At 41.6% G+C, this 144,179-nt stretch overlaps 1 protein-coding gene across 1 annotated transcript; it reads left to right on the plus strand.

The window, feature by feature from the left end:
* Positions 1–86,716: 86,716 nt before the first annotated feature.
* LOC308306274 (ubiquitin-conjugating enzyme E2 N-like) lies at positions 86,717–87,175 on the plus strand (the record flags this gene model as incomplete). Its single annotated transcript, XM_080751174.1, has 1 exon — positions 86,717–87,175. One exon carries the CDS (start codon positions 86,717–86,719, stop codon positions 87,173–87,175), a length of 459 nt encoding a protein of 152 aa, XP_080607300.1.
* Positions 87,176–144,179: the final 57,004 nt, after the last annotated feature.

The following is a 144,179-nucleotide window of genomic DNA, read 5'->3' on the forward strand; positions in this document are numbered from 1 at the left end:
CTTAATTGACGCTTCCTTCGCCAAACAGGAAGTGCCCTTCACCAAACAGGAAGTGCCTCTATAACTCATGAACCGTTTGTCGTACAGACTCGCGGCTGGTGTCATACATTTTTTTTTCTCAAAAACATTTTTTTTCTCATTTTTTTTTTCTCAAAATCTTTTTTTTTTTCTCAAAAAAAATTTTTTTCTCAAAAATTGTTTTTTCTCAAAAATGTTATTTTTCTCAAAAAAAATGTTTTCTCAAAATTTTTTTTTTCTCAAAAAACTTTTTTTCTCTCAATTTTTTCTTCTCAAAAAACTTTTTTTTTCTCAAAAAATTTTTTTTTCTCAAAATTTTTTTTTCTCAAAAATGTTTTTTTTCTCAAATTTTTTTTTTTCTTCTCTCAAAACAATTTTTTCTCAAAAAACTGTCGTTAAAGTGCGACCCGTGAGAACGGCCAAAAATTTGCCAAAACGCCACTAATTAGTCGAAATGGCTGACTTCCTGTTTGGTTTCTGATTGGCTGCTGGCCTTGTGACGTGGGTAGAGCTGCGAGGGCCCGGTCATCGCTGCTTGCAGCTTTAATTCATTAATCGTCCATGACCTTAATTGGGGCCTATTTCGCCAAACAGGAAGTGCCCCTCACCAAACAGGAAGTGACCCTTTACCTCGTGAACCGTTTGTCGTACAGACGCGTATATGGCATCAAATGACTTGATTAAGAGTCCTTAACCTTAATTGGGGCCTATTTCGCCAAACAGGAAGTGCCCCTCACCAAACAGGAAGTGACCCTTGATCTCGTGAACCATTTGTCGTACAGATGCGCGGGTTGCGTCAAATGACAAGAATAAGAGTCCTTAACCTTAATTAGGGCCTATTTCGCCAAACAGGAAGTGCCCCTTACCAAACAGGAAGTGACCCTTTATCTCGTGATCTGTTTGTCGTACAGACATGTGGGTGGTGTCATATGAAGAACCATAATGTTAAAGCTTATGCAAAAAATGCTAATGTTAAAAAATGTAACGCTAATGCTAACACCAACCGCTACACAAGGTTGCACAGACTTAGCGAGCTGCAGGCACACTTAAAATTTCTTAGAAATTTTATTTTCTAGTTATATGTTACCGTTGGCTTTTTTACATGAACTTTGGACCGATATCTAAAGATCTGTCTGATCGGATTTTCTTTAAATTGAAACATAATTCTTTAATAATTCAATGAATATTGCAGTTTTATGCAAAGTATTCTTCTGCCTCTAAAACATACACGTAAAGTCACATTTTCATGATGAAATACTGTAGAGGGTTAGTTCAAATATCACTGAAACCAATCTTACCCCAAATGGCTAAAGGGGGGCGCTATATAATTTTGAGCAGTTTGTAAAATGCTTAAACCCGTTTCTTGCCTGGAATTTTTGAGCAATTTGCATGAAACACACAATCTAAGGATCTTTATCTTTTAAGTGCACAATTAAAAAAATTATAATAATTATAAATATAGCTGCTAGTAAAGTGGCCAAAAACACCTCAAATCATGAACACAGCCTAGCCTAGGATGTGTGTGAAATTTTGCAAGCACATTCCCACTAGGTCAAGGAACAGATGCCACCCTTCTCACATTGGCCTGTTATAGCGCCACCAGTGGGTCAACTTTTGCATAACACATTTTTGGAACAAAATGCCTCAAATCATGCATGCAGCATCCGATTGCGTCAGTAACATCAAAGAGAGCACTGCCTACAATCTTTACATTTTGTACTTTTATAGCCATTGTTTTTTGGCTTGAAGCGAGCCCACAATGGTTTCGAAGGAACAATATTTTCTAGTTATTATTAGTGGCCAAGGGCACGAAGTGCCAAAGGCCACTCATTGATATTGGACTTCATCATAACTATTATTATTTCTCTAGTGGCTAGACCGTGCAGTCGCTTTTTACGAAACTCGGCAGTATGGCAGAGGACTATGCCAAACGGCTAAAACGCGAAGCTCGCAACAATCGGCCAAAGGGTGGCGCTGTAGGAAGCCTTTGAAAAATGCAAACTTTGAACAGGTATTGCTCATGCTCTGTTTGAGGTGCAGCCATGAAACCTGTATTTACACTTATGCGTCTACTCATGCCGAACAACTTTTACACTCTGACTTTTGACCTCTGACCTTTACTTCTCCCACCATTTTGAATTATATGAAAAACAGTCGGATTTTCTTTAAAGTGAAACATTATTTTTTTTAATAATTCACTGACTATTGCGGTTTTATGCAAATTATTCTTCTGCCTCTAAATCATACATGCAAAGTGACACGTTTGGCAAAGATGTAGAGAGTTAGTCCAAATATCACTGAAACCAATCTTATTCCAATTGGCCAAAGGGGGGTGCTATACGAAGCGTTTGAAAATTCAAACTTTAAATGGGCATAAGTCATGCCTTGTTTCGTTTAAAGACATGTGACTTGCTTACACGCGTGTCTTTACTCAAGCGGAAGCCATCTGTGTCTTTGTTAAGTAAGCTCCGCCCTTAGATTTTCCGCCATTTTGAGCAGTTTGTAAAACGCTTAAGCCCGCTTTTATTCCAGAATTTTCGTGTCACGTGCACGGAACTTTCTTTACATGAACTTTGGACCAATATCTAAAGATCTGTCAGATCGATTTTTCTTTAAAATTTAAAGATTCTTTTTTTATAATTCAATGAATATTGCAGTTTTTTGCAAATTATTCTTCTGCCTCTAAAACATACATGCAAAGTCAAATTTTCATGAAGAACTACTGTAGAGGGTTAGTCCAAATATCACTGAAACCAATCTTACCCCAATTGGACAAAGGGGGGCGCTATATCATTTTGAAAGAAGGCACTCGGTGTGTCAAATACATTAAATGAAACCTTTTTTTTAAATGACTGGTCAATTATATGTGACTGCCATAGTGAAGTGGGTAGTGCCTGTGCCTGATATACGAAAGGTTGTGAGTTCAAACCCCACATCAGATAGAGTTGATGTTAACATTCTGTCAAACTCTTGAATGTTGACACGTCTGATCTAACTCCAGATCACGTTCATGTTTAAAACGAGCCCTTCTCTACCGGCCGTTATTTTTCTGTTCTGAGTGAAAGAAAATATGATCACTCGAAAATTTCAGAAATACTCAGATTACATTTACTGATTTCGCCCAAGCCTCCAATATATATATATATATATATATATATTAAAAAAAATCAATAAAATCAAGGCACTCAGCCTACATAGAACTTTTTTCCCCCTTTTTTTTTAACAAACATGAACAGATTAACAGGTTAACAGAACCTGTGGCTGTCTAGTGTAGTGGTTAGGGCATATGCATCTCATGCAGAAGGTCGTTGGATCGAATCCCGCCTGGGGTGATATAAGCATAAAAACGTGAAAATTGGTAGACTTGCATAGTTTGGGTCCTTGAGCAATGTCTGATATACAGGCCTTCCCAAAAATGCCCCTCCTTGATTTGTATTTTAATGTCCGCCATTACTAAATAATGTATTTTGCATCATAACTCCTGAACCAAGCATTATAATACAAACTGTGATGTCTACAGCTATGTTGTGATGGCCAAGGATTACAATGACATCATGTACCAGCTCAGTGGCCTAGTGGTTTGAGTGCCTACCCTGAGACTGGGAGAGCCGGGTTCAAACACCAGTCGGGTCATCATCCGAAAATCACACAAATCAGTACACAGTATCTCTACAGTGATGTAATCATGACGGATTTGTCCGATATCATATTCTATCTAATTGGCTAACATTAAATTCCAAGGTTTGCAGGATTGCTCCTTTTTGAACAAAATGTCTCAAATCATGAACGCAGCCTGCTGTGTGTGTGTGAGATTTTGCACACACATTCCCACCAGGCCAAGGAACAGATGCCTCACATTGACCTGTTATAAGCGCCACCAGCGGGTCAACTTTTGCAAAACACATTTTTGGAACAAAATGCCTCACATCCTTCATGCAGCGCCCGATTGCCGTGAAAGGCCCAAGAACGTGTTTTTTTCACTTTGGCCTATTATAGTCACCAGTAGGCCAAAAAAAAAACACTTAACCTGCCGGAGACCTGTTCGGAAGAACACTGCTTCTAGTTTTTCTTTGATTTCTTCTTTGCTTTCCCTTGAAGCTTTTTTGCTTTCCTGCCTTTTCTGCCTTGGCCACTTTATTATTATTTTTACCCTTATTACCAGTAAGACTCCTAACACAATTACTGCCTTTTAATCTGAAGTTTGCTTGGTGCCTCGGTGCCGCGCCGTTTCCTCCATAGGCCGCCGCTATTATTTTGAAGGGCCGGAAGGGTGTTGTTTTTGTTTTTTTGGATTATCACTTGACGGCAACGATTACGTCATCTAGTCACATGACAGTGTGGGTCCAGAAGAGAAACATGGCTGCGCCCAGACAAGTCTTTTGTTTACATTATACAGGCTATCCGTTGGCTCAAAATGTCTCTTTTGGAGTAAATGAAGTCTCTTTATGGGCCTCTCAATGGATTTACTAGGGAGGACGTTCACTTAGCGTGCACGCCCGACGTGCGTTGTAAACAAATCAAACCACATTACCGATGCGGGCGGGAGCGGAGCGATGTACTGTAAGTAATTATACCTTTACAGTAAATACAGTAAGATTGACAGTCCTCGCCGTCAACGGCGCCATGGCTTTAACCCTTTCAATGACGGTGAGGACTGTCAACGGCAGCAGTACAGTTAACCCTCTTGTATTTTATCCAAAAAAAGGTTTAAATCATTTTATTTTAGCTCCCCCTACCACCTAAACATCACCATTGGATTCTATTGTTTAGTATTACAATGCCATTGGCCACAATATTTGCATATAAATACCCCCACAGGGGCTGACATTCACACCCGCCACACCCGCTGACATTCCAGAGTTTTGACGAACAACATCTCACTTTTTCATGGAAGCTATTCCTCACAAAAACAAAGTAAAATGCCTGTACTATTTTTTTTGGTGATCATTAGAATGTCTAGAACATGTACATATGTTATTATTGTGAAAAATATCCCCCATATGTAAATTAGAGCATGATTTATGATTTATGATTTATGGCTATAAAACCTTACAAAAACATTTTTTTGAAAAAAACATTACATTTTCCTCTTATTAGGACCCTTACAACACCATCTGACTTTTTTCAATTTTTTATTTCAAGTATTTCTATATTTGGGCCTTAGAGGGTTAAAGGGATATTACACTTTCAAAAAAACTTTTGGTCATTTTATTGTATAAACAGGCTTTTATGAACACCCTGGACAGATTTGAATTAGCTTGATTCAATATTTAGATATTTGATGTAAATGTTATCAGGCCCTCCAGGCCCAGGGCTTCTCCATATACACAACCATTGTAACTTCAAACTTCATTTTAACCATGATAGATTCATTAAAAACACCCATATTCTTTTCTGTTGACGCATACCGAGTTTCGAGACGGTACCATGCATCAAACTGGAGATAAAGCTGTTTAAAGCTAAGCCAATAGGAAGATAGGGGCGGGGCTTAAGAGGGGGCGGGGCTTAAGTAATAAGTCCCTATTGGCCGTTTAAATCCAGACACCAAGTTTCAAGACGGTACCATGCTGTGAACTGGAGTAGTGGCTGTTTAAAGCCCAGCCAATAGGAATACAGAGGGGGCGGGGCTTAATCAATTACAGCTCATCCCTATTGGCTTGAAAAAGACCAAAGTTGTGTGTACATATTAAAGTTTAAATCACGTTGCTAGGCAAAAGTATGGCAGAGTTATGTGGTGCTAAAGTTTCTGGGTTTTTTTCGGAGTCCCCCATTCAAAGTCAATGGGGGTTTTTGCGCATAGTTTTTTACGAATTACGTTGCCATGGTAATAGCACACCATTCCCGGCCGAGCCGCACATTTTGATGTATATATTGCGGGGGTGGCGTAAATCATGCGGCAGTTATTACGTGCCGAAATTTCCCCCATTCTAAGTCAATGGGGTTTTTGGGCGTCGTTTTTTGCGAATTACGTCGCAATCGTAACGCGGATCGGAAAGAAAAGTAATAGCACACCATTCCCGGCCGAGCCGCACGTTTTGATGTATATATTGCGGCGGTGGCGTAAATCGTGCGGCAGTTATTACGTGCCGAAATTTGCAAGAACATTACTTACTTACTGACTGACTTAAGTATGGCGGATTACAATAAGTGTTTTGCCATTGCATTGCATGGCAGGCACACTTAATAAAAGCAGGGCTGCTAAGTTTCAGGAAAAGTTAGGAGTGAGGGGGGGGGGGGGGGGGGGGGGTTTCTACGGTTTCTTTTTTACCTGAGGTCCTTGGGCAGGAATGGTTCATCAAATGCAGCTAACCTACTGGCTGAACAGTGAACACTGCTGCAGAATAACCAACATCCCATTTTTAAGTGTGCCTGCCATGCAATGCAATGGCAAAACACTTATTAGTCCGGGAGCCGTGGGGGTGAACGTGGATTCGCCTGTAAAAGTTTTTTTCTCAACTGATTCTTGTAGCTTGGGGTCACCTCTTAAGGATTCAAGATGATGACCAGTGATATCCATTGAGCATTTTTTATTATTAACCCCTTAATGCCTGAAACACAAGAAATCCACCCAGGAGGAAAATACCCAGAAAAATATTTTTTTTCTGGGTATTTAAGGAGGATCTGAGGGGTCTAACTAGGGGTTTGTCATGATGCTGAATCCATTGCAGGCATTTGTTTTGCATAAAAAACATTCCGTGGGCTAGAAATGGCCTCAGAAAACAATACACGTATGTGTGAGTATTCATGTTAGTCGGAGGCCTTAGGGTTTTTTTTCTCGTGCTAATCAGTCTAAAAGTGCAAAATTTGGCACAGATGTAGCTGAGGGCATGCTCTAATGATTTAGCTAGGGCGCCCGAGTCGGCGACCTTCGGGGTCACCACAACACCCACAAAACTCTGACTCATCACTTTTCATCACTAAAGTCGATGGGAGCCCAACTTGATTTGGCCGCTGTGGCGACCCCGAATGTCGCAGACTCGGGCGCCCTAGCTAAATCATTAGAGCATGCCCTGAGCTACATCTGTGCAAAATTTTGCACTTTTAGACTGATTAGCACAAGAAAAAAAACCCTAAGGCCTCCGACTAACATGAATACTCACCCATACGTGTATTGTTTTCTGAGGCCATTTCTAGCCCACAGAATGTTTTTTGTGCAAAACAAATGCCTGCAATGGATTCAGCATCATGACACACCCCTAGTTAGACCCCTCAGATCCTCCTTAAATACCCAGAAAAAAAATCTTTTTCTGGGTATTTTCCTCCTGGGTGGATTTCTTGTGTTTCAGGCATTAAGGGGTTAATAATAAAAAATGCTCAATGGATATCACTGGTCATCATCTTGAATCCTTAAGAGGTGACCCCAAGCTACAAGAATCAGTTGAGAAAAAAACTTTTACAGGCGAATACACGTTCAGCCAAAAATCACCATTTGGCTCCCGGACTATATTGTAATCCGCCATACTTAAGTACACTAGAAAAGAAAATTTCTAAGAAATTTTAAGTGTGCCTGCAGCTCGCTAAGTCTGTGCAACCTTGTGTAGCGGTTGGTGTTAGCATTAGCGTTACATTTTTTAACATTAGCATTTTTTGCATAAGCTTTAACATTATGGTTCTTCATATGACACCACCCACATGTCTGTACGACAAACGGATCACGAGAAAGGGTCACTTCCTGTTTGGTGAGGGGCACTTCCTGTTTGGCGAAAAAGGCCCCAATTAAGGTTAAGGACTCTTAATCAAGTCATTTGATGACACCCACGCGTCTGTACGACAAACAATTCATGAGATATAGGGTGACTTCCTGTTTGGTGAGGGGCACTTCCTGTTTGGCAAAATAGGCCCCAATTAAGGTTAAGGACTCTTAATCAAGTCATTTCACACCACCCGCACGTCTGCACGACAAACGGTTCACGAGATAAAGGGTCACTTCCTGTTTGGTAAGGGGCACTTCCTGTTTGGCGAAATAGGCCCTAATTAAGGTTAAGGACTCTTATTCTTGTCATTTGACGCAACCCGTGCATCTGTACGACAAATGGTTCACGAGATCAAGGGTCACTTCCTGTTTGGTGAGGGGCACTTCCTGTTTGGCGAAATAGGCCCCAATTAAGGTTAAGGACTCTTAATCAAGTCATTTGATGCCATCTACGCGTCTGTACGACAAACGGTTCACGAGGTAGAGGGTCACTTCCTGTTTGGTGAGGGGCACTTCCTGTTTGGCGAAATAGGCCCCAATTAAGGTCATGGACGATTAATGAATTAAAGCTGCAAGCAGCGATGACCGGGCCCTCGCAGCTCTACCCACGTCACAAGGCCAGCAGCCAATCAGAAACCAAACAGGAAGTCAGCCATTTCGACTAATTAGTGGCGTTTTGGCACATTTTTGGCCGTTATCACGGGTCGCACTTTAATGACAGTTTTTTGAGAAAAAATTGTTTTGTGAGAAAAAAAAAGTTTTTTGAGAAAAAAAAAGTTTTTTGAGAAAAAAAAAGTTTTTTGAGAGAAAAAAAAAATGTTTGAGAAAAAAAAACATTTTTGAGAAAAAAAAAGAATTTTTGAGAAAAAAAAGAATTTTTGAGAAAAAAAAATTTTTGAGGAAAAATTTTTTTTTTGAGAAAAAAAAATGTATGACACCAGCCGCGAGTCTGTACGACAAACGGTTCATGAGTTATAGAGGCACTTCCTGTTTGGTGAAGGGCACTTCCTGTTTGGCGAAGGAAGCGTCAATTAAGGTTAAGGACTCTTAATCAAGTCATATGATACCAGCCACAACTCTGTACGATAAACGGTTCATGAGATGTAGAGGCACTTCCTGTTTGGCAAAGGGCACTTCCTGTTATAGAGGGGGCGGGGCTTAATCAATTACAGCTCATCCCTATTGGCCGGAAAAAGACCAAAGTTGTGTGTGCATTTTAAAGTTTAAATCACGTTGCTAGGCAAAAGTATGGCAGAGTTATGTGGCCACAAAGTTTCTGTTTTTTTTTTTCGGAGTCCCCCATTCAAAGTCAATGGTTTTTGAGCGTAGTTTTTTACGAATTACGTTGCCATGGTAACGCGGATCGGAAAGAAAAGTAATAGCACACCATTCCCGGCCGAGCCGCACATTTTGATGTATATATTGCGGGGGTGGCGTAAATCTTGCGGCAGTTATTACGTGCCGAAATTTCCCCCATTCTAAGTCAATGGGGTTTTTGGGCGTCGTTTTTTGTGAATTACGTCGCCATGGTAACGCGGATCGGAAAGAAAAGTAATAGCAACCTATTCCCGGCCGAGCCGCACATTTTGATGTATATATTGCGTGGGTGGCGTAAATTGTGCGGCAGTTATTACGTGCAGAAATTTGCAAGAACATTACTGACTGACTGACTTACTTACTTACTTACTTAAAGGGGGCGTGACACGGCCAAAATAGATAATTATGGCTATCAAATTAGCCAATTCTTTTAATGATGTCATGTACCCCCATGTTAAATGACCCAATCAAATTAATTTATTGTAGTTACTGTACTGAAAGTAGTACTTTCAGTACAGTAACTACAACTAGAAGAGAAAATTTCTAAGAAATTTTAAGTGTGCCTGCAGCTCGCTAAGTCTGTGCAACCTTCTGTAGCGGTTGGTGTTAGCATTAGCGTTATTTCATTTGACGCAACCCGCGTGTCTGTATGACAAACGGTTCACGAGATCAAGGGTCACTTCCTGTTTGGTGAGGGGCACTTCCTGTTTGGCGAAATAGGCCCCAATTAAGGTCATGGACGATTAATGAATTAAAGCTGCAAGCAGCGATGACCAGGCCCTCGCAGCTCTACCCACGTCACAAGGCCAGCAGCCAATCAGAAACCAAACAGGAAGTCAGCCATTTCGACTAATTAGTGGCGTTTTGGAGCATTTTTGGCCGTTATCACGGGTCGCACTTTAACGACAGTTTTTTGAGAAAAAATTGTTTTGTGAGAAAAAAAATTTGAGAAAAAAACTTTTTTGAGAAAAAGAAATTTTGAAAAAAAAATTGTGAGAAAAAAAAATCTTGAGAAAAAAAAATGTGAGAAAAATTTTTTTTGAGAAAAAAATAATTTTGAGAAAACAATTTTGAGAAAAAAAATTTGAGAAAAAAAAAATTGAGAAAAAAAAATTTTGAGAAAAAAAAAATTAGAGAAAAAAATTGAGAAAAAAAATTTGAGAAAAAAAAAATTTAGAGAAAAAAATTGAGAAAAAAAAATTTGAGAAAAAAAAATTTTTGAGAAAAAAAATTTGAGAAAAAAATAATTTTGAGAAAAAAATTGAGAAAAAAAATTTGAGAAAAAAAAAATTGAGAAAAAAAATTTTTGAGAAAAAAAAAATTTGAGAAAAAAAATTGAGAAAAAAAAAATTTGAGAAAAAAAAATTTTGAGAAAAAAAAATTTTGAGAAAAAAAAATTTGAGAAAAAAAAATTGAGAAAAAAAAAAATTTGAGAAAAAAAAATTGAGAAAAAAAAATTTGAGAAAAAAAGAAAAGGTATGACACCAGCCGCAAGTCTGTACGACAAACGGTTCATGAGTTATAGAGGCACTTCCTGTTTGGTGAAGGGCACTTCCTGTTAAAGAGGGGGCGAGGCTTAATCAATTACAGCTCATCCCTATTGGTCGGAAAAAGACCAAAGTTGTGTGAGCATTTTACATTTTAAATGACGTTGCTAGGCAAAAGTATGGCAGAGTTATGTGGCGCCAAAGTTTCTGGGTTTTTTTCGGAGTCCCCCATTCAAAGTCAATGGAGTTTTTGGGCGTTGTTTTTTGCGAATTACATCGCAATCGTAAAGCGGATCGGAAAGAAAAGTAATAGCACACCATTCCCGGCCGAGCCGCACATTTTGATGTATATATTGCGGGGGTGGCGTAAATCGTGCGGCAGTTATTACGTGCCGAAGTTTCCCCCATTCTAAGTCAATGGGGTTTTTTGGCGTCGTTTTTTGCGAATTACGTCGCAATGGTAACGCGGATCGGAAAGAAAAGTAATAGCAATGATGTATATATTGCGTGGGTGGCGTAAATTGTGCGGCAGTTATTACGTGCAGAAATTTGTGGCGAAACTATGGACTTAATTAAGTATGGCGGATTACAATAAGTGTTTTGCCATTGCGTTGCATGGCAGGCACACTTAATAAATTAATTTGATTGGGCTAATATGGGGGGAGGGGCGGAGTCGATTATCCATATCATTATCTTTTGAAACTGCCCCAAAAAAAGCTGTCCAAGGTGTGTTTCCGACTTTCTAAACCAACTTTAAAACTATCAGTTCTAGGGGTAAAAATTATATAGCATTCGCTAAAATCAATGGTTAGACCGATAAAAAAGTACATGTCTTCTTCAAAAAAGGTGTCAAAAAAGGTGTACGAGGGTCAACACGCTTCTCCCCGTCTATCAGACGGTTTTGTCGGCCATACCCTGCTGTCTATTGCCCTAAACCTGACTGGAGCACCCGGGACACCCACCGAGCAAGCTTAGAACGAGCGTCCAGCGATCTCCTCCTCCGACCTCCGCAGAGGAGGTCCGTCACTCCGTGGCTCATACACTCTTGTGTGTGTGTAGCCTGTGTGCGTGTGCTTTCGCGCGCGTGTGTGTGTGTGTAGCTCTCGCAAATAGCCGTGCGGTGCAGCATTAGCCGGTTAGCCGGGCTACACGCTAACAACAAGCCAAGCCATCACGTTGTGCACGGCACCGGAGTATACATTGCGCGGCACCGCACGACGGAATAAGTATACATTCACTACTAACTGACACGGCCCCGCCTCCTTTTCAGACTGTTTGAAGGAACACCACGTGACCTACTGTATCATAATGTTAAATTTCGGCCGGTGTCGCCACTCCTTTAAGTATGGCGGATTACAATAAGTGTTTTGCCATTGCATTGCATGGCAGGCACACTTAATAATGTCGCCACAAAATTCGGCGCGTAATAACTGCCGCACGATTTACGCCACCGCCGCAATATATACATCAAAACGTGCGGCTCGGCCGGGAATGGGGTGCTATTACTTTTCTTTCCGATCCGCGTTACCATTGCGACGTAATTCGCAAAAAACGACGCCAAAAAACCCCATTGACTTAGAATGGGGGAATTTCTGCACGTAATAACTGCCGCACGATTTACGCCACCCCAGCAATATATACATCAAAATGTGTGGCTCAGCCGGGAATGGTGTGCTATTACTTTTCTTCCCGATCCGCGTTACCATGGCAACGTAATTCGTAAAAAACTACGCGCTAAAACCCCCATTGACTTTGAATGGGGGACTCGGAAAAAAAAACCAGAAACTTTGACGCCACATAACTCTGCCATACTTTTGCCTAGCAACGTCATTTAAACTTTAAAATGCACACACAACTTTGGTCTTTTTCCAGCCAATAGGGATGGGCTGTAATTGATTAAGCCCCGCCCCCTCTGTATTCCTATTGGCTGGGTTTTAAACAGCCACTACTCCAGTTCACAGCATGGTACCGTCTTGAAACTTGGTGTCTGGACTTAAACGGCCAATAGGGACTTATTACTTAAGCCCCGCCCCCTCTAAAGCCCCACCCCTATCTTCCTATTGGCTTAGCTTTAAACAGCTATATCTCCCGTTTGCAGCATGGTACCGTCTCGAAACTCGCTGTGCGTACTTACATGGCAAATAGGAATTATCTGTAATTGCTTAAGCCCCGCCCCCTCTGCATTCCTATTGGCTGGGCTTTAAACAGCCATGTCTCCACTTCCCAAAACGTTACTAGTCTCAAACTCGGTGGGTGGTCCCACAGTCCCAACGGCTAACCGCTAATGCTAATGTTAACAAATGCTAATGCTAACACATGTTAATGCTAATGCTAACACATGCTAATGCTAATGCTAACACATGCTAATGCTAACAAATGATAATGCTAAAAATGCTAATGATAACAAATGCTAATGCTAACACATGCTAATGCTAACAAAAATGCTAATGCTAACAAATGCTAATGCTAACACATGATAATGTTAACATATGCTAATGCTAACAACAATGCTAATGCTAACAAATGCTAATGCTAACACATAATAATGCTAATGCTAACATATGCTAATGCTAACACAAATGCTAATGCTAACAAATGCTAATGCTAACATATGCTAATCCTAACAAACATGCTAATGCTAACACGCTGTGTGTACTTACATGGCAAATAGGAATTATCTGTAATTGCTTGCTTAACCCCTCTGCATTCCAATTGGCTGGGCTTTAAACAGCCATGTCTCCACTTCCCAAAACGTCACTGGTCTCAAACTCGGTGGGTGGTCCCACAGTCCCAACGGCTAACCGCTAATGCTAATGCTAACAAATGCTAATGCTAACACATGTTAATGCTAATGCTAACAAATGCTAATGCTAATGCTAACACATGCTAATGCTAACAAATGATAATGCTAAAACATGCTAATGCTAACAAATGCTAATGCTAAAAATGCTAATGCTAAAAATGCTAATGCTAACACATGCTAATGCTAACAAAAATGCTAATGCTAACAAATGCTAATGCTAACACATGATAATGCTAACATATGCTAATGCTAACAACAATGCTAATGCTAAAAAATGCTAATGCGAACACATGCTAATGCTAATGCTAACATAAGCTAATGCTAACACAAATGCTAATGCTAACACATGCTAATGCCAACAAATGCTAATCCTAACAAAAATGCTAATGCTAACACATGCTAATGCTAACACATGCTAATGCTAACAAATGCCAATGGTAACAAATGCTAATGCTAACACAAATGCTAATGCTTACACATGCTAATGCTAACAAATGCTAATGCTAACACATGCAAATGCTAACAAATGCTAATGCTAACATATGCTAATGCTAACAAAAATGTTAATGCTAACAAATGCTAATGCTAACACATGCTAATGCTAACACATCCTAATGGTAACAAATGCTAATGCTAACACATGCTAATGCTAACACATGCTAATGCTAATACAAATGTTAATGTTAAAGCTAATGATAAAAATGCAGATGTAAAAAAATTGAATAATGATGTTAATGTTAATGCAAAATGCTAATGCTAACACCAACTGCTATACAAGGATTCTAATGCTAACACCAACTGCTATACAAGGTTGCACACCCTTAGCGAGCTGCAGGCACACTTACAATTTCTTAGAAATTTTCTTTTCTAGTGGTATACACCATTGCATTCATAAACCATGTTATTATATTTACATTGCAATTATTTTATAGACACGAAAATTCACCTTTTAACCATTGCATGTTATATTGCTGTTTTTTATTCATTAAAATTATCGATAACATATTGGTGCTCCTTCCATTTTGGTGGGTGCTCCTAAATTATTTCGGTGCTCCTAAAATTTTGCTACCAAGTAAAAAACGTAATTTCAAGCCCTGAGTTTTATTATTTTTGTATGTTATGTGCTACTGAAAGAAATGCACCTGACGGTCATGAATGCAAATGTTACAGGCTAAACTTGAAAAGAAAGTGAAATGTGCGGCAGTTGTGCCATGTTCTGGGAAAGCAATGCCATTTAATGTTTTACAGACAGAAAGTGAGGAACATCTGGAAAAAGCAAAAAACATAATTTAAAGACGTTGTTTTGTATTATGGGCTGGGACTTTAACTGATTAGTTTGCGATTAATTAATTACAGAAAATGTATGCGATTAAAAAAATGTACACATTTTAATCGCACTTAGTTTTTGGACCACAGAGCCTTCAGTTTCGGGCATACCGATCATAGCAATGCACGAATCAAGAAGAGACAACAAACGCAAAGGGAGAAGTAGCCGATCAGAGCGCTTTGCTTGGCCCAGTGGATGCGAAATTTAGATTTAAAAAACTCACTTATTGATTCAAAATGTGTTTTACTTGAAAAAAATGTTTCTCGGGTAAAATATTAATATGCTATTAAAATGCGATTAATTGCGATTAATTAATTAATTACAAAGCCTTTAATTAATTTGATAATTTTTTTTTTGTATTGCATCCCAGCCTTAATTATTAATTGTACTCGGTATCGGTATTCGGTATCGACAAGTACTTAAATTAAGTACTCGTACTTGTACTTAGCAAAAAAGTGGTATCGGGACATCCCTAATTCAGTAGCGAAGTGTGATGTCACTTCCGTGAAATGGCGTGAAATGTCGCCCTCTACGGGGTTCATGCTGGTATTGTTTTGTATTCAAATCGCCATTGGGGAATTTGCGATCACCGCATATAAGAACTGTGTTAAAAATATAAACACACCATGCTCTCGGATTGACCCAAATGGATATGAAGCATCGACTAAGGTGGAAATGTACAGATTTACCCAAAGAGTAACACAATAAACGCTAGAAACGAGTTACAACAGGCTATATCAGATATGAATGAATATCATAAACTATGCAGAACCCCCCCGCTGACAGAAAGGCGCACATGGTGTGTTTATTTTTTTAACACAGTCCTTATATGCGGCGATCGCAAATTCCCCAATGGCGATTTGAATACAAAACAATACCAGCATGAACCCCCTAGAGGGCGACATTACGCACAAATGACGACATGGCTTCGTTTCTCTATTACTAAGCATTAGTAAACCCATCCACCCACAAACAGCCATTTCACCCAGTGCCAATTATCAAATGTAATCCTGGGTGCTACACTCCCTCTGCCAACCTGGGGAGAGCAACAGACTGACCTCATGCTTCCTTCTATGCATGAGGAGTCCAAGCTGCTTCTTTTCACCTGACGGGGGGAGTTTCACCGGCTGGACATAGCGTGTCGAAGGAACACGTTATTCTAACCAGTTCCTTTCCCCTCCATCAGGCGCCCCGGCTGGCCAGGGGGAGGCAGTATAGAGACCGATTACTGCTTGTTTTTGTGAGGGTACATTTTTACCCTAGGAGACATGGGGAGAACATTCAAACTCCACACAGAAAGGCCCTTTTGCCAACCCCACTTAGGGTATGGGCACCGATGACGTTGCCTGGTTAATAAACCAATCTCTATCATACACTTCGTTTTGGGAAGAGAGTCTGGAATTTCGGGGAGAGATTCTTTTTCTGGGGGCGGGCTAAAGCCTATTGACGTGATGTTAGGGGCGGTTTAAAAAAAATCAAGGTGACTTGCTCTTAATTGCTCCCTTTGAACTTCAAAGGGGTTGAAAACCGCAGTAATTGATTGAGCCATACAAGTGTCAATAGCTCGTTAGTGTTCTCTCTAATCCATGAAACATCAAAGACAACTATTTGATGCCTGTAATGAGAGTGGAGGGGGGATGTGTTTGTACACACTGACTCGCCTGATTGGCTGAATGGTTCTGAACCAGACCACCACCCACCACGTGCCCCAAGCCTACAGCCCTGATTGGCTAGCACTCTCATCGGGCTAGGGGAAAAAGCTTAGTTAACGTGGAGGGCCAGACTTCACTACAACACCACTACCACCAGGGGGTGGTGTTGAGTGCAGTCTGGTTTTAACCAGGCAACCAATGACGTGAAGGAGAGAACACGCCCCCAGCGTCCCCAGCAGGAATCAAACCCAGAACCTTCTAGCTGTGAGGCGACAGCGCCACCGTGCCACCGTGCCACCGTGCCCCCTCTAAGCATGTTTTCTTGTCTAATTTTCACACAAAAGGTTCAGTACTGTCCACAATCAACCAGAAACGGTGTTGGATGCAGTAGGCCTAACAGTGCTTGTGCAAAGATCTGCATTATGCATGTTTATGCACACGGTTTTCATGTTCGTTTCATATCCTATATTATTATTATGCCATTATTAACTCATTTGCTGCCATTTTAACATTGTACTGTATGGCTTTTCTGCCGTTTTGTATAATGAATATCTTTTTTTATATTTACATTTTTCCTAAATTCTGTTTTTGCATGACAATGTCGTACAGTAATGAAAATGAAAGAGGACAAGCTCTAGTTTCACCCAAAAATAATAATTTTGTATTTACGATGTACCATTCTATAGTTATAGCCATTTCAAAACTCTTGTTTTTTGATTCTCCAAGCTTGAAAATCAAATGAAATGGAGTTATTTAGGTTTTTGTGAAGGGTCTCTTTTCAAGCAGATAAGTCACTTGATATCTATCTTTATGACCTCAGGCCTTATCAGATGAGTGTACTAGTGTAATAAGTGTAATTGTGTATAACTGGAATTGTGTAATAGTGCTGTAATAGGTCACCTCTTGCCCTTAGGGCGTCTTACTTCACACAAAGAGAAATACGCTTTTTATATTGGACTGGCCCACGATGGTCTGCAGTACCTCCTCACGCACGCACGCACGCACGCACGCACGCACGCACGCACGCACACACACACACACACACATACGCACGCACGCACGCACGCACACACACACACACACACACACACACACACACACACACACACACACACACACTGTAGGCTATACACACATGTACATAATAGCAGATCTATATATCTATATCTATATCTATATAGATTATATATATATCTATCTATCTATCTATCTATCTATCTATCTATATCCATTATATATATATATATAGCATTATATATATATATATATAGCTAAGCAGTATAAGCAGGGGGGATGGTACCCCCTCCAATATATGTTACCCATTTTCAACTGTTTTTATTTTATTGTGACGTACGAAAAACTTGTTGAAGTGTGATCAAGTGAGTGTACAGTTGCCATAGGCGTTTGCTGATCCGGTCTGGTTATATACCGGATACGGAAACGTGTCTTGCATGTATTTGAGTTTGTAAATAACCGGATACAGTAGGCGGGCTTCAGAACGGATCACTGATTAGCCAGGATTTCACCACAGCGTATAGCTACAGGTTTCCCACAGGTGCTGCCCTGGCTGCTACGGAAACCGAAAGTTAGGAGCTATGGTTAGGAGTAAAAGTCTGGCTACGGGAGGCTAGGATGAAAGTAAAAAAATAACCCAGCCAATGAAACGATCGTCGCACTTTTTCCTCATATCCATTGGCCTCAATCTTCCTGGGATCAATCGTATGTTTTCGGAGCTTGTCATACAAAGGAGGCGACTTATTGCTTGGATTTATATGGACACTGGGGGATGTATTTTTGCCGACGCGACCCCGCAGTCAGGCGTCCCGTGCCGTGGCTGCTTCGAGACAAGATGCAGGGCGCCTCACTTCACGGAGCTGACGGAGGTTGGCCTGGGAGAGTGGAAAACAAGTCTCCATCTAGTCCATTGACCTCTTTTGCCACCCCCGGGACCCCGAAATCGGTGGATATTCCAACTCTGAGGAAGCCGCGGTATGTATATGTGGTGTGTCTGTGGTGGTATTGATTTAAAGCAAAGGTGTCGGTTCTGGGCCCTGGGTACAAGGATTCACTGTGGGCCCCCCATGAATGTTCTTCATGTGGGGATTTAAAAAATAGCAGATCTACAAGCTTGCAGCGCGGCACTCGGTGCCGCGCTGTGAGGGCCCTATTAACTCCCTATTAACTCCACGTACTTTTCCCCCCCTTGTGACATCCATGCTAGTTGTTGCTGTTGTTGTGGCTGCGATGTCGCTCCTATTTTGTTGTGGAGTCTTTGAAATATTTCTGGGGCGTTATGGAGCTGTGAATTGTATTGGCCCATGGCAGTTCAGGGCTTTTCAAGTGAAAATGTCACGGGATTGTGTCTGATTTATTCATAATGGTCTGCATTGGTCTCTAGTTAGATCGAGCTGCACTGTTGTAGCTACTGCGATAGCGATAGCCTCGCTTGGGGGGCCTTCTCCATTCTGACATGCTGCCATTCAGAGAGATTCACTTCCAATTCCATAGATGGTGTAGGAATGGGGGGGTGTGTGAATGGCATGGCTGAATGTTGGAGTGAGGATGCTGAAAAAACAAACAAAAAAAAACGCATTGTGCTGCCAGCCAGGCTGCAGCGGTGCGTGCGAAATGCCAGCACTGTTCCTTCACTGTGGATTATGGGGAGAATTATACACTTTTATTGAGATTTATACATTTATTACACTCTTGTTTTCAAACACACTAACTTTGATGTGTGATATTTTGGTTTCCCTATATGACAGAAGGCTCAAACTTTGTCAGGGGCTGGGGAAGAGTGTAATTAAACATTATATTATATAAAAACAAATCCTCGGGTTCCTCGGGCGTGGCAGGGACGTACAGCGGGATTTTTTCGGGCTCCTCGGCCATCGCAGCAAATGAGTTAAGTATGATTACACTCCACTTTATTAAATTAGAAAAAAAATAGAAGCAACCTGAGAGGCTCAGTGTTTAAGTTTGAGAAAGGACCCAGCCCATTCTTAGGGTTTTCGACCCCTGCCCCCACGTGGCTCCCCGGGGGCCTCTGGAGCGGCCCGGTGTGCCTGCGAACGGCCTCGGCCCCCGGATATTGAAACGCCTGGGCCTATCGTTTCAATTCCGGCACGACCCGCCTCTGTGATGTGGGGGGCGTGTGCCCATACGGCCTATACCAGGGGTCTTCAACAGGGGGTCGGCGACCCCTAGGGGTCCGCTGGGATACTGCAGGGTGTCCCCGAAATTGTAAAAAAAAAAAAAGACAAAGACTCAATGTAATTTGTCTTTAAATGTATTAAAAAAAACATGATTCTGTCTCTTTTGAATAGCTTGTATACATGATTATTGTGCAATTGACAGATTGTTAGTGACAGATTGATAGTATTGACATTGGTTCTCAGTTATGCCCATGTTTATAAATGGCAGTGGTACGGCCACTTGTACATGCATGTTTAAAATAAAAGCATGAATATATTAATCTATTTTTTTGTGACCGTCAGTCAGTCTGTCAGTCACACGTCACACGTCACACTTTTGCCCTTCTCATATCTTCACCACCGTTGCCTCGATCCATGCCAAACTTTGCACACACTCTCCTTGGCTGCCAAACCACAACCTCCACCCTCATTTCTCACATGCCCTTCTTTTTGCCCTAAAATCATGAAAAACGGTACAAAGTATCTCTAAAGTCATGTCATCAACATGGATCTGTCCCATTTCTCATATTCCCTCCTAACAGTGGTGGAGGTTTTGATAGTAACTGCGACCTGGCGGTCATGAATGACCACTGGATGTCACCTGTGAACGTTTACAGCATAGTTCTTGCTGAAGACAAATTTCCCTTCGGGGACAATAAGATTATTTGTATAACCGTTCACTGGTACAAGGTCAACTAAAAGGAAATCCTAGTAAGCTTTTCAGCTTATTTACCTTTATGTAATATATCACTTATCTTATAACCAGATAAAACATTTAACAGCTATATTTTTAGAGGCGCTCTGTGATTTTATAGGAATTAAATTAGCATGCACTCCAGTGGAAAATCCAACTTGGCCGCTCTCAATGTTATGAAAGCCAGAGAGGGGGAGGTTGACTGACAGGCGGGCCGGCCAATGGGGCGACAGGACCGCCTTGCATCATTCCAAGGGCTGGCTCTTGAATCAGACCCTGAATGAGACTTCTGAATGAGAGGATCTTTTTCCAGTAGGCGCAACCCCCTGAGCCACAGCAGCCCATATGTGTCCCAGCACAGCTGGCGGCTAGTCATTGGATTTTTATTCATTTTCATTTTTTCATCGATCATAGCTACAAAATTATATATTGGTTGTGGAGATTGACCCAACAGTTTTGAAGATATGGCTTATAGAATGATGCCATGCTAAAATACTACTTCTGAGATATTTACCTTTTAAATATAATTCTAACCTGCAATGACGTGACTCCGCCACATGGGGAAGTAGAGAGGCACAATTCAATTCAAAAAGCTTTATTGGCATGAGAACACAAACGTTTACATACACTCTAACTTAGAGAACTTTGCTATTTCTACTTTACTTTAGTAAATCCAATTTCCAATACTTTTACTTCTAGTCCACTACATCTCGGTTCCAAATATTGTACTTTTACTCCACTACAATTTTTGAAAACTTTAGTTACTAATTACTTTGCAGATATAAATTATAATATTATAAAACATGAACGAACCACTTTAGCCCTATTTTATACCTTGGTAATTTGAAAATAGCAGATCTACAAGCTCAAAACGCGTCGCGATGCGACGCGTTGTGAGCATGTAGATCGGCTATTTTTTCCACCACTGGTATATCAATAAACGAGGCGTTCTATCCTCGGTATTAAAACTACTATTCTATCTCTCTTATAATGCCCAAATGTAATCCTTTGTTCTGCTGTCATAACCCCACGTTTGCCAATAGTCTTCAGGTGTTAATGGTCAGCTACGAAATAATTTACACACAGTTACTGTGTGTGAATTATTTCGTAACCGTAGCCCTTTGTAGCCAAATGCGGTAATATCGGAACTCCATTACTTAGCGATGCAAACCACAGTATTTATCCCGTTCATTCAATGCCACGTGTTCCAAATGAACAATTATTAACCACGTAATGTTGTTATACATCTAACATCTAACAATAGATAACTGTAGCTATGCTAATTGCTACCGGAAGTGACACAACATTCTATAGGGCACCCAGTCCCACGTTGCTCTGTGGGAATGCGCTTCTATATACGTGTGCAACACCAGAACTCGTGCCCTATCGAAATTGGTCATCTAACTAAGCTAACTAAGTGCTTCATGTTACATGAGTGTTTGTGTAACTTCAGTCAGAAGGATAATCTGACCTGATAAAAAAACACAATCTACAGGCTTAACCGCCTCGCGTTGTGAGCTTGTAGAAGAGCAACAATAGAGTTGGGTCAAGTTTTATTTGTTTATACGATGCCTGCGTTAGCCTGCAGCTAGCGCTAGCTAACGCTAGCTAGCGTTAGCCGTTAGCCACTCATAGCCAGTCATCCAGAATAGTCTACTCTAAAGTCAACTTTCTGACGGCGAGTGAACGATTGCATTCCATCCATGTTTTCTTGGCTGTCAATTTATTGTCCAAAAAAACAAACGCTCTGAACGTTAAAACTAGATAGTTTACGGCGACATGTTCTATTCAATGCTAAGCTAACTCAGTGACAAAGGAAACTTCCGGACCGGAGCTTCACGGAAGACAAACGCATACGTCACAGACGCCTCCAGGCAGGAACGGATCATTTTCACCCGCGTAGAAGAAGAAACAGCGGAAGTGAACGGCGGAAGAATAATAAATATAATAATACACTAAATCATTATAACAACATTATGTGGTTAATAATTGTTCATTTGGAACACACGTGGCATTAAATGAATGGGATAAATACTGTGGTTTGCATTGCTAAGTAATGGAGTCCCGATATTACCGCATTTGGCTACAAACGGCTAACAAAGGCTGGCTAGTTAGCATTTTAGCTAATATCAACTGGGAGGACTAACAGAATTATGTACCGATCTCTCACATTAATTAAAAAAAGTCTTATTTACATGCAGAGTTAAGCTCTGGCGTTTAAGTGAAATGTAGCCTAGATATTATGAGATGCTGTTGTGGCATTATCTTTTTAGAGAGAAAAAAAATACGTCATATTGGCTGTAGGGAATAATGACACTTCCCGAAATGACTGGCTCCCAGACAAATTGGGACACATATATTTATCTCCATATATGGCCATATCAGTTGGATTACTGCTACAAAAGTCAGAAAGGAGAAAATGGACTCCTTAAAGTTGAAACAAAATGAGTTAACCAGTCTGCTTGAAAAGTTATGCATCAGTATAACAGCAGCCAGTTTACAGTGCACAGACATAATTACCTTCCTTTGATGCATTAACGAGCAGCCGTCAACTACTAACTAGCATCAGCTGGACACACACACACACACACACACACACACACACACACACACACACACACACACACACACACACACACACACACACACACACACAGAACGTGCTCCCTCATTGGCTGATTAAGGCCCAGCCTTTGTAATGTCAGCCAAATACTGTACATACTGAAGGTCCCCAATTTAGTGACGTCACCAACAACAAGTGTGACCTGATATAAACAACAAGGTGCAAATTGGCATGTCGACAGAGTGCCAACTTGCCCACCCACATACATACAGACAGCACCGAACAGTACCAATCACAGCACTGTCTTGCACGCTCTGCTGAGACTAACTAAACTAAAACTCTGCAAGACAATGAACCCCTAATTGCTCCCGATGTGCAGGTTGGTGAATGTGTGTGCGAATGGGTAAATGTAATTCACAATCTATGAAAAGTGCTTCTGATGAAAGCGCCATATGAATGCACCATTTACCGTTCATGGTGGTTGTAGATGTGATATGCGTGTACTGTGTGGAGGAGAGGAGAGGATGCGTAATTATAACCACAGCCCTATATGTCCTGTGAAGAAAAACTGCCTCTCTGCAACCTCCATCTCTGCAAGTCTCGTGCAAGCGGAATTTGTCTGAATTAACGTGTCGCTATATTTGCAGCTGAAGCTCAGTTTGAGTTATTATTATTTATTTTACATTTTTGTTATTTTGGCTGAGGAGCCTCCTTCAGTGTGCATACGTGTCTGTGTGCGTGTGTGCGTTTGTGCGTGTGTGCGTGTGTGTGCGTGTGTGTGTCCAACATATTCCATGTAATGATGCCTATCTGTTACAGGCCTACTGGATAAAAAAAAAATTTAGCATTATTTCTCTTATTTTCTAGCAAATGTCCCTTCAATAAGAATCTGAAAAAAAAAACAGTGGTGAAAGTGGTTTGAAATTCTTGCCGGAACTGTCCGCGCGGCCGAATTTTTTTTGGGAGGCTCTAATCCCCCAAAACCCCTGAAATGCATAGAAAACTGCATTTTGGGAGGCCCACTTGCTGCCCTTCTATAATAAGCCTCTTCATATTGTTCATGTTCCATACAGCAGGGTAAGCATATAGACCTATATATTATTATTACACTTTATATTATTATATATATTATTATTAATATTATTATAACCAGTTATCTAAAGTAACTAGACCTACATTTACTAAAGTATTGTATTTAAGTAGACCCTACAGGTTTTAAGTATAGCCTAGCCTACTTTACTGGAGTATTTCCAATACTTTTAATTCTATACTCCACCACATCTCCCATTCCCAGATGCAGAATTGAATCATTTTGGTCTATTCTGCATTTATGGCCGCATGCAGGCACAGACACGAGTCCTCCTAGAGATGGGATTTATGGCTCTTTGAAGTGAGCCGGATCTCTGGGATCCGTTCCTTTCAAAGAGCTGTTCAAAAGACGTAGGCCTACATTTTGATACTTCTACTCAAGTACATTAACATTCCACACTTCTACTTGATTGCAGTATTGATATTTCTACTTAAGTAAAGAAATTGAGTACTTTTTCCACCACTGTTCATTAGAAAGGAACGGCTCCCTACTGTGAACCGAATCATATCGTTCATTTCAAAGAGCCGTTCAAAAGACTCGATTCGTTCGCGAACGTCTCACCTCTACCCGCTCCGTGTCAAACAAACACTGAAACGCAAACGGACTGGATCACACTGACCTCCACAAACCCACGGGAATAATTTAGAAGCACTTTATCAGAAAATATAACTAGTAACACTTGTGTAGCCTACTGTATGTTAATCTGACTATTGTTTTCTTCCTGGACGTGCGTTTGTGGCAGGTTTAACATGGGATTTTGACAGCTGGCTTCTCCTCTTCTTAACGGAACGCAGTTCCGTCCCCAAATGTTTTAACGGAACGGGGGTTCCGGCCGTTCCGGCTCACTTTCACCACTGGAAAAAAATCTGTATGGTAGAAGGCCGCGCAGAGAGCACTGAGTGCACAGGCGCTCAAACCTCACAAAAGGGCACTTCTGCGCACGGTGGTCTTTTTGTGGGGGTCCTTCGTGCCATTTCCCACCAGAAATATAGCTACAGTAGTACATTGAACTTAACATGCTTACTGGCCGTCTCAAATAAAGTTGTTTGCAGCTGCAAGGTTAACGAGGTGGGAGGGCACCTGACAGGTTTTGTGGTTCCTGTGGAAATAAGCCTCGGCTTTCTAGGATCTCCTTTTAGTTGACCTTGTACCAGTGATTTGTACTGTCATGAAACTGTACTTTTTTCTATTGCAAACTTCTAATAAATTCTTCAATCAATCAAAACAGGTGGAACTAAAACTGACTGATGGCAGCCAGCTCATTGAAGTTATAAATATAAATAATTATTATTATAGTGAATTACGTATATGTCAAATTTTTACACGTATATGTCAAATGTTCGTCTTAATATGGGCCACGAAAAAAGCACCCAAAGCCCCCCTCTGCACGTGCCTGGGTAGAAGTGAAACTGCCACTAGATGCGGGGGTGTAGAGAGCGCAGCACGAGAGGAGAGGATGTGGTCACAGATCACTAGAGCAGGCTGCTGATCATCTATAGTACCAAGACATGAAAGATGCCTGACTTAGACTTAAAACCACAACCCTATGCCTTGTGAGGAAAACATGACTCTCTGACTGCAACCTCCAGCTCTGCAAGTGTCGTGCAAGTTGAATTTGTATGAATTATTGTCGTGTTTCGTTTGGAACGTAAGCCTGGTGCTCTGTGCAAGCTGATGGTCAATGGTGGAAGAAAGTACTAACATTACTTACTTAAATAAAAGTATCAATGCTGCATCGTAGATACTCTGTTACATGTGGAAGTCCTGTATTCAAAAAGTACTCGAGTAAAAGTGCATACGTACGTAGGTATCGGCATCAAAATATATTTAAAAGTACAAAAAGTAAAAGTACTCATTGTGCAGATGAATGTCCCATTTCACAAGTTCAAGACATTTAAAAATCTTTAGAAAATGGCTGATCTTTTATTTTCAAATGGCCGAAAGATATAGAGCTGAAGTGGTTTGTGTGTTTTGTAATACTCAAAATCTACAGGTAACTTGTAAATAAAATAGAATTGTAGTGGAGTAAAAGAACATTATTTTCCTCTGAGATGTTGTGGGGTAGTTCTCTTCTTTCTCTCTCTCTCTCTTGAACGCAACCCCGAATATTGTTATCAGGATTAAGTGCAATAATAGTAATGACCCAAAGCATAATTATATACGTAAGTATCTTTATGAAATGGAATGTGAAATAAAGATGCATTGAAACAAAAAATTAAAACATCAAACATGTTCGGCCTAGACACATAATCACTATCACCTTTTTCAGCTCACAAATGTTGTAATGTATATGGAAGGTAATAGAGTGGTGTCTGGTGTTTATGTGTAAGGTACTGTGGCAGCAGACACTCGGGTAGCGCAGCTTCGCACCCAGCTGGCTACCGCGAAGCAACTGATAGCTTTGTCAGGCATCTGCACCAGTGGTTCTCAGACATTTTTGGCTCAGGGTACCCCTGTAAATTGGGGGTGGCCATATGAGTGTTTGGTGAGCTAAATCTTTCCCCTTAAAATAAAGTTCATGTCACAAGGACAACTTAAAGGAGTAGTTCACCCCCAGAATTACTTTTTTTCTATTGATTAGTCACGCCATGGAGACGTGAGTTCAATGATATATATTTTTTTTTGTATTTGTCGCATTCGTCGAATTCCCATTGATTCTGGATGGGGACCCAAATGCATGGGCCTGGATAGGGACCCAAATGAGCCCCTGGATGGGGATCCAAATGATGATCCAAATCAATGGGGGTAAATTTAAGGGCAAATGTCAAGTACATTTTCCCCCATTGATTCTCACCCATTCTCGCCCACCCAGGGTCTTGTATTTGCGTCCCCATTCAGGCCCATGTATTTGGGTCCCCATTCAGAATCAATGGGGGTACATTTACTATAATACTTTTTTTTTGTCTTAAGAATGTGACAATTACAAATATATATATATATATATATATATATATCCTTATAGTATTATTGGTGAGCGAGGCCATGGAGGCCATGAAAGCCTATTCCCAGCAAACCAGTAAACGTAACGGTTCCCCACTTGGCATGTACACTGCTCAATACTCTGGCAAGCAACTAAGCTATGTTTGCCGCCATGATTGTACTTAAATATCATACAATTAATATAAAACGACATTTTTTATACAGGCATATATTTTAGCCACCTCCCACCCTACTGCGCATGTGCGCGATTGCAGTGCACACACAGTAGCAGCAGCAGCCGCAGCAGGCAGCAGTGCACAATCGTATGGCATTTTTGGACAAAACACGGATAGTATTGTTATTGCACAAGATACACACGCTGCAAACACATAAACAGCTTTTAGAAACACCTTTTCTCTTTCGGTTTTCGGCGGCGGCGGGGGGCGTGACCGGACCGTTTTAATGCCTCGGATACAGAGACAGAGAAAGATACACCATCCTCCGTCCTGTGTGTGTGTGTGTGTGTGTGTGTGTGTGTGTGTGTGTGTGTGTGTGTGTGTGTGTGTGCGTGCGCGTGCACACTGCAGTGAAAACCTGTCTGTTTCTCTGTCTCTCTCCGATCCATGTTCACAAAAAACATTGCCTCACTCCATAACCACTGGATCGTGCATCGATCCAATGCAAGCTGAACTGGATACTAGGTAAACACAATGTGTAAATGCGTCTTCTGTCGGCACACACAATGTGACGCTCGTGCGTGCGTGCGAACACACACACACACACACAACAACACAAACAAATGCCTTGACAAAAATCGCTATCTATAGAGACACATAACGGTACATACATATAGGTAGATTATAAATAGATTGACAGATAAACAGATAGATCTCAATATGGTCATGTCAGTTGGTCAGCTCGACTAACAACAACAATCATAGCTGCAAGCAGCGATAAAGTGCCAAGCAGGAAAAAGAAAAAGAAAGAAATAAGGAAAAGCAATACAACAGGGCATTATGAGCTATAGGCCTACCTGTTAAAAGTTTGCTAAGCCCTTTCAGGGCTTGGGCTTGGCCACTAATAATAATAATGATAACTAATAATAATGACAATAATAATAGGTCGGACAGTTAGATCAGTCTGAGCGTTGCCAGATTGTGTGTGTGAGAAGCAACAAGGTCTATTAACAAAAGGCCACATGTATGTACACAATACAAAAACTCTATATCCACCTGTCTATCTGTATCCATATAAATAAATAGTTTATAGCCTTAATAGTAGATAGATATACATAGATATAGATACATATCTCCATATGTCCATATCAGTTGCATCACTAATATAATAACAATAATAATAATGCGTTAATAGAGCAGACACAGAACGCACACAGTGACATATTCGCGATCGTGCAAATGCTATGGTGTAACTAAATAGCCTACGCATGTAACATTGTGTTGACGGAGGGACGCTACTCTAACTTGCAAGCTTCAATCGTTATGTTGCTTTCTGCAATGGAGAGCAGGAGTAGGATTAGGAATAGTGGAATACACAAAAAACAGACCAGCAAGGCGTTTATGTAATTTCCAACATCAAAACCCCCAAATATTAACAACAATCAACGGGTCGACATGTCTCAGATCGTGCCTACTTTCGCCATTTGATTTGTCCTGACTCCTATTATATTGGTGCTAAAAAAGACTAACTCACTTTCAGACAGCCCAGACCGGGAGGGGAGGTGGGGCCACGGCCGCTTAGCTCATCCATACCACATGGGCACGCATCGCATGGGACTGGAGGAGTTTGTGTTATTATTTAGGTGGCGTAAAAAATTCCAGTAACTATATATATTTTTTTTACCATTAGTGTCCATGTGTGCCTTTTTGTTAATGATAAATCTTGGATATAATCTCACTACCTTAATCAGAATACGTACCAGCCAGTCTGTCCGCATTTCTGCTAACTCTGTGTCCGTTGTTCAATTGTGTAAAAAACATAATAAAACTAGAAAAAAAAAGACATTTTAAGTGTGCCTGCAGCTCGCTAAGTGTGTGCAACCTTGTGTAGCGGTTGGTGTTAGCATTAGCGTTAGATTTTTTTGGTGTTAGCATTAGTGTTAGATTAGCGTTAGATTTTTTAACATTAGCATTTTTTGCATTAGCTTTAACATTATCGACTGTACGACAAACGGTTCATGAGATATAGAGGCACTTCCTGTTTGGCGAAGGGCACTTCCTATTTGGCGAAGGAAGCATCAATTAAGGTTAAGGACTCTTAATCAAGTCATATGACACCACCCACGCGTCTGTACGACAAACGGTTCATGAGATATAGGGTCACTTCCTGTTTGGTGAAGGGCACTTCCTGTTTGGCGAAATAGGCCCCAATTAAGGTTAAGGACTCTTAATCAAGTCATTTGACGCCACCCACGAGTCTGTACGACAAACGGTTCATGAGATAAAGGGTCACTACCTGTTTGGTGAGGGGCACTTCCTGTTACAGAGGGGGCGGGGCTTAATCAATTACAGCTCATCCCTATTGTCCGGAAAAAGACCAAAGTTGTGTGTGCATTTTAAAGTTTAAGTGACGTTGCTAGGCAAAAGTATGTCAGAATAATGTGGGGCCAAAGTTTCTGGTTTTTTTTCAGAGTCCCCCATTCATAGTCAATGGGGGTTTTTGTGCGTAGTTTTTTACGAATTACGTTGCCATGGTAACACGAATCGGAAAGAAAAGTAATAGCAGAACATTTCCGGCCGAGCCGCACATTTTGATGTATATATTGTTGGGGTGGCGTAAATTGTGCGGCAGTTATTACGTGCCGAAATTTCCCCCATTCTAAGTTAATGGGGTTTTTGGGCATCGTTTTTTGCGAATTACGTCGCCATGGTAACGCGGATCGGAAAGAAAAGTAATAGCACACCATTCCCGGCCGAGCCGCACGTTTTGATGTATATATTGTGGCGGTGGCGTAAATTGTGAGGCAGTTATTACAGCTAGTGTTGATCATAGCTAGTGTTGATCATAGCTGTTCATTGCCGATCAAAATTTGGACATTTTGCGGAGATAAAGGGCTTTAAAGATGGGGAAATGCATTGGAGTATACAGAGAAAAACGGCCGCGCGATGCTCTCAGCGTCGACTCGAAGCGACTAGCGGCTAATGGGCTACATCCAGGCGCAGCCCCAACCTAAAGGTGAGGTTTAAAGTTAATACTGTAAGTACAGTAAACACGTCAACGCGGGCCTCCAGGGACATCAAAGAGATTGGCGTGTAGACATCTCGTGGGCACCCGCTGTGTTAATTTATTTCCATTTTCCCAAAGAATTATTACAAACTAGAAAAGAAAACTTCTAAGAAATGTTAAGTGTGCCTGCAGCTCGCTAAGTGTGTGCAACCTTGTATAGCAGTTGGTGTTAGCATTAGCATTTTGCATTAACACAAAAATCATCTTTGGAATTTTTTACATCAGCATTTTTATCATTAGCTTTAACATTATTTTTTTTTAGCATTAGCATTATCATTGATTTTTTTTCCTTTAAACATTAGGCATTTGTTAGCATTAGCATTTGTTAACATTAGCATTTGTTAGCATTAGCATTAGCTTTTTTAGCATTAGCATGTGATAGCATTTGCATATGTTAGCATAGCATTAGCATGTGTTAGCATTAACATATGTGTTAGCATTAGCATTTGTTAGCATTAGCATTAACATTTGTTAACATTAGCATGTATTAGCATTAGCATTTGTTAGCAAGAGGGGGTGGGGCTTAAGTAATAAGTCCCTATTGGCCGTTTAAGTTCAGACACCAAGTTTCAAGACGGTACCATGCTGTGAACTGGAGTAGTGGCTGTTTAAAACCCAGCCAATAGGAATACAGAGGAGGCGGGGCTTAATCAATTACAGCTCATCCCTATTGGCCGGAAAAAAAACAAAGTTGTGTGTGCATTTTAAAGTTTAAATCACGTTGCTAGGCAAAAGTATGGCAGAGTTATGTGTCCCCCATTCAAAGTCAATGGGGGTTTTTGCGCATAGTTTTTTATGAATTACGTTGCCATGGTAACGCGGATCGGAAAGAAAAGTAATAGCACACCATTCCCGGCCGAGCCGCACATTTTGATGTATATATTGCGGGGGTGGCGTAAATCGTGCGGCAGTTATTACGTGCTGAAATTTCCCCCATTCTAAGTCAATGGGGTTTTTGGGCATCGTTTTTTGCGAATTACGTCGCAATCGTAACGCGGATCGGAAAGAAAAGTAATAGCACACCATTCCCAGCCGAGCCGCACGTTTTGATGTATATATTGCGGCGGTGGCGTAAATCGTGTGGCAGTTATTACGTGCCGAAATTTGCAAGAACGTTACTTACTTAATTAAGTATGGCGGATTACAATAAGTGTTTTGCCATTGCATTGCATGGCCGCACGTTTTGATGTATATATTGCGGCGGTGGCGTAAATCGTGCGGCAGTTATTACGTGCCGAAATTTGCAAGAACGTTACTTACTTAATTAAGTATGGCGGATTACAATAAGTGTTTTGCCATTGCATTGCATGGCAGGCACACTTAATAAATGAAAAAGGTTATCGAAAAAGCACGGTCTGCTCACATATTAGGAGGGTAGTATGAGTCACCAGAAAAGATAATGGGTGTTTTTGATGAATCTGTCATGGTTAACATGGAGTCTTAAATTGCAATCGGTGCATATGGGGAGGCGTCCTGCAGATGGAGGGCCTAGTAACATTTACATCAAATATCTAAATATTGAATGAAGCAAATTAAAATCTGTCCAGGGTGTTCATAAAAGCCTGACAATAAAATTACCACATTTACGTGTTTAAGTTTTTTTTAAAGTGAAATATCCCTTTAAGAAAATATCTGTTTCCATTATAGGACTGAGTGAAAATCATTTTTAGACTTGGCGTTTAACCACTTAAACCCCAGCATCCCTATCCTGGGGGGAACATTCACCAACAATACCTGATCTACAAACTCACAACGTGTTGTGAACTTTTAGATCTGCTATTTTTGGTGAAGAGACTTGGTGTACCATAGGCTGAAAAAAGATCCAACCAATAAGTACGGTGCAACTCCAGTCCTGTAAGTGGTCAAACTGATGAATTCCAGATATTGTCACCTTAATTAACTAATGGCCTAATTCTTTCTTTTTTTTTTTTAAGATTTTCAGGACAAATTAAAAACTATATTATATTTCTTAATCATTTCACCCAAAATGTTAATCAATATAACCATGTCTGTCAGTTACGTTATGTAACATAACAATGACCAAAATACAAAACCTTCTATCTGGCAAATTTCATGATTTTTGGATTTCACTTGAAATGAGGACAACAGGCTATGCTGCACATTTTTGTTATTTTGGCTGAGGCGCCTCCTTCAGTGTGCATACGTGGCTGCGTGCGTTTTGTGCGTGTGTGTGTGTGTGTGTGTGTGTGTGTGTGTGTGTGTGTGTGTGTGTGTGTGTGTGTGTGTGTGTGTGTGTGTGTGTTTGTGCGTGTGTGTGTGTGTGTGTGTGTGTGTGTGTGTGTGTCCGACATTTTCCATGTAATGATGCCTATCTGTAAAAGCCACAGCACTGCTTTTCTTTGTTAGTTTATAGTTATTATTTGTATTATTATATTTGTGATTATTTGTGATTATTTAGTATTATTTGGCATGTTAGTCTATTAGTTTATGAGTTAATTGTTTATTGGATTATTGGTTTGGGCACCAGGGGCATGCCACTCCCAGGCCTGATTGATTGACAGGCTATATATAGGCCTGGGTGATTGGGGAAGGGCATGCACCTGGTGGACAAACGGTTTTTTACCAGTGCCACAGCCACAGTGAAGAGCCTCAGAACTATGCCTGGAGAACGTGTTTGTATGACTTTATTTTGAGAATTAAACCTGCAACCAAACTTCAAGTCGCTTTGTGGACATTGTGTGCTTGTGTGCCTGCGTACAGCCTGAAACTGGGTGCATCAGTGAGTTTGTTTAGGAGGTTCGTTTGGAACCAACAAGCTGCACTTTCAAAGTAAAAAACCCTTTCCTTTGAGAAGCTGGACAAGGAAAGAACTTGAGGAACCATTGGACAAGTGTTGGATTGGAGTTGATTTGGCATTGGAAAGCCACAACACTTAAAAAGGAGAAAACAAAAGGAGATTGCGGTATGTAAGTTAACGGACACTGAAAAGCTGTATAGGAAAACAGCATGACTTTTAAAGTTATTTATTTTCGTGTTTGTCACTGCTAAAGCTCTTATTGGTGACCTTTTTGCTGCACTGCCGTGCAGTGCAGCCGTTTTTTATCCTAATTGTCACCGCTGGACTTTTATTGGTGATACGTTTTCTACAGTCCATTTATATTTTTGGATTGTCACTGCCATTTTGCTTAAACTCTGCCACTGCCATTTTTATTTTTGAGCGGTCGTTGAGCGGTCGTTTTGCACTGGACACTGAGCTGTTCAGCTGCACCACACTTTAAGTGGGCACAATGTCAGATTGGTGGGGTTCTGATGAACCTCCAGAGCTCAGTCATGAGGTAATTGACAAAATGTCAGACTGGTGGTATGCTGATGAACAGAGTCCAGAACCCGGTGACTGGTCGGATGATGACCCGCCTCCAGAACTAAGTCAGAAGGTCATTGACAAAATCGTGAAACGGTATTTTGCAAGTATTCAGGAAGACGCATCAGCTCCAAGCCAGATACAGGGTCTGGGGGAGCACAGAGGAAGTTTTGCCACAAGTGTTGGGGGAAAGACACCTCCAGGTCCAGGAGAGGATGACACAGAGACATGGCAGGCCAGGCGGGGAGAGGAGGCGAGTGTCTCAGAGTCCGGGCTGAAGAACCCTCAGCCTCTGGAGAATGCTCTACAGCTGAAAGAGATCCGGTGGGAACAGCCGACCAGCCCTGCTGAAGAGGACATGGACAAAGGTGAGATGGCGGCGGAGGCGGGCAGCTCCTCTGCTGTTGGCGACACCCCATCCAAAACTGAAGAGGAGGACATGGACAACGGTGAGATGGCCGTGGAGACGGGCAGCTCCTCTGCTGTCCCATCCGAAACTGAAGAGGACAGTGAGATGGCTGTGGAGACAAGGGGCTCCTCGGCTGTCAGTGATACATCTGAACACGAAGATGACGATGAACAGAGATCCAAAAAAGATGGAGGCCGCAATCGTCCGAACCAAAAGAAAATGAACAAAAAGCAGCGTGCCCAGGAGAAGAGGAAGCAGACGGAGCAGAAGGAGAGTGGGAAGGCTGAGGAGAAAGATGTGCCAGAAGAAAGGGGCCTACACGTACCTTTCTTTCTGTGGTGGCTTGAGGGCTTCATGAAGCCTTTAGCTGTCTGCTGCAAGACCTGAGCCACCTGCATCGACTACAACATAACTTGACTTTTCTCTCCATCTTTCTCTTTCATTTCTTTCTTTTGCAGTGTCATTGATGGAATTTTGGATCATATTCCATATGGATAAACAGTTTTCCCCAATCATAATAAAATACTCCACACAATGAATGAGACCACACCGGAGAATATGCGTTTTTGTGTTGAAGTTTAGTCAGAGTTCAAAGTACTGTACAAGTACAGTATAGCAAAATCACCCATCGTAAGCTCTCTGAGTACAAAGCATAATGATTCCACATATATAGTTGAATGTGTACAGCATAAAATACATTAGTCACATTATGATTGGACAATTAAACATAACAATGGATCATGAGATGGTGTTGTGACTGAGTCTCGTGAACTCAGAAGCAAGGATGTAGAATGTTTTGGTTTCTCATTATCCAGTGTCCGGGACACTTTGACATTTCGCTGGTCAATCTTTCTGTCCCTGGAGTGGGGCAGATTCTCGTCTCGTGCATTAGTTATCAGATCAAAACATCATGGCATTGACTTTTAACACTGAGAATGATATCTATACCATGTTAAACAACAATAACATATTGTACTATCAATTCCCTCCTGAGATAGCATTTGAAGTGTTAAATGTCAAGGCAGCATAAACAACAAGGGAAGAAAACATGGGTTAAACTTTTTTTTTAAGGTATTAGAAACAGAACATAATAATTGAACAATTTAAGTCAAAAACATTTCGATAGTTTTTGAAGAGTAGAGTCAAAAGAACTGTATATTTCCAAAGGTATTTAAATCAGAATATCATAATTGAACTTTGTTTTTGTTTTTGTTTTTTAAGTAGAGGTAAAAGATTTTTATTGTCTTAATTATTAATTATTATATATATGTATTTTACAAAGGTTCAATGTGTCGAAGATTGATTGGAAATTATCCATGTCAAGCAAGATAAAAACACATCAGCATCACGCTCCCGGGTGGTTATTACAATTTGGGGCCGATTTTAGTCAAAACAAGACGAACTTGACTCTTTACCATAATTTAGGTTAAAGACAAAAGCATTCAAAATGTATTTAGACAGCATCCGAAAATCAGCCGTTTGGCGGTCATAATTCGTACACCTCCGAGGTTACCTTTAGGTAATGAGTGGTCTTAATTGTCCCTGCAGGTTGGGGACATTTATAGTGAGGTGTCAAACCGGAGCCGCCTTAAAGCCAACTGTCTATTCCTCCTTACTGGCTTTTGTCCGAGTCAAGGTCTAAAAGAAAACACTTTACAGCGGGAAAACGTGTGTGATGCAGTTTCATACTCACGAAATCCATATGGACTTTTCAATCATCCTTTTTGACATTTCCACTTTGGACAGACATGTAGTATGTGTCTGTCAAATCATTCTCAATTATCATCTCAAAATATCTTTATCTGTAAGACAAGGGAAAAGACAGGGACAAATCAATCCATACTGTAAGGCAATAAGGTATTTATATATAGAAATTAAATTGAAATGTTTAGATACATCACCAAAAAGGGGACACAAGTTGTGTCAGTTTGTTCTGTTAGGGGAAACAGATTAACCCTGTTGAGGATTGGAATCAACTTCACAAAATGAAATATATTTAAATGGGATGAAATGAAAATATGAAAGAAATAAAATTAAATGAAAAAATATTAATTCTAAATATTAATTCTCCAAACACATTCCCTCCCGTTTGCCACAGCCAAAAATATTGGGTGTGACAAAAATTGTTTTGTTTGGAGGATAATTTGTTAAAATATGGTTAAATGAGAAACAGATGGTACCGAGGTACAGTAAAGGACAATGACTCTGCTCACTGTCAGAGTTAGAGTGAGCTTCCAGGCCTGTGAGGGGGGAAGTGTACCATACAATAGTTAGCGAGGCCTGTTTAAAGCCTCTCTAACCAGAAAATGAATGAAACTTTAAAGAAATAAAAATAAGAAAAATTAAATAGAAACACATAACATAATCATAATGTCTTTTTTTTTTCTCCATAATGTGTAATCCCGTATAAGCCCAGTAGGGTTGTAATAATTGTGGAATTTGACTGAAAAGGTTTGAATGGAGCCCAGCCATCTAAATTGTTTTTGGAACCGTCTCAGCCTGCTTTTACTCAAGTAAAGAGGATAAAGTATTACCAAAAATAAACCAACATGAGAAATTAAAGGTTGAGTAAAGCAGGGCTAGGCCTCTTCCATCCTTAACCCATACTGCAGTTTATGTGTTAAGAATGGTAAAAGTAAATGTTTTTGGTTCATGTCCATAAGATGTGGTTTGAAAGAACAACGTTCAGTTGTTACACAGGAAATAGTGTTTTTCACGACAAAACAGGAGGACAGGAGAAAACTGGTTAAAATAAAATAAACAGTCATGAAATTAAACAGGTTAAAATAAAATTGAAATAAAACAGTCAGTCAGTCAGTCAGTCACTGATAATCAGTCAGTTAAGTTGGTAGCGAGTTAGTGGAGTTAGTTCCACTATACCTGTTCTGCCATGTCATTAGTCCGTCCTGTCCCCTAAAATAAAATAAAGCCCACCTGTCATTGATGGGAAGAAAAAAATTATTAAGACATAGAAACATTCAAATAAACCCAAGCGTTGGTTGTTATCAGTACGAGTGTAGTCATAACAAGAGCGAATGAGATCCCCTTTGAGAGAGAGAGGGAGAGACAGTCATATGTGTAAATAATTCCTAGTTTTGCAAACCAGGCAAGTGAGTTAGAACACAATACAGAGGGAGAAAAACCCAAGACAGATTCAAATATAACCCCAGCACATTGTTATCAAGCCCTGTATTAGAATGTAAACAGTAGATTATACAGAACAAGAGCGAATGAAACCCATTTTTGAGAGAGAAAGAGAGAGCAAGGTCACACAGAAACTGAATCGGCTCGTGGCCTCTCAAGGTAAAAATAAGAAAAATGAAATAAAAAACAATTCCAGCAATCCCCTCATAGTTTTTTTTTCCAAAATAAAACAATAATAACACATAGGCCGTGCCAGCCTATAAGCAGCGTAAGCAGCTCACGCGAGCAGCAGGCATTGAGCAAGCAAGCAGCATAAGCCAAGCACATATTGTACCATATTGTACACAGAAGCCGCACCGCTCACTTTATACTTGGTTTGATTTTCCTGCTTTCATAATAGACAAACCGAAATGTAACCAGGGGAGGAAAATTGGATTAGAGATGACAGACAATATATCAAAAACATTTAACAGATGGGTTTGTCAGTCAGAACTTGATTTTTTTTTCTTTTTTTTTTCTCTCAGAAGTCGTACTTAGTCAAAAGTAAACAAAATATATAGTACCATTATCTCGGGCGTCCCCAGGGTCAAAAGAGCGTTTGTTCTTTTCGGGACATTGTAATCCATGACAGTCACGTAGCAGATCTACAAGCTCACAACGCGTCCCATCGCATTGTGAGTGAAAGGGCAATGCCAGCCAGGTTCGGCTGGGGGGGGGGGGGGCTCTGTCAAGCCCTTCAGCATCTTGAAAACATGGTTTGCGTCCTCTGTTCCTTCCTAATGAGGTTTGAACATCCAGTGGTATCCAGCAACACATCCAGTGGCAATAATGTCAGCTTCGCACATATCCATTGAAATGTTCCAGGAAAGGTTTTAGGTATTGCTGGTAAATGGGAGTTCCCGATGATCTTCCAGAGTGATGTGAGGTCCGGGTTAAAAAAAAAAAAAAAAAGGTTCTAGGTTTAGATTGTAACATCTCATCCGTGTGTGTCCAGGATTTACACGATAAAAACACTGCTTCTCGGAGCAGGGGGCTTTTTTAGCTTGAATGGTCATGTTTCTTAAAAATGTTCTTGGGAGCGTTGAGATAAAAAGCTCCTGTATTCAACATCTCAGAGTGGCCTGAGACGGAAATTAAAAATAAAATAAGATAAGACGAAAACGAAGACATGTAAGCTTAAAGCATGAAGATTTCCGTCAGAACGTTCGGTTCTAGGGCATAAAGTGAAATCTCCTAATTAAAATAACCACGCTATTTCTTATGTGATTAAGTGGCTCTAATCAGCCGTATTGGGTTATCGTACTGGCCGAAGAGACATTCCTTCAGAACAAAATATGTTCTGGCCCCAAATAAAAAGATTTCTTCTCAGAACTTCTTGAAACAGCCGTTCTAGAGCATAAAATGAAATCTATATTGAAGTCTCGTACTGATACAAACCCAACCTTAGACAAGCAATCTCCGTGGCCAAACGGCTGCTATGTCCTCAAAACATGTAACAAAAAGCGACAAAAACAATAGACTACAAAACATTAAACATTAAACAATAAAAACGCAGCTGTGTTAAGAGCTAGCTAGCCTCTTAAGACAGCAGGTATAAACGTATGACCTGGGTTCTGTTGAATTAGGACAGTGTGTGAGAATGAAGCCCGCCTCTCAAGTCTCTGTGAGAGAAACTGTCTGTGTCCGGTCCCTGGTGTGGAACGCTGTGCCAGAGCCAACCCTGGCTGCCTCCATTTCGGCTTTCTTCAGACCGTTGTGAGATTTTATCGATATGTTGATGTGGGAGAGAGTCATCATATCCGAATTCCTTTCTCCATATGGGCAAAAATGGTGCAATTGTGGGGCACCTAGAAACAACTGTTTCATTTCCTCATCGTCTATCTTAGCCGTTACGGCTGTTATCAGTTCATTCTCCAAGCTTTGGAGAGAGGCTTCAAGCTCAAAAATGGTGCAATTGTTCCGTTTGTAAAAAGGTTGTTTAGATTTCGGCAGGTGTTTTCTGCCTCCCTGTGCTCGGGGCGTCCCAAGGTAATTTCTCCTCGCGCAGGAGGAAAAAACGTGTGGGAGATAGTCCTTTCCGTGGGAGTCAGGGGAAACGTCTGATAATATCCCCGGCTGGTTGTTAACTGGTTCTAGCAGCGGAAGAGACCAATATCTCCTCGGAGCTAATCCGGCAATCGAATGGACCATTTGATGGAATTTTGGATCATATTCCATATGGATAAACAGTTTTCCCCAATCATAATAAAATACTCCACACAATGAATGAGACCACACCGGAGAATATGCGTTTTTGTGTTGAAGTTTAGTCAGAGTTCAAAGTACTGTACAAGTACAGTATAGCAAAATCACCCATCGTAAGCTCTCTGAGTACAAAGCATAATGATTCCACATATATAGTTGAATGTGTACAGCATAAAATACATTAGTCACATTATGATTGGACAATTAAACATAACAATGGATCATGAGATGGTGTTGTGACTGAGTCTCGTGAACTCAGAAGCAAGGATGTAGAATGTTTTGGTTTCTCATTATCCAGTGTCCGGGACACTTTGACATTTCGCTGGTCAATCTTTCTGTCCCTGGAGTGGGGCAGATTCTCGTCTCGTGCATTAGTTATCAGATCAAAACATCATGGCATTGACTTTTAACACTGAGAATGATATCTATACCATGTTAAACAACAATAACATATTGTACTATCAGTCATCAAAGAAGAATCAGTCAAGACTAAATACAATACACATACCACATACCCTTGATTAATGATTCTAATGTTTATGGCTTCTTAAATGTATTGTTTGTAATTGGTCATATAATTCCCAATTGGGGGGGAGTGTAAAAGCCACAGCACTGCTTTTCTTTGTTGGTTTATAGTTATTATTTGTATTATTATATTTGTGATTATTTAGTATTATTTGGCATGTTAGTCTATTAGTTTATGAGTTAATTGTTTATTGGATTATTGGTTTGGGCACCAGGGGCATGCCACTCCCAGGCCTGATTGATTGACAGGCTATATATAGGCCTGGGTGATTGGGGAAGGGCATGCACCTGGTGGACAAACGGTTTTTTACCAGTGCCAGAGCCACAGTGAAGAGCCTCAGAACTATGCCTGGAGAACGTGTTTGTATGACTTTATTTTGAGAATTAAACCTGCAACCAAACTTCAAGTCGCTTTGTGGACATTGTGTGCTTGTGTGCCTGCGTACAGCCTGAAACTGGGTGCATCAGTGAGTTTGTTTAGGAGGTTCGTTTGGAACCAACAAGCTGCACTTTCACTATCTGTTACAGGCCTACTGGATAAAAGTAGCTTTTTTTTATTTCTCTTTTTATTTTCTAGCAAATGTCTCTTCAATAAGAATCTGAAAAAATCTGTATGATAGAGGCAGGGCCGTGCAGAGAGCACTGAGTGTGCAGGTGCTCAAACCTCACAAAAGGGCACTTCTGCACACAGTGGTCTTTTCATGCCATTTCCCACCAGAAATGTAGCTTCAGTAGTACATAGAACTTAACATGCTTACTGGCCATCTCAAATAAAGTTGTTTGCAGCTGCAGGGTTAAAGGTATCTATCTATCTATCTAAACTAAAACTGACTGATGGCAGCCAGCTCATTGAAGTTATAAATATAAATAATTATTATTATAGTGAATTATAGTCAAATGTTCATCTTGATATGGGCCACGAATTTTGGGCAGGTGCCCAAGCACCCAAAGCCCCCCCTCTGCACGTGCCTGGGTAGAAGCTGCCATTACATGCGGGGGTGTAAAGAGCGCAGCACGAGAGGAGAGGATGCATGCGGTCACAGAGCAGGCTGCTGATCATCTATAGTACCAAGAAACCACAACCCTATGCCTTGTGAGGAAAACATGCCTCTCTGACTGCAACCTCCAGCTCTGCAAGTGTTGTGCAAGTTGAATTTGTATGAATTATTTGTGTTTCGTTTGGAACATAAGGTGCTCTGTGCAAGCTGATGGTCAATGGCGGAAGAAAGTACTCACATCTCTTACTTAAATAAAAGTAAGAGATGTCCCATTTCACAAGTTCAAAACATATAAAAAAAACATCTACTAGTAAATAACATAGAATTGTAGTGGAGTAAAGGAACATTATTTTCCTCTGAGATGTTGTGGGATAGTTCTTCTCTCCCCCCCCCCCCCCCCTCTCTCTCTCTCTCTCTCTCTCTCTCTCTCTCTCTCTCTCTCTCTCTCTTTCAATAGAATGGATGGACATGATAATATTACCAAATGAGAACATCATTTGAACGCAACCTTGGGTGTGAATCCAGCTATTGCTACCGCGGAGCAACTAATGGCTTTGTCAGGCATCTGCACCAGTGGTTCTCAGACATTTTTGGCTCAGGGCACCCCTGTAAATTGGGGGTGGCCATAATTGAGTGGTTCCCGAGCCGGGGTTCACCCTATGTTCCCCAGGTTCTATGTTCCCCAGGTTCTGTGTTCCCCACTTACCCCCCAAAAAGGTTCTATGTTCCCCAGGTTCTATGTTCCCCACCCACCCTCCCCACAAAAAAGTTTTATATTCCCCTCTCAACCAAAAACAGGATCTACTACTGTATGTTCCCCACAAAAAAATGTATGTTCCCCACTCAAATGCAGGAAATTTTAGGGACATCTTGCCCAGGTGCCCAGATGTCTCCACCCCTAAGTGCCCACTCGTCTATGTGCCCACTCGTCCAAATGCCCACATGTCCCTATTGCCCAGATGTCCAGGTGCCCACTCGTCCAGATGCCCAGACATCATAAAAGTATGGTATCCAGATGTCCCTAGTGCCCCCTGTCCCACTAGTATTCGTAAATCTCTCCCCATTATTGGGTGTTTTGAGTTGTTATTAATAATTATAAAGGAATGTTTCCTGCATTTGTGGATAAGTGTGGAACATAGAACCTATTGTAAGTTGAGCGGGGAACATGGAACCTTTTTTGGGGGGGGGGTAAATGGGGAATATTTAGGGGAACCTGGGGAACATAGAACCTGGGGAACATATGTAGGTACGGTCCCCTTAAACCCGTTTTTATCCTGAGATTTTTGAAACATTCTACACAGAATCTAAGGACCTTTATCTAACATGCCTATTAAGTGCACACAAACATAAAGTGGCCAAAAACGCCTCAAATCATGAACACAACCTGCAATGTGCGTGAAACTTTGCACGCACATTCCCACTAGGAACAGATACCACCCTTCTCACATTGGCCTGCAGGTCAACTTTTGCATAACACATTTTTTGAACAAAATGCCTCAAATCACGCATGCAGCGTCCGATTGCATCAGTAACGTCCAAGAGAGCACTGCCTGCGCTCTTGACATTTTGTACTTTTATAGACATTGTTTTTTGGCTTGAAGCGAGACCACGATTGTTTCGAAGGAACAATATTTTCTAGTGTAAAAAAAATGTCATGTGACTAGAACATGACATTTGACAGGTTTGGAAAAGTGGAAAAATGTTGTAGCTCAAAACCTCCTATCTGCTGATTGCTAATGATTGGTGTCAGGTGGTGAAACTTACCACACCAAGAGGGTGAGTTGATAAAAAATGTTAATGGTAATAGTTGTAACAGACCTGTAGAATGTCTTAACAAAAAATAGCCTAACTATTTCTAGGTAAAAAACCTCCTATCAGCATGTTGTCAACTGCAACTGCAACTTTACGTAAAGTACCTATTTACGTTCCGTAACATGGCGTAAATGTAAGGTTCTATGAAGTAATAACAATGTAATTCAAGGGTGCCTTGGAGGAAAAGTTATTTACAGGGATGACCAGAGACAAAAACCTGTGAGAACCTGAAGACCAAGATGATATGGAAGCTGTGCCATTATTAGACCCTATATTTACCTCATAACTAATATGCATTCATAACCATCCAGTTATTGATTTATATTATACGTTATGGTCCAAAGACCATAATCTTTGCAAACTTATTATTTTTTTATTTTTTTTTTATTTTTTTTCATAATAAAATATATATTGCATTTGGATACAGTTTGGTATGAGGATGTATGCTGGTTTGTCATGTCCCATGCAGTGCTTCTCCAGTTTTAAAGCAAAACAAATAATAATAATAAAGATTAGCTGTTTGAATGTCATGCCGTCAAATTTGACAGTGGTTCTCAACCTGTGGGTCGGGACCCCCAAATTATTTTGGGGAGTCTATTGATTAGCATAATGTGCAACATGTTTTCTCACTTAACAGTAAACAGACACTCAACATAAAGTGTAGTGTATAGACAATTTAAGGACTTTTTAATACCTCTAAAATGACAAATTAAACATTGGCCTAAAGCTCTGTCCAGACCGGCGAATTAGCGAAAGCGACGTGAATAAGCGAACCAAAAAGGCGAAGAATTCGCGATTCGCCTTTTTCCATACACACCAAAAAGCGACGCGAATATGCGTATAATATTCGCTTAATTCGCCTAAATACGAGGGGGTGATATCGGCCTGTAGCCACAGGAGGAGAAAGGAGAAGAAAGGAGAGAGAGGAGAGAGGAGAACGGACGGGGAAACAAATAAAACAATGGAAACAACATAAGTGATGATGACCTGGTCGTGGTTGTTAGCCTATTAAATAATAAAAAGAAAAAGAAGAATAGAAGTCTTCACCGGCGCACACAACCCATCACATCACAGAGGAGACAACACGCGTTCAACGTTCCCCGCCCTCTGCGCCGTTCCCCCGCAGACAGGCAGCTCGCAGCAGCGGTGGTGTAAAGTAATTAAAAGTACATTTACTTGAGTAGCCTGTACTTGTAGGTATTTGTACTCGAGTCCAATTCCCAGTGCTTTCCTTCTACTCCACTACATTTCGGATCCTATTGTATTTATACCCAACGATTTATTTTAAAACATTAGTCTTTTTGCAGATATAAATTAACAATAAAACATACAAACCATGCTTTTACCAGTAGACATTCGAGTACTTTTCCCAAGCAGCCACACAGACGAGAGACACGGAAAAGCAATGCAAAGAGAAGGTCCCTCGACCATGATCTCTCTCTTTCTTTAAGTAGGATAGAGTGAGCTTGATTTAATACAGAGAGAGATGAGTTCACCAGCGAATGTTTGCTAAATTCGACACAAGGGCGAATAAAAAACAGATGCCTTTTCGCTTTTTTAAAATTCGCGTTTGGTGTGGATGCTTCCATTGACTTTATAAGGTTTTAAACAAAAGGCGAATTATACGCTAATTCGCTATTCGCCAATTCGCCGGCGGTGTGTAATTGTTTGGTAGCTGTTTGGTAGCTGTTTGGTAGCTTAATTGTTTGGCCTTTTTTTTTTTTTTTTTTTTTACAGGTTTCTTTCCCTGTTTTGCCTTTGATATTTTTAGGAGAATGGAGTGTGTTTTTGCAGAAGATCGCAAATGGCAAGAAACCACTCCATTCCCATTAAAAAGCTAAATTCACCTTCATAGCTAAATTTAAACTTCGAAGTCAATGAAGGTCATAAAAATAGCAAAAATAACTGATCTACAAGTTCAATATTCTGCAAATCCCATGAAAATCTACTGTCTTGTCAATGGAAGGACATCTGAAGTTTTGAAATGGCACATGCTCACAAGGCCTCACAACGCTATTTTCTGCTATTTTCACAATAGAACCGGGGTTGCACAAAATGTAATGCCTTAACTCTTAGTGTCAGGGTGGGGGTGGTGGTCCCCAGTTAAAAGGTAGCACTTTATAATGAAGTACCTCAATAAAGGCTAATTAACAGCTAATAAGGCACTTATTGACAATTAATTAACAGCTAATAAGGCACATTAACAATTAATTAACTCTTATTCAAACATTATTAAACCGTAATTAACGAGTTAATTATAATGAATTAACAACTAATTAAACACTTATAAGATACTTATTAACCTTAATATGTGCTTATACATCTTAATAAGGCAATAATAAGGGGGTAGTGTATTTATGAGATACTTAATCGTTATGTGCTTATAAGTTCTTAATTAATAGTTATAAATGTATTATAATACTATTTAGATTTATAAATGGTTAATAAGACTTAATTAATAATTATTAGTCCCCTTATGGGAAACTTAATATCCGTTGAGTCCTAATTGTGCATTTAGAAACCCTTTACTATGCACTTATTATGAGATCAATTAACACTAACAAATCCTTAATAAAATCTTTATTATAACAGTATAAACAACAACAAGTCATTAATTAAGCCTTTATTAACACTTTATTAGGCAATTTAAAGCCACCTATTATAAAGTGGGAACACATCGGGTACACCCAGGGGCGGTTATTTGCTCTACGCAGACTACGCAACTGCGTAGAGCCCCAAGGCAGAGGGGGCCCCCTGCTGGGCTCATTATTCTGAGCATTTAGGAAAAAAAAGTAAGTCTCTAGCTCGTTCCTGTCAAAAGTTATGATTTTTTAAAGAATTGACCAACTGCTCACTTGAGTCAATAGGTTTCACACAGAGATAAAACTTCCTTCGCCAAACAGGAAGTGCCCTTCACCAAACAGGAAGTGCCTCTATATCTCATGAACCGTTTGTCGTACAGACTCGGGGCTGGTGTCATATGACTTGATTAAGAGTCCTTAACCTTAATTGGCGCTTCCTTTGCCAAACAGGAAGTGCCCTTCGCCAAACAGGAAGTGCCTCTACATCTCATGAACCGTTTGTCGTACAGACTTGTGGCTGGTGTCATATGACTTCATTAAGAGTCCTTCACCTTAATTGGTTTAACTTAGTCCCGTCCCCTCTTCTGATTGGCTGTTGCCCCTTGCGACGTGGGTAGAGCTGCGAGGGCCCGGTCATTGCTGCTTGCAGCTTTAATTGTATCTACATTTTGAAAAATAATAATTAAAAAGGAATTGTACAAATATAATTTTAAAGTATTATTATTCACTGATATTCCCTTATTGCTATTAAAATAATTATTGTCCTGCATCAAACATGTCCTGTATAAAAATATACATATAGGCCTACTCTATATACCTTTGATTACCTTACTTACCTTACTGTACTCTTCTTAAATTAATCAAATAGATCCAAAATGATTGTGGTTTGGTATTTAAAACCAACCAGAATGACAACAAATAGGCTTCCTCTGCCTCTGCTCTTCATTCTCTTGTCAAGTTCATTGTCTTGTCATGCTAAATCATCACTTTTTCAGAATAGGTATTGAGTTGGAGGGTGGCATTTTTAATTCCTGCACTTCGCACGCGCGCATACTGTTTTTCGCGCATACCTATTTTTCACGCGTGCTCATGGGGGGGCCTCTTTTGCTACCTTTGTGGGGAGCCCCCAGTTTATAAAAACCGCCCCTGGGTACACCCGCCACTCTGACATGTCTCCTTTCCGACATGTCAGAGTGGCGGGTGTACCCGATGTGTTCCCACTTTAGAATAGGTGGCTTTAAATTGCCTAATAAAGTGTTAATAAAGGATTAATTAATGACTTGTTGTTGTTTATACTGTTATAATAAAGTTTTTATTAAGGATTTGTTAGTGTTAATTGATCTCATAATAAGTGCATAGTAAAGGGTTTATAAATGCACAATTAGGACTTAATGTGCCTTATTAGCTGTTAATTCATTCTTAATAAGTGCCTTATTAGCTGTTAATTAGCCTTTATTGAGGTACTTCATTATAAAGTGCTACCAGTTAAGATATGATTATTTGGGGGTTGTGGCCTAAAAAGGTTGAGAACCATTGAAATATGACATCACTGTTACCCAAACATAAAATTCTGCTTTAGTTTGCTTTAGTTAATCAAAAAAAGTTAATAACATGGGAAAAACAGTAGGATGATTAATTCCCCTGACTCCCCAAGCATCTGCAAATTAAATCTTGCACATAATTCTGCTTTCAAACTCTGACCTAGGAGGGAATCTGGGACTGGGAGGTATTATACAATATCCTCCATGTAAAAAAAAAATAAAGATGATACTGTACATGGGAAATATAATATGCTTTGCTTGGAAGGTATAATTGAACTCAAAAGGTCTATCTACCCTTATATGTCCACTCATCAGCCACTTGCCACAGAGCTACCGTGTAGCAGGGGTCATCAACATGTCCATACACAGACAAGATTTGAGAGTTTAAGAAATCAAAAAAAAATCTCTATGCTTTGGTTTTATGGATAAATACGTTTCAAATGATCATTATATTCTTCAAATGTTGTCCAATGATACATCAAGCTTACATTTTGTACTTTCATAATAAGTAAAATATGTGTATATATATATATATATATATATATATAGGCCTATATTTAAAAAAAAATGACCATGGCCCCATTGTGTCTCAAATCACTGTAAGCAGTCACAAATGTGTCTGCAGCTAGGTTTTCTTCAGAATATGTATGACACTGATTTACTACGACACTATTAGCCCTATTCACGGCCCGCCCACTCAGCATCCCCCTAGTGCTGAAGTCACGTTTTGAAGGGGAAAACCTACTAAAAGCCCATAGAGTTAATGTGTCACCTTTCAATTAATATGCATGTGTTTGTAATTAATAATGTGATTAATATTGTAACTCAAATAAATAATTTTGGATGAAATGGAATACATTGTGTTTAAATTTAAAAAAGCTATTATCACTTAAAGTTCCCAAGAAACGTTTTAATTCACTAATCAAAATGTTGCGTGATTACACATAATTATAAAAAAGTACTAAAACTAAAACTAAAAAGTACTAAAACACAAAAAATATATTTATATTACATTTAAGAAGTAGTGACAATATCAGATCTACAAGCTCAAAATATGGTGGGATGCGATGCGTTGTGAGCTTGTAGATCTGCTATTTTGACTAGTTTGGGTCCCGCGCATGTGGGTCATCATCGCCATGTTGGCTTGTGGTGGATATTTTTGTCAAGATTCCATTTTTGCCATTCACATTTTTGCATTACATCAGAACCAAAAAAGACAAAAAAGTGGCCATGGACAAGGCCACTTGCACATTTTTTCTGAGTAGGAACATATTGACCTAAACGTGAGCTAAAAAGTTTAGGAACCACTGCTCTAGGCCTTCGAGATGTTTACATCTTGAAGGCAACTTCAGGGAAGCATGCATGCGACATCAAGGCGGGTAAGCAGCCTACTGTTAACTTAGCCTACATTTGTCTGAAGGAAGCCAAACCAAAATGTGTGTGTGTGTGTGTGTGTGTGTGTGTGTGTGTGTGTGTGTGTGTGTGTGTGTGTGTGTGTGTGTGTACTTAATTTTTTGTTTTGTTTGTTGCATTAAAATTGGATTAATCAGAGCATGGGGCATGGCAAAAAAAATAGCCTACACATATTCATACCAAACCGTTGAAAATGCTAAAAAGAATAATATGAATATGTAACCCAAAATGCAATAAATATTCTAATATAATGTATACTTTCAAATGAACCTGAAGAAAAGCAAGCATGCTGTGATATTAACCCACATACTGTATATATAAACTTGAAAATGGGTAAAATACAATGATTACTATAGAAGGTTTAAATCGTGAACGCCAGCGCCTCAATAAATCATTGATAAGAGAAGGCACATTGTGTGAAGGCAATTGTAGCAGTAGCAGTAGTTGCAGCAGTAGTAGCAGCAATAGCAGTAGTAGGGCCTAGTAGATATTGCATTCATTCTAGTTATAGCTATTACTACTAGTCGCAGTATCACAGTGCAAGTAGTCCTTACCTCAGTGGAATTTGTAGGTTGTGAAACGATCGATACAGCAGCTCAACTGACAGAAAGCTCTGTTGACTCAATGTCTGTCTTTGTCTTTCCTGCTTGTGGTCGATCTGTGCAGACATGTATCCACGACCACATCCTCTTTTTAGTGTGCTGAGGGAGCTGAGCTGTTACCGTCACGCGATACCATCGAGACAACCCTGATTTACAGTTACTTAACAGTACCTATAACGTTTATGTCAAATATGTCAATCTTTCCACCTAAGATACAGTATGTCATGAGGATAGCTAATCTGTTTCCATTAGGACAGATCAAAAATAGCTTTTATAGGCTGTTTGACCACTCATACCCCAGCATCCCTTTTCTGTTGAGAGACTAAGAAAATAATAATAACTAGAAGCAGTGCTCTTCCAAGCACAGGTCTCTGCCACGTCAGGAAGGTTATTGTGGCCTCCTGGAGGCGCTATAATAGTTGTGTGTGCCCTGTGCTGTGTTTTCTTTGGCCTTTCACGGCAATTGGACGCTGCATGCATAATTTGAGGAATTGTATTACAAAAATTGGTTTTGCTAAAGTCTACCTGCTGGTGGCGTTATAACAGGCCAATGAAAAGGGTATAGCATTTGTTCCTTGACCTAGTGGGAATATGCGTGTAAAACTTCACGAAAATCGCAAACTGTGTCTGTGTTCATGATTTGAAGAATGTTGATCAGATCCTGCAACTTTGTAAGCCAATATTAGCCAATTAGGATGAAATATCGTCCAGATCCGTCTTGATCACATGACTACCGAGATACTATGTACTGATTTGTGTGATTTACTCAAAAGAACCCCCTTAACTTCTGAGTGTACACATGGAACTTTTGGTATTTGTACACTCTCAGAGTTACAGACCTGTTATGGTCATTCCGGGCTAGCTCTTTATGTGTTTCTGGTAACATTATTGATATATTTTAATATACCCAATTACTTAATGTCTAGTCTCCATCATTCAATGGGGTGCAGACCAGCTACAAAACAGAAAAAAGTACAAAAGCCTGGCACCACCTCTTAAATTAGCAGTCTACTCATTTTAAAGCAGTGATGGTGTAAAGTAACTATAATGTACATTTACTTTAAGTAAAGTAAAAAAAAAATACGATCTGCAAATCTGAAAAGTACAAATAGACGATCTACAAGGTGATAATCCTCCATCAGGCGCCCCGGCTGGCCAGGGGGAGGCAGTATAGAGACCGATTACTGCTTGTTTTTGTGAGGGTACATTTTTACCCTAGGAGACACGGGGAGAACATTCAAACTCCACACAGAAAGGCCCTTTTGCCAACCCCACTTAGGGTATGGGCACCAATGAGGTTGCCTGGTTAATAAACCAGACTCTATTATACACTTCGTTTTGGGAAGAGAGTCTGGAATTTCGGGGAGAGATTCTTTTTCTGGGGGCGGGCTAAAGCCTATTGACGTGATAGGGGCGGTTTAAAAAAAATTCAAGGTGACTTGCTCTTAACACCTTCCAAGCCCCGGCAGAACCCCCTGAACCCCGGTACTGCCGTGCAATCAGCGTTTTATTTACAAACATGTTTTAAAAAACAAACACACCAAATGATAAACAACGCGTGCGGGTCGTTCAGTGCAAGCCAGCAGGACGTGCACACACTACGTGTTTGGGCGGCCACTTACTTAGAAGCTGCTGCTGGCTGTATTTCTGCCGTTCATTTGCATGGAGCGAGATGGGGTAATCCGCGAGAAAAAAGAGCGTTCGAAAGTACATTACGTCCTCGTCGCACGCACATCGATCTAATTCCATGTATTCCACTCATTCCGAAGCCTTGATTTCGCCTGTCGTCTGGTCGAAAAAGACGAGGGGATGGGCTAAGCCAGGCTGCCGCACACACAGTGCAAAGGAACGTAATGGCCGCTCGTGGAGCCAGTGGCAGAGCCAGCCGATGACGTCATCAAGTTTCTGACGTGATCCTATTGCACAACGTCTCTTAAAGAGACAGAGCACGACCTGCGACTGTATTTTTCCAAAAAATATGATTAATTTAATAAATTACGGGAAAGTACGGGAAAGTGCGGACGGCTAATTGGAGGTCGAGGCAAGTACGGGCAAGTGCGGATGGCTTTGAAGGTTGAACTTCAAAGGGGTTGAAAACCGCAGTAATTGATTGAGCCATACAAGTGTCAATAGCTCGTTAGTGTTCTCTCTAATCCATGAAACATCAAAGACAACTATTTGATGCCTGTAATGAGAGTGGAGGGGGGATGTGTTTGTACACACTGACTCGCCTGATTGGCTGAATGGTTCTGAACCAGGCCACCACCCACCACGTGCCCCAAGCCTACAGCCCTGATTGGCTAGCACTCTCATCGGGCTAGGGGGAAAAGCTTAGTTAACGTGGAGGGCCAGACTTCACTACAACACCACTACCACCAGGGGGTGGTGTTGAGTGCAGTCTGGTTTTAACCAGGCAACCGATGATGTGAAGGAGAGAACACGCCCCCAGCGTCCCCAGCAGGAATCAAACCCAGAACCTTCTAGCTGTGAGGCGACAGCGCCACCGTGCCACCGTGCCCCCTCTAAGCATGTTTTCTAATTTTCACAAAAAAGGTTCAGTACTGTCCACAATCAACCAGAAACGGTGTTGGATGCAGTAGGCCTAACAGTGCTTGTGCAAAGATCTGCATTATGCATGTTTATGCACACGGTTTTCATGTTCGTTTCATATCCTATATTATTATTATGCCATTATTAAGTATGATTACACTCCACTTTATTAAATTAGAAAAAAAATAGAAGCAACCTGAGAGGCTCAGTGTTTAAGTTTGAGAAAGGACCCAGCCCATTCTTAGGGTTTTCGACCCCTGCCCCCACGTGGCTCCCCGGGGGCCTCTGGAGCGGCCCGGTGTGCCTGCGAACGGCCTCGGCCCCCGGATATTGAAACGCCTGGGCCTATCGTTTCAATTCCGGCACGACCCGCCTCTGTGATGTGGGGGGCGTGTGCCCATACGGCCTATACCAGGGGTCTTCAACAGGGGGTCGGCGACCCCTAGGGGGTCCGCTGGGATACTGCAGGGGGTCCCCGAAATTGTAAAAAAAAAAAAAGACAAAGACACAATGTAATTTGTCTTTAAATGTATTAAAAAAACATGATTCTGTCTCTTTTGAATAGCTTGTATACATGATTATTGTGCAATTGACAGATTGTTAGTGACAGATTGATAGTATTGACATTGGTTCTCAGTTATGCCCATGTTTATAAATGGCAGTGGTACGGCCACTTGTACATGCATGTTTAAAATAAAAGCATGAATATATTAATCTATTTTTTTGTGACCGTCAGTCAGTCTGTCAGTCACACGTCACACGTCACACTTTTGCCCTTCTCATATCTTCGCCACCGTTGCCTCGATCCATGCCAAACTTTGCACACACTCTCCTTGGCTGCCAAACCACAACCTCCACCCTCATTTCTCACATGCCCTTCTTTTTGCCCTAAAATCATGAAAAGTGGTACAAAGTATCTCTAAAGTCATGTCATCAACATGGATCTGTTCCATTTCCCATATTCCCTCCTAACAGTGGTGGAGGTTTTGATAGTAACTGCGACCTGGCGGTCGTGAATGACCACTGGATGTCACCTGTGAACGTTTACAGCATAGTTCTTGCTGAAGACAAATTTCCCTTCGGGGACAATAAAGATTATTTGTATAACCGTTCACTGGTACAAGGTCAACTAAAAGGAAATCCTAGTAAGCTTTTCAGCTTATTTACACAGGAAACCTTTATGTAATATATCACTTATCTTATAACCAGATAAAACATTTAACAGCTATATTTTTAGAGGCGCTCTGTGATTTTATAGGAATTAAATTAGCATGCACTCCAGTGGAAAATCCAACATGGCCGCTCTCAATGTTATGCCCATATATTTATCTCCATATATGGCCATATCAGTTGGATTACTGCTACAAAAGTCAGAAAGGAGAAAATGGACTCCTTAAAGTTGAAACAAAATGAGTTAACCAGTCTGCTTGAAAAGTTATGCATCAGTATAACAGCAGCCAGTTGACAGTGCACAGACATAATTACCTTCCTTTGATGCATTAACGAGCAGCCGTCAACTTCTAACTAGCATCAGCTGGACACACACACACACACACACACACACACACACACACACACACACACACACACACACACACACACACACACACACACAGAGAACGTGCTCCCTCATTGGCTGATTAAGGCCCAGCCTTTGTAATGTCAGCCAAATACTGTACATACTGAAGGTCCCCAATTTAGTGACGTCACCAACAACAAGTGTGACCTGATATAAACAACAAGGTGCAAATTGGCATGTCGACAGAGTGCCAACTTGCCCACCCACATACATACAGACAGCACCGAACAGTACCAATCACAGCACTGTCTTGCACGCTCTGCTGAGACTAACTAAACTAAAACTCTGCAAGACACTGAACCCCTAATTGCTCCCGATGTGCAGGTTGGTGAATGTGTGTGCGAATGGGTAAATGTAATGCACAATCTATGAAAAGTGCTTCTGATGAAAGCGCCATATGAATGCACCATTTACCGTTCATGGTGGTTGTAGATGTGATATGCGTGTACTGTGTAGAGGAGAGGAGAGGATGCGTAATTATAACCACAGCCCTATATGTCCTGTGAAGAAAAACTGCCTCTCTGCAACCTCCATCTCTGCAAGTCTTGTGCAAGCGGAATTTGTCTGAATTAACGTGTCGCTATATTTGCAGCTGAAGCTCAGTTTGAGTTATTATTATTTATTTTACATTTTTTTTTTTTTTGGCTGAGGAGCCTCCTTCAGTGTGCATACGTGGCTGCGTGCGTGTGTGCGTTTGTGCGTGCGTGTGTGTGTGTGCGTGTGTGTGTCCAACATATTCCATGTAATGATGCCTATCTGTTACAGGCCTACTGGATAAAAGTTTTTTTTAGCATTATTTCTCTTATTTTCTAGCAAATGTCCCTTCAATAAGAATCTGAAAAAAATCTGTATGGTAGAAGGCCGCGCAGAGAGCACTGAGTGCACAGGCGCTCAAACCTCACAAAAGGGCACTTCTGTGCACGTGGTCTTTTTGTGGGGGTCCTTCGTGCCATTTCCCACCAGAAATATAGCTACAGTAGTACATTGAACTTAACATGCTTACTGGCCATCTCAAATAAAGTTGTTTGCAGCTGCAAGGTTAACGAGGTGGGAGGGCACCTGACAGGTGAAACTAAAACTGACTGATGGCAGCCAGCTCATTGAAGTTATAAATATAAATAATTATTATTATAGTAATTACGTATAGTCAAATGTTCGTCTTAATATGGGCCACGAGAAGTGAAACTGCCACTACATGCGGGGGTGTAGAGAGCGCAGCACGAGAGGAGAGGATGTGGTCACAGAGCACTAGAGCAGGCTGCTGATCATCTATAGTACCAAGACATGAAAGATGCCTGACTTCGACTTAAAACCACAACCTTATGCCTTGTGAGGAAAACATGCCTCTCTGACTGCAACCTCCAGCTCTGCAAGTGTCGTGCAAGTTGAATTTGTATGCATTATTGTCGTGTTTCGTTTGGAACGTAAGCCTGGTGCTCTGTGCAAGCTGATGGTCAATGGTGGAAGAAAGTACTAACATTTGCTTAAATAAAAGTATCAATGCTGCATCGTAGATACTCTGTTACATGTGGAAGTCCTGTATTCAAAAAGTACTCGAGTAAAAGTGCATACGTACGTAGGTATCGGCATCAAAATATATTTAAAAGTACAAAAAGTAAAAGTACTCATTGTGCAGATGAATGTCCCATTTCACAAGTTCAAGACATTTAAAAATCTTTAGAAAATGGCTGATCTGTTATTTTCAAATGGCCGAAAGATATAGAGCTGAAGTGGTTTGTGTGTTTTGTAATACTCAAAATCTACAGGTAACTTGTAAATAACAGAATTGTAGTGGAGTAAAATAACATTATTTTCCTCTGAGATGTTGTGGGGTAGTTCTCTTTTTTCTCTCTCTCTCTCTCTCTTGAACGCAACCCCGAATATTGTTATCAGGTAAGTGCAATAATAGTAATGACCCAAAGCATAATTATATACGTAAGTATCTTTATAAAATGGAATGTGAAATAAAAGATGCATTGAAACAAAAAATTAAAACATCAAACATGTTCGGCCTAGACACATAATCACTATCACCTCTTTCAGCTCACAAATGTAAAGTGCTGTAATGTATATGGAAGGTAATAGAGTGGTGTCTGGTGTTAATGTGTAAGGTACTGTGGCAGCAGACACTCGGGTAGCGCAGCTTCGCACCCAGCTGGCTACCGCGAAGCAACTGATAGCTTTGTCAGGCATCTGCACCAGTGGTTCTCAGGCATTTTTGGCTCAGGGTACCCCTGTAAATTGGGGGTGGCCATATGAGTGTTTGGTGAGCTAAATCTTTCCCCTTATAATAAAGTTCATGTCACAAGGACAACTTAAAGGAGTAGTTCACCCCCAGAATTACTTTTTTTTCTATTGATTAGTCACGCCATGGAGACGTGAGTTCAATGATTTTTTTTTTTATATTTGTCGCATTCGTTGAATTCCCATTGATTCTGGATGGGGACCCAAATAGACCGTGAGCTAGCAACGTACATATGGGGTCATCGGTACCATCTGGGGGGAATAATTCTCATAGTGATTTTTGGGAAGGTATACACCCCTAGTACTAGGAAAAATGTGATAGCCTTGCAGTGGAGGTAGCTTTTTGTGTGTTATCACTCCTTTTATAACCACATGCCAAAACACAGTTTTCAAAATCCGAATGGAACATTCTACTTCAAACTGATGGTTCTCTCTTAATATTGACCCTATCTCTTTGAAAAATGGTTGGGATAAAGCTCAGACTATATATTCTTCACTAATGTTGTTAACATTTGCATATCTATAATTGTTTTTTATTACAGGCAGTGACAACATAGTGACTATAATTATGACATAATCCTCTGTGAACCATGGCTCCACATTATTTGGTCATCGGTACCATCTGGGGGGAACGATTCTCATAGTGATTTTTGGGAAGGTATACATCCCTAGTATTAGGAAAAATGTGATAGCCTTGCATCTGTGGTAGCTTTCTGTGTGTTATCACTCCATTTATAATAACATGCAAAAAAACTTTTCAAAATCCGAATGGAACATTCTACTTCAAACTGATGGTTGGTTCTCTCTTATTGTTCATCCTATCTCTTTGAAAAATGGTTGGGATAAAGTTCAGACTATATATAATATATTGTCCAGTAAGGTGGTTAAAATTAGCATATCTAGAATTGTTCTTTATTACAGGCAGTGACATATAGTGACTAATTATGACATAATACGCCAGGGCCCCAAATTTGAGGTCATTGGTACCATCTGGGAGGGAATGATTCTCATATTGACTATATATTAAGACTAGGACATATGTGAAAGCCTTGCATCTGGGGTAGCTTTCTGTGTGTTATCGCTTCATCTATAATCACATGTCAAAACACAGTTTTCAAAATCCAAATTAAGCATTCTACTTCAAACTGATGATTTTCCCTTAGTATTGATGCTCTGTCTTTGAAAAATGTTAAGGATAAAGCTCAGACTACCGGTATATGTTTTTCATAAAAGTTGTTAAAAGTAGCATCTCTAGAAATGGTATCTATTACAGGCAGTGACAACATACTGTACTGTATTGTAGTGACTACATTACATAAGATGTACTTTTGTTTTCATGAAAGATGTAACACAAAGAGTTCCTTAAACCATGTTTACATACATATATTCTAAGGAAATGTATTGTGAAATTCATTAAACAAAATATAGTGCAAGTGTGTAAGAAAATATCCAAAATGCCCACTATTTGATCCACTTGTCCTAGTATAGAAAACCTGCGTACTCTAATTTCTTGGTTTTCATATGTGTAGAATCCATACCTCACACGTTAAAGGTCAGGTCAAGGTAACATTTGACCTCTGGGAGAACAACAAATAGAAACAACTTGATGAATATTCATCTTTCACTTAATAAAGTGTTTGTGAAAACTGTCATTGGCATAATAGTAACATTATATAATAACATGGCAATATGTATCTTTTGCAACTACATCTGTATTCTCCAACTCATAATCAGGATCAGAAAGTCCATCCACCGCATCCTCCTGGCCTTCAACCTCCTGACTGGCACACAGTAAGGATGTAAGGATGAGGTTCCAGAGGTGGCTGCATCAGAGTAATAGGAATTTAGGAAGTCTTGGTGATGTCTGCCTCATCATGACTAAATGCAGTAGCCTATCTATCACCAGCACTGAAGGTGCCCACCATGCTCAACAGCTTCTGCTCTGTTCTTGCTCTTCAGGATGACATCTTATGTGGTTAAAGGATATTACCATGCACATTGTTGGGCACATTTACCAATAATGGGATTGAAGAGATGAGGGCAGTGATCTTTCTGTGTGTGGATACACCCCGATATTTTACAACCAAGACACACCAGTGCTTAGACTCCCTACTACTGTTACTGCACATTTTGGGTAGGCGTCAGTCAACTCTACCCACATGCGTCATGACTCATGACAGCATCATTCCTGCTCTCTCAGTCTGCTCCCCAGACTGGTGAGCAGAGACAGTGATCCAGAATCCATTATGGTGCTGACAGACAACTTCTAGCTTAGCCTCTATGGCATGGAGACCATGCATTTCAGCAGGCACTGGGTGAGATATCAAGCATATTGCACATGGCCAGCACGGAAGAAGCACTTCATCATGTGTGTCATGAGAGAAAAGGTGACAACCTATTGACAAGGTGTCTCCCTGCATGTTCAAACTGGTGAATGGGAAGTATACAGTAGGAAGAATTAAGTTGTCTACCCAAAGTCAGCCAGTCGGATGCACAGTGTCCAAGTAGACTGCTGCTGTATCTGTTCAAATGTCTTTGGTCTAGTTGATAAAAACCACTTCAGAGTGCAGCTGATACACTCCATATGCAAACACATGCATTTCCAGCGCTGAACTTTGCAACAGTATTGCAATGCAGCTGAGGAATGACGTATCTGTATAACATGTCAATTGTGAGGTGAACACTCTACATGTCAACCAGTGACCATAGCTGCTGCCTGCTTGGACACCTGGATAAGGAGTGATAACAAGATGTGAGAGACCTTAACCTGACCTTTAGCACATAGGCCTAAGACTGAATGGCAATTGAATATATAACTGTAATCTACACCTATGCCCCCCAGGTACCCATATGAATCACCATAAGTTCACACAACTGAAATACAATTTGTTATTTTTAACAAAATGATGTACAATCATTGGATCATTGCAATACAATGGATTTGGCAATACATAATTAACTGATGGTAATTTCACTGATTCAGCCACATTCATTGAACCCTAAAACCTTGGGTTAGATAACCAATACCACCTTTCTATAGGTTGAACAGTATCATAACGCTATTTAAGCTCCAGGCAGCCATCTTGGACGCCATCTTGAAAATGATGGCTTTATAAGACATAGAAAATTCCAACATCTTTAGTGTGTTCTTAAGCATACCTAGAGGTAACATAACTAGTTGAAAAACCTTTTATATAGGGGGGTTAAGTAGTATGTTTTCATAAATTGACCTCAGTAATTTTCGCCTAGTGTTATAAAATAAAATGCATGATAGCACCCATAAAGCTACCTCTGGTGCAAGGCTATCACATATTTTCTAACTCTAGACATGTATACCATGACAAAAATCACCATGAGCATTAATCCCCTCAGTTGGTACCGACCAACCCCAGTGGCTTACGGTCTAAAATGCATGGGCCTGGATAGGGACCCAAATGAGCCCCTGGATGGGGATCCAAATGATGATCCAAATCAATGGGGGTAAATTTAAGGGCAAGTGTCAAGTACATTTTCCCCCATTGATTCTCACCCATTCTCGCCCACCCAGGGTCTTGTATTTGCGTCCCCATTCAGGCCCATGTATTTGGGTCCCCATTCAGAATAATTTTCAGTTTTATCAGTTTTATGCAAATTATTCTTCTGCCTCTAAAACATACATGCAAAGTCAAAATGTCATGATGAACTACTGTAGAGGGTTAGTCCAAATATCACTGAAACCAATCTTACCCCAATTGGCCAAAGGGGGGCGCTATATAATTTTGAAAGAAAATAAGTTTGCCTGAAAATTCCAGAAACACTCGCTTACATTTACTCAGATTACTTTTACTTCGAGCCTCCAAAATATGGAAAAATCTTTAAAAAATTGTGGCACTCTGCTATTAACTCTTACAGTGCCTATCCCGAACAAGTTCGGCTTTATTTCAATCCAATACAATATTTTATTTGCTATTTTACTTACCCCGAGCTGCTTGGAGCAACATGGGTGGTCCTTGCTCGTCCAGCGCTAGCCAACGAGAGACGCTAGATGGTCCGACGATTTATTCCATTGAAAATGGTTTAAAATAAAGTTTAGAGCCCCCCCAAAAAACCTCAATATATACTGTCGGCGGCGCGACGTATGCCAGGGTGCCTATCCCGAACTAGTTCGGGATATTTAATAAAATGAATTATTTAATCGGAGGCCTCAACGAAGCCCCGGTCTAAATTTCCATCCATGGCCGGGACTTAGACTCGGCCATCCACGGGCCGTAGTCGCGCTAACGGCCGCATCGCGCCGCCCACTCCAATAATAAATCACATCTTTAGAAAGGATTTTCTCCGGATTGTGTTCACAGACCCAAAGAAAAAGTTTTTTGCGACTGAAATAGCTTTAGATCGGGCTTCTAAATGGGTTAGCATTTTGGCTACGTGTCAGCTAGCTTCCTCCTCTCGTCACCCATAGCATTGGCTGGAGTGAAATCCCAAGGCACTTGGGACAGTGTCGACGGAAGCTAGAGCGAAGGTCTATGGAGAAATTTCTGGCACTCTAGCGCCCCTTGTGGCCGGCGGCACTGTATGAGTTAAATCATTGTTTAATAAAAGGCACTCAGTGTGTCAAGTACATTACATGAAACTTTTTTTTTTAAACATGACTCGTTAATCATGAGTGACAGCCGTAGTGTAGTAGTTAGTGCCTGTGCCTGATATGCAAAAGGTTGTGAGTTCAAACCCTTCGTCGGGTTGAGTTGATGTTAACTCTTTCTCAGCCACAGGGAGCCACTTAACCCCTTAACGCCTAATGGTGCAAATATGATACATATTAAATGGAGGCACCTGCAGGCACAAGTGAACTACATATCCCATCACTGACTGTTGATAAGTCATCAGGGAGTGTTGTTTGATCATTTAAAATGCTAGGTCGCCATCTAGTGTTCGGTGGTGGAATGAAACAGCATCACAATCCAGGAAGTCCAAACATTTTCTCCACATGGACAAGCAGCTCCTCATTTGGACAAAAATCACCCCTTTTGAGGTAAGTTGGGTGAAAATAAAAATACATTCTAGCTTTCTGAACCTCTCAGCTGCTAATATATCAAAATAGATTACATGTGACATCAAGTATTATCCTGATGTGAGCCGATTTTATTATGATGCAAATATGACACACTAGGCACAAGGGGGATGAAATGAATCAATGGATGAATGGTAATGTATTGAGGTGCAATATTGTAGAAATTCCAATTGCTGTGCCTATACTTCAAATGTTTTGAAGAATATAAGTATAAGTTTCCTTATATGATTGTAAATCTGATGTTTGGCTCATTAATCAATAATGAATGACAGCTGTAATGAAAAAAAAACAACAACTATTAGATTTTCCTTTCAAACAATATTGGACTTTTTTTTTCCTCACAGTTTTTCCACTTATACAATCACAAGTCTCCCCTCCCCCCATGGTCCACCAACCCTGCAGAGCAAGTGTGCAACATTGAATTTGGAAATAAATGTGTACAATCTTGCATGTTTATCCTTTGGATCGTGTCTGCTATATTTATAAATGAAATCAATCTATCAACCAAAACAGGGGAAGAAACCAGTGACAGCAGTGATGGTACTGGTGCCGGCCTTGCTCGACGTGACTTACCGAACCAGTGTTTGAACCTGCGATCCTCCCACACTCCCCTGAGGAAGACTGCATCCATGTTTGAATGCAGAAACAAACATTGTCTGACTCCCTCTCTCTGCTGTCCTACTGTCTCTCTCCTACACTGTCTCCCTCTCAGCTGTCCTATACTGTCTGTCTCTCCTACACTGTCTCCCTCTCAGCTGTCCTATACTGTCTGTCTCTCCTACACTGTCTCCCTCTCAGCTGTCCTACTGTCTGTCTCTCCTACAGTGTCTCCCTCTCAGCTGTCTTATACGAGGGAGGGCGAGTGCCAAAGTGCGGCCGGCCCTCGGCCTATACTGTCTGTCTCTCCTACACTGTCTCCCTCTCAGCTGTCCTATACTGTCTGTCTCCCCTACACTGTCTCCCTCTAAGCTGTCCTATACTGTCTCTCCTACACTGTCTCCCTCTCAGCTGTCCTACTGTCTGTCTCTCCTACACTGTCTCCCTCTCAGCTGTCAGCTGTCCTATACTGTCTGTCTCCCCTACACTGTCTCCCTCTAAGCTGTCCTATACTGTCTGTCTCTCCTACACTGTCTCCCTCTCAGCTGTCCTACTGTCTGTCTCTCCTACAGTGTCTCCCTCTCAGCTGTCCTATACTGTCTGTCTCTCCTACACGGTCTCCCTCTCAGCTGTCCTATACTGTCTGTCTCTCCTACACTGTCTCCCTCTAAGCTGTCCTATACTGTCTGTCTCTCCTACACTGTCTCCCTTTTAGCTGTCCTACTGTCTGTCTCTCCTACACTGTCTCCCTCTAAGCTGTCCTATACTGTCTGTCTCTCCTACACTGTCTCCCTTTTAGCTGTCCTACTGTCTGTCTCTCCTACACCGTCTCCCTCTCAGCTGTCCTATACTGTCTCTCTCCTAAACTGTCTCTCTCTGAGCTGTCCTATACTGTCTGTCTGTCTCTCCCACACTGTCTCCCTCTTAGCTGTCCTATACTGTCTGTCTCTCCTACACTGTCTCCCTCTAAGCTGTCCTATACTGTCTGTCTCTCCTACACTGTCTCCCTCTCAGCTGTCCTACTGTCTGTCCCTCCTACACTGTCTCCCTCTAAGCTGTCCTATACTGTCTGTCTCTCCTACACTGTCTCCCTCTAAGCTGTCCTATACTGTCTGTCTCTCCTACACTGTCTCTTTCTCAGCTGTCCTACTGTCTGTCCCTCCTACACTGTCTCCCTCTCAGCTGTCCTATACTGTCTGTCTCTCCTACACTGGCTCTCTCTCAGCTGTCCTAATGTCTGTCTCTCCTACACTGTCTCTCTCTCAGCTGTCCTACTGTCTATCTCTCCTACACTGATCCCTCTCAGCTGTCCTATACTGTCTGTCTCTCCTACACTGTCTCTCTCTCAGCTGTCCTACTGTCTGTCTCTCCTGCACTGTCTCCCTCTCAGCTGTCCTACTGTCTGTCTGTCTGTCTGTCTGTCTGTCTCTCCTACACTGTCTCTCTCTCAGCTGTCCTGCTGTCTGTCTCTCCTACACTGATCCCTCTCAGCTGCCCTATACTGTCTGTCTCTCCTACCCTGTCTCTCTCTCAGCTGTCCTACTGTTTGTCTCTCCTACACTGTCTCTCTCTCAGCTGTCCTACTGTCTGTCTCTCCTACACTGTCTCCCTCTCAGCTGTCCTAATGTCTGTCTCTCCTACACTGTCTCCCTCTCAGCTGTCCTACTGTCTGTCACATTTATATTTATACAAACCCGAAGTGAGGGATATTTGCATCACCAGGATTGTGCCTGGTGATGCAAATATGACACATATTACACTTTCCCCGAAGTGAGGGAACATAAATTATATTATATTATATATATTATATATTATATTTGTATTTTTGGTGTATATTTTTGTATTTTTGATATGCCTCAAAGTCTATGCCTCAAAGTTCAATAAAAAAACGTTGCTATACTGATTATGCCTATTGTGCCTGGTGATGCAAATATGACACATATTACAATTTCTGTTTATTTTATGTGCTATATTAAAATTGACAATTGAAATCTTCTTTCACATCTGTTTGATAGCCAAAACACACATAATTATTTTTTTTGTAGTTTTAGAAATTAGTTCAGGCATCAAGGTTAAAACCGGATTAAACCGTACTTCTTCTGTACTAAAATTAGCCGACCGGAACTTTCCGTACTAGGTCATTAAAACCGAAATAAATGATAATGTAAAAAAAAAAAAAAAAGATCAGGAGCCCTTCTCCATCTGTTCTTTGACTGATCTAAAAGGATCATTCTCTCAACCCTCCGAACCGGAAGTGTTTCCTACATTTTGTTCATTATTATTATTATTATTTCAAAATATTTTCAAAAAACATTCCCAAAAGAACATTTCTTTTTCAAAGACATTCTATAATACATATGGAGTAATTAGAAAACAAATGCTTAAGAAGTAGTGAAAATAGACGATCTACAAGCTCACAACTCGTTGTGAGCCTGTAGATCTGCTATTTTCACTAGTTTGGGTCACGGGCAAACGTCTAATCTCTCTTTTGGGTCTCGAGCTAAACTGTTTGGGAACCAAACCAAACCTAACCAACCACTGCTCTAGCTAGTCTATCTCTTCTAAAGCCCTCTTCAGAATATGGATATTAGGGTTTAAATGGTTATATACCCTTCAATACCCCTCAACTTTCGGGTCTGTAAAAATGCGCATGAAATGGCAAGTGTGCATGGCGTGGAGCGTGAGAAGAGGTTAAATTGTGTGACTCTCACGCTCAAAGCGTGAGACTTGGCAGCCCTTTGTTTTTTTGTTAAGCCTTTTTGTTCATTGAGTTCAATGGACGTTTTTTTTAACGTTTTCTGTAACTCCAAAAGTCCCTTTTTAGTCTAGCGGAAAGTTGACATGATAAAAGCATGAGATTTGGCACAGATGACTTTCATATGACCCTAATTGATAATCAACCTCTGGCCACACAAAATTCCAACATTTTTCAAGATGGCCGCCAGTCTTCAGAATGGCTGCAACTGGACCTACGTTTTGGACTACATAACTTTGCTGGGGCTGTAAATCTTTGATTCTCAGCTCATTTTGATCTAAGAATAATGTTCTAGAGGTATTTTAATCAAACAAGATAAAGAATTACATTAGGTTTCAATATGGCGGCATATTTTCCAATATGGCAGCAGATACATTACAGAAATGTACAGCTGCTCATAGTTAATCCACAGTTGGAGATAAAAGCATGAAATTTGGCACAGATCACATTTAGACTACCCTAATTGATAATCAACATCTGGCCACACGTAATTCCTCCATTTTCGAGATGGCCACGAGTTTTTATAATGGCTGCATTGCAACTGGGCCTACGCTTTGGACTAGATCACTTTGCTGGTGCTGTAAATCTTTGATTTATGGAGGCACATTTTCCAATATGGTTGCCAATAAATTGACATTTACTGCTTATGGTTAATCCACATGAGTTTGTAACACATATTTGTGTAAATTACCACTTCACGGAATCCCTTTATGACACATTTTAAAGTGATTATGTAGCTTTAGAATGACCTATAGGTTCAAATAGGTTGACATGTTTTTAAATATGGTCACCATACACACACTTAGATCCTATAAAACCTAGCATCTTTTTAAATGTATTTTGTATTGTATTTATTATTTATTTATTTTTGCTTTTTTATCAGGCAAATCATTATAAACACATTCTCATTTATAATTGTGGCTGGGAAAGTGACAGGCCTGTGTGCTAGCTACTGCAACCACAGAGGGGTGTGTAGATTAGTCCAGACTTAAAGTTTTTGCAGCTTCCAGAAAGTTCCTTTTTACATTGACATCAGCTCCTGGCATGATTTGGCCATTGCTGGAAGATCCATCCATTGTGGAAGCCAGGTTCTGTCCCTCTGGTGCTATCCCAAGTGAATTGGACTTGGCAAAACAGGACTACATTAGAGTGACAGGCCCCATGTATGTCCTGCTTGGAATGCAGATCTCTTGCAGTGTTCTTTCAGAGCAGCATGTTGGTAGAATACAGTCATATGATCGCTGCTTTCTTGCAGACAAGTGCAGCCTTGCCTCATTCACTTCCTTGTAGGAGCTACTTCTATCGTACATGAGTACTACAAACTCCTCAATGACTTCCATGTCTTCATCAGTTACTGCAACAGGTGTTGAACCTAATTTGGTGAAGACCCGGGATATCTTCTCAAACACGTTCCATGTCTGCCATGCTGACCGTCCATGGAAGGACGAAACTGTATTGCATTCGCTGAATGCATGAAAGAACCTGATGAATTTGATCCCATAGCTGATGCAATTTCATGAATTGGGATCTATCTGTGGTTCTTCCCCCTTCCAATGTCAATCCACAGATTTTTCAAGCCAAGTGAAATAATAATTATAATGGTTACCTACCGCAAGGGAAATTCAGCCCAACCCAGCTGATTTGCTGCCCACAAGGAGCGTGTGAGCAATTAGGGGTTAAGAGTCTTGCTCAGGGACACAGATCGACATTGCTGGCCTCGCCTGGAATCGAACCTGGGGCTCTGGTTCCCCAGGCGGGCTCACTAACCATTCAGCTATGGCTGAAACTGCTATGACAATGAACGTCAGTCAGATGATGGCAGCTGACACTCCATGATTCGCAGCATAGGCTGCATAAAGGAACATCCTTGTGTCAGCTTCCTTGTAAGTGAAATTAGAAAATGTATTCACTAATAGCTAACATCGAACCCCATGCGACTAGGGTGCTATAGTGTCAACCAGTGTGCCCTGGTCAATTAGGCTGGGCATCGATTTTGAAAACTGGTGGCCATCTTGAAATTTATGGAATTTTGTGTGGCCAGAGGTTGGTTATCAATTAGGGTAGTATAAAGGTCAGCTGTGCCAAATTTCATGGTTGTATCACCAACTGTGGATTAACTATGAGCAGATGTACAGCCATATTGGAACCTATATTATTTCTGAACTTGCCTGGTTGTAATACCTCCAGAACATATTCTCTTATATATCAAAAGGATAGGGAAATCAAAGATTTACAGCACAAACAAAGTGATATTGTCCAAAACGTAGGTCCAGTTGCAGCAAACTGTCTGGCCATTTTGGCAAATGTTAAAATTTTCCCTTGTGCGAAGGATTAAATTGATGTGCACTGCCAGAGCCACACAAGACACAACCATCATGTACTGTAACAGCAGTTATCAGTGCAAAGAATGACCCACATTAAATGGACAGCTGCCAATAATTAAAAACAGGCCTAAGCGTGTGTGTCCGTCTGTATTTCAATGTTATATGAGATAAGTGGTTCCTGTGTAAATAAGCCAAAAAGCTTACTAGGATCTCCTTTTAGTTGACCTTGTACCAGTGATTTGTACTGTCATGAAACTGTACCTTTTCTTATTGCAAACTTCTAATACATTCTTCAATCAATCAATGGAAATTAAATGCACAGCGGCAGATCCAGCAATATAAATTAATTCAGTTTCTCTCACCAATGACTTGGTTCTGGTTCACATAAAATCCATGCTCATGTCCTTTTGGGTGAATTTCTCAATGACGGGATCATAAAGTGTATTTCTTTTAAGTTCCAGGATAATTTGAAAATGTCCTTTCCATGGATGATGTGGTGACAGGGAGGATGATGAGGTGACAACTAAACACTTTATCCTTCTTTTTCCGTCCTTTTATAACAATGTCCATCTTTTCATTAAACAGTCTTCTTGAAAAGAGCACTGATAATAAATCCACAATGATATGATCATCACTTGGGTAGTAGTAGTGAGATTTCACCAACGTTCACTCAACTGCTGCCATGTTGCATTTGTTTACATTACAAGACTACTTGTTACATGCTTGTTGCAGTCCCGGAAAAGACGGTGCTGTGATTGGCCAGTAGTTACTTGAGCCACTTTGATTGGTGGTTGATTGGTTGATCAAACTGTCAATCCAAGGTAAGGTAAGGTAAGGTAAATTTATTTATAAAGCGCCTTTCAAAACAATTGTTACAAGGTGCTGTACAGTGGATACAATGAAATAAAACAAGCATCACAGAACAAGAATAAAACAGAAATAATACAAATGAATAAACAGTACAAGGAAATAAACAATATTACACACCAAAATGTTTCCTAAATAAATGAGTTTTCCGCAGTGTTTTAAAAACATCTACCGACTCAGCATTTTTTATTGACAGTGGTAGGTCATTCCATAATGTCGGAGCTACTACTGCGAAAGCGCGATCCCCTTATGTTTTTAACTTAGTTCTAGGGACCTTGAGTAGGCCCTTGTTTGAGGACCTAAGCAACCTCTGATTTGTTTTGGGGGACATAAGCTCAGACAAATAATCTGGGGCCAGCCCGTGCTGAGTTTTAAAAGTAATTAGACAGATTTTAAAAACAATTCTGCAGTCAATGGGCAGCCAGTGCAAAGCAGCAAGTACTGGAGTAATGTGTGCTCTCCTATACGTATTTGTTAGCAGTCTAGCGGCCGCATTCTGCACTAGCTGAAGGCGGTGTATAGATGAGCAGCTCAGGGTGGAGAACAAAGAATTGCAATAATCCAGCCGCGAGGAAATAAAAGTGTGGATTAATTTTTCTAGGTCTTGAGGTGTCAGTAGGGACTTGATCTGTTTTATATTTCTTAGCTGGAAAAAAACACGTTTGGACTACTTTTTTTATATGTGGTTCAAAGTTCATCTTGCTATCAAAAAGAACACCTAGGTTCTTTGACACCTTCTTAAAATTAGCTGATGAAGGGCCTTCATCAGCTAATATCAGTAATTAATATCAGTAATTATAGCCAAGTACTGATATCAGTACTTGGCTATAATTAACTAACACAGAAGATACAAATTATGCAAATTCAGTTAAAAAGCCACTATTAGGGCCAGGTACACTGATTGATTGATTGAAGAATTTATTAGAAGTTTGCATAGGAAAAGGTACAGTTTCATGACGGTACAGTTCACTGGTACAAGGTCTACTAAAAGGAGATCCATGAAAAGACTAAGCTTATTTCCACTGGAAACCATTGAAGTATCTCATATAACATTGAATGACAGACAAATAGAACACAGTACTATGCAGTAGATATGTAAAGAAAAACAAAAAAGAAAACAGTAAGTCTAAACAAACAGTATATACAAAGAAGGGGCAGGGGAGGGTAGGTTAGTTTTTTTACCAGTTGCGAACGGCTGCTGCCTGTAAGTGGTTTTTCAGGGCAATTTTAAAGGATGCTAGTGATCCACACTCCTTTATGACCTTCGGTAAGGCTTTCCACATTTTGGTGGTATAGCAGAAAAAAGAGTTTGACCCTTTGTTGGTTTTGACTCTGGGTTGAAAGTGATCTGTGGCGCTGCCTCTGGTGTTGTAATTATGGACATCCTTAATGTTTATAAAGTATTTTGACAGGTACTTGGGTATCATAGTGGTGTAGTGTATCTTGTACACCAGGCCCATTGCAAGTTGCTGTACTCTGTCATCTACTCTGAGCCACCCCACTCTTAACTGGTGAGTAGCGGTGAGGTGAGTCTGATAGGGAAGGTTAACGGGCCCATGGACCGTTTTATGTCATCCTGGATGCCCTCAGGTCCTATTATAAGGATTTCCGTCTTGTCAGGATTTAGCTGGAGAAAGTTTTGTGCCATCCAGTCCTTAATGGAGGCTAAACATCCTTTTAAAACAGACAGTTCACTATGATTTGAGGGTTTAAAAGAAAAGTACAACTGAGTATCATCAGCATAACAATGGTAAGACACTTGATTAAAACGACTGATTAAAATCCCAAGGGGGAGCATGTACAAAGAGAATAAAATAGGGCCGAGAATCGAGCCTTGGGGTACACCATATTTTAAAACGGCAGAGGAGGATACATGGTCGTTGATGGCCACCGCAACACTCCTATTTGAAAGGTAAGAGGCAAACCATTTCAGAGCGGTCCCCCGTAGACCCACCCATTTATCAAGCCGACTAATCAGAATAGAATGATCTATAGTGTCGAAAGCGGCACTCAAGTCCAGAAGCAACAGTACTGAGCACTCCCCAGAGGCTGCACGCATCAAGATGTCATTAGAGACCCTGAGGAGTGCTGTTTCAGTACTGTGCCTCGAACGAAATCCCGATTGGAATTTATCAAATATTTTGTTATTTTCAACTGTTAAAAGTAGTTGTTCACAAACCACCTTCTCTAAAATTTTGGCAATAAAAGGTAATTTAGAAATTGGTCTATAATTATTATGGAGTAAAGGGTCAAGAGTAGCTTTCCTTAAAAGTGGCTGAATGACGGCATGTTTAAAATAATCAGGGACACAACCAGAAGCAAGAGAACTATTTACGATGGACAGAACATAAGGGCCTAAGGAGTTAAAAGCATCTTAAAAAATTGAGGTTGGGATCATATCAAGTGGACTGGAAGAAGAACGCATTTTGGACATAATCGCCGTTAGGTGTTCTAAAGAGATAAGACTGAACTCACTAAGTAGTGGATGTATATCTAGACAATCCACTGTAGGAGTAGGGGGTGGTAAAATCGTATTTCTAATGTTATTAATTTTGTTTATAAAAAATGATAAAAATATTTCACAATCATCGTTTGAGAAGACTGGAACAGGGGTAGGAGCAGGGTTGACTAGTTTATCAACAGTTGCAAAAAGTGCTCTAGGGTTATTCTTATTCCTATTAACCCTTAAGTTCTGTTCAGATTCACTACACCTTCGTTCTGTTCGGGTCATTTTGACCCGGTGGATATTTGGTTTAAAAAAAACAACACTAATATAAATTTTAACTTAACAAATCATCATGATACATTGACTTTGACTCAATACCAAACAATTCATATGATATATTTGGTAAATGTTTGCATTTCTGCTTTGCTATATCACATTAAACACTGAAAGAGCTAGGCGTTTTTACTGATTTAGCTGAAATCCATGTAAAAAAAACGACTTCATTTAATACTGGGCAATATTGCTCATGCTTATAGGAAGGGGGGGAGGGTTCGGAATGGGGCTTCGGAAGGGGGGTGTTAGAAGTGGGGGTGACTGTGTGTCTGTGTTTTGGCATAATACTGTGTATTTCTGTGCTTCCGGGTCAAAATGACCCGAACAGCACTTAAGGTTCAAAAAATATGAGGGGGGTGTAGCATGGGTGTAGTGCAAAAATATTTTTTTTACATGTTCATCTCAGAAGAATCTTTAAGGCCAGTGAGTTTCAGGTGGAAACATTTTTAACTTCTACCTTTTTTTTCCAAATGAAAATGTAAAACGGGTCAAAATGACCCGAACAGCACTTAAGGGTTAATGAGGTCAGAAAAATAATGATTTCTTGCCTCCTTCACGGCATGATTAAAAGTTAAAAGCATTTGTTTCATATTTAAATAATTTACCTCCGATCTATTGCTTTTCCACTTCCTTTCACTCCTTCTACAGTCCCTCTTGCGGCCACGAATGCTGTCATTCATCCAGGGGGACGTATTTATCAAAGGAGTGGATTTCATTTTAAAAAGGAGCAACCAATTCTATGGCTGAAAAACATGAATGATTAAAACAGCCAACCAAGTCATTGATCTGTGTTGGGAAAGTTATGGCAGCACTAAGATCAATAAAAGTGTTGGTGAATTTTTCAGCCTATTGAGATTACGGGATTTGACTGGAACGTTTAGTGGATTGGGTGTCAACATTAAAAACAATATTAAAAATAATAGGCTTGTGGTCAGACACATACAGCATACAGTTCATCAATGCAGATATCACTGAGAGTTAAACCTAAGGTAAAAACCAAATCCAGTGTGTGACCATGTGTGTGCGTGGGTCCCGTTACATGTTGTAATAAATTAAAAGACTCTGTCAAGTGCAGAAAGTCTGCAGCAAACTTGTCAGACTCCACATCGACATGAATGTTAAAATCACCTGATATCAGTACTTGGCTATAATTAACTAACACAGAAGATACAAATTATGCAAATTCAGTTAAAAAGCCACTATTAGGGCCAGGTACACTGATTGATTGATTGAAGAATTTATTAGAAGTTTGCATACGAAAAGGTACAGTTTCATGACGGTACAGTTCACTGGTACAAGGTCTACTAAAAGGAGATCCATGAAAAGACTAAGCTTATTTCCACTGGAAACCATTGAAGTATCTCATATAACATTGAATGACAGACAAATAGAACACAGTACTATGCAGTAGATATGTAAAGAAAAACAAAAAAGAAAACAGTAAGTCTAAACAAACAGTATATACAAAGAAGGGGCAGGGGAGGGTAGGGTTGGGCTAGGTTAGTTTTTTTACCAGTTGCGAACGGCTGCTGCCTGTAAGTGGTTTTTCAGGGCAATTTTAAAGGATGCTAGTGATCCACACTCCTTTATGACCTTCGGTAAGGCTTTCCACATTTTGGTGGTATAGCAGAAAAAAGAGTTTGACCCTTTGTTGGTTTTGACTCTGGGTTGAAAGTGATCTGTGGCGCTGCCTCTGGTGTTGTAATTATGGACATCCTTAATGTTTATAAAGTATTTTGACAGGTACTTGGGTATCATAGTGGTGTAGTGTATCTTGTACACCAGGCCCATTGCAAGTTGCTGTACTCTGTCATCTACTCTGAGCCACCCCACTCTTAACTGGTGAGTAGCGGTGAGGTGAGTCTGATAGGGAAGGTTAAGTAGGACCCTAAATGGAATAAAAAGGGTTAAAAACACCAATCTTAAATATATGCACCTCAAAAGTATTGAATGTACCAATATCTATTGAGCGGCAACTAAACTGGTGATTAAAAACAGCAGCTAACCCCCCACCCCTACCAGAGGGCCTGGGGTCACTAATATACCTACAGTTATTGGGACACATAGCATTCATAGTGACATTATCTGCACTTTTTAGCCATGTCTCAGTTATAAAAAGAAAATCTAGCTTATGAGAGGAGTAATAATCCTGTAATATAAAAGTCCTGTTACACACAGATCTAGCATTAATTAATGCCATTTTTAAAATAGTTGAATTGGCATCACCAGACTGTAGCTTGAGACTACTTGAGGAGATAGTGTGCAAAGGAACCCTAATTAAATTTGAAATAGAAACATCACGCTTTAAATTTTGTGAAAAAACTCTAGAAGATATCAATACAGGTATCTGTGAAGCAGAGGGTATATGAGGAGCTGATGCGCCTGCGGTTAAAGCATGTGCAATGTGTCCGTCAGGCCGCAAGGGGGCAGGCGCGGTACTAAAAGCAGTGGTGGAAGAAAACTTTGACTTCGACTGACCGGAGATGCCTATGTTTTGGCTGGATAGGTTAGTGTATGGGACCGACAGTCAAGCATGAGCGTCAGCAGATCGTTGCAGATGAAACGAAAGTGAATTATTTCCCATTGTGCTTGGGTCTAAACCATCCCGGCTGTAAAATGATTCACGGGCCCAGAACAGATGGAAATTATGAACATAATTAATTTTGCAGGATGAGCAGACTGCTTGTAGCCAGTAGTGCAGGTCAAGTAACCTGGCGAAGCAACACTCTCCTCTGCCCAGCGGGGGGATGGGACCTGATATAAAGGTCTGTTTACCACAGCTGATGAGGAGGTCGAGGATATTTTTAAAGTTTTGCCGAGTATCAACAGACTTTTGTCATTAACTCCCACATGAAGGACGATCTTGTTGATGGTGGATGGAAGAGAGGCCAGAATATTGGGAAGTCGCTCGAGGATACACTGTGTGTTTGCACCGGGATAACAATACTTTAACGCATTGGATATGTGGATATTTCTGACCATCGAGTCCCCGATTATGACAACTGTGGGAGGAGGGGGGAGGTCGAGTGTGCAAAGACGTAGATCTCCCGGAGAATCCGTGGGACCTGGGACCCAACAGAGGGACGTTGGAAGAGGGTTGTTTACTTTTTGCCCTGGAGCTCACGGAGGGATGTTGAGATGTGACAGCAGACCGAGATAGTGAGCTGGATGGAGTCCGGCGGGTGGAGTGGATACCTGAGCGCTTGCCAGAGACTATCCGCTCGTTGTGAGCCGAGGGGTCAACATCTCCAGCAAAACCAACGCGCGCACCAGGACGCATGGGCTTGGAGACTACCGCCTCGCTGTATGTCGGCGAGGGGTCAACATCTCCTAGTAGAGCGGCCAGCCAAGGCCAGCCAGCGCTCAGCCCAGGCTGTGCTGAGTGGCGCCCCCTTTGATGAAGAGTGGGGCCCGACAAGCCTGACGGGCTTGGGCTCAGGGCGGACGTATTTTCATAATTAATTGTCGGACGTCGATTCGGGTCGGACATAATTGTTGATATAGCTTCTGCCTACCTATGACATGCATCATGCACTCTCTCTCTCTGATGATGCACACAGCGTACAACTCCTGTGTGTGTGTGTGTGTGTGTGTGTGTGTGTGTGTGTGTGTGTGTGTGTGTGTGCTGCTCGCGCTAATGCTGCAGCCACGGAGACATAACTCTAAAAGTCCCACGCTGAGGTAAACGCGTTGCTGTGGTTTGATTGGAAGTGGCGTGCTGCTGAATGGAGCTCCTAGCTTGTGTTCCACTACTGTCCTGTCCCTTGCATTGGAAGTTTTTTTTCGGCGCTGCTGTGTGCAGTCGCAGTGCACTGTGCCAGCCTCGTCCGTCCGTCCGTTCAACACACATCACATCACTCAAGTAAATCCTGGCTTTTATACATAGGCGGCGGGTGAGCCAAACGTTTGGAGAGGCTATTTTTTTTTTTTTTTTAATACTAGGGGAGAACGGGGTAAGATGAACCGCTGGGTAAGATGAACCACCCCCTTTATCTTATAACTATACACATGAGTTGTCATTTGACCTTAAAGTAAGAACGCAAACATCATTTTCACCTGGCTGTGGAGTTTACAGACACATGGGCAAAGTGGAAAGCATATTTCTACCCCAAAAAGTGTTTTTTGCTGGTCGAAGTTATTTTTTTACTTTTGTGGTATAATGATTTTTATGTTAAAGCAAATGTACCCAGGTCTAAATTTATATATCATGCATGTTGGTGATATCCCAATGTATAAAACTATGTGAATCATTTAGCTAAATATGAGCCTTAAGCCTTAAGCTAGCCAGGTTTTGTCAAAATGGTGGCTCTGGGGCAAGATGAACCATATGCCTTGGGGTAAGTTGAACTATGTTGAATCACCATTCATATTTTTATTAGGTCTTTTCTACTCAAATTATGCTGAATGATCTTTCATTTTGATGAATACACTCATTTAAGAGAAGTTTTTAATATTATATTAATAATTGCAAATATTAAAAGGTTCTGAATAACAAACTTTATTTAATTGGTTGTAATAGTTTTTCTTACAGTTTAAATAACCGTAAGAAAGGAAATAAGACTATTTGCAAAAGGGAAAAGTGTTATTAAAATATTTCTGATAAGTAAATACATTATTTTGTTCAAGTTTAAACTGTTAAAGCTTAGAATATCACGTAGGTCAACTTACCCCTTTACATGGATCAACTTACCCCTCACCTGGGGCAAGTTGAACCACATGACCACTTTTTTTTAATAAGTCATATTTTTATGGTCATTTGTCATAGACACTTACTTATGATTTCAAATGATAGCAGACATCCTGAAATGCCTAGATGTTTTGAATTTCCTGCCATCTCACTTTTTCTTGCTTCCAGGGCAACATAAGCAAAAAGTGGTTCATCTTACCCTGTTCTCTCCTACTCCACAACATCTCGGATCCAAATATTGTATTTTTACTCCACTACAATTATATGAAAACATAGCTACTAGTTACTTTGCAGATGTAAATTATAATATTATAAAACATTGTGCCTTTAGACCCGTTTTATAGACTATTTGAAAATAGCCAATCTACAAGCTCACAACGCGTCGCGCTGCGCTGTGACACGTTGTGAGCTTATTTTGATGTCATTACTTTCGTAGCCTACTTTTACCCAAGTGCATTTTGAATTCAGGAATTTAACTTGTAACAAAGTGTTTCAATAATGCAGTATTGATACTTATATTTTACCTATGTAAAAAATCCGAACGGAGAGACAGGGACAGAGACTAGAAAGTGCTCTATGAGTATGATCACGTCAGCTGCAGCCCATCATGATCAAGCCTAATTTATCTCCGTCCCGTGATGATGTTGCGTACAGAGAATAGCAGACCTCCAAGCTCAGAGTCACACCGGGCACATCCGCGACGCGATGTGAGTGTGTAGGATACTGTATGACTGAAGCTTGTACAGCCAGCTGTTCTCAGCGCCGCCGTCTATATAATGCTGCGTTCGTACTTTATATTAGGTTATAGCCTATATCATTTGGAAAATACCCAGTAGCATTTGGGAAGGCACAGCCTCCCCTAGCCTTCATTACACGCCGCCTATGCTTTTATAGACTACTTCATCGCGGTGTGCTCAGAGACAAAAGTGGCTGATCTACAAGCTCACAACGCCTCGCCTCCGTGACGCGTTGTGAGTTTGTAGATCTGCTATTTTCCAGGCGCAGAAATGCAGAATGAGCGAGTCACTGTGTCAGACGTCTAGCGCAGCGCACGTTATTATTTGTATTATTTAATAATCAACGTAGCCTACTATTTAAACATTTTCACAATCTACAGTGTGGCTTAATAGATCACAGGGTAACATGCATGCATGATGCATGCACTGCACATTAGAACAAGTTTGCTAGTGAGTGTAAATCAGTGGCTTCCTCCTCAAACATCTCCGCGGAAACAGCTCGGCGTGAGGTCAGCCGTGTCGCCGAGCCCGAGACACTGGCCATCGACCGTGACGCCCTTGACTCACGGACCCCCGGCGAACACTCGGCGATCACACCCGCGACCGAGTCTCTGGACCCAGGCTGCAACATTACCGCGGAAACAGGTCGACGCGAGGTAAACAGCAGCAACACGACACTAGACCTGGGCGTGCAGACCACCCAGCAGCCCACCACGGCGGCACCCTGCACCGAGGCTTCGGATCAGAGGGTCTACAGCAGGGGTGCCCAACCTTTTTTGACCCAAGGTCTACTTTGAAAATGTGCCACCTAGCTGAGGGCTACCAGCCCAAAATGTACCGTAACACCCATTCAATATACATGTAAAAAACAGAAAATATTAATAGATATTATAACATTGTACTCACTGTACTGTACTGTAATCATACTGTATAGTAGGAATTGTAATTGAATAAAACGATTGCAACTTCTCACATTGGGCATACAGACAGCATGACCATTTATTGCACACTCTGCATATTATGCACTGACAACACAGTTTAGTTTTTTTTTTCTTTTCTTTTTTTATAGTTTTTTTTATAGTTTTGTTATAGTTTTTTTTTTGTCCTTTATTCCATGTCAGTCTCTCTACCTTAGTGGGAAACCTGGCACTGGGAAGAGGAGGCTAGCTTGTCAAAGTCAGGGTTGTATGAGCTGGTTGCAAGTTTTAGGCAGGCCACAAGGTGCTCATCTGTCATTGTGGCTCTGTACTTTGACTTGATGAACTTCATGTGAGAAAAAGCAGACTCACACAGGTAGGTTGATCCAAATTCAAATGGGTCTGAGCGGCTTTGGAGCGAGGAATTTCCTCCGCTCCATTCCTCCGCTCCGCTCCGCTCCAAGCCGACCCTATTGGGGCCGCTCGCCGCATGTTTCCAACAAAACAGAGCCGTGCGCAGTAGCCTACTAGTGCAGTGAAGCCTTGTTGGCACCGCGGAGATGGAGAGGAGAACAGACAGAGAATTCCCTTTATCACGATTTCACTCATCCACACACGTAGGCTATGTTTATAATACATAGCCTACCTTGTGTCAGTTAAGTTATATATCACCAGCCAGTCAACGGATACGAATTCAAGTGAGACTGATTGAAAAACACACGCCACGACTCGCCTCCGTCTCTCGGTTGTGGTGATTAATCAATAACCAGCTGGATTTAATATTGCCCGTCTTATTAAAAAATACAATGCCTTAGATTAGATGGCGTCTTTTGTAACAGTGAACGCAGGTCTCCATCAAGCCGAGGCTCACGTAACGTTACCGCAGGCATTTGTGTTGGGAACACTTGTTGTGCAAAGCACAGGAGAAAGTGTTTCGCATATGGTAGCAAAATCCTTTTTTTATTTTGGCTGGTGACTCTGATTGACGACCCTGAGCGGAGCGTGGAGCGAGCGCGGAGCGAGAAATGCGAAAATCAACGTGAGCGACGGAGCGGCGGGGAGCGGAGCGGTGCGGTGGCCGACCAGAGCGATGAGCGAGCGGGACAAGAGCCCTCTGGAGCGCGGAGCGGCTTTAGTTGCCGCTCCACTCCGCTCACATGCTCTGCTACACGTTGAGTTGAGTTCAGTCAACATCATCCACTCGCTCGGAGTCGTTTCACTGAAACGCCCGATGTATGTCCTCCCCCCCCGAATTAATAAATTATTTCTTTGAAATCATCTCGCGGTCCACTGGTAACCAGCCCGCGATCTACCGGTCGACCGCGATCGACTGGTTGGGCACCCCTGGTCTACAGGGATCGTAACCATTCATGGCTGGCTACATTTTTAGGATGGAAACCATTCTGTGCCACTTTCCCCATCCCCCGCACCGAGGAATTATCCTGGATATCTCACTGTCTAGGGTCTCAGACAACAAAGGAACTTGACCTCCCCCCCACCCCCAGCGCCCCCCGCCCCCCCCCCCACCCCCACTACAGACGGACACTCCAGCTGTGGACGTGAACAAAGGGGAACCCTCCTCCCCCAGCCCTGACAATGGTTATTTGGACACCTCCAACATGAAAAGTACTTTTGTGAAAAGAGGACTGAAAATGATTCATCTCAACGTCAACAGTTTGTAACCCAAACTGGAACAAATCCAAGCTATGTTTCTTGATGGTAAGGTCCAAATTTTAACCTTCTCAGAAACTAAACTCGATGACTCATTCTCAGATGCTAGCATTGAAATAGCCAATTACACTGTCATTCGGAATGATAGGAACAGGAAGGGAGGTGGTGTTTGCATGTATATTCACAATGATTTAAATTTTATCCCTCGCCCAGACCTACACCACAGCTCTCTTGAAACTGTATGGGTCGAGATAATTTTTGAACATGCTAAAAATATACTAATATGCGCTGTCTATAGACCCCCTGACCAGAATGACTTCTTTGAGCTGTTTGAAGAGAGCTTAGCAAAGGTGGACGGTATTGAGTACTACAGTTTGGGCGACTGGAATGTCGATGTTTTGCGTAAAGAAACACCCCTGTTCAAGTCCTTTAATGGGTTATGTAATCAATATGGCCTCACTCAGCTTGTTACCGTACCCACTAGGGTGACGGAGCACTCCCAAACCCTCATAGATCTCATTGTAACCACAGACAAATCCAAAGTCACCGCTAGCGGGGCTATTGTATGCGGTCTTAGTGATCATTACATGATCTACTGTACGCGTAAAATACACAAACCCAAGGCTAGTGGCCACAAAACAGTTGTAGCTAGAAGCCTCAAAAACTACTCCAGTGAGGCTTTAAATCACACTCTAGCGAATACAGACTTTTCCACTGAACTGCAGTGTACAAATGTCGAAGGAGCATGGTGTGGTTTTAAAACCAAATTGACCGATGCTCTAGACAACGTGGCCCCCTTGCAAACCACCAGGGTTAAAGCCCGCCAAGAGCCATGGTATAACTCAGATATTACCGAATCAGCTAAACTCAGAGACAAAAAGTACGATGAAAAACGTAAGTGCTGCAAAAAGCTTAGAAAAAAATTCAACCATGACCTCCAAATCCAAATCAAATATCTCACTGCTCAGTGTAAGAAGCTCAGAAACCAGACAATCGCCCTAATTAGATCCGCCAAAAAAGACTACATCGACGTCAAAATTGACGAATACAAAAACAAACCACGAGACCTATGGAAGTTGCTTAACAACCAATTAGGCTTAAAACCTAAAACCATATGCCACAGCATAAACATCAAAACGGACGCCGCTCTCATTTCTGACAAATGTGAAGTGGCTACCCATCTTAACACTTTGAGTGCCAGCCCCCCCTGGCCCCCGTCCCTTACCAGTGCCACCATTAGGTCCCATTCATTTCTGCCCCAATTCCAGGGAATAAATTGGAAATGATCCGATATTCACATCGGAACAAAAATTGGAGATTTGGTAAAAGAGGATTTCTTTTTTTACCAGAAAAATTTTGGAGTGATTTCGATAAGCGGTTTTGGAGATAGGTGCAGCAGAGTGCACACTGCAAAAACCAATGAAATCTAGATTCTGAGATATTTGAGTTCAAAGAAAAAAAACTTTAGGAAGCCATAGCAACAAATTGGTAAATGGTAACGGAACAAGAGTACCCTTGACAGAAAGAATGTCAAACCAGCTTTCATTCGGTGCAAAAAAAGTTTAAAAAATATTGTACCATCGTCTAGTTTCAAGGGGGAAAAGTGAAAAAGTATGGAATGACTCAGAAGGTGGAAGTTGTCTTACAGTTTGATAGAACTATGCACTGTGAATTCACTGTGTTTTTACCTGGTCTAGAAGGTCAGGAAGACAAAAAGTCAGAAAAGCGATGTCAACCTTTTATTTTATGGCAACATCGAACCCTAACCCTGGTGAGTACCTCACACATCCAGCATGAACATATTTATGTTCAACAATATTTACAAATATTTCAAAAAAAAAAAAAAAAAATCACAAATATGACTTCACAAAAGTAAAATAAAATAAATGTGCAGCAAGTAAAGAATAAATAAAATAATATAAAAGTCAAAATAAAGTACTGTATTCTAAGGCAGGCAGCACAACAATGTCTATTTGTAGTTGGCCACTAGATGGTACTGTTCACCCTGTGTGTGTGTGTGTGTGTGTGTGTGTGTGTGTGTGTGTGTGTGTGTGTGTGTGTGTGTGTGTGTGTGTGTGTGTGTGTGTGTGTGTGTGTGTGTGTGTGTGTTCATTGTTCTGGGAAACGAGGAAGAGAAGTCCCAGAAGTTCTTCAGCTCCCATAGAGTGACATTGGTCCAGGAAGCGAACCTACAGTGACCTGACCTGACTCCTCCGCTATTGCTATCTCCGCCATCATACTGTCCTCTGCGTTGTCATTGGTCTGGTTGCAGATCGTCTCCAGCAGCTCATGGCGTAGCAGGGAATGGGTAGACTGTGGGATCCCATCCTTCCTCCATCCAGTCAGACTCCACGGGCCCTGTATATGATAGAAGAAAGAAAAAGACTAAATGATACGTCTGTATACGTCTGAAAACAGCAGATCTACAAGCACACAACGCCTCGCACCGCGAGGCGTTGTGTGCTTGTAGATCGGCTGTTTTCACTAGTCTAAATAATTTCAAATGTATATATGTATATATACGTGGCCACTGAATTCTATGGGCTCTGCTTTGATACAAATCTACAGTAACTATCTGCTGGCAGAGCCTATAGACTGACATAACTACTGTAGATTTGTAGATCGATTTGATAGATTATTATGTCACACACACACACACACACACACACACACACACACACAGATTGTATTACTAAACTATCTATCTAGGTATACACACACGCTAAAAAACTAAACTATAAAGAAATGTATTCTTACTGGAAGAAGTTGGTGGAACTTACAGCTACTACAAACCATGGATTGACATCTAGACCTGGTGCACATACAGTATTTCAAAGTAGCGTATTTGATAGGGATTATGCACAATAGCGTCTGTCCTGTTGAAATAAGCCATGAATATGTAGCGGGTACATATTCATGGCTTATTTCAACAGGAACCACACTATGCATCTCATACAGTGGTGTGTTCTAGACGATCACCCACTATTCGTTTGGCCAGGGCAGACGCTATTGTGCATAATCCCTATCAAATACGCTACTTTGAAAGGTTCACGAGGGCAGACGCTATTCATATTTTATTTTTCCTCCATCACGGAGGTATAGAGGCCAGCGGCTGGCGGCGCCCTGCCCGCGAGGGTGTCACAAGTCGGGCAAGTCCGACAGCAGACCCCGTATACGTGCGTTACAGGTAGACCACAGCACTGATCTCATATAACATTGAAAGACAGACGTATAGAACAAAGTGAAACGTAGAGAACATAAACTTTGTAACGCTTACCGGGTTCGCAGTGCATCCTACAGGGCGCGGGGAGAAACGGCAGCAATCGGTGCTCTGCCTTCTGGCCGCCATCATACTGTCCTCTGCGTTGTCATTGGTCTGGTTGCAGATCGTCTCCAGCAGCTCATGGCGTAGCAGGGAATGGGTAGACTGTGGGATCCCATCCTTCCTCCATTCAGTCAGACTCCACGGGCCCTGTATATGATAGAAGAAAAAAAAATACTAAATGATACGTCTGTATACGTCTGAAAACAGCAGATCTACAAGCACACAACGCCTCGCACCGCGAGGCGTTGTGTGCTTGTAGATCGGCTGTTTTCACTAGTCTAAATAATTTCAAATGTATATATGTATATATACGTGGCCACTGAATTCTATGGGCTCTGCTTTGATACAAATCTACAGTAACTATCTGCTGGCAGAGCCTATAGACTGACATAACTACTGTAGATTTGTAGATCGATTTGATAGATTATTATGTCACACACACACACACACACACACACACACACACACACGCAGATTGTATTACTAAACTATCTATCTAGGTATACACACACGCTAAAAAACTAAACTATAAAGAAATGTATTCTTACTGGAAGAAGTTGGTGGAACTTACAGCTACTACAAACCATGGATTGACATCTAGACCTACTGCACATACAGTATTTCAAAGTAGCGTATTTGATAGGGATTATGCACAATAGCGTCTGTCCTGTTGAAATAAGCCATGAATATGTAGCGGCTACATATTCATGGCTTATTTCAACAGGAACCACACTATGCATCTCATACAGTGGTGTGTTCTAGACTCATATTTTATTGTTAGTTACTAGTTAGTGCCTAAAAAGGAGATCGGCTGTTGTTGTAGATCGGCTGTTTTCACTAGTCTAAATAATTTCAAATGATAAATGCAAAACGAGCGGTTTTGGACATAAAAAGTTTTCACTCCCTCCATCACGGAGGTATAGAGGCCGACGCCGAGCGGCGCCATGCCCAGGAGGGTCTCCCAAATCGGGCTTGAGTTGTGGAGGGTGGTCGCTAGTGCTTTGGAGGTTCCAGGGCGAGCGCCCCCACCCCGGGGCTCGCGATCAAACCTTTTGGGAACCACTGTTCTATACTAGGCTGTGATGTGATGTCCTTGGCTCATTATCGCCAAAATAAACAATGTTCTAACGTGAGTGGCACGTAGTATGCAGTGAAGAATATAGCCTAAAATCAGCGTTTCTGAATGTCGACTTTACAATGAAATGGATGCTTCTCTCGTTTGGGTCGGGACCCATTTGTGAGTCGCGGAGACAGTTTTATGGTTTATGGGCCATATATTTCATACATTTTGATACATTATACAGCACTTATCTCATATAACATTGAAAGACAGACGTATAACAAAGTGAAACGTAGAGAACATACCGCAGCACAGCTCAGCAGTGCATCCTACAGGGCGCGGGGAAAAACCGTAGCAATCGGTGGTCTGTCCCTGGCAGCATGCATGCCTCGCCGTAGAAGGAGCCCTTCTGGCCGCCAGAACCAAAATCGAGGCCGTGGATGTACCAGCGGAGGTCCTCGCTGATGAACCGATCGCCCGTAGAAGGAGCTCTTCTGGCCGCCAGAACCAAAATCGAGGCCGTGGATGTTCCAGCCGAGGCCTTCGCTGATGAACCGATCGCCCGTAGAAGGAGCTTTTCTGGCCGCCAGAACCAAAATCGAGGCCGTGGCCCGTGGGTGTAGCAGCCGAGTACCTCCGTGATTTTAGCCTGGCCCGTGGTGGCGATGTGTTCTTTTTTTTTTTTACAAAATGGACCCCCCCTCCAACCTAAACAAAGAAACTAGCCCTTCCCCCACTCCTCCTTGCTAAAACCTCTACATTCCGATCTCTCTCTCTATCTCTATCTCTCTAAATAATACTAAATCTAATGATTTTATAACTAAATTCTCTGCTTCTGATTCTCGCTCTTTCTCTCAATATATCTATCTCTCCCTCTGATTGCTGTGTGTCCAGTGACTTTGTTGTGTATATAATGGGCCTCTAAGAGTCTAGACCCTTGTTTCTGGGGGGAACCGGCCAACCGGAGTGCTCGAATTTGGTCACATGACGTGTGACTTCACAATCCCATAGCCCAGAGGGCCCTGTCTGTGCTGAGGGCAAGATCAGACTGTGTGCTACTGTAATATGAAAAAAAAGCATCCGACGTCATATGACGCCAATATTAATTTCTGGCATCATTGCCAAGGTCGTGTCGGACGTCATATGACGCCCTGGCACTGAAAGTGTTAACAAAACCTTTACCACCATGGCCCATTCACTGGTTGAAAGACTGGTCGCCCCATCTGGGAGGTATGGTGTAAAATTTGTTAAGAAATTCTACAATAAACTGGGCGTCAGAAAAGACAGTTTTAAACTTGCCACAGTGACAACTGATGAAGTGTTTAAAAAACTGAGCGCCCTACCTCAACACAAGGCCACTGGCCTTGATAAAATTCCAGCTAGATTTCTCAGAGATTCAGCCGCCACCATTGCACCGATCATTACCCACATAATTAACCTTTCCATCGAACAGGGTCATGTCCCACAGGACTTCAAACTAGCAAAAGTAACCCCCCTGCATAAAAAAGGTAGCAAACTAGACCCTGGAAACTACCGTCCCGTTTCCATTCTTAGCTCCATATCCAAAGTCATGGAGAAAATAGTCTACAAACAGATAGCAAGATATCTCGATGAGAATAATCTGATTTACGAGTTCCAATCTGGATTCAGAAAATCTCATTCCACTGACACATGCCTTCTGTATTTGACTGACCAAATCAAACGCGAAGCGGATGACGGCAAATATAGCGGCATGGTCATGATGGACCTCCAGAAGGCATTTGACACCGTAAATCATTCTATTCTGATTGAGAAACTAAAAGCCATCGGTCTTGACAGCGCAGCAGTGAGTTGGATGCAATCTTACCTGGTGGGGAGGGAACAGGTGGTGGAGATTAACGGTACCCTGTCCCCCCCCCTCCCAGTAAGCTGTGGTGTTCCTCAAGGTAGCATACTGGGACCTCTGTTGTTCCTAATATATGTGAACGACATGGCATCTGCTTGTGACTGCAACCTGTTCCTGTTCGCGGATGACTCAGCTCTCCTAGTCTCGGGCAAGGACCACTTGCAGGTTGAAAAGACACTTAACTCTGAACTAAGTAAGATCTGCACATGGCTTAATGACAACAAATTATCAATTCATCTGGGAAAAACTGAGTCCATCCTCTTTGGATCAAATCATAACCTCAAAAAAGTCGATAACTTCACAATCAAAGTGGGTGACAAGGTCATAACACGAAAAAACGAAATCTCTTACTTAGGATGTATCCTTGAAGCTAATCTTTCCAGTGAAAAGATGACTTCTAAAGTAATAAATAAAATCAACCAACGGACTTGTTTCCTACAGAGGATCGCCCCAATGGTCAATTTCAACACACTGAAGACCATAGCTGGTGCAATAATCCAGCCCCTCTTTGACTACGGAGTCCACGTATGGTATCGTGACGCCCCACAAGCCCTAAAAACTAAACTCCAAACAGCCCAAAATAAACTAATTAGGGTCCTACTTCACCTTCCCTATCAGACTCACCTCACCGCTACTCACCAGTTAAGAGTGGGGTGGCTCAGAGTAGATGACAGAGTACAGCAACTTGCAATGGGCCTGGTGTACAAGATACACTACACCACTATGATACCCAAGTACCTGTCAAAATACTTTATAAACATTAAGGATGTCCATAATTACAACACCAGAGGCAGCGCCACAGATCACTTTCAACCCAGAGTCAAAACCAACAAAGGGTCAAACTCCTTTTTCTGCTATACCACCAAAATGTGGAAAGCCTTACCGAAGGTCATAAAGGAGTGTGGATCACTAGCATCCTTTAAAATTGCCCTGAAGAATCACTTACAGGCAGCAGCCATTCGCAACTGGTAAAAAACTAACCTAGCCCAACCCTACCCTCCCCTGCCCCTTCTTTGTATATACTGTTTATTTAGACTTACTGTTTTCTTTTTTCTTTTTCTTTACATATCTACTGCATAGTACTGTGTTCTATTTGTTTGTCATTCAATGTTATATGAGATACTTCAATGGTTTCCAGTGGAAATAAGCTTAGTCTTTTCATGGATCTCCTTTTAGTAGACCTTGTACCAGTGAACTGTACCGTCATGAAACTGTACCTTTTCCTATGCAAACTTCTAATAAAGTCTTCAATCAATCAATCAAAGAAAACGAAATGAGGCGAAAAAGCCTTGGAAACATAAGGTTCGGGCCTCGGCACAGGTCGGACACATTTTAATGATTAAAGGACAACTTTCGTTTTTTACAACAAGGGTTCATATTTTAGATTGTAATAAAAGAATATAAAAGATGAGTGTTAAAATTATTTCATTTAATTTTTTATATTGTTTTAGAGATTCTTATTTGAGTGGTTGGGGGCATGCGTACCAGTGGCTAAATATGTCATTTTACACAGAATAAGCCCATTCCCAAGATACAACGCAACCTTTCATGGTTGGATGTGACTTATGGGGGCTAGAAGTGTTACAGAAAATAGCAATAAAGAAACTGCTGGCTTATTGTGTCTAAAAATACATATTTAGCCACTTGTACGCATTCCCCCATGCGTACGCATGCCCCACATTTTAGCACGGTAAACGCGATAAAACAATAGAACAAAGCAAATGAAAACATTTTAACACTCACTTTTTCTTTTCTCTAATTACAATCTAAAATATGAACCCTTGTTGTAAAAAAACAAAGTTGTCCTTTAATGTTCGGACATCGACAAGATACTCTCGGACACGTTTCGGAACGGACAGAAAAAATGGGCCCCATCCCAGCTCTAGTGGACATCAGGGATCTCCATCCCTGCATAAAAGGGATTTGTTCCCCTGGCATCACAGGGATCTCCATATATGGGCATAAAAGGGATTTGTTCCCCCTGGCATCACAGGGATCTAACAGGGCATCATTGTGGGCTCGCTGAAAGCGAGCACACGTATGTTATCTTCATTATTTCTTTATATATCTGTCAAGTTCTCCTCAAAACATTGTACCGACAGTACAAAGGCAGGGCCCTTAGCCAATGAGGTGCAGCGAAAGGGTAGATCTTTGTGCCCATACATGGTGTTACATGCAAGCCCACACTGTTTTGTAGGAACAGTAGGCTATTTCTAGTTAATACTGATGACATCAGGGAACTCCATATATGGGCATAAAAGGGATTCTGTTAGTGTGACATCACAGTGAAGCCAGAGCGTGATGACAGAGCGGCAAACACATTCTGGTAGAGTGGTTCCCCTGACGTCACAGTGACATCAGAGCATGATGACATCATGATGACAAATTTTTACGGTCCTTGGGTTTGCCCATAGAAAAATGTGTACATGTCTACACGTCTACACGGACACGGGCAGGCTGCGAAATTTCTCATGGTAAACTGCGACGGTCGCAATAAATGGCAAGAAAGAAGAACAGAGCTTTCTAGTATAAAGTGTGCAAATGTAATTTATTAGTGAATTAATTTTCTCGATTGACATGAATGGGAGAATGCAAAATCTTAACTTTTCCCAAATATGAAGATGACTGACATCATAGATGTCTGACGTCACATGAGACTGTATGTCCATATATGGGCATTCCAAGATATGGGCTTGATGACATCAGGGATCTCCTTATATGGGCATAAAAGGGACAAGGACAGAATTAATTTGCAAGTGTGACTCGTGTCATGGCAACGGCACTTGCAATTTCCCAGAATTGCATTAATTGTGACATCAGAATCTCCTGCTTTTTGCAGGAGGTTTAGTCATCGGCTGTCTATCTATTGACCAGCTTTAAGCTGGTAAAAAAGAACATGCGGGATGAACCGCTCTTCCACACCGTAGAAATGATTCCGTTCCATCTCTCCTACCGTAGCAACCGTGATGTCATCAAGTACCTCGTCCAATCAGTGTGCAGCTGTGATGCTCCAACGTCCAGAGTTCAGCTTATAAATAAAACGTGTTGAGAAGAAACAGCAGTTATAGTCACCACTACTAAAGGCCAAGTTGCATCCATGATGGCAGATCGCAGGATTATCAAGGAGACCCAGCGTTTGCTCGCAGAGCCCGTCCCGGGCATCAAAGCCGAGCCGGACGAAGGGAACGCCCGCTACTTCCACGTGGTCATCGCCGGACCTCAGGACTCGCCCTTTGCAGGGGGAACGTTCAAGCTGGAGCTCTTTCTCCCGGAGGAGTACCCCATGGCTGCTCCCAAGGTACGCTTCATGACCAAGATATACCATCCCAACGTGGACAAGCTGGGCAGAATATGTCTGGACATTTTGAAGGATAAGTGGTCTCCCGCCTTGCAGATACGTACGGTGCTGCTGTCCATCCAGGCGCTGCTGAACGCGCCCAACCCAGACGATCCCCTGGCCAACGATGTCGCGGAGCAGTGGAAGACCAATGAAGCTCAGGCCATAGAGACAGCCAGGGCATGGACCAGGATTTATGCCGGAAGCAATATCAAATCGTAAAATTGCATCAACAAGTGGAGGCCAACTAACACTAGCTTCTCTTCCCAAGACCTCTTCTTACTACATTTGCTTTTAACCATCTAAGGCCTACTGTTGTTGACTGGCATGACATCTAAGGCACTTTGTTGACTGGATCCCCCCAGGGGTTTATATTAGGCCGACTACACCAAATCTGGCGAAAATAGCCGCTCTACAAGCTTGTAGATCATCTATGTGTTGTTCTCCCTAGAATAGGGATACTAGGGTTCCATGTGGTTAAATGACAATGTTTTAAAGACAAGGGTGGAAATAAGTTGTAATGAAAATGCGCACTACAAAAACGGACTTGTCTTTTGTACTAAATCACCACTGTTTAAATGCATGAATGGGGAGTTAGTTAGTTTTGTATCTACTCACTTGGCCTTCTTTGGCATGGCTTTTGGGAGGCAACTACCAACCTGCTTCAACCCTAGAGAACTGTCTTCCCCACCTATTCATTTTAGTGAAGTTGCTCACTCAGTGCATGAAGCAACGGAGGTACAGGAGCTTTCTTTACCCTAGGAGGAAAAAGGGATAACCACGCCCAGAACTCATTTGATTGGTCGCGGCACAGTTAAGACCCACCCGCGGAAGCTTGTGATTGGCTATACCGGAGGTAGGGAGCGGCTCCTCTGTGCCAAAAGTCAGGGGGACGAAGATGTAGTATTCTGGCCCCCTGGTTTACAACTTCTAACAGGGTTGAGTCGGCTCATGTGACCTTTGCAGCGCTCGACACGGCGACTCGCTCACTACCGCTGGCACGGCGGTGTCGCCTGAGACGGCACGAAAACACCCGCTCAGGGCGTGGTTGTTCCTTTTTCCGCCTAGGGAAAGAAAACTAGCGTAGAGCAGTGTTTCTCAACCTTTTTTCTGCATGGGCACACTTTTCATGTCCCAAGAATCCATGGGCACACCAACGTAATATGGGGGTGTAAATATCGTCACTGTCGGGAAGAAACCTTGTATCTCCAAGTTTCAAATGTGTACGTTTCTTCACAAAGTAAAGCCCTGGTTCATCATACAAGGCTGTCGCACAACAGTAGTGAAAACAGCAGATCTACAAGCTTGTAGATCGTCTGTTTTCACTAGTTAAATCATTTTTAAAATGATAAATGCTGGCTTTCAAGCAGTTTCAAGGGGCACACCAAAGGTCTCCAGGCACAGTGGTTGAGAAACACTGGCAATAGAGTACACTCTTCTTCCGTTTATTTGGTTCCCAAGTGCGGTAAGATTAGAGCACCAGGCAGGCACAGTAGTAAGGTTTCAGACCAGAATCATGCGCTGTCGAATTTTTAAATGCTTTAATACTCCTTTGTAGTCCTGGGGGCTTGGCTTCAATGAGTGCATTTGGAGAAAAAAAAGAATAACTTGATGTCATCTTATTTTCCACCCTTTTCCACACTTTTTTTTTCCCCTGGGACGTTGTGAGCTTGTAGATATGCATTGAACAGTATTGGTGTAGAGGGGGAAAAAAGAGGGGGCCAGGTTTAGGCCCCAGGGAGACACCAGACAGCGGAGTATAGGGTTTAACCACTTGAACTCCAGCATCTAGATTTTGGGGGGGAACGTCAGTGACAAAATAATAGATCTACAAGCTCACAACAATCAGCTTATTTTTTTCGTATTTTTTGTTGATTGAATTGATTGAATACTGATTGAATACTACTTAACCAGTAAGACTCCCTTATTGGGAGATAAGTGCCGTCAGGTCGCATACACAAAGTTTAGAAGGCAAATACACAAAGTTTAGAAGGCAATCGTAGGCAATCAGGAGGGGGTGAAATCTTGCTCTTTCGAACGACCGTCATTTTGACAAAGGAGCGTCGGGAGGGTTAGTGACTCACCCCACGGAGGTTAGGGTTAGGGTTAGGTTAGGGTGTCGAAAAGATGACATGTAGAAACAGCGAAGCGCTCCCTCAGGAGGGAATATGGGAAATGGGAAAGATCCATGTTGATGACATGACTGTAGAGATACTGTATACCGCTTTGAGTGATTTTAGGGCAAAATCTTTAGGAGCAGTGTCCAAAAATGTTTTGCAAGAATCGGCCTCATGGTGGCGCTTGAAGAGGGCCATGTGAGAGATGAGGGGTTGTGGTTTGGCAGCCAAGGAGTGTGTGTGCAAGGTTTGGCATGGATCGGGGCAACGGTGGAGGAGATATGAGTAGGGCAAAAGCACGAAATCTCGCTCTTTCGAACCACCGTCATTTTGACAAAGGAGCGTCTAATACAGTATCTGGCCTTTACTCCTGTTCGCAATTTGGTGTGAGGGGAGTTTCTCACCTGAACTGAGTCAGTGGGTCCCTAGACATGAAAAATCACAGAGGTGCTCGTCCGCCATAGTGGCACGAATGGCGCAATGGCCAAATCAAATATGGCCGCCATCAGCTATAATGAAAATCCAACTTTTGTGTATATGCACATGCAATACCTCCATTCTGACTAATTTGGGTGTGGGGAATTCATTTCTGATATTGTTTTGACCATTTTGGGTGATTTGGACCTTGAAAGGTCATGATCAAGGTCATTTTGTAATTCCGAAGACCATGGCCACAACTTGGCCATTGTTAGGAGTAAAAACAGGTGCTGTAGGTCTGAATCAACTAATTCTGACATGTATATTTCATTTCTGGTATTGTTTTGACCATTAATGATCATCTTGTCTTTGAAATATCAATATCAATTCAAAAACGATTTAGTCTTTACTAGCACTTTTATTGTATTTTTTCATAATAGTTTGTTTTGTTAATAACAAAAGACATACTAGTATAAATAGAAGTACACACCCCCATTTAACTTTAAATGGGGACTTTAAATGGGTGTTTAAATGAGCAAATAAGGCTATTTACGAATAAAAGTGACAAATAAGATCACATAACAAAATCACACGCAAAATTAAATAACAATTTCCCTCAAAGTGCACCATATTGTGATTGTGTATTATGATGCAAGTTAGTATGATGTGTTTTTACAGGATGGATTTGCTATTGTTCCATGGCAAAATATGATGCACAGAATTCCACCAGCCCAGCAACCATATCGACGAGTGTCACGCTTCAGACATGGGAGTGTACTAAAGTCAAAGTGTTCCTTCCATCCATCGATGTTCCATTGGTTCTAGTCTTTCCTCGGATTCCTTGGCTGTTGCATGCAGGTGGCAAGAAATGCACTAGGAAGGTGCCCTGATGGTCTCAGCAGTTGTACTGTACTTCTCTGCTACCATGTACTGTCAAGGTATTTGCTTTTCCAAAGTTTTTAAGATATTGTACTGTACTCGGTCAGAAGTCATAGCTGCATGTTTAGTCCCCACCTGGCTCATACAGTCATCTCCAGTCTCCAAGGCATATGTGCCTTGATCACTGTCTTGGCTAGTGGTGCTCCAAGATGAGAGACTGATTGATGCAGTGGAATCATGTGCCATAGTGCACCCCTAGTGCCATTCTGCAGCCAGATCTCCTTCATCCCCAGTGCTTGAATGTTTAGGGTGTAGTATAGCATTAATGCGAAGGAGACTACGACAACTCTTAGGGTTATGGATAGGTTTAGTTATAATGGGGCCAATTGACTCCACATGTAACACCAGCCTCCTCAATCTAGATCGAGGTCTGGGATCTCTTCACCACCAGCCCCTCATCATCAGAGACAACAGAGCTGACAGACACACCCAGAATGCTCTGATGAAGGTTCATAGCCGAAACGCTTAAGCTTTCTTGTTGGTTTGTGCCAATAAAAAAGTGTAAACTTGAGTACTTTATTCTCCACTGATTTAAAGTTTTGGATGTGCTACCTTTTTGATGCCCTGTTAGGGTACCCCCTCATGCTCATATATGGGGATCCCCAGACATCAAACCCAGGCCCTAACTCGCCAAGGCCCTGCTTGGCTTTTAACATATGTTTTATGCCCATATATGGAGATCCCTGTCCCAATGTCATCAATATTAAGGACATATCTGGCATGTTTTTACATAACATTGTTGACCCCTGATCATGCAGGGGTCTCCATTATGTGTAACTGTTCCGATACACATCACTGGCCAGATGGCCAAGAATTGGCACGCATGTCGCCCTGAGGCGTCTTACTAGTAGACACATCCATCCCTCAGCAACTTTCCAAATTCTGGGTGTCTGAGGAGAACAAACAGTTCTCCAGCTGTGTGTTCGGAATATGGTGTCCAATCAAGCCTGTGGCAACGTTACCATCATTGTCGGACGACAGTGGCTCAGTATAGAGCGCCTGCCTTGAAATCTGAAGGTTCCAGGTTCGATTCCCAGCTCTTCCTGGTTATGTGTCGAAGTGTCCTTGAGCAAGACACTGAATCCCTTACTGCTCCCGATGAGCAGGTTGGAACCTTGCATGGTTTCATGGTGTGTTAATGGGTGAATTGTAAAGTGCTTTGGAGAAAAGCAATATATACTGTAAATGCAGTCCATTTACCATTGTCTCTGATGAAGATGACAAAGGTGGAGTAAGGTGGAGAAGAGATCCCAGACATCTTGAATAGGATTGAGGAGGCTGACACATGGTGCATGTACTGACTCCATTATAACCAACCCTAACCTTCACTAACCTAATGGTCGGAATAATGGGATGTTGGAATTATGGCGGACCCCAGAGAGTTGTTGTCTCCTTCGCGTAACTGCTATACTACACCCCATATTTACAAGCACTGGCTGCAGAATGGCACTGGTGAAAATTGGAAATGCTTCCACTGCATTGATCTTGGAGCACCACTAGCTAAACAGTGATCAAGGCACATATGCCTTGGAGACTGGAGATGACTGCATGGGCCAGGTGGGGATTAAACATGCAGTTATGGCTTCTGACCAAGTACAATATATCTATGGAGACTGAGAGGCAAAGACTTTGACAGAACAAGACACAGCATTGGTAGCAGAGAAGTACAACAGCTGAGACCAACAAGGCACCTTTCTAGTGCTTGCAACAGCCAAGGAACCTGAGGAAAGACTAGAACCAATAGAACATGGATCAGGTCATGACATTAGGCTTGTCCTTTGTGCTGTATGCAGACTATGGACTGCCCATATACTATACTATGGAGTGGAGGGAGCAAGGAGGGTCATTAGCAGTCCTTTTGTTATTCATTCTATTTCAATGTCTGACTCAGTTTAACCGGACAAGTGACTTTTGTGCCCGGACAAGTGGACAAGTGAATGAGAAATGTACTTGTCCAAAGGATAAGTGCCTCAAAAAGTCAATGTCAAGCTCTGATGGATGGATGGAACACTTTGGCTTTAGTACACTCCTGCCATGTCTGAAGCGTGACACTCAACGTTATGGCTGCCTTGCTGATGGAGTTCTGTGCATCATATTTTGAGATGGAACAATGGCAAATCCATCCTGTAAAAGCACATCACACTAACTTGCATACACAGAATCACAATATGGTGCACTTTGAGGGAAATTGTTATTTAATTTTGTGTGTGATTTTGTTATGTGATCTTATTTGTCACTTTTATTCGTATTTAATAGTCTTATTTGCTCATTTAAACACCCATTTAAAGTCCCCCTTTAAAGTTAAATGTGGGTGTTTACTTATATTTATCACTATAGTATGTATTTTGTTAAACAAAACAAACTATTATGAAAAAATGAAATAAAAGTGCTAGTAAAGACAAAAACGTTTTTGAAAAATGGCATTGATATTGATATTTCAAAGACAAGATGATCCTTAATGGTCAAAACAATACCAGAAATGAATTATACGCATGTCAGAATTAGTTGATTTAGACCTACAGCACCTGTTTTTACTCCTAACAATGGCCAAGTTGTGGCCATGGTCTTCGGAATTACAAAATGACCTTGATCATGACCTTTCAAGGTCCAAATCACTCAAAATGGTCAAAACAATATCAGAAATGAATTCCCCGCACCCAAATTAGTCAGAATGGAGGTATTGCTTGTGCATATGCACAAAAGTTGGATTTTCATTATAGCCGATGGCGGCCATATTTGATTTGGCCATTGCGCCATTCGTGCCACTATGGCGGACGAGCACCTCTGTGATTTTTCATGTCTAGGGACCCACTGACTCAGTTCAGGTGAGAAACTCCCCTCACACCAAATTGCGAACAGGAGTATAGGTCAGATACTGGAGTAGTCGGGAGGGTTAGCGACTCAACCCACGGGGGCTAGGGTAAGGGTTGGGTTTGGGTGTCGAAAAGATGACACGTAGTAACAGCGATACGCTCCCGGGCAAAAATGTGATGTGACGTGTGACAGACTGACTGACAACAGCTGGAGCTTTTAAATAGCTTTTTTAAGTAACTGCGACCTGACAGTCGCAACGATTATTAACAGTAAATACAAAAAGTAAGGTTGAGTAGCGACCGCAGGGGGTACCAGCTAATTTGACTATTAAGACTTACCTAAGATTTAAAAAAAATTGCTAAAAAGAAACATATCAACATACATATGCATATGAGACATGGTGGGGGCGGATATTAATTGCCGATAAATATTGCGTGCAGGCGAGCATAATGCAAGTAAACTTACAAACAAAGGCTCTTCAATGCACACGAGAGGAGGAAAAGGGCATGTTTTTTAAACACCCGTGTCTTTTGTATTCTGGGTCCAGTGACTCTGATAAGTCACAGGTTGGGTATGTGTGAACTTTTGACTACAAAATTGTATAATTTTAAATATATATGTATTCAAACTAGAATAAATCAGGTTGCACTTGTCATTGTATTTAGCATATATCAAAGAATAATAAATTACATCAAAATAAATGTGATATTTATTCTAGTTTGAGAAGAATATCTGCAACAGAGCAGAAAGCCCGCAACACTCTAAGTTAGATGATAGGTGAGTCATTCTAAGAGAAAATATGGCTTAACCCTAAAGAAATTGATACAAAAGGTTTTTCAATGGATTCTGGTAGTATTGGGTGTGCTAATTACTCAAAATCTACCTCCCCGAAAGCTGCCATTTTCAAGATGGCTTCCGAGGTGACTGTGGGGAGCTTAAAATGGCTATATCTCAAATGGAAAGGATTTTGCTAATATTTTGTCAACTGATTCTGGTACCTCTGAACATTCTTTAGAGCATACTAAAAATAGAGGAAAATATTCCTTTCGAAAAGGCTTCATTTTCAAGATGGCGCGTGACTGGCGTCCACGATGGCTGCAGGAGCTTTAAATGCCTGGGATTTAATATGTAAAAAAGCATAACAATTATGCACATGGTGACATGTTTTTGACTTTTGGCATGGTGTTGGGTATGGACATAAGGTTTTCAAAAACCATCAGCAACAAGTTGGGCTTTCCCCCTAGTGGTCTGTTTGAAATTAATTCATTATTAAATAGGTCTATACATGGTTGAAACCCCAAATAATTGATGGAAGAGATCTTTCAATGGATTCTCTTACTATTGGGTATGCTAAATAACATACTAAAAGCTTAGGGGGGGGGGGGAAACTACTGGAAATGCATACTTTTCAAGATATACATATTCCCTCCCAATTTATATGCATTTTAAGCTCCCATGGACGCCATCTTGAAGATTATGCCTTTTCAATGGTTTGTTTCTCCTAAGCTTGTAGGAGCAACGGACCCGTTTCGACCCTTCGGTCTTCGTCAGTGTTGTGACGAAGGCCGTCAACGCGTCCGTTGCTTCTGTCCATCTGAGATAAATAAAATCATGTGAAAAGGAGATTCCTTGAGTTCTGGCGGCTACTTCTTTGTCTTATTCATTCTAGTTTGACATACAAACATGAGCCTAAAAGGTTATTGATGTAATTCACAGCCTCTAGTGTCAGTAAAAGTACAGTATACCAAATATGGCTATGGGCCCAGCCAATGAGGAGACGTTAGCGCAAATGACCAAATATGGCTACAAGGCCAGCCAATGAGGAGAAAGTAAAGCAAATGACCAAATATGGCTATGGGGCCAGCCAATGAGGAGAAAGTAACGCGAGACCCACGTGATGGCAAGGTGACTAGGTGCCGGACGATATGTAGAGCTGATAAAAATGATAAATTCAACGAAACAAAGCCAGTTAGCACCGCTCAAAAACACAAAAAGTTACAATATGGTGATAAGAGGTTTCTGACCAACAATTACGATATGTCAGATGACTGACGTCATCTAGACTTAGCCTGATTTCAGACTCTGCGCTGGAGCTTGAGTCTGACATTGTCCCATTGACAAGAGGGGAGGGGATTTAAAATTTAAAATTCCCAATCACAAGAGATCTGGTGGGAGGGGTTGTGTTTGACTTGTGTACACAAAACAGTCATTGTCTTTGATGTTTCATTGATTAGAGAGAATCACTAACAAGCTATTGACACTTGTATGGCTCAATCAATTACTGCAGTTCAAAACCCTTTTGAAGTTCAAAGGGAGCAATTAAGAGCTCTGGTGAGCCACCCCTCCCTCCACTTTTTCTGTTGATCTTCAAAAGTTAGACCCACCCCTTCTCCGTCTTGCATTGATTTCATTGGCTGGTAAGCCAAAATACCATAGAAAGAGGTGCGTCATATGCCAATTCCAGACCAAGAGAAGCAGTCCACTCAGAGTGGGCGGGTCTATTGGCTGGAGCCAGGTAAATCTAGACTGGCCATTTTAGGACCCACAACAGAGACACTGTTGTTGCGACTGAAGGTCACAGTATACCATGAGAAATGTCGCAGCTTGTCTCTGTCTGTCTGTGTCAGTCCTTCCTTCAGTCAGTCAGTCAGTACACATTTTTACAGTCTATTGGTTCCCTTGTCACTGTGACATCACTCTGATGTCACTGTGATGTAGGGCAGTGGTCCTCAACCTGCTGGTCAGGACCCCCAGGGGGGTCCCCAAATTATTTTCGAGGGGTCCCCAGATGATTAACTCAATGCAACGTTGTTTCCTCACTCAACAGTTAGCAAACTAACATAACGTTTAAGTGTATAGAGGGTATCTGCACATTTCTAAAGTGACAATTTAAGGACTTTTAATACCTCTAAAATTTAAAATGAAACATTAGCCAAATTGTCAAATATTAGCGGCAGAAATTGTGAAAATAGCCGATCTACATGTTCACAACGCCTCGCAAGGCAAGGCGTTGTGAGCATGTCGATCTGCTATTTTCACAATAGAACCGTGTTATACAAAATGTAATGCCTCAACTCTTGATGCTCGTCAGGCCGGGGGTCCCCAGTTAAAATATGATTATATTGGGCCCAGCCAATGAGGAGACATTAGCGCAAATGACCAAATATGGCTACAAGGCCAGCCAATGAGGAGAAAGTAAAGCAAATGACCAAATATGGCTATGGGGCCAGCCAATGAGGAGAAAGTAACGCGAGACCCACGTGATGGCAAGGTGACTAGGTGCCGGACGATATGTAGAGCTGATAAAAATGATAAATTCAACAAAACAAAGCCAGTTAGCACCGCTCAAAAACACAAAAAGTTACAATATGGTGATAAGAGGTTTCTGACCAACAATTTACGATATGTCAGATGACTGGTTCGCAGCCTGAAAAGGTTGAGGACCACTGATGTAGGGGAACCACTCTCAACAGAATGGGTTTGCTGCTCTGACATCACACTCTGGCTTCATGTCTCTTTTATGCCCATAATATGTTATGCCCATATATAGTCGACAATGTGATGACAGGACATATGCCCATATATGGGCATTCCCGGATCACACTTGCAAATTAATTACGTCCTTGTCCGTTCTATGCCCATAGATGGAGATCCCTGTCCCGATGTTATCAATATTAAGGGCATATCTGGGAATGCCCTATTTGGTAATGCCCATATATGGGCATGTTCTGCCAATCTCAACAGGCACGGTTGAGATTGGGTAACTGGTCCAATATACATCACTGGCCAGATAGCCAAGAATTGGCACAACCTCTCCCTTTAGGGCGAGGTCGCCTGTCGCCCTGAGGTGTCTTACTAGTGTTTATTAGTCTGTCTGACCGACCATTTTATCGAGATGTAGTCGGCCCTTGGGTGTTTTAACATTTTCTATTATGTGGCCCCCGTTTGGACACCCCTGTGATTACAGGAAAGTAAGCCGGAGATGGCATGTCTTTCTTTGTTGTTGTCTTGTGGTCTGCTTCACAGCATCCAGGAAGAAAGGCCCTCAAAACAACAGGAGTGGACCAGGAGACTGCAAGTCCAAATCTCCTCATCCCCTTTCTGCTGCTACAGTCCTGTACAAAACGCACACCCACACCACTGTTCCACACACAGACCTCCGGGATATCGTCGCTGTCGTGCAGAAGCCTCGTATCTCCAAGTTTCATAACTGTACGTTTTTTTTTTCTCGTAGCCTAAAGGTAAAGCCCTGCTTCACCATACAAGACCGTCACGCAAAACTTGTGAAAATAGCTGATCTACAAGCACACAACGCCTCGCGCTGTGCTTGTAGATTGGCAACTTTCACTAGTTTAAATCATTTTTAAAATGATGCATACGAAATGAACGGTTTTAGACATAGGCCTACAAGGTTTCCACCCGACAACGACAATATAACGATGCACAGCCACAGCAGAAAATGATGCTCTCAGCCTCGCAGGCTCCAAAACACCTCGGACACCCTGGACAGAACCTTCCTCCACACTGCTGTCCAGGGGGAAGACAGTTGTGGACTGTCTGCCCACTGTCATGCCCAAATCAGCTAAATAATGCTATCAAATTAGCAAAAAACGTTGATGATGTCAAGTACCCCCATGTTAAATTACCCAATCAAATTAATGTATTGTACTTACTGTACTGAAAGTAGTACTTTCTGTGCAGTAACTGCAATACATTAATTTGATTGGCTCATATGGGGGGAGGGGGCGGAGTTGAGCGTCCATATCATTATCTTCTGAACTACCCCCAAGCTGTCTGTGCGAGGAGGAGAAATGCGAATTTCTAAACCGAATTTTAAAACTAGCAGTTCTAGGTGTAAAAATGATTTAGAATCCGCTTTAGAATCCATTATTTACCGCTAAAAAACTACAAGTCTTCTACCAAAAAGGTGTCAGAGAGGTGTTAGCAGCCATGCTCTCTGCTCTCTTCCCCTCGGAGCACTGCGGTTGATGTCCACTGTGTGTGTGCGTGGGCGTGGGCGTGTGCGTGGGCATGTGTGTGCGCGTGCGTGTGCGTGTGTGTGTGTGCGCACACAGACAATAGCTCTCGAAAATAGCCGTGCGCCGCTGCTACAAGCTAACAACAACATGTCACGTTGTGAGTGGCACCTTACGACAGACGAAGTATACATTCACTATTAACTGATACGGCCCGCCCCCTTTTCAGACATAATGTTAAATTCCGGGGCGTGTCATGCGGCCTTTAAAGAGGTGGTGCCATAGTTTTGTACTTTTTCTGTTTTTCATTTGTCTAGGAGGTTGAAAGTACTTCATTAAACCCCCTGATGTGTTTTTTTTTAAATGATGTATTCTCTTAGTATTTGTTTGTTTTCTCTTGGAGGCTGGCACCTTGTGGCCAAAAGTGTCAGTTAAAAAACACAGATACTAAGGGTGTCACAGTATGAACTCCTCCCCAATTGCCATTCACCCAACACTGTGGGGTGTGGCTATATCAGCTGGGCCACCACCCACCATGCCATCCATGCATACTTAATGAACTGGGGGTGTGGCCACATAAAAACCCAATTTTAACTCTTTCTGTATACTTTTTTTGGAAAAAATCTTCCTCCTAGTTTAATCATAATACCTGATAATCATGTTTTAGAGGGGGGGGGGGGGATCATGGCACCACCTCTTTAAGTAAAAGTACCAATACTGCAGTATAGAAATACTCTGTTACAAGTGAAAGTCCGTAATTCAAAATGTACTTGTAAAAGTACAAAAGTATTGGCATCAAAATGTACTTTAAGTAGCAAAAGTAAAAGTACAAAATGTTTGAAAATAGCAGATCTACAAGCTCTCAACGCGTCATTTTCAAATAGCCTCTGTATAAAATAACGCTAAAGTGGATTAATCTATGTTTTATAATATAATCATTTATATCTGCAAAGTAATGTAACTAGTAACTAAAGTTTCAAATAAATGTAGTGGAGTAGAAGTAAAAGTATTGGAAATTGGAAATACTCAAGTAAAGTACAAATACCGCAGAATTAGTACAGTACTTAAGTAAATCTACTTAGTTACTTTACACCACTGGGGGCAGAACAGCCTTCCAGGGCTCGGGTTGCAAATATTATCTATTTATTTTGTTGTCATACAAATATTTATTTAGAAAAAAATGAAGCATATTTTTAATCATAATTATCTGTGATTATGATGTGTTGTTGTCTCTGTCCCCTCTATGGGTTCTCAAAGTGGGGACTGGGGACCCCTAGGGGTCCTTGGGAGGATGCCAGGGTGTCCCCAGCCAAGTGGTTGATAATTAGGAGCCAAATGGTCTCTTACAGGTGTGTAACTCTTGAGAGTGTACATTCGGATCCACTCATACATTATGTATGTCAGAGTTTTGAGTCGCCTGATATGCATGACAACAAAAGGGGGTCTTTGAAATTAAAAAGAGAATCAGTGATCTATTTTATGGACCTAATGTAAGTTGTTCTGTCTGTTTGTTTGTGTGTCTGTCTGTCTGTTAGGGATGGGACGATACGCAATATTATCGTTTATCGTGATAAAAAACACTTTAATTTATCGTGATATTGTCCTCCGTCATGCACTGGGTTCAATTCGCCTTTTATTTGCTGAGCTGCATATCTGGTATACCACTTAAACCCTGAATTTCCCCCTTGGGATAATAAAGGTAGCCTATCTATCTCTATAATTGGTAAAAGGTACTTATAATATGTCTTTGCCAAAAATGTTTTTGGCAAATGTTCCATCCCAGGATAATGGATTTTGATTATCGCGATAATATCGTAAATCGTGATTTATTTTGTCACAATAATTGTGCTATGACATTTTCATATCGTCCCATCCCTACTGTCTGTTATATGGACCTACTGTAAGGAGGTATAACTGTGGCGGACAGATGCTACTGTTGCTTCTTTTACGGTGCTATAGCCTGAATCACAATTAAAGTTCCACTATGTTTTAGTTTTGTTTGTTGTGAATAACATGTTGCATGAGTATGTTACTATGTGCTGGTTGTATTTGGTCTCCCCCTCAACTCAACTCAAACTTTATAAAGCACATTTATACAACAACAAAAGGTCAACCAAAGTGCTGTGCAAGGTCAGAATAAAGAACAAGACTGACAGTGACAAAGAAAAACAGAATAAGACAAAAAGCGAAAGTTACAAAAAGGTCTAAAAAAACAGCAGTTATAAAATGTACACAATCCAACAGTGTCAAAGGCTGCAGTGAAAAGAATAGTGCTGCTAATTCTACTGAAAAATGTCGATGGTGTGGCCTGGTAGGACACCTAGTGGTTGACAAGTGGTACTGCCTGGAGGTCAAAATTGTTGTTCACTTCAGAGTAAGAATGAATGTGTGCTCTGTTAGATCAGTGTTGAGGAAAAAGAACACTGAGCTGAAATATTCCCCTTCTGAACATTTCCCCTGTAAAGCAGCACAGGGAACCTGTTTTTAAAGCTAGGGTGTTACGTATTTTGACTCTGTTGTAGCTTGTAGGGCAGAAACCAACTATGTTAAATATTAACTTTCCAGGAAATGAAAAAGAAAACATTCTTAAAACAACACTATACTGTCTCATCAAAGTCTGACTTCACACTGTACACATGTGTATGTATCAGCACTTTACCCACCATCTCATGTGGAGTCGGGAGACTTTTGACCATTCATGTGCAAATAGTTACAGGCTTACAGCCGTCATTGATTAGAATGACAAAATCAGACGGGATAAAATAATAATAATACCTGAGTTGGACTTGGGCAGTTTGGTGGTTTCCAATGGAGTTAGGACAGAGGTTTAGTCAGAAGTGCTTTGTAATGCTTTTCATTGGTTCAATATTTGTAAAAACCACAGACAGACATAAGACTGATATATTATATATGTATTTTGATATATTGTGAAAGGCAATACCCAGAGATGGAACATGAATAAGACAGTATTTCATTTCAAGGACCCCCACCACAGTACAGATTAAACTAAATGGACCTGCAAAGGGTCCATTTTGTTCCATTAGCACACTCTCAGAGTTACAGACCTGCAAGGTAAGGGCCCATTTGGAACCACCCCAGGAAAACCTAAGGGGTCTCTAAACCCCACTTTGAGAACGACTGATAATTTGGGCGTCCTTGACATGAACAGGTTGAGAACCACGTAGTGGCCTAGGACACAATACATACAAGCTACAAATACACAGACAGCAGATGCAGTACTGTTTGATCGTTATGCAATTCTGTTTTAGCATGAGTGACTGCTTAGGAACCGAAAGGTTCCCAGTTCGATCCCGCCATCCCGGGCTCGCAGAGTTAATGTCCTTGAGCAAGACACTGTACCCCTAATTCCTCTGGAGGAGCAATTAGGGGCATGCAAAGCATGGAAACCATTATATGTTCTTGCTATCCATTAGCCAATTAATTAAGGCTTTTTAACTTATTCTCCTCAAGAGTGCCTTGGTCTAATCTTATTTCACATGCCTTGCATGGTTTCCTGTGCCATCTGTGTATGAATGTTTGTGTGAATGGGTGAATGGAATGCAGTTACATGGACAACATGTATCAATTCAGAATGAACTCATTCCGAACAGAGATTAATATTCAACTGTTTACATGGTTTACGTAACCTGAATGAAAGTATAGTCCAATTCAGACGGCATATACCACCCATCCAAACCCAAATGAACATTAATTCGGAATGGAATGAATTCCATTCTGAGGTGTTTGCATGAACATTTTTATTCTGAATGCGCAGTCATTCTGATTACAAGTGGAATATGCCTGCCCATGTAAACGCTGCAAAGTACCTTGGGTAAAAGGTGCTATACCGTAAATCACCAACTAGTAGCCCGGGCGCTTATTTCGCAAAATGGGGTCGGACCCCGGGCGCTTAAAAGAGAACAGGCTTTTATTTATTTTGGCACTGGCCAGCACTGGGCCATTAATTGGTTACTTTTCTCAAACTATAAGGCTAACAATATGGCAAGGTTTATGTTTTACCCCAATAAATTCATCCATAATGAAGGTCACATGCATGTTTGCAGATGTACTGTAACTGTATGTGCAAATGTGCACCCAACTAATACAATTTCATGTTATGGCTGGACTTCTTTCCTTTTTATCACAGATACAAACTGTTCCTGTTTGTAGGGATGTTCCTAGCGCGTAATTATTGGAAACAAAAATAGACCTACCGTATTCAATCCGAAAATTAATTGATTAATTTATTTATTGGAATTATATATAGCCCAAACTGAGCACATTTCAATCTATTAGGACAAATCTCGTTTGAAAATAATATCAAGAGTATATGAAAGCCTTTTAAAAATGTTTAATACTATTGGAATCTGCTCCAAAATAAGTCATTACATCAGCCAGCTAAAGACGCATCTAGGTTAAATATTTAACTCCCGCGCATCGCAGCTGGACGGACTCTGGACTAGTCTGAAGCATATGCAACCAAGTGACCAGCTCAGCACTCCTCAATGTTACTTTAATCCATAATGTAGCCTATGGAATTCTCAGCCAACACCAACTTTTGATTAAGCCTCCATGGTCTCACCTCAAAATAGTGGATTATTTAAAATCTTCAAATAACCGGATCACAACGAGGCAGCGGCCGGGCATGTAAACTACTCGAGGTAACGATTGATTATCCAGTAGCAGAGATTTCTACATCAAGATCCTTTGCCATCAAAGTATTAACACACAGTTTAGGCTACACCTTAGCAACTTTTCAGAGCCTATCAAATGATTCTTAACAGAGGGAGCAGTAGACTGCCTGCCTGTATTCCCTGCCTGGTACCGGTGTGTGCGAGTCGCGATGTGCTGTGAGCTTGTAGATTTGCTGTTTTCAGTGCACCACTGCCATGCAACATAAATGACCAGTTAAGTTAAATAAATAGCAAATGATACCAAACAACCAAACAAAGATAACATAAATGGCAAATAATGGCCCGGGCTGTTACATAAAACCAAATCAAGATAATATTAATTGCAATTAACTGCCCGGGTGATTAAACGAACCTGGCGCTCATTTGAGACAGGCGTTTATTGCGCAAAATGGGGTCGGACACCGAGCGGACATATGAGACCCGGCGGCAGTTTGCCACCGGGCGATTAATTGGTGATTTACGGTAAATGCACTGTTTACTATGTTAAAAGTGCAAAGGAAAGAAAAGTCTGCAAAGATTCAAGAAAGAAAAAGAAAACAAAAAAAGGAAGAAAGAACAGTCCATATGACCAGTGAAGGAAGAGGCCCAACTTGTTTCCAATATGGCTGCTGTGCATAGGGCCTATTCCAAATGAACATTTTGAAATGATGGCTGTATATGTCAAAGCCACTAGCTTGAACTTAAAAGGAAATTGCAAACTCACTCATGGGATAATTGAAATGACCAAGAGCCACATACACATACTATACTGTTGTTCCCTGACTGTCACAACCCACTGCCTTGACGACGGCAGTCACTGAACATGTATCATTGCCACCCGGTCACTGGGTCCCAAAATGTCCCAAAAATGACAGCAATATACTGTAGTGCACCAGCTTGAATCACATTAGTATCCACACGGCATACAACCAGTGTTGGGTGTAACGGCGTTATAACTAACAGCGCTAGGTTTGGGGGTAACAGAGTAACTTAACAAGTTACTTTTGCAATTTAGTCAGTTGGCGTTAATTAGTTACTTTTAAGAGCTATAATTCCCTGTTTTTTTCTGTTGCCACAAAAGAATATAATAAATAATCAATCTGTCACATTTGCGCTGTTTCCTGAATGAATGAGCTCTTCTCTGTCAGAGGAGCCTAGCTGAGGAGGCATGCATAGCTGCATGGCCCGCATTTTACATGGAAAAGGGTGACCGACCAGGAATTTGCAGTCTGTGGTGGTTGCGTAGTCATTCTACAGTTTACAAAATTTGTTGTAACACCTGGTTACACAGTCATCTATAACGGATTAGTTTTTAAAGGCAGTAACAATGACATTTTTTAAGTTACTATAAAAAGTAACGATACCCAACACTGCACACAACACAACCAGCAGCAGCAATGAAAGAAGAAGAAAAAAAAAAGGTCCTACATTAAGCCGTCTTCTACTTGACTTCATCAGCTGTATAAGTGATGGCCAGGGTCAAACTTTGGAATCCATGGATAGAGCGTCTTCGGTCATCTCCATCCTCCATACATCTTGCCAGCTGTCCAGTACTTTCCTCTCCTGCTGGGAGCTCCAGCTGACCAGCAGCATTCTCCCTAGTAGAGTTCTTCTCAACAGGCATGTAAATGAAGGCCCAGCCCTAACTGGGCCCTAACTGGGCCGGCCCGAGGCCCTACCCGGCCCGACTAGTTACAATACATTTTAGGCCCCACGCTACCCTAAATGTCGGGTTCAGGAAGAATTTGAGAACTCTACTCCCTAGCCTTGCGTAGCCAGACTATATCACTGCGTGGATATAAAAGCAATTTCTTTTTGCATTTGTCTGTTTCCAGGCTACATTCTCAGAGGTAGCCCTCCTACTGATGCCTGTTGGTAACGTGTTCATCCTGGTTGATGTTTAATACTGCACACATATTCTGGTGCAGCACAATGACTTTTGTAGAGCAGGCTTCAGGCTCACACTGCAACACGTTGAGAGCTTGTAGATCTGCCAATTCCACTATTGCTTTTTTCCTGTAGAAAAAGGTTTTACGATCAACATTTAAATACAGCAATGCATTCATTGCATTGATATTAAAAAATAAATTGTACTTCATACTTGGGTACCTTTCAATACTTGTTGTTGAGTCGTTATAATGGCCACTTATTATACTGCTTCTATCACAGCTTCTTGGAAGAAAATTACACACGCAAAATATCGATAGTATCGTGTGCTTCTGCTATGAAATTAGTACAACTTCAACGACCAGCCACAACAGCATTTTTCCAAGCAAAAATTAGGATGCACAGTGTGTATAATGGCCTGCAATAGATTGTTATGGTGTCATTTATCTTACATACATTTAGGGTATAGTTGTTTGTAGTCCGGCAAGAGCAAGTTCCCTGACAGGGACGTGCAGAGAATGTTAGAGCGGCAGGGGCTGAAATTTCTATGAAAGGGCCTTTTGGCGAAAACATCAAAAATAGAAGACCTCCGAGCTCACAACATAGGGGGAGCTTGGAGGTTGTGAGCTTGGAGGTCGGCTATTTTCGGGGCTTGATACCACACTGAACCAAGCATAATCAAGTGGATACTGGCTATGTGGCGTAACGGCATGGATTTATACACACAGAGGGCAATTCTTTCAGCATAAGATGCTGCATTCAAGTTCAGGAGAGTTTGGACAAGGCAATTCTCTTGAATGCTGCCTTCGGGTATGGCATGGGAAGAGGGCATTTGCATTTCTTTCACCATAAAAACTGCATCCATGGTCTGGAGAGGGCACTTTTTACAGACGGCTAAGAAGGGCAGGGGCTCGAGCCCCCTTTGATGTCTATGTGACACTCCAGGGATGATTTTAGAAGTTAGAAAGGATTTATTTTTAAATGATTGGTTGTTTTAGGTTTGGTTCATCAGGGTTCATCATTATCAGACCCCGATAGTCAGCCTATGTGACCAGTGGTGGAAAACGTACAGCATATTGTGTCACACAAAAGTATGAAAAGTAGCAGATTTAAAAACTAAGCTCTTAATATCAATGCAATGCTATATTGAAATTTAGAACATAAAGGCATTTTCTAAATAAATAAAAAGAAAATTGTGCCCTCAAAAATTGACACACCAAAGGCCGAAGTGGCCTTGACACTAACATTTGAAAATGTCTGGAGGCCTGTGTGTGTGTGTGTGTGTGTGTGTGTGTGTGTGTGTGTGTGTGTGTGTGTGTGTGTGCGTGCGTGCGTGCGTGCGTGCGCGCGCGCGTGCGTGTGTGTGTGTGCGTGCCTGCGTGTGTGCGTTTCATATTAATTTGATCAGATGTGCCTCCCTCCATTTTATTGATCTTAAACTCCATGTTAGACTCCACAAATGTGCACAGCCCTGCTTCTGCCATATTTTAACCTAATAAATGAATATCTTTCTAAATGTGGACTGATTCATTAGTTTGGTACTTGAATTGTTGCTTTAATTGGACAGAGAATCTCTTATTTCATCTTGACATGCTCCCACAGACAGGGTATGTAATGGTCCTGCCTGTAATACTGCTCTTCCCCCTGCTGAGGGCACTGTTGCTCCTTCAAATCCTGAACCAGTTGATGAGGCTGAGGCAGTGAGTCACTCTGCTACATTCACCTATAGCCTTGAGTTGGTAGACTCTATCACACTGCTGCCAAGGGTAATTATTGCCTTTGCTATGGCAGATTCCGAGATTCGTCAGGCTACGTGAAGCGAACCCCCATTTTGACCTTCACAAATGGGGAAACCCGGGTCCGAGTCGACCGCATGTACAGGGGCGTCACAAGGGGGGGAAAGTTACAAGAGCCCAAGGTGGAGGGGCCTTAATTATGTTATACTCTAGCTATTGAAATAGCAGATATACAAGCTCACAGCACAGCACCGAGTGCTACGCTGTGAGCTTGTAGATCTGCTATTTTTGAAAAGTTGTGAAAATGTGTGCAAATATGTATTTTCTAAAGCGAACATTTGTAACTCACATTTTGCTTCTGGGGGGTCCCTGGAACTAAATGTTTTGAGATGGGGGTCCGTGGCCAAATACATATCATTTTGGGGGTCCTTCCCATGAAAAGGTCACAGCGCAGCACTCTTACAAGGGGTGGTTCAACCATGGCACCATATGAGCGTGATTGATTGATTGATTGATTGATTGATTGATTGATTAATTGATTGATTGATTGATTGATTGATTGATTGATTGATTGATTGATTGATTGATTGATTGATTGATTGGTTGATTGATTGATTGATTGATTGAATTGAATACTTTATTAGAAAGAAAAATGCAAACAGCATGGGGTAGGCCTACATGCGGTCATACATTTTGGGCTATAAGGATAACACCAAAAAAAGTTCTGGGAACTTGTTTCCATTCTAGTTCTATATATATATATATATATATATATATATATATATATATATATCACTAGAATGGAAACAAGTTCCCAGAACTTTTTTAAAGCGAACATTTAAAAAATACATAAATATATATATATATATATATATATATATATATATATATATATATATATATATATATATATAGGCCGATCCAGCCCTGAAGCTAAGAAACACAAACATGGTATCATGGATGATGAAACAAATCATATAGATTTCTACCAACAGGGGGAAACCCTTTACCTTGGGAGCCCCAAGCAACTGTTTGACATGTTGGTTTCACTATTAAAGACTCATGCCTAATATGGGCAGGAGGGAGGAGGGAGGAAAGTGTATGGGGGTTAAATATGTAAAGCAGAAGGTGACGGAGCAGCAGAACAGAGAAGGACACTGACACTGACACAGCACTTGCAACGGACACTGATAGACACGACACCTGGAGCAAAGCAGTGGAGCACAGACTGACAGCTGTCTGTCAACATGAGACTGCTGCTGCTCATCACCCTGTTGGCAACGACAGGTAGGCCTACAAACACACTGAACACTACAGGTAGGCCTACAAACACTCTCACTGAACACTACAGGTAGGCCTACAAACTCTCACTGAACACTACATGTAGGCCTACAAACTCTCACTGAACACTACAGGTAGGCCTACAAACACACTCACTGAACACTACAGGTAGGCCTACAAACACTCTCACTGAACACTACAGGTAGGCCTACAAACACTCTCACTGAACACTACAGGTAGACCTACAAACACTCTCACTGAACACTACAGGTAGGCCTACAAACACACTGAACACTACAGGTAGACCTACACACACTCTCACTGAACACTACAGGTAGGCCTACAAACACACTCACTGAACACTACAGGTAGGCCTACACACACTCTCACTGAACACTACAGGTAGGCCTACAAACACTCTCACTGAACACTACAGGTAGGCCTACAAACACACTGAACACTACAGGTAGGCCTACAAACACTCTCACTGAACACTACAGGTAGGCCTACAAACACACTGAACACTACAGGTAGGCCTACAAACACTCTCACTGAACACTACAGGTAGGCCTACAAACACACTGAACACTACAGGTAGGCCTACAAACACACTGAACACTACAGGTAGGCCTACACACACTCTCACTGAACACTACAGGTAGGCCTACAAACACACTCACTGAACACTACAGGTAGGCCTACAAACAAACCTACAAAAAACTACAAATCTGTTGTGAATATTGTATGTGTATGTTGTGTCGTAATTACCTTATGGTACACTGAATATATAAAGAAAATAATAATAATAATAAAAAAAAAACATCCTGGCACTTCATGTCAAAATGGTTTTATTTGTCTAATTTCATTGCATTTGATATTTATCTAATTTGACCTCAATGTGTCTCCTACGCGTTATTTGGAATCACGCAACATTAACCCTAACCCTAACCTCAGTAAAACTATGCATAAACCTAACCCTAAACCTAACACTAACGGTGACTAACCTCAGTAAAACTATGCCTAAACCTAACCCAACCCTAACCCTAACCTCAGTAAAACTGACGCTGGTGAGTAGCTAACCTTTGTGCCGACGCCGTTGGTGAAACGAGCGCCTCCACCTAGAACTGTGGCGTGATTCCAAATTGTGCGTCTCCTACCCAGTACAGTGCTAGAGCACCTTCCCCATTGCTTTCATAGGATAAAGTGCTCTTTTCATGCACACATAACTTATATCATGTATTATCTCTCTGGCAGAGATTTAGCTTTTCCTGCTGTTGTTTTTATGTGGGTGAAATGCATTAGGCCAACGGTTCACAAAACTTTCAGGCTGTGACCCCCAAAAATAGTCTTGTTTGTTTGACAATTTGGCCAAAGTTTGACCATTTTTAAAGTATTGTTTGTAGGTTACTTTTGACGAAAAAAAAAAAAAACTTTGGACAGAGCCATGGTCAATGTGGTAAAAGAAAATCATTCAACTGTGATTGTGCCACCCTCAAGCCTCATGTCACGAGGCTTGAGAATCAATGAGCTAAAGGACTGCGGCAGTGCAGACGCTAGACCAGGGGTCTTCAACGTTTTCAGGCCAAGGACCCCTTAGTCGAGAGAGAGATGAAGCAGGGATAGTTTAGTTTCATTGTTTTTATTGTTTGTCACAGCGCAATCATCAGTGTATTTTGGGTTCATATACAGTGGTTGTACCTTGAAAGTGCTGGTCGTGGCACTGATGTGGTACCACCATGGCAGCCAAATCAGTTGAGGCACCACGTTGTTACATGCTACAACCACTAGGTGGGGTTAGAGAGCAACTAATGCCCAGACAAAGGCATATGAGACAGGTTTGTTGCTTAACTGGGTAGTTTATTTAATTTTCAAGAATGAGAAGATTTTGAGCTTTCAGTCAACAGCAATGAATTGTTGGCAATTGTATTAAATCCAGGGGAAAGGGTGAATTTAAATGCAGAGTTCTAATGAACTGAAAAAGCAATTATTGCTATATTAACAACTGTTTATCATATTTAACAACATTAGACAAATGAACTATTCTAATTTCAAAGTCTCCAGGCCAGGAAAAATAAAGGATAAATAAAATAATTCAATAAAATCCTCCAGTCCAGTTGATTATCACCTTTAGGCATTTTTATATATCCCTATGTAATTGTGAGTATTTTCTTTTTTAAAGATTGCTACTTTAAAAAACAACTATGTTTCTTACACTAAACAATGTTAGATAATTTGAAATCCATCACAAACAATGCCATTTCAATGGAACATGCAGGAATCGAACCCCTGTCCTCTGGCTTACAAGCCTGTTTAACAGCCCCCTAGACCACACTGGACCTAATGCAGAAGTGTGTCGTACTGGCTAGACTGTAGTTAGCCTGCTACAGTGACAATCTGAATAGTTGAGAAACAGATGTAGAGTTCTTAATGATAGTTTTTTGATTGATTGAAGACTTTATTAGAAGTTTGCATAGGAAAAGGTACAGTTTCATGACGGTACAGTTCACTGGTACAAGGTCTACTAAAAGGAGATCCATGAAAAGACTAAGCTTATTTCCATTAAAGTATCTCATATAAATAGTTTTAAAAATCAAATGGTGTTTATGTGATAAATGGAGGCTATATTGTTGCTACATTTCTGCCAATCATAAAAGAAGGGGAAAAAACCCCAGCTCTTTGCAGAAAACAGCCGATCTACAAGCTCACAGCGGCTGCCGAGGGGGAGGGGTGATGTCCCCATCACTTGGGGAGGGTGTGGGGAGCCATTTCACAAAGTGTGATAGACAGTCAGATCTCAGGCCTCTGCCCCCAATGCGCTGAGACTTTATGCACTGAAGTACCTGCAAATTGGTCAATCAATGATCAAGTAGAAGGTGTATTCTTTTGAATTCATGATGAAGATTCAACTTTAAGTATGCTACTGCATCTGAGCCTTTATGCAGAACCAAATTCAAATAGTGTTGAAGTGATAAATGGAGGCTATATTTTGCTACATTTTTTTTCCAAGCTTAAAAGAAAGGGGGGGGGGGACCCAGCTAAAAATGGATGGTCTTGTAACTGAATTGAACAAAAGTGTCAGATATAGTTTGAGACAGAAACAAGTTTTCAGTCAACAGCAATGACTTTTTGGCAATTGTGTTATAAAGTTATTTGTATTACTAAACTTTGGAATCCAGGGGAGGGGTGACTTTAAACATGGACAACAAAGCTTGAGTTTTAGACAAATGAACTATTCTAATTTCAAAGTCTCCAGGCCAGGAAAAATAAAGGATACATAAAATAATTCAATAAAATCCTCCAGTCCAGTTGATTATCACCTTTAGGCATTTTTATATATCCCTATGTAATTGTGAGTATTTTCTTTTTTAAAGATTGCTACTTTAAAAAACAACTATGTTTCTTACACTAAACAATGTTAGATGATTTGAAATCCATCACAAACAATGCCATTTCAATGGAACATGCAGGATTCGAACCCCTGTCCGCTGGCTTACAAGCCTGTCTAACAGCCCCCTAGACCACACTGGACCTAATGCAAAAGTGTGTCGTACTGGCTAGACTGTAGTTAGCCTGCTACAGTGACAGTCTGAATAGTTGAGAAACAGATGTAGAGTTCTTAATGATAGTTTTTTGATTGATTGAAGACTTTATTAGAAGTTTGCATAGGAAAAGGTACAGTTTCATGACGGTACAGTTCACTGGTACAAGGTCTACAAATAGTTTGAAAAATCAAATGGTGTTTATGTGATAAATGGAGGCTATATTGTTGCTACATTTCTGCCAATCATAAAAGAAGGGGAAAAAACCCCAGCTCTTTGCAGAAAACAGCCGATCTACAAGCTCACAGCTGCTGCCGAGGGGGAGGGGTGATGTCCCCATCACTTGGGGAGGGTGTGGGGAGCCATTTCACAAAGTGTGATAGACAGTCAGATCTCAGGCCTCTGCTGTGCTTGCTGGAGGTCTGAGCATTTCTGCAGAACCAAATTCAAATAGTCTTTCAGTGAAAAATGGAGGCTATATTTTGCAACAAAGCAAAAAAGAAAAGGGGGAAAAACGCTACAGTATGTATATCCCTGGTGACTGCACTGGTGGAGTAAAAGTACAATATTTGGATCTGAAATGTAGTGGAGTTGAAATAAAAGTATTGGAAATTGGAAAAGTAAAAGTACAAATACCTAAAAAATGCAAGAATCGAACCACCAACCATTGACACAAAAGGGTATAAACTACTATTTTCATCATATTAAACAAACATTCTTAGTCTTACGAAGTTCTTGAAAAACAGATTACTCAACTGGGAATTGACCTCCGATTTACCACATGTTAGTCTATGACACTAACCATTGTAATGGCCTAAAGTCTGTGGCCATGAGGCTAACAAAAGCAAGGTGTTAAACCAGTAATTTAGCATATCATTGACTCTGAGCGTCCTGAGTTAGTTCATCCTGACTCAACAGTTTGTTGACTAAAATGCAGATTAGCTTATTACTCAAAAAAAACTTCTTTGAGGCCTTCATTTGTGGAGAGAATAGATGCATCACTTATAATCGGGGGATATCTTTAGAAATAGTGTTCAAATCCTGGAATAAATTCCTTACCAAAAAAAATCTTCACCAATGTGTTTGTAAAGGTGTCTAGTAACACATCTCACAAAGACTGAAATTCAGTTTCCCTAGGAAAATCTTTGACAGCTAGGGTAATTCTGGGTCTCATTCACGCACTATACACTATACTATAGGGGGAAAAAATCACTCCCAAAAAATATGCTTTAAATGGGATGTGAGGTGTCTAACTAAGTGTTTTTAATTATTCCGAATCCATTGCAAGCATTTGTTTTGCACCAAAAACATTCATTGGGCTAGAAATGGACCCCCATACCACTGTGAAAACTGATGACTCATCACTAAACCATCATTTTATGGGCTGTTTTTAACCCAATTAAAAACAATTTGTCCTGTACCTGGGACAAACAGGAGCTTAGGCTCTCCAGCCATTCTCACTAACCTAAGCTACTAAGCTACAGCTTTCTAGGCCAGGATACATACTTGTTAGTCAGGAGATCAGGGTTTGATTGTTCCTTTAGCCTCTAAAATGTTGTCCATTCAAACTGTTCTCTACATGTTCAACCAAGATCCCGCTCAAACAAAGGGTCACATTTGTATACCCTTCACCACCAGTGGTGTAGAAAGTATTCAAATCTTTTACTTTTACTTTTCAAATCTTTTAGTTTGAAAGTGTTGGCCTAAAAATGTACTTAAAGTAGGCCTAACATTGCACTACATTAGCCTACTGTATTACAGTCACTCATTAGCATTACAAGTAGTTTTCTTTTCACTTGTCAACAAGCTTCTATCTGTTGATTGAAAGCTTATTTCTACCTCAAAATGAAGAACATATTACTTTAACACACACATGATTTGTCAGGATACTGTACTTTTCTGTCTACACATGTTTGTTCTAATGAGTTCCATTCACATCGGTTAGCAGAGAGAATTGTAAACAGTTCAATAACATGCATTATATACGACTTTCCACACAATTAGTTATTATAATAATGCACTCGCTTAGTAGACATTGGATGACATGCACATGACTAAAACTATACATTTTGGGCCACATCAAACTCACTGTTTTTTATTTGTCAAATGTTTTTAAGTATAATAAACACAGTTGTGTATAAAGCAACAATTGCATTTCAATTCAACCTAAACTCTGCATTGTCGTCTAATTTTTCTTTAATTAATAACAATCACAATGAATCTGTTCACCCTTGCCGTGTTGCCAACACTGTAATGTAGGGTTCATGGACTCACATGTGCCTCCCTGTGGCAGATCAGCCACATTACATGCTGTAACACCTCTAAAAAAGGTGGTACCACCTTTACTCAGCGGCACTACAGTGGTGCCACAGAGGCAGCCAACTGGTGACACTGCCAATCTCAAGTGCTAACGACTGTACATTCGTGTTTCCAGATATTTAACCACTTGAACCGTCAATACTTAATAAACTTTTTCACTTTTGCCGAAAATAGCCGATCTACAAACTCACAACACTTCACAGCGCGAGGCGTTGTGAGCTTGTAGATCTGCTATTTTTGGCTAAAGTTCTCAGAATATGGACGCTAGGATTCAAGTGGTTAATATAGAAAAGGAGAAAAAAAGCTTCTATCACCCAAAGATTTGGAGGACCCCCTATAGTAACTCCGAGGACCCCCTAGGGGTCTCGGACTCCCTATTGAAGACCCCTGCGCTAGAAGACAAGTAGCTCCTTCACTCAAGGAGAACACATGCATCCTATCCTATGCAGTGTTGTTTTATTTTGGTAGTGTTGTTATTGTTGTTGTCTATTTCAGACAAGCATAAAATTATCCGAATCACATTGAGGTGCCATGGCATTGGTCCGAAATCTCATTGGTCCGAATCTGGTGATGTTAACCTGGTGCCTATAAACCTAAACCTAACCCTAACCTCAGTAAAACTAAGCCTAAACCTAACCCTAAAACCTAACCCTAACTTCACTATCAAGGACCACACCATTTTTGAATGCAAGAAATGTATTAACAGAAGAAATAAGGCAAACAATTAACGAAAAACATTTAGAACAATAATGAAGATAATCCTTTGCCGTCCGGGCCGAACCTTTGAGCCGAGGTGGGGAAGTCTTCGGGGGTCCCGCCGTAGCTCCCGGGCACGACGAAACCCCCATCAGGAACCTGAAAGAAAGATAGAAATAGAAGAGAAGTAGGGTGGGGGGGTGGGGTGACGAAAACGAGAACAGAGGGAGAATGATGGTTAGGAAGCGTTTATATACTGGCGGAGGTGACCTGATTGGAGGGGGCTTGATGGGAGGAGTAGATAAGGGATTGGAGGTGACTAGATAGGAGGTGGAGACAACAGAACTGAAGGTGTGGCCCTGCTCCTGAACTTTAGTTGTCCCAACTACATTTCACTATCAAGGACCACACCATTTTTGAATGCAAGAAATTTATTAACAGAAGAAATAAGGCAAACAATTAACGAAAAACATTTAGAACAATAATGAAGATAATCCTTTGCCGTCCGGGCCGAACCTTTGAGCCGAGGTGGGGAAGTCTTCGGGGGTCCCGCCGTAGCTCCCGGGCATGACATAACCCCCAAGGCTTCAGTTAGAGGAGACGAGATTGAGCTGCCTTGAGATCATGGAGATCGGACCTGATATAGCGAAGATACGCCTGTGAAGACCAACGGCCCATGATTTGGATCATGTGCTCGGGAATGCCGTTACGGGATGCGGAAGTGGCCGCGCCGATCCTGAATGAATGCCCAGAATAATGTATGGAGGGGACGCCGGAAAGAACGAGAATATTGCGGAAATGGCCAAGGAACCAGGCTCGAGAGGCAACGAGGCCGGATTCCGAGATGAAGAGTGGGTCTGAAGGAGAATTGGACTGGAGCTTCCGGTATTGAAGGTAGTTCAGGAGGGTTTCGAATGGATTGAGGGTAGCTTGGTTTCTGAAGATGAAGACGGGAGTACTTGGGCCGGTTTGGTTTGTCTTGGATTGTTTGATGAAATAAGCCAAGGTGTCATTAGAGTGTAATGACAGATCGGAGATGCAGGCGTGGCGGCGGGAGTTGAATATCTGGGTGGATGAGGTGAACTCGGAGCATCGTAGGAAGAAGGCCAGTAAGAACATGGGTTCTAGGGTTTGACGAACGTGGTAGGAGCTATAACCTGAACGGAGAGTAGTGATGCAAGCGGCCAGCAAGTCAGATGTGAGGGGCAGACAACGGGGTTCTTGTGGAGGTTCCTGGCGTTGGAGACCTTTGAGCAGGTACGTGATCTGAGGGTGGTTGGTAAGTTGGTCCGAGCTACCAGTCACGAGTTTGAAGAAGAACACTGAGGTAGACCTTGATGGTAGGAGTCTTGATGCGTGAGACTGAATGCGCGTGTGTGATGAAGCTGGATACTGTGATGAGATCGAAAGAAGGAAACGGTAGGTTGAATTCATTATGGAAGTGACGAAAGCTTTGCCAAGCTGTCCAGTAGGTGGAGAGAGTTGAAGGTGCCAAACTGTTGAGGATCAGGTTTCGGGATGAGTGGACCAGGGGAAGTAAGGAGGGGTTCACAGGTTGAACGTCAGGGCCGAATAAGGAGGCACGGGAGTTGGATGGAGGTCTGCATGAGGGGCCAAGCGTCTGAATTTCTGAAACGAGAAACGAGACAAGGAGTCAGCGATAGCGTTGGTGTGACCGGGATGACCAGATGAGGCGGCGGACAAATGGCATGATGGATAGAGAGTTGGAGCGACCTTTGTTGATGATGTCCATTGCAGCGATGTTATCTGAGTGGATTACTATGGTTTTGCGGGACCATTCATGGCCCCACAGGACGACAGCTGCTACAATGGGGTAGATTTCGAAGAGCGCAGAAGATGACGATTGGCGTCCGCCTGCCATCTCCGGGGGCCATTGCTCAGCGAACCATCTACCGTTGTAGAAACCCCCAAAACCGGCAGAAGGAGCGGCGTCGGTGAACAAGTTGATGTCCTGAGGGTGAGTAAGATGATCTTCGTAAAAGAAGGAAATGCCATTCCAGTTGCCGAGGACATGTAGCCAGAGACGGAGTTTGGTGCGGCTTGGATTGTCGAGAGAAATAGAGTCGGTGAGTGACGGAACGGAGGATGCGATGGAGAAGAGGTGGGAAAGGAACCCTCGTCCTTGAGGAATGATACGGATAGCAAAGTTGAGGTGGCCCAGGAGTGAAAGAAGCTGACGTTTGGTGCAACTAGAAGAGAGGAGGAAGTTGGAGATCAGGAGGGATATCCTGTCGAGCTTTTCCTTCGGGAGGGATGCTTGGAACTTGAGGGTGTCAAGAGTGATCTCAAGGAACTCGAGTGAAGTGAATCGGCCTTCGGTTTTCTCCACGGAAAGGGGGACTCCTAAGTCTTTGAAGACTGAAGTGAGTGTGACCAGGCCTTCGGCAGGTGGGGAAGAAGGAGGAGAAATGATCAAGAAGTCGTCCAGGAGATGAACCAGGTATGGGATTTTGTGGTTGTTAGAGAGAATCCAGCAGAGGGCTTCTGACAGGCAGTCGAAAAGTTTGGGACTGCTCTTGCAGCCGAAGGTGAGCCTAACGGCGAAGTAGTAGGCTCCTTGCCAGCGGACGCCGAAGAACCGCCAGAAGTCTGGATGTATTGGAAGGACTTTGAAGGCGCTGACGATGTCAGCTTTTGAGAGCCAGGATCCTCTCCTGGCACGTTTGATGAGGGCGATGGCGTGGTCAATGGTGACATAACGGAGGGCGAAGTCTTCGCTCGGAATTAAGCTGTTGATGCTTGGGGTGGAGGTACCGTGTGGAGCTGAGAGATCGATGATAATTCTCTTTTTCCCAGAGTATGGCGATCCCTATGGGACTGATGCGGAAGGTGGCAAAAGGGGGATGGTTGAAGGGTCCGATCATGAAGCCTTCCTTGACTTCTTTGGCAAGGAGACGATCGACTTCTTCTGATTCTTGCAAACCTGACTGAAGGTTATTGCACACCAGATTTGAAGACGGTTCTGCTGTGAGTCCGGGGTGAAATCCTTCCTTGAAACCGTTAATAAGGAACTGAACGAATGCAGGGTCAGGGTGATTTTTAAGAGCAGCTGCTAGAGCTGGTATGTTACTCAATTTTGTGGGATTGTGGGGACAAGCTGGGCGGGCGTGGCCTCCGGCACAGAAGGTGCAGACGTGCAGGAAGCGGCATGAGGACATCAGGCAACCTGCGTCATTGAAGTTGTTGCAGATCGGACGTCCTCCCTTAAGCATGGTGGGTCTGCCCTTCTTTGTGATGAGATTGGAAGATGAGGAGGCTGAAGACGTGGCGGGTATCATGGGAGGCAGCGCTGGAGTGGTAGGTGGAGAAGCTGCAGTCAGACGGGAGAAGACTGAGGGGCGGGTGGATGGCTTTGAGCGGCCTTGGAATAAGGAGGAATTGGCTGGGATGGAGCAAGTGGAGGCTGGATGAGCTGGGGCATGGCAAAGAGAGCATGGAATGGCTGATCGAGCTGCGAAGGTGCGACAATAGAGCTCGTCGTCTAGAGTTCCCCAGTAGGTGCCTTGGTTAAACTGCTGGAGGCGAGCGGAGGCTTTGGAGGCAAACTGGATATGATATTTATAGAATCCGTCCCCTCCAAAACGGAGAGCAAGGTTGAGAATGATGGATAGATAGTCGTCAAGTTCTTGGCGACGGCCTGGGAATTTAGAACATATTATATCTCTGAAAAGAGAGAAAGCGTAGGCGAATTCAATAGCGGAGAGATCCCTGGATCTTGGGGATGGTTTATTTGTTTTGTCGTTATTGTCTGGAGAGTTGGCTGAAGAGGAATCGAGGACAGATGGCGAGATGAGGAGAGCCAGGTCTGTGTAGTTACTAGTGAAGTCAACGCTTACCGCCGGTCAGAGAGAGGTCCACACAGGAGGCGGCAAGACTCAATGGCTTAGAGCAGGGGTCTTCAACGTTTTCAGGCAAAGGACCCCTTAGTTGAGAGAGAGAGATGAAGCAGGGACCCCCACAACCTTTTCAGAGATTCCATATGGTTTCATGGTTTGACAACACAATCATCAGTGTGTTTTGGATTCATGTCAATTTGTGTTTTCAGATATTTAACCACTTGAACCTTGTCAATACTTAACAAACTTCACCTTTCACTCTGTACTTAGTCTGCTCTTTTTCCCCTCTACACAGCTTTTTGCCGAAAATAGCCGATCTACAAGCTCACAACGCCTCGCGCTGCGAGACGTTGTGAGCTTGTACAGTAGATCGGCTATTTTTCACTAAAGTTCTCAGAATATGGACGATAGACAAAAACTTTCTATCACAGAAAGATTTGGAGGACCCCCTAGGGGTCCCGGACCCCCTCCTGAAGACCCCTGGCTTAGGGGTTAAGTTGGACTCAAACCCAGAACAGTTCAGACACTAGCATACGTTACTAATCTGATCTTTAATCTGTCTGTAATCACATTCCACCTATTTCAACTGGCAGGTGGTGTCGCCTCCTTCAAGGTGAAGGGCTGTCCTGGTGGATCGGTACTTTTCAGATGCAACGTCCCTCGAGGACATAAGTCAGTGGAGAACACCGTACAACTCTGCAAACGGAACACGGAGAACGGCTTCTGTCATGTTTTGTTAAATAGTACTGAAAATGACTTGTGGGAACACAATGACAGATTCTCAGTGTTTTACAACAAAACAGAGGGACATCTGGAGGTGGCCATCAGAGATCTTCAGAATGACAGTGGGACCTATGAGTGTGGTTCTCCTGAGAACACAGTGGACATAGACGATGGTAAGAGACATTGTAACATTTACTTACAACCAACTTACTTTGTACCTGCTTACTTACTACTTACTGAGAAATGATGACACACTGAAATGGTGTGATGCCTGACATCTAATGGTGAAAGGAAGGATCAGTGGTGGAAAAGGTACCCAGATGTTTTACTTCAGTAAAAGTATCAATACTGCAATATAGAAATACTCCGTATTTAAAAGTCTGTAATTCAAAATGTACTTGAGTAAAAGTACGCAAGTATTGGGATAGGGATAAAAATATGCTTAGACTACAAAAAGTAGGGGGGCACGGTGGCACAGTGGTTAGCACTTCGCCTCACAGCTAGAAGGTCCTGGGTTCGAGTCCCGCCGGGGAAGGCTGTGGGTGCTGGGGGCGGGTTTCTCCCTCCGCGTCATCAGCGCCCCACACCCTAGGTGGGGTCGGCGATAGGGCCTTTATGTGGAGTTTGCATGTTCTCCCCGTGTCTCCTAGGCTTGATACCCTCAAAAAAACATGCAGTAATCCTGGTCTCAATAATGCCTCCCCCTGGCCAGCCGGGGCGCTTGATGGAGGGGAAAGGAACTGGTTGGAATAACGTGTTCCTTCCACGCGCTACGTCCATCCCGGGGAAATCCCCCCTGTCAGGTGAAAAGAAACAACTTGGACTACTCATGCATTGAAGGAAGCATGAGGTCAGTCCGTTGTCTCCCCAGGCACGGCAGAGGAAGAGCAGAGCCCAGTATTACATAGGCAATTGGCACTGGGTGAAAAAATGGGTTGCAAAATCATGGGATAAAAATTATTAAAAAAAAGACTGCGAAAAGTAAAAGTACAAAATGTTTGAAAATAGCCGATCTACAAGCTCACAACACGCTGCAACGAGTTGTGAGCTTGTAGATCGGCTATTTTCAAACAGCCAAGGTATAAAATAGGGCTAAAGTGATTTATGTATATTTTATAATATTACAATTTATATCTGCAGAGTAACTACTAACTAAAGTTTTCAAATAAATGTAGTGGAGTAAAAGTACAATATTTGGACCCGAGATGAAGTGGAGTAGAAGTAAAGGAAATTGGAAATACTCAAGTAAAGTGCAGATACCTCAAAACTGTACTTAATTCAGGCTTTTGCAAATCCCGCCCCATTCTGCCCTGTTACTATGGTGGGACATTTGACCCTGGGCAGATTGTTTTTATAGTGGCAGTGAATGGGATTTTTTTATTTTTTCATAGCCTCATTACAGCTATATAAAGTACCAAAGGAAAAACATCTAGGTGATATTAATAAAAAGGGAAGACAAAGGTACAGTAGTTACATTGCAAAACAGGGGTTTTACCCGAAAATACATGTTTTAATTTGTTTAATCCCAGTGGGACAGAATCATCCATTGCAGATTCTTTTATAGTGGAAGTGGATGGGATTTTTTATTTTTTCATAGCCTCATTACAGCTATATAAAGTACCAAAAAAAAAACATCTACGTGATATTAATAAAAAGGGAAGAAAAAGGTACAGTAATTACATAGCAAAACAGTAGTTTTCCCCCGAAAATATATGTTTTAATTAGTTTAATCCTCTGGATCAGAGAGAGAATAGAAATAGAAAGAGAAAGCGCATTGCATCTTGGGTAGGAAGAGGAGAGCCAGATTATAGTTCTCCTCACATAATAGGCTGGCTTTTCGTAATTCTGCCCATTTAAAATATATGTACCCCAATGGTAACTCTTAGACCATTGATAAGGTCCATGTGAACTAGTTTGTTGAAGCTTATTCATTATGATGAGCGAGATCGCTATCACCGCCCGCGGCCGTACTGGACGAACGCCGTGTCGCGCAGAGCGGACAGTTGTTGAAAGCCTGAAGCAACATTCTCCACTGCATAAACTCCACCCTCGATAGCAAAAAGTGAATGGTTTTTTCTGGTTGGCCAGTCAGGGAGTCTCAGGGACCAATCAGAAGGCTGACAAACGGTGAATTACTTAAGTAAATCTGCTCAGTTACTTTACACCACTGGGAAGGATACTGAACTGGTCATTTACTATGGGTTAGTGTTGGTACCAGGTCATCTGGTACTATCTATTGTATTCTATTGACTATTCACACCACAGCCATCTTTGATCACATGACCACATTGGGTAGCAAGCAGCCAATCAGAAGCTCAAAACAGCATATTGGGTAAGGCAAGACCCTCCCGCAGAAGCTTCTGATAGGCTGCTTGCCACCCCATGTGGTCATGTGATCCAAGATGTGAATATGACTAATAGTCTATAGTGATAGGGCCCAATTCCAATCCATTGACTTGCTGACTCACTGACTTAGCCAAAGTCAACGTGTGCGTTCACGTTGGGGCTTAAGGGCTTGAGGGTTGTTCCAATGTAAATCGGTAAGTCAGTGAGGGTGTTGGAACGCCCCCTTTTTGTTGACTTAACGTAAGTCCGAACATTTGCAGCCTTTGGCAAAGGAATTACCCACAGTTCATAGCGTTACTAGGAGAATCCTCTGAATCCTCCAAATATCATTTAAATATGGAGATGAGACATGAATCGCGGTAAGAAAGTCAACAAGCAGTAGTGCTTTCACACTGTTCTCAAAGGGAGACAGGATGGAAGATATAGCCTATATTTAGTCAAAAATAAGGGGACACATGATACAAGACATGTGCAAGGTAAATACATTGTGCATATACTCTCTATACACTTAGACTTTATGTTGGTTTGTTTACTGTTGAGTAAGAAAACATGTGCAAGGTAAATACATTGTGCATATACCCTCTATACACTTAAACTTTATGTCGGTTTGTTTACTGTTGAGTAAGAAAACAATGCTGCACAATAAGTTAATTACCTGAGGACCCCCCTGAGGGTCCTGACCCACAGTTTGAGAACCACTGATGTAAAGTGTCATGAACCAGTAAGACTCCCTAATCGGGAGATAAGCGACCGTTGGTCGCTTATCTCCACAAATAGGCCAAAAGTTTGTTTTACCAATTATCAAGACATACGGGCAGTTGACAGTTTGCCATGGTTACTCATTGAAGTTGAATCTCCATATATGGAGATAACCTACGCATCACACTAAGTCTGACCTCACCAGCCCATATTTGGGCATGAGCAACTTATGTCTCCATATATGGAGATATGATGACATCACACAGTCCTCAGCCGATGATGTGGCGTGATGTCATACAATACACAAACGAGCCCTACAGTATAAAGGGGCAATTCTTGCCAGGAAAGAAGCATTTCTTCGACTCAGACCTTATCGCCAGGGTTGGCTTATAGCAGCTGTCGGTAGGACCATATATGGATTCTGTTAGTGTGGATCTCCTAACAGGGCATCATCTGGGATACGATCCCTTTTATGCCCATATATGGAGATCCCTAACATAATCCCTTTCATGCCCATATATGGAGATCCCTAACAGAATCCCTTTTATGCCCATATATGGAGATCCCTAACAGCATCCCTTTTATGCCCATATATGGAGATCACTAACAGCTAACAGAATCCCTTTTATGCCCATATATGGAGATCCCTAACAGAATCCCTTTTATGCCCATATATGGAGATCCCTAACAGAATCCCTTTTATGCCCAGTTGGTTGCTAGGGTAAAAAAACATGGTTGCTATGGTAAACAGTTGGTTGCTAGGGTTAACAGTTGGTTGCTAGGGTAAAACCATGGTTGCTAAGGTGGTTGCTAACGTACACTAAAAGACCAGCAACAACAGACTGTTGCCACAGCAACGTACACAAAGGTTTGTGTACACATGTGGTGTGATGTCATACTGAAGATATATGACATCACACCGTACACAAACAAAGGTGTGACGTGTGACGTGTGACCGAAGGACGGACGGCCGGTGGAGGTTTTGGTAGTAAACTGCTCCCTAACGGTCGCAATTAAACACTCATAAAGTGCTGTTCCGTTCCCTTTGGAGCTGCACCATCTAGCTGAGTCCCCATGAAGTTATTTAGCTCACCTCTAGGGGGGTGTACCCTCACGCCCTTACCGTGCTGACGTCACTTAAGTCAGTAAGTCAACAGTCAACAGGGCTTAGGGAGGACATTGGAATTGGCCCAGAGGGTGACATCACCTGGCACCAAAATCAGATGGCCAGGAGAAAATAAGTATTAGGGACATTTTAAACTAAAGCATTACTACTTTTTATTCATTCACAGAGGACAAAGCCTGCCCGACGCCGATCAGACACTACCAAACTGCCCTGACCAGACAAAACACCACCATCACCTGTCCTTATCCAAATGGCTTTAAGGACGGCCTCAAGTTCATGTGTAAAGGACAGCGCGTAGAGAGTTGTCAACGTCTCAGTGAACAGGAGAGGTTCTCTCTGTCCAGTGACAACCATATCCTGAATGTCACCATCAGTGAGGTGAATCTGCAGGACGAGGGCTCCTACTGGTGTGGGGCGGACATGCAGGACACCGACAAGCACAGCTACAGCACACTGATGGGAAACGTCCAGCTAAGAAGTAAGCAGCAAAACTTCTACCTTTTAACTAAGATTCATTTACACACAGGAGTCATGAAACTGAGTGATGATTACATTAATCCATCTGTATAGTGAGCAGATTTATGCTTTTAGGTTTAGGTTTCTTTGGACATGGTAGCGCTGAAGATTAACTGTAGTCATACTGTAGTTCTTAGAGGAACTCTTCCCACTAACAATATTAAATATTCTTTGGTAGGACACAGAACCAACTTCAATCACACAACTCCTCACAAGTCACTTTAGTTAAAAGCATTGTATAAAACACACAATAATAATATATACATTTAAAAAGGCATCAAATGGCATAAAGAGAAGTGTGAACATTTACAAGACTTCATGTTAATCAATTTGTTTGTTTGTTTGTTTGTTTGTTTGTTTGTTTGTTTGTTTGTTTGTTTGTTTGTTTGTTTCTTTCTTTCTTTCTTTCTTTCTTTCTTTCTTTCCGATCCATGTATCCACCTATCTATTTGTCTAGTTATGAATACAACAAATAATTTCAAACCATTCGATCCATCGTCATTTAATATTGGACAGGGATATTCATTCGGGTGTTACTATGGATATGACACAAAGGTAGTAAGGAGATTCATCTGTAAAGGTGAAGATCCATTCCTCTGTCACCATTTCTTAAACACCACAAAACACAACGTCAACATGACCAGTGGGAGGTTCTCATTGGTGGATGATCTTATAAAGAAGTTCATATGGTTCAATATCAGTGGTCTGAGAGCAGAGGATGGAGGGACATATTGGGGTGGAGGAGAGGATTCTGATGGAACACCTGTAATGTACTGCACACACCAGCTGAGTATAGGTATGTTATCACAATGACAAGGTTTGGTTGAATGCTTACATGTCTATGGTATATAATAATGTTTGGTTTTGTCAGAAACATTGAGGATGTTAAAAAGGCCAGTGGTCTAAAGTAGCTAAGTACATTTACTCAAGTACTGTACTTAAGTACAATTTTAAGTTGTGAGCTTGTAGATCTGCTATTTTCAAAATTTGAAAACTCGTGAAGTGGGACTCTTTTGGTACTTTAAGTACATTTTGATACCAATACTTTTGTACTTTAACTCAAATTTTAAATTCTGGACCTTTACTTTAATTAAATAGTATTTCATACAGTATAATCTGTATGTTCATTTGTTTGTTTTTGTTTAATTGTTTGTCTGTCTGTCTGTCTGTCTGTCTGTCTGTCTGTCTGTCTGTCTGTCTGTCTGTCTGTCTGTTTAGGTCCATCTACCCTGACATTGTCATGGAACTTGGGAGGTAATGCATGGTTCTGGTCTAAATATGGAGATGACACAACGGTACGGAGATTTGTCTGTAAAGGAGAAGATCCATTCAGCTGTCATCGTATTTTAACCACCACAAAACACAGATTCAATGTGACCAGTGGGAGGTTCTCAATGGTGGATGATCTTATAGAGAGGAAAGTAACTTTCCGTATCAACGGTGTGAGAGCAGAGGATGAAGGGACATATTGGTGTGGTGCAGAAGATCCTGAAGGAACACCTGTAATCTACAGAAGAATTCAGGTGGCTCTAGGTATGCTATCACAATGTGTACCTGCATGCATCACTGTTGTCCTGTTGTACATTTCAAATATTCAGGGTGTCACAGACATACACATACTATGTAGCTGCTAGCAACATTATTTGACTTACAGCTTCCTCAACATAATGGATAACAATACAAATAAAATAAGACGAAACAATAAAATAAGGTAAAATAGTAGTTAACTCATACGGAGCCGATCCCGAGAATACTCGTGAAAAATACTCGAGTATCATGGTGCCGATCCCGAGTATACTCGCGAAAAGTAATATATTACTGTAACGTCGGTTATCCTACCGGGTACATGCGCGGAAGGTCCCGAGACGATCTCCCTCGCCGATTCATCATCATCACGGATCCACGAGCACAAAATAGTAATCCCATAACATTGAGGCAGACGGGGAATCTCATCTTTAATGTCCATTATCTCCAAACAACACTTTCAAAGCGAGGATGGCAGTAGATTCTCGCTTATATAACACATGTTGAAAAGCACCGATCGGCCATTACACAACACCATGTGGACGATGACCGCTTCCTGTGAATGACGCGATGACGTCAAACCGGAAGTGTTTACGCTATGAACTTCTGGCCTTCAGAATAAGACAACGGTCGTGGATGCAGCCTGCGGGAGGCACGCTGGACATTTTAATCCGTTAATTTCAGGAGCACGAAATGAGTGTTAAGTAAGTATGAACAGTCACATACAGTAGGTGGCTGAAATGGTGGATGTAAAGCGATACATAATTGCGACCGTCAAGTCGCACTTACTATCAAAACCTCCACCGGCTGTCTGTCCGTCTGTCTGTCAGTCACACGTCACACTTTTGCCCTGCTCATATCTCCGCAACCGTTGCCCCGATCCATGCCAAATTTTGCACACACACTCCTTGCCTGCCAAACCACAACCTCCACCCATCAATTCTCACATGGCCCTCTTCTAGCGCCACCATGAGGCAGATTCTTGCAAAACACATTTTTGGACACTGCTCCTCCCCTAAAATCACGCAACTCGGTACACAGTATGTCTACACTCATCAGATCAACATGGATCTGTCCCATTTAGCGCCACCTTCAGGCTGATTTTTTAAACCACATTTTTGGACACTATTCCTACAGATTTGGCCCTAAAATCACGCAAATCGCTACATGGTATGTCTACACTCATGTCATCAACATGGATCTGTCCCATATAGCGCCACCATCAGGCCGACTTTTTCAAACACATTTTTGGACACTGCTCCTACAAATTTTGCCCTAAAATCACGCGAATCGGTACACACTTGCTCTACACTAATGTCATCAACATGGATCTGTCCCATTTAGCGCCACCTTCAGGCCGATTTTTTTAAACACATTTTTGGACACTACTCCTACAGATTTTGCCCTAAAATCACGCAAATCGCTACACACTTGCTCTACACTCATCTCATCAACATGGATCTGTCCCATATAGCGCCACCATCAGGCCGATTTTTTCAAACACATTTTTGGACACTGCTCCTACACATTTTGGCCTAAAATCATGCTGCGACCTGACGGTCGCTTATCTCCCGTTTAGGGAGTCTTACTGGTACTGAAACCAAGACAAAATGGGTTTTCATGTGTGCAGTGTGTAAATGTGTAAACTGTAGTCCTATACAGTCTATATCACTATATGACATGAATCTGTCCCTGATCCTTCTGGATTCAGTCCTGGTGTCCTGCTATTGTTTATCACTGGTGTGTCATCATGGGGCACAGAGTGGATGTGAACTCTGAGTCTGAAACAATTCATCTTGGTGCAGGGACATCCCAGGTTAACCTTTTTTATGTTGGCATTTCACAAACACTTTATGTTGGGATTCTCAGCGCAAAACATTTTACTGAGGACTTACAATATATGGTTGATTTAGTAAAAACACTGAAGTAGTAGCAGTGTTGATTTTGACAGCAAATTCTGATTTACCGGTAGTTTTAGTCAGTCTTTTGATTGAAATTCTGTTTAGTTTTAGTCATATTTTGAATTTTGAAAATCATCTGAAATTTTTTACTTTTAGTCTAATATTAGTCGACTAAATCAACTGTAGATTAGATTTAGTCAATGTAATTTGGTGGGCCTTGACGGCGTCTGATTTTTACTTGGCTGCATGCTGAAAATAGACATGCTCAAAACATTGTGAGCTTGTAGATCTTTTTCTTTTTTTTCTTTTTTTTTTCAGAGCCCAACACCCGAGCCCAACCAAACCAAACATAAAATGACTTGTCCTTTCTACTGGATCTCTTCTCCACCAGTCCTTTCCTTATAGTCTAGCTTTTATTTGTTGACAAAATGTACAGTATATTATTTAGTCATAGTTTTAGTCTTCATAGCTTCGTTTTTATTTAGTATTTAGTATACGTCACTGAAAATAGATAGTCAACAAACATTTTTTCCTCATAGTTTGAAAACTTGTGAAAGGGGACTCTTTTGGTACTTTAAATACATTTTGATACCAATACTTTAGTTCTTTAACTTAAGTACATTTTAAATTCTGGATTTTTACTTAAATTAAGTAGTATTTCATACAGTATAATCTTTATGTTTATTTGTTCGTTTTTGTTTAATTGTTTGTTTGTTTGTTTGTTTATTTTTCTGTCTGTCTGTCTGTCTGTCTGTCTGTCTGTCTGTCTGTCTGTCTGTCTGTCTGTCTGTCTGTCTGTCTGTCTGTTTAGATCAATTTACCCTGACATTGCCATGTAACTTGGGAGGTAATGAAGGGTTCAGGTCTCCATATGTAGATGACACAACGGTACGGAGATTCTTCTGTAAAGGAGAAGATCCATTCAGCTGTCATCATATTTTAACCACCACAAAACAAAGAGTCAATGTGAACAGTGGGAGGTTCTCAATGGTGGATGATCTTATAGAGAAGAACGTAAGGGTCCGTATCAACGGTGTGAGAGCAGAGGATGAAGGGACATATTGGAGTGGTGCAGAGGATCCTGAAGGAACACCTGTAATCTACCACAGAATTCAGGTGACTCTAGGTATGTTATCACAATGTGTACCTGCATCACTGCTGTCCTGTTGTACCGTACATTTCAAATATTCAGGGTGTCACAGACATACACCTACTATGTAGCTGCTAGCAACATTATTTGACTTCCTCAACATATTGGATAACAATGCAAATAAAATAAGATGAAACAATAAAATAAGGTAAAATAGTAATATTAAGTAACTACAGTATGAACAGTCACATAGTGGCTGAAATGGTGGATGTAAAGCGATACATAATACGGAAACCAATACAAAATGGGATTTCATGTGTGCAGGGTGTAAATGTGTAAACTGTACTATATACAGTCTATATCACTTTATCACATGAATCTGTCCCTGATCCTTCTGTATTGAGTCCTGATGTCCTACTATTGTTTATCACTGGTGTGTCATCATGGGGCACAGAGTGGATGTAAACTCTGAAACAATGCAAGGTGTCTGTCAGAAACATCCCTGTTTTATGTTGGCGTTTCACAAATACTTTTGTTGTTCGGATTTCCAGCATAAAACATGTTCTATTATTTAATAATATTATTATATATAAAAATAAAAATAAAACTAAGGTAGTAGCAGTGTTGATTCTGTTTAGGTTTAGTCATATTTTAGTAATCTGAAATGTTTTACCTTTTGTCAACTAAATCTACAGTTGATTTAGTCAACTAAAATGTATTTTGGTAGGCCTTGGCAACAGATTTTCACTTGGCTGCATGACTGAAAATAGCCGATCTACAAGCAATGTGTTGTGCTGAGACCACACACTTGTCTTCTAGCTCTACTGGATCTCTTCTCCTCTAGTCCCTCCCTGACATTTAAAGGACAACTTTGTTTTTTACACCAAGTGTTCATATTTTAGATTGTAATTAGAGATGAGTGTTAAAATGTTTTCACTTACTGCTTTCTATTGTTTTAGCAGTTTTAGTGATTTAGATTTCAATGGTTGGGGGCATGCATACAAGTGGCTAAATATGTCTTGTTTAGACACAATAAGCCTTTTCCCAAGATGCACCACAATCTTTCATGGGCAGATGTGACTTATGGGGGCTAATGTTACTGTAATAAATAGTAATAAAGAAATCCCCAGTTTATTGTGTCTGAAAAAGACATATTTAGCCACTGAACACATGCCTCCACCCACTGAAATCAAAATCGCTAAAATGGCTAAAATAATAGAAAGTAGTGAATGAAAACATTTTAACACTCATCTTTTCTTTTCTTTAATGTTAGTTGGACCCCAGGCATTTAACAGGAATGTTGTGAACTTACTGAGCAACATTTTTACCCAATTCCCTATTCTTAACTCATTAACTGCCAAAAACGTGAATCCCTTAAAAATCCCGTTGTCCCACCCTGCCACGCCCGTGAATCCCGTGAATAAAAAAAAAAAAAAAAAAAAAATGTTTTTTTTTTTTTTTTTTTTTTTTTTTTTTTAATTTTTTGGACCCCAAAAACGTTAGTAGGCATGATAGCGATCGCGAAATTGCTTGTTTAACCCCCATACAACCCCCATACAACTCAGGTAGCAGACCTCCAAGCTCACAACAGTGTAAAACATAATGGCTGCTATCTCATGAATGCCTGAACGGATTTCCATTCGGATTTTTTTGTTTGAAAGCTGTGAGCAATGTGGACACACGTGGTGCATTATCTAGGCATGGGTGTGCATGATCCGTGCACTATGAATTACATGGAAGTCTATGGAGACGAATGGCAGTTAAAGAGTACGAAGGTATTGTTAAATGGCAGCATATGAGTTAATAATATATGCCACACTTGTACTTTCTGTTTGACTATGTTGTTCACATTGAGCTCATATTCAGTTCCTCATATTTAGATATGATGACAAGCAGCTAAACATGAGGAAGTGAATGTCAGCCAGTTGGTCAGTTGGTTCACAAAAGCATATTTAAATGCATTAACGCATGAAATGGTCAAAGTTATTGCAAATGTTGCAATTGTATACAGAACACAGTCTGATGTAAAGTCTGCAGTCATCCAGGGACCTGGTCCGTCTCACGCAAACATAGGCTAGTTCAATTCTTAGGATGCCGCAACAGAAGTATGTGGATGTCCCCAATTGAAAGCTCTCCCACACATTTTTTTCCATTAAGTGAATAGATAATATAATATGATAGAGATGAAAATATATTGTACTGTATATAATCACACAAACGAATCAAACAACAGAAAACATAAAGAACTAGAAACTATTGTTCCTTCGAAACAATTGTCGCTTCAAGCCAAAAAACAATGGCTATAAAAGTACAAAATGTCAAGATCGCAAGCAGTGCTCTCTTTGACGTTACTGACTTAAAATGCTAATCGAACTACAGTGCAGACAAGCAGTGTTATTACATTAACTTAACGGTATGAACAATTAAATCTAAATAAAAATATAGCTGCAAGCAGCGATAAAGTGGCCACGCCAGGAAATAGTAGGAAAACAGGAAAAGTAAGAAATCAAAGAAAAAACTAGAAGCAGTGTTCTTCAGAGAACAAGTCTTCGGGAGGTCAGGTAGTTTTTTTTGGCCTCCTGGTGGTGCTATAATAGGCCAATGTGAAGAGGGTGCCACGTGTACTTGGGCTTTTCACAGCAATCGAATGCTGCATGCGTGATTTTGTTCCAAAAATTTGTTATGCAAAAGTTGACCCGCTGGTGGCGCTATAAATGTGAGAAGGGTGGCATCTGTTCCTTGACCTAGTGGGAATGTGCGTGCAAAATTTCACGCACATCGCAGGCTGTGTTCATGATTTGAGGCTTTTTGGCCACTTTATCGCTGCTTGCAGCTATATTTATTATTATTTTATTTTTTTTGCAGTTCATAGGCATATTAGATTGCGTAGAATGTTTGATGCAAATTGCTAAAAAAAATCCAGGATTTAAGTGTTTTAAGCGTTTTACAAACTGCTCAAGATTGGTTTCAGTGATATTTGGACTAAACCTCTACAGTATTTCATCATGAAAATGTGACTTTGCGTGTCACGTCACTCCTGAGGCAGAAGAATAATTTACATAAAACTGCAATATTCATTGAATTATTAAAAAAGAATGTTTTGATTAAAAAAAAATCAGATCAGACTGATGTTTAGATATTGGTCCAAAGTTCATGTAAAAAATCACAGGATAAAAACGAGTTTAAGCGTTTTACAAACTGCTCAAAATGGCGGAAAATCTAAGGGCGGAGCTTACTTGACAAAGATACAGATGTGTTCCTCTTGAGTCAAGGCAAGCTTGTGTAAGCGAGTTGCTTGTCTTCTAGTCAAACGAGGCATGACTTATGCCCATTTAAAGTTTGAATTTCAAACGCTTTGTATAGCGCCCCGTTTGGCCAATTGGAATAAGATTGGTTTCAGTGATATTTGGAGTAACCCTCTACATCTTTGCCAAATGTCATGAACATGTGACTTTGCATGTATGATTTAGAGGCAGAAGAATAAATTGCATAAAACTGCAATATTAATTCATTCACATACAAACTTTCACCCCATAAACTGAGTAGATATTGGTCCAAAGTTCATGTGAAAAAGGTTTTGTGCGCGTGACGTGAAAATCCCAGGAGGAGATAGATTTTTACTGCTTTCCATATAATTCCAAACGGTGGGAGATCTAAAGGTCAGAGGTCAAAAGTCAGAGAGACAAAGTTGTTTGGCATGAGCAGACGCATATGTGTGTCCAGGTTTCATGGCTGTATGTCAAACGGAGCATGAGCTATACCTGTTCAAAGTTTGCACTTTCAAAGGCTTCCTACAGCGCCACTCTTTGGCCAATTGTTGTGAAAAGTAATAGCACACGTCTCCACAGTAAGCTGAACACATTAAAGTTTGAATGTTGTTTTTTGGTTTAAGTATGTAGGAGTAGATAGGTGCCAAAGTTTTGAGGAGAACTTACTATGATAGACTCGAGTGTGGTTGCCCGCCCCGCCCCGACGTGAGTCGCGGGGTGCACCACCGGGACCCCGAGGAAAACACAGAGACCCGAGTGAGACCTTGGGATGGATATACGTGTGCTCGCTTTCAGCCAACCCACAATTAGGCTACAATATAAAAACAAACTATTAAGACGCCCTCGGGGCAAGAAGTGACCTCGCCCTTGCACTGAAACAACCATAAGAGTTTGATTGCAGTACTCAGTAGGAGGCGGCCATTGGAGGAGGCGGGCATTGGAGGAGCTGGAGGCGGATTAGAAAGGTTCATAGTATCCAATAGAATCATGGAGGAGGCGGGTCTTGGAGGTGCTGAAAACAGCAGACCTACAAGCTCACAACGCAAGCAAGCGCAACGCTTTGTGGGCTTGTAGATCGGCTGTTTTCGCCACCCAACACAGCCACCGGTGCCCAGTCGTTTTTAGAATACTACAACGACATGGATTATTAATTCTTATTGAACACAGGAAAATAACACGTTTCTTTAAGAATATTATTAAAAGAAACTATTTACTATATTAATAATATAGTAAATAGTTTATTTTAATATAGTAATAATAATAATACAGTAAATAGTTTCTATATTAATAATATAGTAAGTTTCTTTTAATAATAAATCAGCGGTGAGAGACACCCCGGTGGTCAGCAGCGAGGCCCCCGCCGCTATAGCCCCGGCGGAGCCGTTGAGCCGTTGACCGTCACCGGCGAGGCGACGGTCATCGGTGAGGCGAGGTGACCATCGGGTCTCCCGGTGGAGGGTCGACGGATCCCCGCACGGTAGCCGTGAGTCAGCCGCCCTGCGGGGTTCTCTCGCCGCCGACCACGGGGTGACCGTGGTCGGGAGATCGTGGCCGGGAGATCCGTGAGTAGTAGTCTCCCGGTGGAGGGTCGACAGATCCCCGCACGGTAGCCGTGAGTCAGCCACAGCGGAGGTCCGTGAGAGGTGCGGGGGTCAGCTGTCAGCAGCGAGACCCCCGCACCTCTCACGGACCTCCGCTGCGGCTCCGCTGCGGCTGACTCACGGCTACCGTGCGGGGATCAGCAGCGAGACCCCCGCACATCTCACGGACCTCCACTGCGGCTCCGCTGCGGCTCCGCTGCGGCTGACTCACGGCTACCACCGGGAGACCACTACTCATGGACCTCCGCTGCGGTCACCCCGTGGTCAGCGGCGTGAGACCCCCGCACTCCCGCAGGGTGGCCGACTCACGTCAACCCTCCACCGGGGTGTCTCTCGCCGCCGACAACGGGGCGACCGCGGAGGTCTGTGCGGCGAGGGATCCCCCCTCCGCACAGACCTCCGCGGTCGCCGACTCACGTCAACCCTCCACCGGGGTGTCTCTCGCAGCGGGCGGCGACCGCAGCGGGCGGCGAGGGACCCCCGCAGGACGGCCGACTCACGGCCACCATGTGGGGGTCCCACGGCACCTCTCACGGACCTCCGCTGCCGTCACTCCGTGGTCGAGAGATTATTAATAATCATAATAATTTATAATCAATGAGAAAAAGGAGTAAGTTAAATGCTTGTCATTTATTAGTTTGACTGTGCAGTAAGTTTGTTCAAACCTGTCTCAGTTTCATTCAGTTTCATTCAGAGCGTCATATACCTTTAAGAAATGGACAGCTCCAAGGCCCGCCCCCTCCAAGGCTCCCTACAAGGCTCTCCAATGCCCGCCTCCTCCAATGCCCGCCTCCTCCAATGCCCGCCTCCTCCAAGGCTGTGTACTGCAGTCGGACCCGTCTCGAAACAACAGAGACTGACACAACATGTCCATATATGGGATATTGATGACATCAGGGCTCTCCATATATAAAAGGGACAAGGACCAAATTAATTTGCAAGTGTGCTTGCCATGACGTGAGTCACACTTGCAAATTAATTCTGTCTTGGCCATATATATAGTGTGACATGAGGCTCTTGGCCATACAGTATATGGAGCATGACATGAGGCGTGACTGACTGACTGACTGACTGACTGACTGACTGACTGACTGACTGACTGACACACACACATGAGCTGCAGGTTTTCATAGTAAATGTCTTTGTTGACGTTACAGTGAGGCCGTCAATATCAGTGAATCCACCAGGACCAGTTGTTGAGGGCAGTAAAGTGACTCTGACCTGCAGCAGTGATGCCAACCCACCAGTAGACATCTACACCTGGTACAGAGACAGTGGAAGCAGCTCTGTCTCCACTGGTCCTCAGCTGGTAAAGGACAACGTGTCTCCTGCAGACTCTGGACTGTACACCTGTCAGAGGACAAACACACATGGATCCATCATGTCACCACCCTACTCTTTAGACGTTCTGTGTAAGTCGACGTGGTGTGTGTGTGTGTGTGTGTGTGTGTGTGTGTGTGCGTGTGCGTGCGTGTGTGTGCGTGTGTGTGTGTGTGTGTGTGGCCTTTATGTTTTTATTGCAGTTTACGCTCGTCAATGTGGCATGGCGAACTCATGGCCTTGTGCTTAAATGTTTGTTTATAGCTCAACAACAATATTCTTGAATATTACAGTAGAGCTTGTTACAACAGCGTTCTTCCTAACTTCACAACTCAATTTTCCTCCTTCAGATGGTCCCAAGAATGTTAATTTGTCACTCAGTCCATCATATGTTCTTGAAGGAGGTTCAGTCACTTTCACCTGCAGTAGTGATGCCAACCCCAAAGTAAAACCAGAACTATATAAACTGTACAAAGGTTTGACTCTTGTGAGTTCAGAGCAGAGTCACATCATCTCTAACGCCCAGAAACACCATGGAGGACAGTACAAATGTTTGGCCAAGAATGACATCAGCCATGCCATTTCTGCTCCAGTACCACTTGAAGTTCAATGTGAGTATGGTCAGATTTGATATACAGTAACGTTAGACTAACACATTATATTGATTACTTTTATGTCTGGTATTGTCCAAAAGGGTTTTAAACAGAACACAGTGAGTATTAGTGATGTAATTGCTGATGTAAAATATGCAATCATCCAGGGACCTGGTCTCATGAAAACATAGTTCAATTCTCATGAGGCCGCAACAGAAGTATGTGGATGACCCCTGTTGACAGCTCTCCACCCTGTTTTTTGTCAGATTAATGGTAAAGGCCATTAAGTGAGAGGGTTTAGAAAATTAAATATGATGATAGAGAAGAACATATATTGTACAGTATATAATCACAGAAACAAATCAAACAGCAGCAAACATAAAGAATTACAATACAAAAACAAATAATGACTGTTTTTGTGTCTTTGTTGACTTTACAGTGAGGCCATCAATATCAGTGAATCCACCAGGACAAGTTGTTGAGGGCAGTAAAGTGACTCTGACCTGCAGCAGTGATGCCAAGCCACCAGTATACATCTACACCTGGTACAGAGACAGTGGAAGCAGCTCTTTCTCCGCAACACATGTGTTGGTCTCCACTGGTCCTCAGCTGGTAAAGGACAACGTGTCTCCTGCAGACTCTGGACAGTACACCTGTCAGAGGACAGACACACATGGATCCATCATGTCACGACCCTACTCTTTAGCTGTTCTGTGTAAGTTGATTTACACCGTGTGTGTGTGTGTGTGTGTGTGTGTGTGTGTGTGTGTGTGTGTGTGTGTGTGTGTGTGTGTGTGTGTGTGTGTTTGTGTGTGCGCGTGCGTGCGTGCATGCGTGCATGTGTGCGTGCGTGCATGCATGTGTGCATGTCTGGAGCTAATCTAGCAAACCACTGGACTGCAACAGACCTACTGTATATGCAGTTATTGATTACTCTAATAGAGCCCCAGGTGTGGTTATAATGTACAAATGTTCCTTCCCTGTGTATTTTTGGTTACTTCCTGAAAGCTGAAAGCCTCTGAGTCAAAAGGCCTGTTTGAAAAACACTGAATTGACTATAAAAGAAAATTCCTATGAAATTTTAAGTGTGCCTGCAGCTCGCTAAGTGTGTGCATTAGCATTTTAATATTAACATTTGAAGCATTAGCATTTTAGCATTAGCATTAAATAGTTTTAAGTAACATTAACATGCATTAGCATTTTTAACATTAGCATTATTGGAAGAAGCTGTTAGTCGTTGGGACTGTGGGACCACCCACTGAGTTTGAGACCAGTCAATAGGAAGACAGAGCTTAATCAATTACAGATCATTCCTATTGGCCCTGTAAGTACACCCACCAAATTACGAGACATTACAATGCTGCAAACTGGAGTTATGGCTGTTTAAAGCTCAGCCAATAGGAAGAGAGGGGCGGGGATTCAGCAATTACAGTTCATTCCTATTGGCTGTCTAAGTACACACAGCAGTTTCAAGATGGTATCATGCTGCAAACTGGAGTTATAGCAGTTTAAAGCTCAGCAAATTAGGAAGATAGGGACAGTCCAGAGTAATAAGTCCTTATTGGCCGCTTAAATCCAGACACCAAGTTTCAAGACTGTACCATGCTGGGAACTGGAGTTATGGCCGTTTAAAGGCCAGCCAATAGGAATACAGATGGGGCGGAAAAAGTCCAAAGTCGTGTGAGCGTTTTAAAGTTTAAAAAACGTTGCTAGGCAAAAGTATGCCAGAGTAATGTGGCGCCAAAGTTTCTTTTTTTTTCTTCTTTTTTTTTCCGGAGTTCCTCATTCAAAGTCAATGGGTTTTTTGGGCGTTGTTTTTTGCAAATTACGTCGTCATGGTAACGCGGACCGGAGAGAAAAGTAATCGCAACCTATTCCTGGCCGAGCCGCACGTTTTGATGTATATGCTGTATTGCGGGGGTGGCATAAATTGTGCGGCAGTTATTACGTGCCGAAATTTGTGGCGACATTACTTAACTAACTAACTAACTAATTATGGCGGATTACAATAAGTGTTTTGCCATTGCATGGCAGGCACACTTAATGACATCATAGACTCAGCCCCTCCCCTTTTACCATTCACCCAACAATGTGGTGTGGCTAACTTCAGCTGGGTCACCACCCACTTGGCAACCTTGCATACTTAATGAACTGGTGGGTATAGCCACATGAAAACATCCTTTTAACACTTTCTGTACACTTTTATGGAAAAGAAAAGTTTTGGGGGGATCATGGCACCCCATCTTTATCTTATTTTTATAAAGTCAATGGGTCTCTGATCAGGTTGAAAGATTCCCTAAATTTGGAGTCATACAGTATGTTATAGACATGTCATAGATGAATGACATCGAATGATATGTCAGGCTGGTTACTTGAAGTCTGAGATCCACATTGCAGCCACACCATTTCTATGCGGATCCTGAGATCTGTATGATTTTCTAGCTTACAGTCTATTGGCAATGCTTGATGAGCATTTTGTTTATAGGTTATGAATTGCATTCAGACTGTTCTGGCTTCTTTCAAGTTAACCTAATCGAAGTGTCATAATGCAATGGCAGATCATTTAGCTAGTTTTTAAGAGTGTTCATTTGTTTCATGATAGTATGAATTGTTTAATTTTTCATATTTTTTCCTGCGCCAGTCAGTTTGGCAAATCAGGGAAGCAGATGCTTATACTCCCCCAAAACACCGAGATTTGGTGCGTCCTCCACAGACCCGTGGACAGACAGACATAGATGTTTTCTTTGTTTCTCTGAAATTGTTGATCTGACTGAATTGCAAACATCACACCATGACAAGTTTATCCTTGTTAAAAATGTTCATTCCAATATTGACTTCCATGGCCTGCTAGCAGCATGCACGATATTATGATGCTTATCAGTTTAGTATTGGTTTGGACGATAGCTGTGGACACACAGACACACACATGGGCTGAAAACATAATCTTCCCAATGCTTTTGGCCTGGCGGAGATAATCCCTTACAGTTTACTCACGTCAATGTGGAATGGCGAACTAATGGCCTTGCGCTTAAATGTTTGTTAGCTGAACAATATTCTTGAATATTACATAGAGCTTGTTACAGCAGTGTATTTTCTAAATTCACAACTCAATTTTCCTCCTTCAGATGGTCCCAAGAATGTTACTTTGTCACTCAGTCCATCATATGTTCTTGAAGGAGGTTCAGTCACTTTCACCTGCAGTAGTGATGCCAACCCCAAAGTAAAACCAGAACTATATGAACTGTACAAAGGTTGGACTCTTGTGAGTTCAGAGCAGAGTCACATCATCTCTAACGTCCAGAAACACCATGGAGGACAGTACAAATGTTGGGCAAAGAATGAAATCAGCCATGCCATTTCTGCTCCAGTACAACTTGAAGTTCAATGTGAGTATGGTCAGGTTTGATATATAGTAACGTTGGACTAACGTCTGGTATTGTCCAAAGAAGTTTTAAATACAGCAAATATTGTAATGTTATACAGAACACAGTAAGCATTATGTTATAAGTGATGTAATAGCTGATGTAAAATCTGCAGTCATGCAGGGACCTGGTCTCATGAAAACATAGTTCAATTCTTATGATGCAACAGAAGTATGTGGATGTCCCCTGTTGACCGCTCTCCCACCTGTTTTTTGTCAGATTAATGGTAAAGGCCATTAAGTGAGAGGGTTTAAATATGATAATATAGAAGAAAATATACCGGTATTGTACAGTATAATAATCATAGAAACAAATCAAACGGCAGAAAACATGAAGAATTCCAATATAAAAACAAATAATTACTGTTTTTTTTTGTGTCTTTTGATGTTATAGCGAGGCTGTCAATATCAGTGAATCCACCAGGACCAGTTGTTGAGGGCAGTAAAGTGAGTCTGACCTGCAGCAGTGATGCCAACCCACCAGTAGACATCTACACCTGGTACAGAGACAGTGGAAGCAGCTCTGTCTCCACTGGTCCTCAGCTGGTAAAGGACAACGTGTCTCCTGCAGACTCTGGACTGTACACCTGTCAGAGGACAAACACACATGGATCCATCATGTCACCACCCTACTCTTTAGACGTTCTGTGTAAGTCGACGTGGTGTGTGTGTGTGTGTGTGTGTGTGTGTGTGTGTGTGTGTGTGTGTGTGTGTGTGTGTGTGTGTGTGTGTGTGTGTGTGTGTGTGTGTGTGTGTGTGTGTGTGTGTGTGCATGCATGCGTGCAAGTGTGTGCATGCATGAGTGCATGTGTGCATGTGTACCGATGTCTCTGGTTCACATTGGCACATTTCACTTAGGTTTTCTCATCTCACTCATGTCACTTTGTCTGTTGACTTCACTCAGCAACAAAATAAAATTACAAAAATTCAAAGGAGGCAAGCAGTGATCACCCCATGATGTGGACTGCAATGTAGTTTCAAATGCACTGCATTGCAGGCTTATTTTAGAGTAAAAAACTAAAAAAGAAGAAGAAGACACGTGTGACATGCATGAGCTGGGCAGATTGCCCCAGGAAATGTGCCAATCTCAACCCAAAACAACGGTATGCGTGTCTGTGTGAAGCTAATCTAGCAAACCACTGGACTGATCATCGACTGACCTACTGTATATGCACGATACCTGATACTTAAATATACAATGGGCCTCTGATCAGGCTGAAAGCATGACCACATTTGAAGTCATACAGTGTGTTATAGACATGTCATAGAAAACTGATATCATATAATATATGATATGAATGATATCTCAGGCTGCTTTTGAAGTCCGGGAACCATACTGGATAGGGGTATAACGATACATTTGAACGATTCGATACGCATCACGATACATGGTTGACGATACGATACATGGACGATATTGGTTTATTCATGGCGATACGATACGATTCGATTCAATGATTTAAAATCGACATAGTAACTATTTAGCATTAAATATGTGTGAAAAGTGATACTAGAGCAGTTTTTTAAGGTAAACATCGATTATTATGGATATAAATAAGTAAACACTGTGATTCTTTAGCAAATACAGTTTACAGTTTAGGCATTTAGCAGACGCTTTTAATCCAAAGCAATTTACAATAAGCAGGTAATACATCACTATAATAAGCCAGATAATATGTCAGTACATCAACAACAATATAACAAATGCATAGGAATATCAATCTAGAAAAACAATAACATAGGTAGTCCATGCACCTAATCAGTAAAAAACGTTTCTAAAACCTAAAAAATGCTAACTAGCTTCATGAATGGTCAATGAGTGTTACAGTAGTGCTATGGGTTTAGGTGGAGTCTGAAGAGGTGCGTCTTCAGTCCATGGCGGAAGCTATAGGGAGTGCGTCTGTAGTTCTAAGTGCGACAGGGAGTTTATTCCACAGTTTGGGGGCCAGGAGGGCAAATTGTCTAAGACGAGTGGATTTTTGTCCTGGGGTTTTTAGCGAGGTTTCTGTCAGCATCCCTGTGTTGGCTGATCTGAGCAAACGGGTGGGGTTGTAGGGGTTGATCAGGTTTTGGAGGTATGGAGGATCCGTACCTTTGGCTGCTTTGAAGGTCAGCATCAGTGTTTTGTATTCAGTGCGGGCCGCAACCGGGAGCCAGTGAGGGAGTGGAGAAGGGGGGAGACATGTGATAATTTTGGCTGGTTGAAGACCAGTCGTGCCGCGGCATTTTGGATCAGTTGGAGAGGTTTAAGTGCACATGCCGGGAGGCCAGTGAGGAGAGAGTTACAATATTCAAGTTTTGATATGACAGATGTCTGGATGAGGAGATGGGCTGACTCCTGGGTGAGGAAGGGTCTGATTCTACGGATGTTATAGAGTGTGAACCTACAGGACCGGGTGACTGATGCAATGTGTGCCTTGAATGATAGCTGGCTGTCCAGGACCACACTAAGGTTTCTAGCAGTTGGAACAGTTGTCACCAATGCATTATCCATGGAAATAGTGAGATCTTGCATGGGGCAAGTCTTAGCTGGGAAGAAGAGAAGCTCCGTCTTGTCCGGGTTCAGCTTGAGGTGGTGGGCTGACATCCACTGTGAGATGACGGCCAACATGCAGCAATGCGTTCTTCCACCTGGGTGGCAGAAGGGGGGAAAGACAAAAACAGTTGAGTGTCATCAGCATAGCAGTGATAGGATAGGTTGTGAGCAGAGATGACAGCACCAAGGGATTTAGTGTACAGGGAGAAAAGGAGAGGGCCAAGTACAGATCCCTGGGGGACTCCGGTTTGGAGGGTTCGGGGGGATGAAAGCAAACCTTTCCATGAGACCTGGTAGGTCTGGTCAGACAGGTAAGAGGAGAACCACTTAAGTGCCGTCCGGGTGATGCCTAGGTCAGCAAGGGTGTCCAGGAGCATCTGGTGATTCACTGTGTCGAATGCCGCTGATAGATCCTGAAGAATCAGGACTGCGGAGTGGGAGGCAGCCTGGGCAGCATGGAGTGCTTCTGTGACTGCTATGAGTGCCGTTTCTGTGGAATGGGCCAGTTTAAAACCTGACTGGTTGGGATCCAGCAGGTTCTGTGAGAGATGGAGAGAAAGCTGGTCAGAGACAACACGTTCAAGGGTTTTTGAAAGAAAGGAGAGGAGAGATACCGGTCAGTAGTTCTTGACGTCTGAGGGGTCAAGAAGGAGTGGTGATACTCTAACTGCCTTAAAGGCAGATGGGACACAGGCTGAATCCAAATCCAAATATATGGACATTATATTACAACACATGGACAAACCTGCACTTTGACATGAGAGAGATTACACACATTTATCGATAGACCAAGAGTATCTATATGGAATGGAAAAGTAATTAGACCCCGCTTTTTCATTTTCTCTCAAGGCACAAATATTGTAAAACGATTCGATACCGTTTATTTGCATTGTGCATATCGATATAGTAGATCATTGCAAATTAAAAACGATTTTTCGATTCATTCACTATATCGTTACACCCCTAATATTGGAGCCACAACGCTTCTATGAGAATCCTGAGATACAAATGATTTTCTAGCTTACAGACTTGGCAATGTATGATGCATTGCCATTGTTGAATGAATGCTTCTTTCAAGATCAAAGTATCACAATACAATGGCAGATAATTTAACTAGTTTGTTTAAGAATTTTCACTTGTTTCAAAATATTCAATCAAATATTGACTTCCATGCACAAGATTATGATGCTTATCAGTTTAGTAGTGGTTTGGACAATAGCTGTGGACACACACAGACACACACATGGGTGAAAACAATCTTCCCAATGCTTTTGGCCTGGCAGAGATAATCCCTTGAAGTTTACTCACGTCAATGTGGCATGGCAAACTCATGGCCTTGTGCTTAAATGTTTGTTAGCTGAACAATATTCTTGAATATTACATAGAGCTTGTTTCAGCAGTGTTCTTTCTAAATTCACAACAACATTTTCCTCCTTCAGATGGTCCCAAGAATGTTACTTTGTCACTCAGTCCATCATATGTTCTTGAAGGAGGTTCAGTCAATTTCACCTGCAGTAGTGATGCCAACCCCAAAGTAAAACCAGAACTATATGAACTGTACAAAGGTTGGACTCTTGTGAGTTCAGAGCAGAGTCACATCATCTCTAACGTCCAGAAACACCATGGAGGACAGTACAAATGTTGGGCCAAGAATGACATCAGCCATGCCATTTCTGCTCCAGTACAACTTGACGTTCAATGTGAGTATGGTCAGGTTTGATATACAGTAACTTAAGAAGTAGTTTTAAATATTCAGACCTTTCGTTGTGACCACATACAGTATTCAAAGCATAGATTATCAGGGTTTGATGTTCGAGTTTGATGGGGTTTACTGTACACTTTGTGAACAATTGTGAAGAATGCCTGCAACTTGATTACTTTTTTTGTCCAGTGTTATCCAAAGGAGTTTGAACTAGATCACGCTCCTCTGTTGTCTTTATAATAATTGATAAAAGACAAAAGGCTTTGTAGCAGTGAGTGTAGAGCAGTGTATTTCATTGCTTTTATAATGGAATGTCTTTACTAGCAGTGTCTTGGCCTGTGATACATATCACAGTGGGACTGATTGTAGGACTACTTGTTGTGATTCTACTGACCACCCTGCTGCTCCTGCTGTGTCGACGCAAAACAGGTGGGTATTTCTACATCAGAAGGATTACATTTCATTTACAATGTGTGCAACTCTCCATGAAATATCATGAATACCATGACAAAGCACTTTGAAGGACAACTTGTGTGGTCTTTATTTTTTACAGGTCTATGTGGTGACAGGTATGTAGCCTACAGTATTGATATCTGTTCTTTTCTCTGAAGGACATGTAACACATTCCATCTCGTTTATCTTCATATTGCTAAACATTCATCTTTTCATTTATAGACCCATTCAATCTCAGGGAACCAATCAAAATGGGGCTCCAGATGACGATTACTACCCCCTGCAACAACGTTAGTCTTTGGATCAATGTTGTTGGCACTTGACTCAAAGGCCTGTGTGTGTACTGTGTGCGTGCGTGCGTGCGTGCGTGCATGCGTGCATGTGTGTGTGCGTGTGCTTTTTCCTGAAGAGTGGAGCATCTAACCAGTATATTCTTTCTATTTTTGTCCTGTAACTGGATACTGAAGTGCACTGTCCTCCTTATGCTTTACCTTATAGCCTTTATAACTCACAAATTGTAGGTTGTTGTACATTCAATATCTTGATTCCCTGGATCATGATGCACTCCACCATGCTCATTTCTGCCTATTTTAATGCTTATTTGTTTACCTTTAGGCACCACAAGCGTCTATGACGTACTGACGCACCCTCATGACCTTGGAAATGGTACAGTATATAGCCTACTGTTTAAGTATTCTCTTACTCAGTGGTGAAAAAGTACTCAAATGTTTTACTTAAAGGGGAATACCACTCATTTTCAGCATTGAACTATGCCATTAACACACCTTGAGTTGTTGGGTGAGGTATATTAATGACATAGTTCAACGTTGAAAATGAGTGGTATTCCCCTTTAAGTAAAATTATTAATACTGCAATGTTGAAATAGATAGAATTAAAAGTCTGGAATTAAAAATGTACTTGAGTAAAAGTACGAAAGTATTGGCATAAAAATGTACAGTACTTAAAGTAACAAAAGTAGAAAGTACTCATTAGGCAGAATGTTCCATTTCTCTAGTTTTCAAATCTATAAAACATTTTAAAAGAGCAGATCTACAATAGACCGGGTATTTTCAAATGGATAAAATGTATACAGGGAAGTGGTAATTTTGTAATAAGCAAAATCTCCAAAGTAACTAGTAGCTAATGTTTTCAAAT

Source organism: Nannobrachium achirus (assembly GCF_963921795.1).
Source record: "Nannobrachium achirus genome assembly, chromosome: 20".
Lineage (NCBI taxonomy): Eukaryota > Metazoa > Chordata > Actinopteri > Myctophiformes > Myctophidae > Nannobrachium > Nannobrachium achirus.